The sequence below is a fragment of the Rhipicephalus sanguineus genome, chromosome 1 (genome assembly GCF_013339695.2).
Source record: "Rhipicephalus sanguineus isolate Rsan-2018 chromosome 1, BIME_Rsan_1.4, whole genome shotgun sequence".
Lineage (NCBI taxonomy): Eukaryota > Metazoa > Arthropoda > Arachnida > Ixodida > Ixodidae > Rhipicephalus > Rhipicephalus sanguineus.
The window spans coordinates 133,718,313-133,855,326 of NC_051176.1; the positions used below are offsets into that span (position 1 = coordinate 133,718,313).

General features: G+C 46.4%; 1 protein-coding gene and 1 non-coding gene across 2 annotated transcripts; one reads left to right on the plus strand and one right to left on the minus strand.

The window, feature by feature from the left end:
• Positions 1 to 28,844: 28,844 nt before the first annotated feature.
• Positions 28,845 to 90,475, plus strand: LOC119379295 (nose resistant to fluoxetine protein 6-like). Its single transcript, XM_037648566.2, has 13 exons — positions 28,845 to 29,247; positions 57,741 to 57,976; positions 67,703 to 67,817; positions 69,721 to 69,808; positions 69,944 to 70,047; positions 71,670 to 71,946; positions 77,147 to 77,245; positions 81,173 to 81,338; positions 84,135 to 84,214; positions 84,293 to 84,415; positions 85,067 to 85,374; positions 86,825 to 86,967; positions 88,929 to 90,475. Exons 1-13 carry the CDS (start codon positions 28,914 to 28,916, stop codon positions 89,178 to 89,180), a joined length of 2,325 nt encoding a protein of 774 aa, XP_037504494.1. The 5' UTR covers positions 28,845 to 28,913; the 3' UTR covers positions 89,181 to 90,475.
• Positions 64,119 to 64,190, minus strand: Trnaa-cgc (transfer RNA alanine (anticodon CGC)). Its single transcript has one exon. It is a non-coding gene; the product is annotated as a tRNA-Ala (tRNA).
• Positions 90,476 to 137,014: the final 46,539 nt, after the last annotated feature.

Below are 137,014 nucleotides of genomic sequence, written 5' to 3' on the forward strand. Positions count from 1 at the left end.
CGCTGCAACTTTGGTACACAACATCGTGGCATGGCTCCTGTTCTGCCGAAGTGGCAGGCACTCGGAGCGATTGGTGCCTATTCCGAGCAGAATGGGGGCCCGGATATCCCATGGACCAGCGTGGGGAGGCGTCTCCGTGACACCCTTGTGCGCATGGCCCGGTTAAAGAAAAGCCCGCGTGCCCGTGACCACTTGAGTGGCGCGCGCGGTCGTTGGCGGCGGACAACACGAACTCCGCGGCGTCGCTGACCAGGAAGGTCGCACGCAACACGTGCGATGCTTGCTCGCCTGCCCGCTCAAACGGCGGCCCTCCCCCGCCCGATTGCCGCGGTGAGGCAAGTGTCGATCTCTTTCTCGTACACTCTCGAAGGGCTTTCCGTCCCTTCGGGCTGGAGGAAAAAAAAAGAGATCAAATTTTGGACCGATTTAGAATCTGGGTCGGCTCCCGGTCGGGCAGACACGACACAACTCTCGACCGTGCTGCACAACGGTGCCGCCGTTAACTCCGCCCCTGCCACCTTCGCCTTCTTTCCCAGCCGCCAAATTGGGCGGCAATCCGTTACAGCACTGAAACGGTGCGATTGTTGCCGCCGGTTGCGTCATGAGCACTGCCAATTTCCGTTTCGCGAGGGCGTTGCCCCGAAACCGTAAAGGCATTCGGTTAATTTCAAGCACGTTGTTTTTATCTTGCGTATAGAGTACAGGTTGTTTAAAAAAAGTGGTTAGATGTCTGCGCCAATTTTAAATGCGAAGCATTTCTTAGCGAACCTCAGGCACTTTGGCCGTTTATATCTACGTATCTATCGATCTAGCCGCCTATGTCTGGGCGCTCTCCTGGTCGTCTCCATAACTTGTAATATACCAAAAATGGCATAGCACGGGACCAGTGTATGACGAACACGATTCACTGGTCAAGGCATAAATAACTCAAAACGCCTGTCGCGTACGTCACGAAATCCTTTCCCTCAGTCACGTGTGGCACATACCCGCATACCACAGTTGATTTTATGCGGGTATGCGCCCCATCTGATTCACAGTCTCAATCAACGCATTGACGGCGAACATACATATTGAAACACAAGGCAAGTGAGGGAGCTGAAGACAGAACACCCCTGGAAGACGCTCGACTGCCATACACTCGTCCACGTGGCCCGCCAGAATGACGCAGTGTTCTCTTCATTTCATATGAGGCTGGGCGATGGCCTCATGCTCACCGAGGATGACGTCCGACTGATTGACAGGCGCTTTGTGACACGCGAAGAAGCCGCCGCTAAGTGCCCTGACGGCGTACGGCTATACTACAGCAATGCGGACGTGGACCGCTATAACGCACGTTGCCTCGACGCTGCGGACAATGTGTTATATCATCCCGCATGCGATAACATAACTGGCTATAAGAACGAGCAGGTAGTACACAGGGATGCCCTGACTAAGGTGGCCAAGAAGAACGGAAGCGACATGGGTGGCCTGCCGGCCTCCATTTGCCTGAGCATCGGCAAGCCGTTCACGATCACGGCCAACATCGGCGTAAGCGACGGCCTCGTTAGTGGAAACATAGGCACCTCGTGGTACATCGAGCGTGACGAACACGGCAATTAACTTTGATATTTGCGCTCTCTTTTAAAATAATTTCTGTGGCTTTATCACGCTCCGTTTTACTCCATAATTGTGCTTAAACGAAAGTGATTTACCAAAAACGCCAAAGTTTGAAAATAGTTTTCTCAAAAAGGCCATTCTCGATTTTTCTTAAATTCGCTCTAATTGAAGTCAAGAACGTCCATCTACCACTCTGCGTAAAAAAACAAACAAAAAAACATTGCATTATTTTGCTTGCTAACAAGTTACAATGCTTCCCATGTGATCACGTCAGTCTAGCGGCCGCTCCGATCGTTATGTGCTGAGAATCGGATATAAGTTGTCCAAAATAATAATTTTATTTCACTTTTATTTCGCCATCAGAAGAGAGGAAGCAACACATGAGCGCACTACTGTAGGTGCTCACTGCAATATTGCCGGCACATTTTTCATTGTATAATATGGCTTTTGTTGGCACTGAGCAGCCTTTACCTTTCACAGTGATGTATTCCTTATTTCATTTGTCCTATGAGCGTAATTTGGTGCGCAAGCGGCGCTCCTCCGCCGTCGAAGCGGCACTGATGTAATGTGAGCACCCGCAGCATCGAGCGCCCGCTGCTGCAGGTTGTTAAGAACCTGATCGCAAGACAAAGCTTGAAGCACCATGACACCTGGTTGCGCAGTTGTAGTGGAGCTGCTGCTTTGTGATTATGTCACGTACAAGTATTTTGAACAATTTATATCCGAGTTTCAGCACATAACGAACGGCGCGGCAGCTAGGCTGACTTGGTCATATGTGAAGCATTAATTGTAACTCGTTAGCAACCAAAATAATGCAACGTTTTTTTTACGCAGAATGGTAGATGACGTCTATGAGTTCAACCAGTTGGGTTAAAAAAAATAAAAATGGCCTTTTTGAGAAGACTATTTTCAAACTTCGGCGTTTTTGGTAAACCACTTGCATTTCAGCACAATTATGCAGTGAAAATGAGCGCGATAAAACCACGAAAATTATTTTAAAAGAGAGCGCAAATATCAAAGTTAATATGTACCGATTTTTCCTATCCTCAGTTTAACTTGTCTGCAGCAATAAATTCCTGAAATACAGGTATTTTGTGCGATTTGCCTTGTTTGTGATTTTTTTTCTTCAAAAGTGCTTCGAGAGTTAAGGGAAATAATAGACTCATAAGGTTTTACTTCACTTGTTCTTTGAAGGGAATAAATATTGCGACCAAGAACTGCACTATTTTTCTCTACGTGCGCCCGAAATTTAATTAAACCTTTAATTAAAACACACAAATACCTTCTTTTCGTTTTATGCCATTTGTTCTCCGCATGAGCGTATGAGGCTTTTCGCAATGTTTTACATGCGTAAGCGTGTTATTCATCTGCTTGTTTAATCTTTCGGCAGAGCCCATTTAGGCGCCAGCACGAACGTCTAATTTTATGCCGAAATCATTGAGCTAGACCTCTAACTCTGCTAAGCAGCTTTATTTTAGAGTTGATCTTATAGATAAATTTATAGTTTGCTTGACGAAAGTGTATTGCATGTAGCCGCTATCACGAATGCTGGATCGCTTGCTGGCCCGTTCGGCGCCGCTTAGTGAACGCTTCTCAAACGGAAAGTGTCATTTTGGAGCGCGTATTTCCTTCACCTGGCGTTTTCGAGCGATCTTTATGCGATCTTGGCACGTCTACACTTTGGCGCATTGGCTTTGACCTTCACCGCTGCCGTTTGACACGTGCGCGCTCGTCGCAGTCGTGACGCATGCCGCGCGGGCTCCTCGTAAGCGCTGAAGCGATGCCATCATAAAGCGTTAATTGATTCGTGCCGCAGATGGATATGCCTTCCGTTAGCTGCTTTCAGTGATTCTGGTGCTGCGGCTGTAAAGATTTTTCTACACGGGATGACTCTGCATAAACTTCTGAAGGTTCAGTTCAGCGGACAGAAAAAGGAAAACAACATATTCAACAGAAAGCCTCTTTACGTCATGGTGCTGGTTAGGTAATCTCCTTCCAAACATTGTAGCGCCAACTGAAAAAAAAGGGGCTTATGTAGTCGTACTAAGAACGAACCCCAGTCAATCCTGATGCTAAATATACTGTTACCAGGGTGTCGGAACGAAATGTTTTTCGTTTCGGTTTTAGTTTCGTTCCACCGCAAAAAGTTGCGTTCCGTTTCTGTTCCGGATCGAAAAAAAATGTTCCGTAACGGTTCGTAACGGTTTTTTTATGCAAATATTTGAAGTAAAGGTAATCATAAAAAAAATTGCATTTGCGATGTAGTTACTTGCCCTCCCCTTAAGAAAGTGGGACAAGGCTAAGACACGTCCTTCAGAGGAGCGGAAGTAACTGTACCACGAATGCCTACCAACTAGGACAGACCAGTACTACTTTCAAAGTCATAGTATTTATTTTCTTAAAAGACAAATAGAAATTTTTTAGTGGACTTTTGTGTCAAGGGAGTGAGCACGATTTCAGAAGCAGCACGCCATTCAGTCTACTCTCTGATGTGCGATACCGTTGTTCTGATATAAAAATAGCCAGCCCTGCGCGAAACACGCAGCACAGTCACAGCGTAAGCTGGAAGAGCGGACTTTGTAAACCCCATTGTAGAGTCTCTTGGGGCAACTAATACAAGTACACATGCAAGCTACCCGCTACGCGATAAATCATCGTAATTTTTCTGAAGTATCGAAGTTCCCATTAGGCCATTTTTTGTCATTCTTCGGAGAATCTTGGTACCCGCTACACATCTGTAAGGAATTATGTGCATATTGTGCTGTGGGTGATGATGATGAAGTATTATGGCTGGGCATTTTGCAGTGGGTGGGAAGCAGTATTGCGGAATGGGCGCCTCCATTCTATTCCAATTCCATTCCGGGGAATTAGAACTTGCCGCAATTCCATTCCTTTCAATTCCTCATAAGGAAAAAAACTTAGCACATTCGGTCTCTGGGAATGGCCGGGCAGCTCATTCCCATTCCTGAAATTATTCAGCGTAGGAAAGGCATCTTGATAGTTTTATCGAGTTAAGAATAAACGCCCCATAAAGCTGATGTCATCAGATACACTAAGAACTGCAAAAGTACGCAAAACACGGTATAAAGGTCGAGGGATAGTAGCTTGGTGACATATGTCGTGCAGTACAACCACCCTACTAATTCAAATAGGAGCAGTTCTCCCGCTACCTATAGTATTTTCATGGTCAGCGTCTTTGAAGGAATGGTGGTGTTTTAATATTGTTTAAGCCTAAATGTGTTAATGCTAAAATGACGACATAGCGAATTTTTTGCTGACAAAAGTAGTATTCAAAAAGGCTAAGCAGTTTTGTCAAGCGTCTGGAGCGGTCGGGAATATGGAGAAAAATTAGACTTGGTTAATGGGGAAGAAAACCCTCTAGGATCTGCTGGTATTAGTTGGAACAGTGCACCGCTCGGGCACCTTGTGCCTTTGCATCGAATACGGAACGCTGGGAGGCACTGCTCGTCAGCACTCATGCTTGTCAAGCGCGCATCGCAAGCATGGATGGGGTGAGGAGAACTTTCTGTGTTCACCTGTGGGCAGGTATGCAATATCTTCCTTGTCGCGAAGGTTATTTACGTGTGTCAGGTAATAAACTGCTCGTGAGATAAAGGTCACGCTGTGCATAGAGTATTCGCCCCTTTCGTTTGGGGGTATTAATGAGAACCAACGCGCAGAAATAATTTGTTTTCTCCCTTCTGTATCTGCTGGGATAATGCATTTGTTTGTATACTAACTTATGCCTCGGTTTGTAGTAGGCGCGTTGCCTATAAATGTACCGTGCTTGTAATTAGCCAAGCCATTTTAAGCCAAGCCAATTCCGAGGCTCTGACTTACAAATGTTTGAAGTTTGAAAAACAGGACGTAGAAGAAAACGTGCTCTATTTTCGGAAAAAGACGAAATTCTATTCCCATTCCATTCCGTGCAAAAGGCGCTTAATTCCATTCTCATTCAATTCCTCCAAGCGTTGTCCCCATTCCATTCCGAGGTCGCGAAAATGTGGAATGATTCCGGAGTCATTCCAGTTCTGGTGGGGCAACTCTGCAACACTGGTGGGAAGCATTAAAGCACACACTTTTTGCGCTATTAGCATTGTCTGATGACTGGGTGTTATTTTCCTCTTCTATTACGCTATATTACATATCCTAACGCGATTCCTTGCTTGACATGACGCCTGTATAGAGTGTTTTTGTGAAGGAGTTGTGAAGGAGGTCTTCCACCAGCGTGGCACTCTGGTGGAAGACCCGACCGCCACGCAGAGGACGCAGGTTAAAATCCCATCCGATCCTAGAAATGTGTTTCTCATTGAACTTTTTCTTATATCACGCGATAGCGGCCACGGACAACGGCGGCGGAGGACAACTATGATGCCAAAGTCAGCTATTGTGATCTCATAACAGCTTTCGCTGTAACAAACTTCAGCGCCGGCAAAGCCCTCTGCACTTTGGCCTGTGTGACAGGCGCGCGAAAGTCAACTTGCATTAATATAAACATCTCTGGTTGCCACTGTTTTCGTTTTTTGCACAATTTCAACATATCTTTGCTTTAGAATTCTTGCCTGTGGTACGCGCTAATACTGTACCCTGAGATATGCATAACTGCTCACGTTGCATGAGCTCAGTTGTTACGCATTGCGAAGTTTTCTCGTGAACCGAAAAACGATTGAAAAAATTTCGGTTTCACTCCGGAACGAAATAATACATAAAGTTTCCGTTACGTTTTCGTTCCGGTCAAAAATATCGTTTTTTTTTTTCGTTTTTCGTTTTCGGTTTTCGTTCCGTTCCGACACCCTGACTGTTACCGAAGGTGACTAGCCAATGGGGAAAAAACATTTCTATATGAAAATCTTTGTGAATTTACCCCAGATTATCGCTAACATTTGTATTATATGGTAGACGTCATGACAGTAGTTACTCAAAGACGGCTGGAAACGTAAGACTAAGGTGGACTTAGTTGGACTTAGTTCTAAAAATGATCCCAGAGATTATTTCTGTGCGCCAACGTCTCCTTCTATTATATTCATAAACACATTCTAGTCGGTGACAAATGGTCAGTATTACCTTCGTTTTCTATGGCAATCGTAAATTGGCTTGTTGACCAGTGATTTGGACAACAACAAAAAAAGGGGGAGAGAGAGAGAAAGAGAATTCAGCAAGTTATGTTGTAACAGAACAAACAGCTCACACATTGTTCATCTGTATCTCATTTCATATTGATATCATCATGTAAACAAATCCAAAATGACTATGCGATAAAAGGACATATCTGATAATGGGCTGTTGGAAACAACCGGAAATCTAAATATTAAAGAGGATATTTAATTTAATCTGGTGTACGAGTACAAACTTTTATATATGGTATGTTATAGCGGCAGCACTTATTAAATCACTAGCTCACTCGTGGCAACAGATCGGTTATGAAGAACATTGTATAAAAGAGGGTTGGTAAAGACATAAACTGTAACCACCTGAGGTTCTCACTAGCACCCAAATATTACCCCAAGAAGGCCTTTGCATTCTACCACCTCCGCGTATGGCTCTGTCAGCACTGCCAAAAATTCTGGCCATGACGGGATGTCCCGCGACATAACAGCATTGTCGTCATGCTGGATATGCTGGTTGTATTCCATGTGGCGTCTGCGTCGTCATTATTTCTGAGCAATTTCTTCAAGAACGCGAGTACAACGCGACAGCTGCAGTCGACGATTTACGACTGCGTCGGTTAATAATATAGGATCTCGCGTACGTAATTTGTTCGACAGCGTTACAAAGCAGGGGCAGACTTCACAAAGCTCTTTGTTCGTAAATGATTATTGCTTTTGCCTGGCGGCGTTCCCAAACGATGTGTTCAGAGCCAAGATTGGCTGAAATATGCTTTTGAAAAATTAAGGCCATGCAGTTCCACGCTTGTGTAATCTGAGTAAATAGCGGAGCTGGCAAGCAAGCGCCAACACTTGGCGAACGCAGATGGAGTTCTTTCTTCAACTTTTTTCATCTTCTTCTTCATTCTTGTATATTTCATGTGTCTTTCTTTATCTTTTCTACATCTTTTTCTCTCTTCTTTATTTCATTTTTCTTTCTTTCCATATCTCTTTCTATTTGCCCTCTCTCCTCCTTTCCATCCTCCTCACCGTAACTTCCCTTTCCCAACCCCTTGCTGAACTATACTACACAAGGCTATGCCATGCTTTACCCTCTCCTCCTTTCCACCCACTTTCTATACTATACTATCCATGGCTATGCTGTAATGCTAGGGGCTGCTTGTCACATATCCGCTTTCTGTGACACGTATCCGCTTTCTGCTGGTCACGCGTAACGGCGGAACGAAAAGCTTAAACAGCTCCACTGTTAAAATGATCGTTGGTTGTCTTTCGTAACACGAAAGTGAAACGTGCCACCATAGAAGTAGTTTCGGCTGTGTTGGACGTTAAAAAAATACAATTCACGCACTGTGTATTGCGGTTGGGTCAGCATGACAGCCTTCAGGGGCGTAGCCAAGGGGGGGGGGGGGGGTTGGGGGGGGTTCAACCCCCCCCCCCCGAAAATTTTCAGTTTTGCTTGCGTAATAGTATACACGCACACATACAAACTCACGCACGAACATACATAAAGTATGGTTGAACCCCCCCCCCCCCCCCCCCGGAAAAAAAAATTTCTGGCTACGCCCCTGACAGCCTTCTAGACGGATGCATCTGTGTTGACCCCCACTGCCACATCTCCGCCTAGCATTTTGATTTCAACTCCATAGTGTCTTTGGAAACCCAGTAAGTCGCGTCGCGCTCAGATTCATGAGTGCGAGAGGCGCAGTACGTAGCGCGCGCCTCGAACGCGTGAGGGCGTTGTGCTTCCCGCTGGCGCGTGCTTCGCTGGCCAGACACAGTCATGAATGCGCCGTGCCGCGCCGAGACGCTCCCACAGTGCTTAGGCGCTGTACCTCGCATCACCGCTCCTAGTTGCCGACGCCACCACTGTCAAATTGGGAAGCGTGTATTACAAGGTATATTACACGTTCGAGCCTAACATTCTGTATGCGTTTGTAGCGTAATGGTCAGCGCATCTGGTTCCTCTGATCAAGCCTTGGAGTAGGATTTTCGATTGCCAGGACGGGCAACCCAATAAAACATTTTTCTGAATTTCTTTCCGTGCTATCCACGCATCCTTTTACTGACGTTACATCAGTGACGAGAATGACGTACTTCAAATCTTTGAGGACCCCAGCATAAAGCACTATCGTGAGAACTTTAAGGACGCTTCAGCTTCCTCTTTAGGAGTGGAACAGTGAGCGTTGTCGGGGCCCAGTTTGCATCGCTTTCTCATTCGCTTGTGATGCCCCGCTTTTCGATGTACACCTTAACCGTGCCGTGAAAAAAGGAATGTCTGTGCGCGTGATATTAGCCGTTGGAATATCTCCTAGGGCGCCTACTGCAAGTACAGTTGCGAACTACCCACTACGCCAAGATTGACCATTTTGCGAAGTAGCGAAGTACCCACTAAGCGTCTGTAAGGCGATACGCGCACGAATGTAGCTGCACACTTTGTTCATGTTGTGCCTGACGATGATTGCGAATTGTGCTTGAGCCATTCGTAATGGGTTGAAGGCTTTAGAGCACTTACTCATTGCGCGATTCACATGGCGTGACGCCTGGTGCGATTCTGCGCTTCTGCCACGCAATATTACAAATGTTAACGTGATTACTCGGGCGACATGACGCCTCTACAAAGTTTTTTTTTCCCTACGCAGTGACAAGCAGTGGCGTGGCTCTGTGGCAGAACACTTCACTGTCAAGCCCAGCGCCCGAGTTCGATTTCCAGGTTGGGTAAGTCAGTAATCTTTTATTTTTTTTTTAACTTCTTTCTGAGCTACCCCCGCGCCGTTTTGTTGACGTCACATCTGCGACGGAAGTGACGTGCTTCAATTCTTGGTGGACCCCGGCATAAGACGTTTCTGTGTCAAAACAATTATAGTGTAGGAGATCTTTGTGATTACGAGACCAGGGGTCGTATTCCCAAATCCTTTCGTTCGAAGCGATGGTTGCGCTAAAGCGTTCTAATTGCCTAGAGCTTACTTGTATGAACAATTCTGGGGTAAGAGTTTTCTGTAAATACGAGATACAGTACCGCTGTCGAAAACGCCGTGTAGTGGGCCGGGCACTGCGATCACATGTCCTCAAAGACTACGGGCACACAGTATTTTCGTTTTAGACACAACAGATTATTTATAAAAATTCTATTACAGTAAGGCACCTGTCGTCTTCACAGACGACACATGTTCTACGTCGAGGCGAAAGTGCTTTGCCGCTGTTAAAGGCACATTGAAATGACTAATCAAGAAAATCTTGTTAGTTAAGTTAATTGCCAACTAGAGAGCAGTTGTTTGTACGGAAAAGTGGTAGTAGGGGATCACCATACACGGCATGCTAATTTTTTTAGAAATCCAAAAAATCGCACGTAATTAGATATATTATTAATCCATTCAAAGCCCTGACATCGAACCAAGCCCGCCGGGCGTCTATGAACGAATGGCGGCCGCTGTGTTACCTCAGAGCGCCACTTCCTGGGACAAAGAAGTAAAGAACTTGAGTGAAGGCGCGTCGGCGCAGCATCCTTTCATGGAAATCGGCAAGATTTCTAACTTTCAGCAGCGGATCGCCTTACCTTTGCGCATAAGGTTCAGTGCTTATACTGTTTCTTTCACGCTGTGCGCAAGAAAAACCTCAACTTCCAGCTTTTCTTTCACAGTACAGCTTAAATTGCGGCCGTAGCCACCGCGGCAAGGTAAATATTGTTGGTAGCAAAGCTTCCATAGAAGCCCATACGTTCAGAAAATGGCGGCTCACCAGCTGCTCGTGGGGCTTAGCGCCATCTGTGTGAGAAGGGAACACATCCGGCGGAACAAAAACTAAAGCGGATGTGACGCGATATCCGGGAAACAAATGATGTCATTTTGTTGGCACTTGCGCGAAATTTGATCTAACAATAGTTTTCATAGGCCCCCGATCGCTAAGGCAAGCCGGCGAGTCCTTGACGAGTGTGCTTCAAGTCAACGCCAGCTAAACTAATATCGAAGCATGACTGCACAGTGTACTGCCGTTTAATTCGCCTTGGTTTCACTATGAAACTTATTCTTGGAACTTTTATTCGGCGTTCGTGGCTACTTCGCAGATGGATTAAAGCAAGCAGCAGCGTGCCTGTCATATATGCAGCGTTGCTTACTTGCTGCGTACATACGCACGTTCATTAAAGTGCACATTGCTTGTGTGCTTCAGTTCTAACAAGAAGAAATGACGCCTAGTCACGTCAAAATTAGGACATTTCAGTTTTATTCAATGGTCGCAATAACGCAGTATTATTACACTGCACACAATGAGCAACAAGTGTGGTAATAAGTACAAAATGTGCGTGGACACTACGTGCACTATTTTTTGCCTTATGCCCCGATAAATTACCGTTACGTGTAACGTATACAGGTATGGCAATTGTAGCGCGCTAACTTGGTAATCTGCTCACCGATAACAGGAATGACAGTAGGCACTGCGTGTTCACGAAGGAAACCAGGCCGCAGGGATACTGATTCATGGAAATCCAGCGAGCACAGTATTCCGAACCGTTGCCCCGATTTCTTATCTAGAAGACGTGGGTCGCCAGGCGTAGTACGTGTGTTGCTATTGCATCCTTGCACAGCGCATCGTTTTCGCGGATATCGAGGCAAGCGCTCGTAGTTAAATGTTATCCGTATCGACCTGTTGCCCGTTGTACACAGTACTCAACACGTTCACCCATAGGCGTGCGCACAGGGGGGGCAGGGGGGGGCGGCCGCCCCCCTTAATCACCTAAGAGGGGGGGGGGGGCGCAAAATCTGCCCCATACATTGACTTAGTAGGGTGGGGGGGGCGCTGCGATGAGCCTTCGCCCCCCCCCCCCTGATGGGGAACCCTGCGCACGCCTATGCGTTCACCAACGATGAAACACACCTCACAAGCCCGCGCACAGCAGAAAATAAATTCTCACCGCAAGAATTCAGAAAACGCACGCGAGTGCGGAACACCAGAACACATGAAGGGGCGTGTCGTCGCAGATTAACCATTGGATTAACTTTACGAGCGCGCATTTCCATGCACCGCAAGGGCTGCACTGAATAGTAATTGCTTGCGCTTTTCTTCAGAGGGCGCTAAGAAAATTTTTTTTGTAATAATTAAACACTATCATAAATTCTTTGCACATTGCACCTGTATATTATTGTTGGGGAAATATGTGATTTGTAAAACAGAAAGATTGCTTAGTCCTAGAATAAAACTTGCATTTTCGCTATTAGTGTTTGTTTCCTCCACACTTAGTCGCGCTTAAAAAGCCGCACCCGTAACTACCTTAGCTGATGTCGCTGGCAATAGGTTCTAAACCGCTTTTCACCCGAACCTTCGCGACCTATTTGGATCGACCTTGCGGCGGACCGGCGAAAGAGTGCTTTGCCCCTATTCGGAGTTTAGGAGAGAAAAAGAAAAGTACTGCACATAGCACGCAAACATTAAGCGGGCCACCTGTGTATTTGTGTATTTCAGATGACTTGCCGTATTTCCCGACCGGATTCTGCTGCGATGCGCCTTCATTCAAATTCAGTCAATTCTTCTTCACGGTTTGCATATAAACAGTTGCCTCCAAATCCGTAATTAAAAAGTTAATTAAGAAACTGGTTCATTATTTTCTCTTATAGTAACTTTAGTTAAACGACCGGGTTAATTGGCGGAACATGGGAGAGGCCTTTGCCCTGCAGTGGGCGTAGACAGGCTGATGATGATGATGATGATGAGTTAAAAGACTGTATTGTCTAAAAGAGCCCCCTGTATGTTTTTCTACCATTGCTTCCGATTCTACTCTTTAAAAGCCTAACGCGGCAGAGCCGCAATTGGATGTCATGTTTTTACTTGCGAGTAGTCATTAAGGTTACTTATAACTGTTATCGGAAACTTATATTTCAATTTATAAATAGGAGTGCAGGAATTGTGCTCCCTGAAAACTGACGTTCGGAAAGGTACGTTGTAGTAGCTTTCAGGTAAATGAAGAATTCAAAGCAAGCGAGGAACTTCCAGGGAACCTCTTTTTTTTTTTATTGAAATGGTGAAATAGGAGAGGTTGCTGCCATTATAGTGGCACCGGCTGAACCTCTTCTTATAGGTTTAGATCGAAAGCCACGACCGAGGTGATCAAATCTTCAAGTAAGAGCAACTTATACTAGTGACATCAATCGCTGATGTTATAATATAATATTACGCGGTAGGGGGAGCTATTACGGACGCAGGAAAAGGGACGTGAGCAGATCTGCGGAACCGACTGCGTACTTTCTTCTACCTTTTTGTCACCTTATGCTCACTCATTGCCTGTTTGCTGCGAACGCAACAAATATATGAAGTAGCCGCTCTAGATTACTTCCCCAAACAGGAAGGAAAGTCAGCGTTTCGCAACTATTTAGTGCCCTTTATTTCAAAGAGGGCAGGACAGGCCAGAGTAGGCCCAGCAGGCCAGCGGAATGTTAGTTACCGCGCAATCCCTCTCTGTCCCACACTGCACAAGCAGTTGTGAGATACTGACTGCGGACAAATACAAAAAGAGCGCAGCAAAAGGAATCGCAGAAAAGGCGCTAAACTCTCAAATGACTGCGGAAATGTCGCAGAAAGCGCGAAATTCGCGTCGCTCGTTCTTCACTTATCCCCCCGAGGCATGAGGAGGAATAAAGCGAACAAGGTTGACGGGGACGAGCAGCGGAGCGCGTCGAAACTTCGACGCCGCGCTTTATACTCGCCGGTAACAAAAGTTATGGTGAGGCTGTAAAAAAAGAACATAAAATAAAGTGCCCCCGCCCGTGCCACCGAGGTATAACAGGCTTACTCGCCGGTAACAGTGACTTTCTCGCCTTAGCTCCACGTGTATACACAGCTGGCAGCAAAGCATTGCCACGGGCATTTTTTTTTTTTTTTCGTACGTGCGCGCCGGAAATTGTCCGCCCCTGTGCCTTTACAAGCGAGCGCGTCGAACGGGGAAACCTGCGCGAGATACGCGCTCTCCCTGGCGAACCTTAGCGCGCGGAAACAACAAAATTTCATCGCTCCGGTCGAGCCGACGTCGTCATGACTTCGGGCAGCGTCCTATATTCGCGCGAAGCCCCTGAGCGCGCGCAGCGCGCGTGTGTAAATATAGAAAGCTCGCGAGAGAATAGCGATAGCTGCCACGTAATTCAACGGCCCTCGGAAACTCGGCGAGTCGGACTGCGAGTTAGCAAAGCGGCCGAGAGAGAGGCAAGCTAGCGCCTCGCGCGGGGTGGCGGTGTGCCTTCGCGTGCACGTAACAGGCGACGACGACGTCGACGCGTGCGGTGCCAGCACTTCGCGAAGCTACGCGTGCGCCTGCGTAACGACCGAGAGCGTCGGCGCAACGAAAACGGAGCGGAGGAAGCGCTCCAGGCGTCGGTTGTACGCCAGCGTAACCGCCTCGCGTTGTTTTCCGAGCGCGATAATTTCTTTCTCTCTGCATTATTTCTTGGTTTGTTCGTGCGTCCTACACCGACTCGCCATGATCTGCGTGGCGGGCGTCGCGAGACTCTTATCACTTTTTCTAGCTGCGCCCATGCACTCTGTAAATGCGTTGCTCTCTTTTCTTTTTTTTCTTCCTTAAGGAGAGCAACAGCTTACCATGGCAAAATGCGTTTTGTTTCGGAGTCTTCATTTCTATTCTTATTTTTTTTTATTTGGTCGATTACCTTGTACTGACGTAATCACGCTATTTTAGGCCTTCGAGAAGTCCACGAGGAATATCTTTCTCTCGGGGCACCTCAGGACCCGTTGTTTGCTCGTGCTGTGCGGACTTGTTCGCCATGCCTGACACGAGACACAAAACGCAGTGCTTGAAGCAGTATAAAAGATAGCGCTCTATGCTCGTATTTTTTTTTTTATCAAGAGTGACATTAAAATGTAAAAAAAAAAACAGAGAGGAATATAAGATCGTGAGGTGCTCGTCCCTTTACCAACTGCATTTTGTGACGGGGAAGTAGTTATCAGACACGTGCGGTGGCCGAGCCGTATGTAACGTGCATGGTAACGTGCACCGAAGTGACACGGACAGGCTAGCGACAACTAAAGAATGTGCCGGAGGCCGAACCGTAGGGTACGTGAACCTCAGTGACACTTAAGCCTAAACAATACTGTTTCGCCATACTGTTCAGCCGCCGCGCGTGTATGATAACTGTTGCCCCATCACTGAAGTACAGTTCTTAAAGTCACTGCTTAAACAAAAGGGCCAATCAGCCTAGCGTGCGGCTGACGTGTGCGGTATACAGCCAGATTGCAGCAAACGTCGCCAAAACTGTTTGGTCTTATGCGGTTCTGACAAGGCCAAATTATATCGGTCGCGAAACTTGGAACGAAAAGTGGTCGAAAACCTTAGACATCCAACGCATGCCGCATGATTGAAGCGCGACTAGGTGACGAGGAGACAAATAAAGAAAACCAAAAACTCAATGGAATTTTTTTCGAATACACTTAATTTTACACATTCCAAAGTAAAGAGATTTACTTTATGGTTTATCTGACACTCGTTTAAATAGTCGATTGCCTCATTTTTTTGGCCGAGCGCCATAAATGGGCGGCGTGTGCAGGCAGTCTGCTACCTGGGCTTATGTTCACAGTTCGGCGCATTGTCGGATCAACGAGGCATCACTTACATTTGCGCGGTTGTTTACTGCGCATCTTCCGTAGGTAATTTATTTGCTTATGTGTTTTTTACTGGCTTGACACTTAAGAGTAGCTGAACTAGCTCACAGAATGTGTAGATAACCGCTCCTGTGACTGCAGAGTACTTTCGCTGGCGCACGGCCGGCGTGCCCTCGCCTTTCGTGAAGGTGAATGCGGCAAGCTAAGCGAAGAAACGATGTACTGTGAGGTGGTAAGGTTGCCAAAGTGATATTTTCAGGGCTACTGTCTCGCTCCAGTGGGCAACGGGAGTTTTCGAATTATTGTGCCATTGCGCTCGTTAGTTGTTGTACCATAATTTTTTCATCTGCAAAGTGTTTTGGTGTATATTACAAGTACACTATTTGGCTACTAAAACAAGCTTGCTCCCACTATCTTTCTTGTTGATCTTCCTTTTCTCTCACACGCGCAATTGGCGAGCCATAAACACGTAATAAAATCGCACAGTTATCAAAAGCATGTAAAAGGTCAGCAAATTTAAAAAAAAATCAATTTCGCGTCATGTAGTGCAAATGCGCGACGTCGCTACCGCTTCCGATTGTGACGTGATATTTTATTTTTTTTATTTTTGCTTGCTGTCAGTTGTCCCCGCGATACGTAGATGGCGACAGTGGCAACGAGCCGCCAACTAGTTGACACATGGGCGCTATCGGAACCACCATTGTCGGCACGAAATTCATCCTCTGGGATTCGATGTCGGCCACTAAGGCATATGCTGCCGGCTACACAAACAGCACGGCTCTGCAAAAATTAGCATGACCTGAACAAGAAATCAGGCTCATTTGGATTCCGGGCCACTGCGGGAACACGGGAAATGAGGCCGCTCACCAAACAGCCCCAGGAAACATAAACCGGGCAGTGGTGCGGCCCCAGGAACCAAACCCGACTGACCTGGCGCTCAGCTACAGAGACCGGCTCAGCCGACATAGAGAACAAAGACGGCTTTATCTACTGCCAGATGAAGCATTAACCCGGGGCCAAGCAACGACACTAAGAACGGCTCAGACTCACTCTATACTTAGCCCGAGAAGGCTGGCCGCAATAATGAAAGATGAGAACCTGCATAACTGTGGCCTGGCACAGGCAGGACAAGACAACATATTATGGGGGGTGCCCCCCCCCCCCCCCCCCGAGGAGCTCCTGCAGCCATCTCCCTCACCAGAAGCCTGGGAGTGGTCCTTAAGGAGCGCAAACTGGCAAATAACGACCAGGCTGGCGGACTGGTCTGCTAGTGTTGCGGCCCCTGGGTCCCAATCTAGTCCTCCGTCCAGCGTGGATCCCCCATTCCCACTCCTATTTATTGTCAATAAAGTTTATTCCTCCTCCGCCAGTTGACACATGGGCTTTGGGCTTCTATGGACTTCTATACCTTGGATTCTATACCTTGGCTTCTATACATGGGACTCATGGGCTTCTATACCTTGGTTCTGATGCGAGATGCGCTAAGAGAACAAAAGGCGCACGCACGCACGCACGCACGCACGCACGCACGCACGCACACACACACACACACACACACACACACACACACACACACACACACACACACACACACACACACACACACACACACACACACACACACACACACACACACACACAAGACGCGCCACTTCCAACAATGCTCACTCTGGAAAGACACTATTCATACAGAGAGCACTGTCACAGTTCATCGGTGCGCAGTGGCATTCAAGTAAAGCACCTATTCATTTTAGTGATAATGATACCGACGCTCCGCTCACTCAACGATCCTCTGCTTAAATAGTTCGTTATGCCTCAAATACTAATTAATCCTTTTGTCATCACCTATGACGACCCCAGAGCAGGCACAAAAATCTGGCGTACACTTGCATTTCGACAGTGAATTGCCAAGTGACCGACCCTCTCTGCCATTTGTGGACCATTCCGTGAATTTGCCTTAGCGTAACTTTCAAGTACTGTTCAATTTGGGCCGTGTACATTTTACTACATGACAAAGGAATTTCGTAGCCACTCCCTCCGGACACTCGACATACTTGCTTTCGTAGTTTACGACGCAGGCCGGTGCTTTGCGGAGGCAAGGGCTTGTCATTCTGCAGAACCTAGAAATCTTGAACGAAATGGAGAAGACCACCTTTACATCAGCTCGTTTAGCCTTCTTTTGCAAGTTATGCGACACGCAATATACATATTATGTCACGGTTTCCTCTTCTTTTGGAGACGTAGCTCCTCTTAGTCTAACCTTGTCACGTCTCCGTTGTCCGGCGTAAACGGCAGTATCTCCCGTATGGCGTATAGATGGCGTATGGCGTATAAATGGCGCTGTCTCATAGAAGTACATACAAACTGCAGTTCAGGGACGATATTCTAGATGGCGCTGTACACAATCTGTCTCTAGAGTCACTTTTCCAGTGACTCATTTTTTCCAGTGACTCTATCTGCGTCGTCATCACCATTTCTCGTCTCATTTCGTAGATGGCGTTGGTCCAATAGAATTGTGTGCAATATGGCGCTTGTGTGAATCGAAACTAGATGGCGCTGGAAGTGCCGCTGCTCTCCGATTGGCTGCTGCGCGGGCTGTGCCTGGGTGCGCGGGGTGCGAGCGCCTCTCTCATTCTCCTGGATCGTCGCCGTACGTGTCGGATCGTTGGTGGAGCATGAACGATGCGCAGCGGCGGGCGCTCGCTTGGCGGCAGCCATGCGGATCCCGATACGGTGCGCGCCAAGGACGCCGCTGCGAAACGGGCTCAACGAGAGCGGATCCCGAGACCATGATTGCTTCAGGAGCTTCGCCCAAGCTCTTCATCATTCACCCGTGGATATGCTGTAACCATTTTTATCTTGAGGTGGCTCTTCGTCCAGTTGGCGGGCTCGCGTCTTCTTCAGGATTTTCTTCTGCTACAAAAGTAAAAATGTGGTGACGGTAGCCTGACTACATATACACGTTTCGATGTGAGAAGGACTTCTATAAAAAAAGTTCAGCAGGTACACATTGCCCGTGCTATGTGGGCGTCCATGGAATTCCTGTCTACGAGTACTAAAAAGTCGTCAATAAATGTAAAGACTTTAACAATACTTCTACCCATGCAGCATTGGTGACAGCTGACCTGCACATGGCAAAACTCTTAAACAAACAACTCTTTTCTGTGTCAAAGTTCTTGAAAATTCAATCATCAAAGGTTGGCTATACTCATCCCTGGGATATCTTCAGGCGTGCAATGTGTATGTGTGTGCGTGTGTATGTGGGTGCGTGCGTGGGTGCGTGCTTGTCTAGCCCATGTTCAACCGCAATCGGCGAAATCAGTCTCGCGTAAATTCGGCATTCGCCTTACCAGACAACTTCCTTCTGATATCTGATTGCATCACATCATAGCGACGGACCACCGGACGCATATCTTACAGGAAGATCGAGGCACCGCACACCCGCCCGTAGCCAGTTTTGCGCGTTCTGAAAAGAACACATGTGAGCTGTGACCTACATAATAACCTTGCCTTCCCGCGGCCACTTACATGGATTATTATTTCAGGCTAGATACGGTGTTATGCATGAGGCACATGCTCGCGCCTTGGTATATTCTAACGTGCAGGCGCTGGTTGTGGCGACATCATGGGAATGAAGCCCCGCATAGCGTTAAGAATTACACGGAGGGGTCATGCTGGAGTCAAGATGTCCGTGAACCTCTAAAAAGGAGGAGTTCTATGGATGAGTGAAAATCTAACATGACAGAGTTTGTCGCAAGCTGTAGATCACCCCATTATGGTGGCATTTCAGTCTGTTAAAGCGATAGCTTGAGGTTTATGCAATCGGTTGGGCCATTCCGTGATTACTTGAAGAAAAGCGTGTTTACGGAATAATGCAAGGACAGTGGATGGGTGGCCGTTCTATAAATTGTTGGCCTTTCTAAAGACAGTTTGCTCAAAACTACCGTTGCCTTCACGGTTATTACTTGTCACCGTTACGCTATGAGCGGTAATGCTCAGTCCGTGCTCCAAGTGTGCTAAGGTTCAAGAAAAAGTCTACAAAGGCAAGTAAGTTGCGCATCTCACGGAAGACCTATAGTATATGCAGCTTGTAAAAACAAATGTATCGCTACTAGCAAGGCGTCCACAAGTAGCGCTTTTTATAGCCGGCAATGGTATACATTTCCAATTGCAATCAAAGGTCAAATGGATGCATTTCGACGTCCTATACTTTTCTGCAGCGCATATGACGTTTGTACGGAGAAAGAGGGAGAGGGAGAGATACTGGCTTTAATGCAATGCTAGAACGGTTTTCTTGGCTAATGACCTGCTATGCTGCTTGGGTGAATAATGTGTTACACAGAATGACAGAAAACACAGATAGACGTAACATACTTTCAGCTATCCGAAAACAGAAACAAATTTTACAACAGAACAAGAAAAAATATGATCCTTATTTTTCTAAAGAACCCTTGACATATTAACATAGCTGCTCTGCAGTCAGGCCGCGGTACTCTGAGTTTTAATATAAATGATCTTCTTCTCCGTCTAATCAACATCATCTAATATTATTGTTTGTTATCACTTCAGCTCAAAGACCTCAGACGTAAGAATTCTCTGCGCGATGTGGATGCAGAACCCGCTCCTTCAAGTATGCTGCGTTTTTAGCAACTTTTCCGTTTGAGCGCCACATTTTTCGCTCGCAGGACTCGGCTATTCGTTCAAGCGAAGCAATGTAGCGCACTTAACTTGACGGGCAAATACATTAATGACGGTGCACAATTGGGAAGAAAGATAAATGATGACGTCCTCGTGTGGGAACAGCCGGCGACGTGCGGCAGCCGCTTTCCTTCCAGGATACATTTCTTTCCCGTGCAGGTCTTTTCGAAGGAGGAAAGCGCGCCCGCTGGTCCCAGTGCAGGAAAGAAGCGAAATATTCCAAGAACGTTCTAATTGCGTGAGCCGTCGTAAGCGTTACACAACACCACAATTTCCTCGATGACTCAGAGACACAGTGCCGTGGACGTTTCATTTGTCATTCCCGTTTCTTCGTTTTTTTTTATTACCGTGTTTCAACTCGGTATCCATATCCGTTTTCACAATATTTGAGGGATTTTTTTATGCGTTGAGCTTTTTATTGTAGTGTGTTCCGGGGCGATAATGCTGAAAAATCTAATGACTGTCGTAGTTGGTGCGAACGCTAGGTATAGAGTAAATTTCATATTTTGTGCGAATTTTATATTACTTGCGTTAAGAACATACGCCTTTTGCACGATATAGTTAGCGGGGAATTATCGCATAGTACCCTAAAAATAAAAATGACAAAGTTACATTTAACAAAATCCGTCACGCTGAAGATATTTTCTCGCATGATTCTCGATAACGTCAAGCGGTGAGAATGTTGCTCAATACATCTCTCTATTTTTAATAACTAGTAGTGACGTTAGGTCACTTTTATATGTGTTTCCCCATGAATGAATATTATAGCCAATATAAGAATGGACAAGAACGTAATAAAGTGACATGAGAGTCACTGAGAGCTTGCAAGAAAGCTTGCAAATACGTATTCCACGCTCCTTAATATTTCAGCCGAACTGACTTACCATGAACAGTGAAAACAGTGACGAAGAGGTTTGAAAGAAGCACGTATAATTTGCGATGGCGTCAGTCCGGCCGACCAGCGCGGTCACCGCGTTTCTTTTTCTTTTCTCGAGCTCTCCGCCTGATGCTTCCACTGCCGTATTACATAACGCGATCCACTGAACTCTTTTCCGTTGGTGGTATGGCTTTGTCGCGTCGGATTCGTGGCGTGTTGTAAAACATCACTTAAAGCAGGCAATTTCTGCACCTTTTAGGTTTGCGAAATCGCAACTGGAACTGTAAGGTTTCTGCGGCCCGTCGTGGTTGGGGGTCCATTGGTGGCGTTAGTAAGACTAACAATTGCGGTTGCCTTCATGCGCTCATAAATGCCTGTAGATGCGTAACGGTAGGCTAGCGCATTCGAAGACAGGCCCACAGAACAACGATTGGGTGTGCCTTGCATTTTCCCGGTGTTCGAAAGCGCTACTGTATACCAGTATGCAGTTCGAAATCATCCAAGAAGTAGCACTCTTAATATATAGAAGCATTGTGATCTGCTCGCGATTCGCTGAGCGTGACTGAGCGTTTCAGTCGTCTAGAGACGCGAGCTTCAGCGATCAAACAACTCCGAAAGGGTCGATATTGTTCATGTTCTCCCCGTCTGCATCTATATGCATTTTGCAATAGTGCTTGTGTTTCGACTTAAAGGGGTCATGAAGCACCCCTTGGGCTTGTTGAAAAAACACATCCTGCGGAAAGCTGACACGGCTATGAGCTGCCCTGCAAAATATTACAGTCGTGCGCGCCGCGTAAAGGCCACAAGCGGAGCGCGAAGTTGCCGTTTCCCCAGGCGCCCTCTTTTCAAACAGAGGCCGGTTCTCACTCTCGTCGGTGGGCGGGGCGTCTGTCCGTTTACGTCGCGGATCTGTCCGTTTACGTCGCAAGAGACATAGCACGCTTATTGGCCGATAGCCGACGTAAGTCGAGAGAGGCGTTCGGATCAGATGCGCTTCTTGCCACGGGGTGCCGCCACTTGCCGGCGCCGCACTCCTCAGTACACGGTAGCCGCACTCGCGCACGCGAATCACAGCGGGAGAGCGATCGCGTTTCATGACGCGCGCTGACGTAACTTCTTTCCCCCGTGCCATCCCTCCCCGTGTAGCTTCCTGTGCGCTCGTCGGCACGAGAAAAGAGAGAAAGCGCTGAGAGCGTGCGCCAAACCCCCGTAACTTCGCTCATTCTTGACGGATTCGAGAAATTTTAGCGGCAATCGATTCGGGAGGCAATAAACTCCGATACTTAGGTCATTAGATCATTACTTGGAAAAGTGGTTCATGACCCCTTTAATACTGTACATATCTACAGGGTGTGTGTTTTTTTTAGACACTACACATTTTTAATGAAAATCCTATGACAGTAATGCTTCTGTAGTTTTCTTACACGAACTCTACGTCGAGGCGGAAATACTTTGCCCTAGCTAAAATGACACTTCTGGGACTAATCAGTAAAAACTCGCTAATTAACTTTTTAATTATCGCCTTGAGGGCTGTCGTTTATATTAGAAAGTTGTAATGCATGACAATTTATGGCATACTCATTTTTTAGAAATCACAAAAGTTCCATGCAATTCGAGATATTCGTCATCGAATTTCAAGAGCGATACCGAAACTGATCGCGCCTGGCGCGCACGACACGCGACGAATCTGTTACAACAGACCGGAACTACTCGCTACAAGGCAGTGACGAAATTTGAATGAAGGCGAGTCGTAGCTGCATTTTTTCTTGAAACGCGGCAAGTCATCTCACTTTCGCCAGCGGATAGCCTTGTATACCTGTGCGTGTGGTATTTGGTCCTTATATCTGTTTCTTTCGAGCTGTGCGCAAGAAAAGCGCAATATCAAAGTTTTCTTCGTCTGTGAAACATTAAACTCAGGAGCAGACACTGCGGCGCGTCTTCCTGCATACATGCGAAATAGTTTTTCGCGACTGTTTGTAGTTTATGAAACAGATAAGCATCACAGATTGCACCCAAAGAACTGTCTACTTGTGTATTTCAGAATGACTGCAGATTTTCCGGACCTGGTTCTGCTTTGGCGCGCCTTGATTTAAATTTTGTCACTTCCTTGTCACGGACAGTTCCGGCCTTACGTAACCGAAAGGCCGCGTTTCCTGCGCGCCGGGCGCCGTTAGTTTCGGTATTGCCCTTAAAATTCGATTATGAATATCTCGAATCACGTGCAACTTTTTGATTTCTAAAAAACGGGTATTCCATAAATTGGCACGCACTACAACTTTCTAATATAAACGACTGCCCTCAAGTCAATAAATGAAAATTTAGTGAACGAGTTTTTGTTAATTGGTCGCAACAGTGTCATTGCAGCTGGGACAATGTATTTCCGCCACGACATAGAGTTCGTGTGCGAAAACGACAGGAGACGTACTATCGTAGAATTTTTATTTAATATCTGCATGGGGTAAAAAAACAACACTTTGTATAACGCCTAGAACGAAGCATGTGCGTTTTTGCGTCCCTGTTTATTTCGCATCACTGCGTCTACGAAACTGAAGCGTCCGCGTTCGTCATGGAGTGTTTCAATCGTATCAGGAAGCTATAGAAGCTAGCCACCTCAAATAAAGAGTTCCATTGATGGCGGCAAATTGGTAGACTTGGCGCAGCCATTTAGCCACCCTCCCTCCGACTAAAGACCACTCGCACATGCACACCCACGCACCTCGACGGTACACTACGTGCAGTGCTGGGCAGTATCGAAGATACATGTATCTTAGATACTATCTTAGATACTCTATGGGTATCTTGTATCTGTATCGCGATACGTCTCGAAAGACGAGTATCTGTATCTGTATTTCCGATACATTCGATAATGTATCGTGTATCTTAAGATACAAGATACTTCTATCGCAACACAACCACGCGAAACAATAATCGCTGGCCAAGCTCCGATTCTCACGCTGGTACTGGTGCCATTAAGCCATCTGAATAAGTCTAAGGGCAGTGACGGTGAGGGTAGAAGATCAGGAAGACAAGCACGCGGACGTCTACGCCCAGCCCACGTACCTTTTGTTCTCTCGATTTCTTTTCTTTTTAGTTGCGTCAATACCGCGACACTTGCTCTTAGCCACTGTCTTGCACCGCGTACTCCAGTGCGTGCGGCGTCTATCGCGCAAATTCTGATGTTGTTACAGTGTCGTTATTAGGGAGTTTTAGTGCCGCCGCCCCAAAGCGGCTTGGGTACGTAAGCCCTTGCGTTCCTTTGTATTCTCCGTGGATGCGGCTGGGAGTACAAAGGAACGCAAGAGCGTGCGTAGGCAGGCCGCTTGGGGGCCCCGGCACTAAAACTCTCTATTGAAGATTCTCTTGCGTCTTGCTCCGTAACGAAATGTGATGCGTGCAAGAATGGGGTTGCTTTGCGTCGCGTGGATTTTACATATCAGCGATTTGAAGGATCTCGTGGATGTAAGTTTGACCTGCATGCAATGAATTAACTTATATGCAAATAAGATTCTAACAACTTTAGCACCAGTGGTACTGATGCTACATCTAATAGAGCAAGCGTTTACCTAAGAGAAAATATCTTGGCGTACCGTATTTTTCACTTTCATCTACATTTATTCAAAGAATTTATGAAATCATAATTTGATTATTAGCACAAGTGGTTTCTTAGCTGTCATTTTGAATCACATACATTACCTAGGTCGCTGCACTGTTTTTCCGGTCTGGTCACTGCAGTATGTCTTTTGTAACGCGCTCCCAAAATAAGATTTCTGCTTTATTTTTCTGTCTGCTTTATTTATTCTACTCTTTAGACATTTACACGTTGCCAAGGTGATCTTGAAAGCAATTATATTATTATGTGGGCGTGCCTTGAATATACAGTACAAAACATTCTGCTTACCGCTCAAGAAAATAGCGAAATTGAGTTTTCGTTATAATAACGGAAATCATTAGGAGCCATCTTAAAGTTGTTAGGAAGGGGATTCGAGAAACGTTGTTTTACTGAATGCACCGTTTTACTAATGAGCGTCCCAACGAGTCGTTTCAGGCAATTTTCCGTAGGCACTGAATTTTCTATTGTCTCAACAGGTAAGTTGACGATACTTCATGCTGATAGCTAATAAGGGCGCCGTCTGTATTGTGTTTCTGTACTCATGTGAATGTTTGATACACAACCATTTCTCTCTTTTACTTATATTTGTTTTCTTGTCTTAGGCCTCCTTAAATATTTTTCGTATTACTAATCGCCATGTAATGGAAGCTATAAGCGGCAATAGCGCGAATAGCGGCGGTGTCCTGCGACGCTTTGTGCAACTATACAATACGTCTGAGACATTTCTGTGTTGCACATGTTCTCTCGTTGAAGAAAAATTGCTAAAATATTCTACGTTAGTGAGTATATCAACAAAGAATCCCTTACGCCAGCAGCTAAGTAGAACATGGAAACTCATTGCAGTTTTACGTCATCTACGTATACACTAGGGGTCTCAAACTCAGCTTATAGTCGGCGGGCCGCAGTCGCGAAATTTAGCTCCAAGGGCCGGGACAGTGATGATGGTGGGGTCGGAGAGAGTTTGAACAAAATGGCGTTGCCATTTGAAAGAAAACCTTTCCAATATCTCATATATAGGTCATTTCTGAAGGGGATTTGGAGTCAGAATTCGAGAAACATCGATACCGATGTACACAACGAGTGAAATCTGGACGCGGATTGAAATATAGTCTTTGTTCCACGATTATGTCTCAGCACATGGTGACCACGTGTTCCTCACGAAAGAAATGCTTGAGACCAGTCATATGTCTGTGTAGCTCACGAACGTACTTATTTAGAAAATAAAAACAAATGGGCCGCTAGCGAACGTTCTCAAACCCCGTATACACCATGCGTCCCTCCCCCCCCCCCTTCCCCCCCCCCCCCCCCCCCAAAAAAAAAAAGTCGCTACCAGCGTTGCTGCTGCTGTACATCTGTCCGGATATATGGTATTGTGCAAACTGCCTTTTACGGACAAGGTAAAAGTCCACACCGGCCGGTATTTGCGAAGGTTTCTTGTTGACGATATTGTGATTATATGGCAACCCGCTAGCTGGTCAGCAAGCTGAGCAGCGACTCCCATCAATTGCAAAAATGACAAGCAAGGACCGCTGTCAGCGAAGTGTATAAAGAGTTGTCCTGTGAAGAAGCTAAAACAAGCCCCAATAAGTTGTTTTGGAAGGAAACTAATGTACTTTGAGCAAGAAGGGCGAAACTTTTAAGATACTAACAGACATTTCATTCAAGTGAAACAAAATAGGTCAGCCCGGTTAGGAAATTTTCAAGCATACATTCTCGTGTATAGGCATTTGCTGCTACATTGTATGGATGTATATTAACAAATTTGAGAATGTATCGAAGTATCTTAAGATACAATTGCCAAGTATCATATCGGATACAATTATTGCGGCAGTATCTTGTATCTGTATCTAAAATACTTTTTTCCTCAGTATCTTGTATCGTATCGCGATACAATTTCAAAGTATCTTTGCCCAGCCCTGACTACGTGTATCTGCGTCTTGTTGATTTGCTCTAACTCAGTGACTTGCAGGTTGCTCGTCATTTCGTCCAGCACGTACGCTCGGTATTACGCAATGACAGCTTTACCACGTGAATCGTCCTCCTAACACTCAACTGAGCAATCACTGGCCATTACGTGCAACCGAATCAACACCATGCTGTTCGTTTTTTTTTTCTTCTTTTATTTTTTAGCTCCTCGAGTAGTCGCGAGGTGGCGGACGCGTCCACCTGGGTTCGCATGTAGCACTTTCGGCAAGACATTATGGGACCATTATTATGCTCCCTCACTTCCATTATGGCTTGGAAGCCGAATGCGCTGCACACTCTCTGCACAACAGAAAGCCAAAAGCAAGAGCGAGTTAGCAGTTAGCTACAAAAATAATTGCTTCGTTGAGTGAACGCATGCATAAAGTGTTGGGCATTAGTTAATAAAGGATCACACGTTTACACAACTGGAGAGCACAACGTCTACACGTAAATCACCGCGGTGGATGAAAGGTATGGGTACATGCTTGTTGACGTAGCACAATCTTCCGCTTCAATAAAGAAATATATCTGCCATTAAATCAAATTATCACGGCTAATTCACTCTTCCTTGTCACTTGGGCAGGTTGAAAGATCAGTATCTTTGTTCTATCTTGTGAAGAAAATACGCTTTCTACCATAATTATTTATTTTTCAATTGTTACTATCATTATTTTTTCAGCAGGGAAGGTTAGTTATAAGGCACCAGTTTCAGCCGGTTGAAACACTGAGGAAGAGCGAAGGAGGAAGAAGAACTTGACTAAAGCACTGATTGTAATGTGTCAGAGCCTCGTTGTTTTTTTATTGTTACTTTACGCCTCGTGTCAGGGCTGTTCGCCACGTTGAACGCGCAAGTTTTGGGCGCCTTCAATTACGTAACGGTGCGTTCGCGCACGATATAACTTGAGCACAGCTTTAAACCATTCTTGAAGCCTCGAAAACGGCATTCGAAAATTAATGGGTCCTTGGACTCTTCCTGCATATCCGCCGACTGTCCTATAATAGAAGAAACGTAGCGCGTTCTGGCATTTTGTGGAAACATATTGCATTTGAATTAAGATGTGCGTAGAACGATTCACAATTTCATTCACCATGTTAGTGACCTATTGTGCAGTGTGCTCGATGGCTCAAGCAACGTGATCGCTGCGGCTCACTCGGAGAGTTTACGCAGCACACTGTATTTGCGAGGTGAAGCAAATAAGAGAGAGAGAGAGAAAAGAATGAAAGAAAACAAATCAAAGGTTTTCACGCAGGTCCTTGAAACACAAATGCCTTTTCTTAGCTATAGGCCGCATTTATTGCTGGAAGTGTAATGGTGGTAGTCGAAAGAGGTTTTTCCATCGCACTGACGTCATGCCCTCGACATCATTGTTGCGCGCTGTAAGAAAAAACGAACACAGGATATTAAACGAAAATGAATCAAATAAAATCTGCCATATATTTTCCCAATTGTCGAACAATACCACAAAAATATGTAAGAGCATCGGTTTTCTAAATTTAAGCAGCGCATATAGGTGCACCAGCTTCGGTCTGTCTTTTTTTCTATTTTAGATAATATACTGGGTATGTTATGCACGTATTACTTTCGTTATATCCGCCTGCCGGGGTCGCTGACACTATGACGACTTCCCGAAAAAAGACATCGGAAAAACTGCGGAGACTGACGTAAATCGTTTCCGAAAATAGGCCAAGTCAAAGCGCATGATCCCTGTCTCGAGCGAGTCACCCGGTCGCTGGCCGATAATCGGGTTCTCACAAAGGCACGCGTCTGACGCAATAGTGAGACGAAGCGTTCAGGAAGCCATCGACTCGAGGACCACGTCGTGTTGCCAAACGGGGCTGCACACGATACTGTTCCGGCGGCTGTTACTTCTAATGGTACCAGTACGGCACACTGAAAGCCGTGCTGAAAACCCATAATCACAGTTACCTTTTCACTGAAAGCGGAACCGCGAGCCTCTCGAAGATGAAAGGCCAGCTCGTGGTCACGCAATGAGGACGGCCCCGGCCGCATGCTGTGCGCGTCATTCATTTTCGTCAACGGGGCCTATGTACACACGCACATACAAACACGCGAAATAAGACAGGGTGTATCGTCTTCTGACGCCGCCGCCCCCGTGCCCGTATGCTGGCAATCTTCCTGCTCCTGTAAAAATGGGCGAGCGAACGGCGGGCGGCTCGTTGTTCCGCCGGACTTCCTCGAGGAACTGGAAGAAGGAGAGGGCCCTCTAGGAGGAAGGAAGCTCAGACGGCCGGACTGGCGGAAGGTGGAAGACAGTGGGGGAGAAGAGAGGCACAACACAGCAAGGAGCGAAAGAAGGCGAAAGGAATGAAGGAAGGAACCTCTGCTCTCCATTCAGGCGAAAGGAGTTTCAGTTCTTACCGGAGGCCCCTTCAGAGAACAACAACTCGTGTCCCTCCACAGCATCGCGAACGTGCACAGCTGCTGCTACTATCCGAGGCGCCCGCAATGTGGACACGAACGACGCTCGCGGTCGCCGCAGTCTGCATCTATCTCGTCGCCGCGGCGGCGGCCACGACTCAGCCACAGGTGTCACGCGCCGTGGCAGAAGACGTCGGCGGTGACACGACGGCCGGCGGCGAAGCGTCCGCCGGCGCCACCACTGTGCCGGACAACCTGGACGTAGAGGGCCGGCTTCGGGCCCTCATGGACCGTCTCATCCACGAGTCACTGCCCCGCATGACGGCACTGGGCACCGGCTCCAACGTAACCGGTGACTGCTCGGCGGCCCTATTCCGGCTGCTTCTGGGAATGCGCAAGTTCGAGCCCTGGGCTCTCAGGTGTAAGTTGGCTTGTGCTGCATCCGTTTACATCTCGTTCTTGTTTCTTTTTATCTCTCGTTTCTCATCCTACCGTCGTGAACATTACCTGTCGTGGTTGTCCAGATTGCTCCTAATAGCAGCGATGTCAGAACAATCGCGCGAGACCACGCACACCGCGGCTGCCTTGAGACAGCAGCAGTGTACGTGGTTGCCTGCTGTTGACCAAGGCTTCCGCATTATCGCTATAATTTAGGTTGGATATGTTTCCTTTGCCTTCGAATACTGCTGCATATACTGTTTGGGTAAGCCTCGCAGAAGACTGTGCTGCAAACTTCTATTGGAGACACAAAGGTGAACCGTATGAATCATGCTTGATGTTGAGAGAGCAATTTTTCTTGCACTTCTCCAGAACTTCTCGGCCACGTGACCAAAGCATTTCGCTGCTAGTAAACAGCAAAGCAGGTTCAGCACATGTATGTGGTATGGTATGAAAAACTTTATTCGGGTCCTTCAGGTCGCGCTAATTTCCTAGCCCGAAGTGGGCCGCTCCCATGTCGGGACCGATAAGCCTATCTCCTCGCCTGCATCGCGGGCCCGATTGACTTCAGGCATTGTGTATTTAAACAGACCCATAATATTTTGAATGCAGCCTCTCTGTATTTGCGCGCACGATTTAGAGCACGGATCAGAGCTGATGAGTTTTAATGCGCGGAATAAAACGGAGGAATGAGGTTTTGTGAACATATGCGCATATTTTTTCCCGCAAACCAAGTGCAAGTATTGAAATAAAGAAAGTTGCCAATCCATTGCGCCTGTCGCACCCACCCCCTCCCTCTCCTGCTGATGACAACAACTTTTGACCGTAGTCGCACCTCTGCCAGGATATCGCAGCAGCAGGTGAGCTTAAAACTCTACATGCGCCCCCTCACCTCGCCTCTTCTCCCCGTAATTTTGTCAATGCACAGAACGCATTTCTGACTGCGCGAGTTTTCTTCTGTGGTCCTTTTGTTAACGTAACATTGAAAACAATCGTTTCAGCGGTTTTACAGCGATGCACAGAAGAGTTGGTATGACTCAATGTCTCCAACGCAGCCTGGGGATCATAATTATATGGTATAAGAAAGGCGGAACGTCTGCCTAGGGAAACGGCAAATGGAAGCGTGTTCACTGGTCGCCTCGTTGCGTTGGTCGTGCACGCTGGCACTCTTCCTTGTAGTATCGAGCTTTGCGTCTCTCTCCTGCGTCTTAAGGGATATGCGCCACCTGTTACACAACACAACGTCGACGGCACCAGCGCGTGGAATGCCGTAGCCGCTTCCCGTTCCGGGACCTGCAGTACGTGCTACCGCATCTACCAGCGGTCAATGCCGGTATGGAGCTGGCGCTTAAGAGCCATCTTTCCTCAACGGCCGTCTCCTCCAGAATGCCAGGATGAAGCGGCGAGACGAATACGACAGAAAGAAAGAAAGAAAGAAAGAAAGAAAGAAAGAAAGAAAGAAAGAAAGAAAGAAAGAAAGAAAGAAAGAAAGAAAGAAGGGGAAATAGACCGTGGCGCCAGCAATGGAGCGGCTAACAGGGCCGCCCGGAAAACAGTGCACACGCGATTCAAGGACCCATTATCCTATGATCTTGGGCGCGAGAAGGGGGTCAGTGTATCCAAATTGCCTCATCTGTTACGCATTATTCTTTCTGCGCTCGGTGCTCTCCAACTCGTGCGTGGTGCATCATTAGTTCCTTCGTTGAAATATACGTAGACAGGGCCCGTACTGCAGCTACAACGAACCGCATTTCATTCAGGTGCGCCATCCGGCGATGATTATATGATGACGTAATGCGCGATTATGTAACATGTATTTGCCTTCGTAGGACTGAATGCATTTATCGATTTTTATAAGGGTGCGCGCGCCTGCATTTGTTGTTTGTAGGTAATGCATATGTAGCTGTTAGCCAACATTAACTGCCAGTTTGGTAGGGCCACTCGCGGAAAATATAGGTGTTTTGTGCTTTTAATAAATTTTACCACTTCGCCATTTTATTGTATGAAGCAAAACAATTTTGAGATTAAAACCAAATTCTTGTAGTTTCTCGTCTTCCTCAGAGTTTAGGCGAAGGCAGGACGACATCTATAACCAGCGGATGATGTAATTAAAAAAATCATGAATCGCTCAGCTTGGCTGAGGTGGACAATTATCGTTACCACCATATCTGAGAAATTGTACAGAATTCGTAAGCATCCTACGTTGTCCGAAAAAAATGTTGTTTGAATAATAGATGCCGTTATCAAAAAGTTTCATGAGGCACTTGCGCGGGCAATTTGTGCGTAAATTTTGGGTACAGGATGAAGCGATTTCGTAGATGTTCTGGTGACACGGTAAATGTGTTATGTCTAAGAGAGTGTTCATGGAATTCAAATGTATTAAATAATAAATGTGTTTGCGGAAAGCTCTTAAATGTCTGCAGCTTCACGGCAAAGCTTCGATAACTACATTAATGAGTGCCGAAGTGCACGATTTTGTTTTTTGCTGATTTCTTTACTTTGAGATCTTGGCGACACCGGAATGCAAGAAAAAAATATTGTGCTCTGAAATAAATACGTCAGCAATCTGTGACTTCGGCGACACAAGAAAGATCTAATGGCTCCGACTGTGCACTTTGTGGATGTGCACTGAGCTTTCATGTGACACCGGGTGCGTCAGTGCCTCCAGGCTGTGAACTTCGAAGCGCGATGCGGAAACCGTAGTGGAGTCACTAGTAAAAGCTGCCAGACTTAACGAGACCACAAAGTGACGTAGGCTCAGGGAGTGTTACAACAGTGCTCGTGTGCCCGGAGTATAGCCGCCGATCAGTTCGGCACGCGTCTTAAGCGGCCCCGCAATCAACCACGCTTGGAACCTCGCTCTATCTCTGGCCCAAGGAGCACATGGCCGTGGAGGAAGTTCGGAAATAACCCGGGACGCACAGCTATATACTTTATCGACATCGCGATGGTGGATTGAGTCCTTCCGTTTCGCCGAGACGGAAAAACTGGCCGACAGGCTCCTCCGCGCTTACACTCTGACGGAACCGGCCAGTGGGCACACGTTGCTGTTCTGCGCGGTTGAACGCATTCGTTTGTTCAACATGATCGTTCTTTGAGGCTGCGAAGCTCGTGCTAAATAAAAAGAAGAAAAAAAAAGAACGTGAAAGTCTAATACCCATACCTTCAAAGAGACATAGAAGGTGTTCGCGCAAAGCATCGGCTTTGTGCAGCGACTGGCGCAAAGCAGGCAGCCGGCGATTGCAGCGGGCCTTTCCGCTACGTAGAGCTTCTCGCGCCGTTACGCATGAGGGCTCCGACGACCTTTGGGAGCCGTGACCCTCTTCGGCAACGGATTACCCAAGCGCGGCGTCTGAAGGACGGTGGGCGGTGTGCGGTTTCTGTGCGCCACTGGTCTCCCACGTCAACGAAACTCCCGGAAACGCCCGCTTATTCCTGTAACTTTCTACGTGCAACGGCTTCTTCTATGGGAGCCGCTTCTATGCTTCTATGGCTGCCGCATCTGTTCAGCAAAACTAGGTTGCTCGTTGCTTGGCTAGGCTTTGTACTTGACCGCGTGGGAGTAAGCATAAAGCTAACCATCTTAGTCAGTAGTAACGCTATTTTATGCCCGTAGCTGTCTCATAGACCAATCTTTCTTATACAAATCAGGATGAGCCTGAATACGACAAGCGTAGTTCTAGTCGTGGGTATAACGTTGCACATAAAGGACACGGACACAAGAAGAGACGACGTAACACACAGGGCGCCCTGTGCATTACGTGGTCTCTTCTTGTGTCCGTTTCCTTTATGCGCAATGTTATACCCACTAATAGCAAACAACGGGCCCAAATTGCAACCTTAGTTCCAGTAGTGTTCGTTGTTATTTACGCTTGCCGTCCTTACTGTTCAAGGTGGATCGCACTCGCTCACGTAACAGAAACTGGGAAATAACCCTTCGGGGCCAGGAGCGCGAGCTCCCGCCGCCCTTCGCACAAGCTCGACAGGGAAACACCATCTCTTTCACTCGGTATACGTTTTTCCTTCAGATCAGCGTTATATCCTCATACTCACCCCCAGCACGAGCCTGAGACCAAATCCTGTTCCCGGACACCGGGTGTTGCGTAAACGGGTTCCATCAGCTTGCAAGGTCCTCTTGACCGCCAAGCGGGGCAGTAAACACGCAAGCTTACGTAAGCAATGCCAGAACCGGAACAAACAGGCAAATATCGCTATCTCAGTTTAGTCGCCGTCTGTGCTAACTTCCTCACAACTTCCCAAACCTGTCGCCTTCTTGTCCCGTCAGTTTTTTTTTTTCTTCGCTTTTTTTTCTCTCTTTTTTCTGTGAGCCCGCCCAGACTTCCGCGCTTTACAGGAGTCCACATAACTTCCGTAATCTGCATCCGGTGCGAGCCGGCACCAAGAGGGTCTTCGAGCCACGGAACTTCCTCCCCGCTAAAATTAACTTGACAAACGCCAGAAAGCAAAGCCCGCGTGTGCTTTTGAGGAAACGCGGAGGAATGACGGCTGCTCGCCGCCGCCACCAGTGCACTGAGTGCATGCGGCGCCCTGTGCGCCTATATGTAAGAACAGCGGGCGGCCCCAGAGCATCATAGCACGTAAGAGGAAAAGGCGGAGATATTTGTGCTCGGCACAGACCTAATCAAATTGCACTTGGCTGCAGATTCTCTGAAATGAGTGCTTGATGACGTTGCGGACCACTCGAAGTGCGCCGGCACCAGCATGCATACATGCTCCAGGTATAATTCTGCGAGCAGGCCATCACCTCACTCTACATAATAAGTCCAAATAAAGTACAGGTGGAGACAGTATGAAATATTGGGAAAAATCTTGCTATACGTGCCTATGTAACGGTATTCATATTGGTAAAAAAAAAACAGAAGAAAGGACTTGCGAGTACTCCTGCGAACACGTCATCGCTTTATTTTGATTTTTGCATCCATTGCGGAGCTAGTTCTTTCGGCCTCGCCCCGGTGGCCTAGTGGTTATGGCGTTCGACTGCTGACCCGAAGGCCGCGGGATCGAATCCCGGCCACGGCGGCTGTATTTTCGATGGAAGCGAAAATGTTTGAGGCCCGTGGGCTTAGATTTAGGTGCACGTTAAAGAACCCCAGGTGGTCGAAATTTCCGGAGCCCTCCACTACGGCGTCTCTCATAATCATATCGTGGTTTTGGGACGGTAAACCCCAGATATTATTATAGTTTTCTTTCGGACTCGACCAACGGGGGTGGGGTGATTGGCCGCCCATAACGGATAACACTGAGCACGCCTATGGAAAACGGTGCGTGTTCATTATACGCTTCATCGCCGGACACCGTTCGGGCGATTCACTGTCTTCCACGTACTTGCAAAGTATGCTGGCATTCTAGCACAATAATTTGGCTGAACGATGGGGTTAGATCAGCAAGTCAAGCGCTACAGATATTGCCTTACGTGGGAAAATTTTTGAGGGTTCGATACTCTCTGCACAGCTTATATGTATGTTCCTGCTTTATGTATATTCACATATATGCGGCCCCCTTTTGACGCCGCATTAAAAATAGTTCTTGAGCCAAAATTGCTTGTTAGAGCAAATTTCAGGAATCCCGGTGCCGAGCATGTTAGCGCGGATGGCCGACCAATAGCAAATGACATTTACCAAGGAATTGTAGATTTTGCTACAGCGTGGCATCGAAGATAAGCTTTTAGCGACGACATGTACGCATCATTTTCCTGCAGAGCTAGAGTCAACAGAACTGAAGATCACCGTGGTTATCGCCTATGTACGAAGAAATTGCTGGTAGAGTGGGAACGTTTCGTTATCCGTTCTGAACAAACTGGGATCATTGTGCGTGGGATTAAAGCGAACGAAGTCCACACGTCATGCTTAGAGCGAGAAGCACATCCTAATTTATTGCGGCCGGGTATACTATACATATAGGTCAAACAAACCGTGATCTGATAGGCCGTGTCAGTAGATCCTGCTTAGATACTCGACTCAAAAATGGGGAGCAACCTTTCCACCCACGTAGTATCTTGTGGCTGCACTTGTCGTTGCTAAAAATGCAAAATCCTTACGATATAGAACGAGCAATGAGGAACAGCAATTGTCTGTAATTAGAGCGATTTACAATTGGGAGACTCTGCTGGCGTTTATATATAGTATCGTGCCGTTCTACGCGCATTTCCCAAGATGTCAAGGATTTAGTCAAGTGGCGACACTGCCTGTATCGACACTGCCTGCACGTTCGGGGGTCCACGTGTAAAAACGGTGAAGTTGCGTTTCGTTGGCCAAGGTGTTTGCTATACGGGCGGGATTTGTTTCTCAATCAAATTTGGGAATTGCTGAGGCAGCAGGCCACGTGGCAGCAACGGCACTCGTCAGTAATTTGGCACAGCTTACGAAAACGGCTTTATTAACACCTATGTAAAAACTTGGACGACGCTTAGAGGACAACACAGATACAAACATTTCTTGATTTTGACAACATACTTGCTCTACAGACAGCTTGTTCCATTCCGCTACACATTTTTAAAAAAAATAATTAGCGAACATGCACGTCCTGGGCCAGTATTCACGGATTTTGAGTTTATGGCCGTTACGCTTAGAAATGTAAAAAAGGTGACTTCAGGTAAATTTCCTTATTAATTCCAACTTTGAGATATGTCTCAATAAACAGTTTCAGTCTAAATTTTTATCGGCGTGAAGACAACAATTCCCAGTTCAATTTTTTCTTCATCATTGCAACACCTCTGTTCTCAGTACCTGCGCAGCACCTGCCCAGGACATACCCAACCGCTCTGTTGTGAATGCTTTCTATCTGAGAAATGAGAGTGGTTTCCGGTAGATCCCATAGTGCGCAGGCATACTCTAATATCGGTCTTACAAATGTAGTATAAACACATTCCAGTTTAATTCAAACTCGCGACATCTCAGGTTTCGTTTAACAAAGTTCTGCGCCCTTCCAGCTTTACCAACTATCTCTCTGATATACGCATTTCATGAACAATCAGCGGAAAACATGACACCTAGGTACTTGAAAACATCAACTGTGGTCGCCACCTCCTTACTAATACAGTAGTTATTTATCAGTGCTTTTTGTTTTTTAGTGAAGCTCATATGAATGCACTTTTTAACGTCCAAACACATGTCCCATTGTTTACACCAGTCATGTATTCTCCTCAAGTCTCTCTAAAGTGCTGTCACTTACTGATCACGAGATATTTTTAGATACACCATGCACTCATCTGCAAATGACGTAAGAAGGATGACGTAATACGTAAATTTATATCATTAATACAGATAAAAAATAACATGTGTCCCAATACAGAGCACTGTGGGACTTCGGAGGTGACATTTACATAACTCGACTTTTTACCAATAACTTCACACACTGGCTGCGCTCCGACAAGAAATTCTCAATCCACTTGATGACATCATTACGTATGCCTAGCTGCTTAAGTTTGTAAATAAGAAGTGAGCGTGTAACTGTGTCGAAGACATTCCGAAAATCTAAAAATAAGCAATCCATCTGGCCCTCAGCATCAATTTCCCATACTAAATCACGATATAATTCCACAAATTGTTTAGTGGAGGAAAAGCCCTTGTGAAAGCCATGCTTTTCTTTAATTCGGATATTGTTCTCTGTGAGGTGGCTCATGGTGACCACGTAGATGATGTGCTCCATTACCTTGCATATGATACATGCCAGTTAAACGGGCCTGTAATTTTGGACATCTTTTTTTGAACCGCCCTTATGAATTGGCACAACGTGTGCTATCTTCCCATAGTTCGGCAGTTCACTGGCGCAGAGTGAATGTGTAAAGACAACGAAAAGATTAAGTGAGAAAGATGCAGCACAGCGCTTTAGCACGCGAGGCAAGATGCCGTCAGGACCAACTGCTTTGGTTTTATCCAGTTGCTCCAACAACTTTTTGATACCGGGCACGCTGAGTTCCACCGGTGTCATAAGTGGCACATTGTTAAAAGGGGTCTTTAAACGGTCTGATTTTGCTGGGAGAAATACCGAACAGAAATCTCATTTTAAAACGTTGCCTTATTTTCGTCATCCGTGACGTCTTGGTTATTGCATGCGATTTCTGGAATGCCCATATCACTTGATCAACACCCCTTAAATACAACCAAAAAAGCTTAGGATTTGTTTTCAGGCTGTCATTTAGTCCTTTGACATAGTCTTCTTTTGTGATCTTGCTACTTCGTTTAAAATCACGCGTTAAACGTGCCAACCTCTCGTGATGAGCTTTACTCTTCGTTTTTTTTTTATACTGCGCAAAAATCCGTTTTTTTATATTATTCGTATAATGGCTGTTGTAACCGAAGGATTTTTACGCTTTTTAAGTTTGGAAGGGTGCACGTTCGCTATATATTCATTCGCAAGGTTGAGCGTATTTCACTGCTCGTGTAAATCACATTCGTCCACCACACACTCAAGAGCAGCAGGTATTGAAGAAGTTTTTCGTTTATATTTTCATAATATCCCTTATCATAGAAAAATACCTTGCTGTTCTCGCAAGTAGTAAATCGTTAAATTTTGGTTTTCACTGTCGCAGCAACTGCCGAATCATCGCTAATTCCAGGTACAGCTATATATACTATGTAAGGTGAGCTTGAAAACGACAAACCTAGGACATTGCTCCCGCGTGTTAGTTCCCTTACGTATTGTACTAGGCCGAATGTGTCTACGACCTTTTTCATTTTAGTATTCGCAGTGCAACTATTAATAATGTCGCAATGATCATCACGCACGCCCAGATCCGGCAGATTAAAATCACCACAGAACAAAATGACTTCTCCAGACACTTCAGAGACAACCTCATACAAAGCCCGGATTGTGCGCGAATCAGAGTTCGGCGCACGGTAAACCACGCCAAAAACAAAACTAGAATTGTTAGGCAGCTGAATTTTACAGCATATTGCTTCAATAGAATCGTGACAAATATTTAGAGCGCAAGACTGCAGTGTTAAATAAACAAGTAGAAAAGCGTCCGCTCCGAGGCGAGGCCAATTTTTACGGTAGACTGCGTAATCTTGTGGAAACACTTCACTATCACTAATAGTTAGATTGAGCCAAGATTCAGTGCCCATTACAATATCTTCTTCTATCGACTCTATCAAACCAACAAGCTGATTTAATTTATTTATTATGCTTCTGCAGTTAACTAATCAGACGAGAGCTTTGTATTCTTGGTCACTGCTTTTATTCGTTGGCCATGATTTCGAAAGTGGGACAACCTGCTCTCTGTCCTTATCCCAATGAAAAGCCCTACTATTTATGATAAGCTTATCAAAGCTCAGTATAACTTTTTTGTCTACCTTTCTAACTTCAGCACATTGCCATAGTTTCTTCTGATACCGCGCGTTTCACCTGAGTAATCTTAGTCAATAGGCTTCCAAAGCAACGTCGAGTGGCGCCACTGCTCTTTTCGTAACTGGGAATATCCACGGCGCGTCTTTCGCCACAACACTGCCGCCCCCGCTTCCGCGCACGCGCAGAGCTCTAGGATTGCATCTGTGGTGCCTCACAGTGTAACTATTTATTGCTGACTAGCAGCACTCCGGCCCGAATGAGGAGCGCATGCGCGCATGTCCTTGCCACCGATGCTGCCAAATCCGGCGACAAACCGCGTTCGCCGGCAGCGCCTATCCCCAGTAACGCGTAGCACGGCCCCGCGAGCGTCGTGCCCAAACTCGAGCTTGGGTTCCCTATACCGTACTCTGTCCCTTTAAGTTTCTTGGCGTTCGACAGAATCATTCGTTTTTCCTTGAAAAATGAAAGACTTACAATTATTGGTCGTTTTGCTTTACTGTCGCAACTAGAACACTGCACATGCTCAGGCCTACCCGAAAACCCGGGCCCGGCTGGGACCGGCCCGTAGTGTTCACGGCGGGCCCTGGCCGGGCTTGGGTCTGACGCTCAAGGCTTATGGCCAGGCCCGGGGTTGAGATAATGGGCTCGGGTCGGGCCGGGCTTGGTCCTTGCTCAAATCGTTCCACATACGTTGTGTATTCATATATATTCCACACATTTTATCTAAAAAACACTGTTTTTGTATGAGGTAAGCTATTTGGAGAAGTTTTATGAGGGCGAAATAATGAACTTCTTTTGCTTTTTGCATATTGGACGACTTGATTTATGTGAAACAGGCCAGCTAAAATTTGACCAGGTGCTTATATAGTTATCTCGGTATTCAATGCAGTGATTCCACTCCTGCGCCAACTGCGCCAAAGTGCGCCAAATTGTATTTACTGCGCCATCCTGATAATATCGACGAAAATTGCGCCAAACTGCGCCAAAGTCTCGGGTTTGGGGCCGTCTATCACCGGCAATCGCACGGCCGGCGCGTCAGAACATGTGCAGCTTGATCTTGGGGCTGCCAAAGACGCAACCATGGACCAAGAATTATTCCGCTGAATAAATAGCGCTCGCGCGTGCGTCCCGAATAAGCCGCGATGCCATGCACGGTGCCGACGCAGCTTCTGTTCTGCAAGTCGGCTCGACAGCCAAACGTGCTCTCCGCAGAGGCTCGTGACGTCTAGGCCTCTCGGTAGCGAGAAAGGGCGACGGCGATTCATCGGCGAACGTCGTCTGTTCTAGAAACGCTGCTGATAGCTCGTTTCAAGCGTCGCACGGCATGTAAGGAAAGCAATGTTCAGTATTATCTACATGTGTGCTGCTAAAATGTCTGTCACTTCTGTTTCCGGACATCGCGGAATGAAATCTGGGATCGCTAGAAGTATATATATGGAACAATATTGAATTTTCCTTGCTTCGCGTTTATGGAAGAGCACGCGAACGGTGGAAACGCGTTCACACTTTTCCTCGGATATACTTCATTCGGAAGAGCTTTTTCGTAATTGCTTATACCAGCACGTCCGAGTTTAATCACTCTGCGGTAAATACCCCCTAAAAGGCCCTGTTCTTTCGAGCTCACGTGCTAGGTTTCCAATTCGAATTTTTTGCTTGCTTTTTAAAAATGTCATCTCAATAATAAAAGCATATGTCCTGGTCGGAGCAGCCGCAAATGCGCAGCTGTCAGTAGCGGGCCCGTCGCTGACGGCCCACAATGAAGCGGTTACCCCATGTTACACGTCCGCCCCTCGCTTTCGGGGGTCAACAGCTGACGGGTAAAAAAACTCAGTTTCGCTTAAGGGCGAAGCAATGAATGCGATACAAACAAATTGTATTGTTAAACGATGTAAGGCTAGCAGCTGACTCTTTTGGATTCGATCTCGCGTAACTCAACAAAACACTGGTTTAAGGGAATATGGACGCTCCAGGAACCAATGCGTTTTCTTGCTCTGAGTTCTCTAAACACCAAGTAAGCAGCGTTGAGAGCACAGCAAGCTTACGAGCCGAGCCGTCTCCTGATGCCTCGAGTTGGCGCCCGTGCAAGCTACTGCGCCCTTCGAACGATGCGGTCCCCTTCCCCCCCCCCCGCTCCTCTGGCGTCCTTTCATGCTCCTTACGAAAGACGGGCGGGGCGTTTCCTCTCTGTTTGATGAGAAATCGACGGCAGGCCCACACGCGGGAAGATGTTATCTCATGCGCTGTCCGTGCGACGGAGACAGACAGCCGGCTAGCTTAATCTCCGCTTCAGCCGCGTTCGTCGCCAGCGGTCGCAAGCTTTTACCCGCGGCTAGAATGTGCGTGGTGATGTTATTAATTTGGTCTTTATACAGAAAATTACGGCAATGGCGACGGCAAAATCCGCGGAGAGCGTCCATATAATTGTTATCACAATAAACATTTAGAAAAAGTTGAGGAGCCATTTCACTCTGTGAAGTGGATGATAAGCGAAGCTGTTTCGCGCATGGCAAGGAGGTGACATGGTGGAGGACAGTTTTGTATGTAAGGCCAGGTTGTTAACGTTCAATACGCAATATTAATGCGAAAGCATCAGATGCTTCATCAAACACGAAAATTGACCGTTGGCGGTGTCAATCGATTAATGCAAAAAATAATCATGTGATGACGTCCTCATCACGTCATAGATCGTCAAAACTTGTGACGTCATCATGGCGTCATATATCGTGATGTCACGTGATGGCGCCATCACGACATCGTCGCTTTACACTGCTTCCGTAATCGGTGCGCCTATCATGGAGCTAGCGCAAAACCAGGTGAGGTGCAGATAGCTTGCAGAGAAGAGGGGGAGGATCAACCCGTCGATCGAGAAAAAGAACCTGGCTTTCGCCTTGGAGTTTTCTTAGGGGAATGCTTTAGGGACAGTGTGGCTCTTTGGCATTGAGGCACTGCTGTACGTCACGGCGTTTGTCTACAATGTCTGCTGATAACCACATAGATGTATTTAGAGTGTTATTTCATAAAGTGCAATTTTGTTGATCTGGCATTCTGTTTATTTGATAGTGTCGAAAATAACCGCCGAAGAGGTTAATTCAGAACACTCAACTGCATGAGCCCTTATTTTTACATTAGCGAGTGAAGTATGGAGTTCTCCTGAGATGATTTTTTCCATGAGATCTGCAATGAATCGAAATATTTCTAGCCTTCACAAGAGCCCCATAGTAATATTCCGGTGCTTGAATATTATTGGAATATGCTTCTGTAGTGCACTCCAGGATGTGAAATTCGCTGCTCCAGAGTGCTCCCAGATGCAACAATATCTGCTCCAAAGTGCTCCAAGATGAAAATTTTGCTGCTCCAAAGTGCTCCAAAACGGAAATTTTGCTGCTCCAAAAATTGCTCCAAATCGGAAGTCCTCGGTAGCATCACTGTCAATGCTCTATTTGCATTCGTTATTATTTGATATCCCAAATATTCTTTTGTAAACGCAGTAATAAATGTAATATAATAAATTTATACATATCACTCATCATCGCAAGAGCGATCACAGAACTCCAAAGCGGGGAAACGTTCTTGAAAGTTCCAGCCGTCCACTAAAACGAAAGCTCTGTGCGGCGTGTCGTTACGTAGAATCATTATAGAAAAACATTCTTTTTCCGTTCCTCCGTCACGCAGTAGTCATGCAACGCGAAATGGGCATGCGTCGCCTGCCTTGCGTACCCGCATTGTTAATGTGTGAGCTTTCGTCTTATTCCGCTATATGGTGCGATAGCTACATGATACTGCCGCAACAGCGGTGCAATGTGCAGGAGTAGTATAGGTCTATTAAACAAGATGGGTGGGGGGGGGGGGGGGGAGTATATTCGTTTGGCCAAATATCTGGCTCGAAGAAAGACAGTTATGAATGCCGTGCCAGCAGATGTCTCCTTACCTCGAATCATATGCACCTAATGAGAAAGCGTCGAGAAGCTTTTTCGCGCCTTGATGACCAAACTGGAACGATCCCCGAAAATATACTGAAATGTCTTCGTTCACCTGCTGCCAATCCTACTTACTAGATTACTGATTCGGGCCCCCTGTAGGGCCCGATCTGCGGTCGGGTCGGGTCGGGTCGGGTCGGGTCGGGCCGGGCCGGGCCGGGCCGGGTAGGTGTAATGTTTTCTCGGGTTCCGGCCAGGCCCGTGTCTCGTTTTCAGTAACCGGGCTGGGTTCGGGCGGGTAAAATTCAAGGAATGCCGGAGCCGGGCCGAGATTCACGGCCCGTGCAGTGCTCTACTCAGCATATTATCGTGTTAGCAATAGGATCGTCAACCTGAAAAATTTACACGGGATTATCCAAGACGTAGGTAGCGGTATTCGCTTGGCTTGCTTCTGCTGCTGTTGCGTGGTGTTTCCTTTTTCCCGCTTCTGTGTGTCTTGTACTTCTTCCTTGTATTTCGAGTTATACGGGTTTGGTATCAACATACTAAGTAGTGGTACGTGGGTGCTACGCTATACACGTAATCATGCGTCGCGATCGCGCCACACCTGCTAACCGTTGCAAAGCGCGCTCCCAGCGGGCTTAAACCGCAAATCGTGCCCCGGTATTGGAAAAGGGGTCATACCGACGGTCGGCTCGCTACAGCACTTTCTACATCTCGTTTTGTTAAATGCGCAGCATTTCTTAGCGAACCTCAGGCACTTTGACCGTTTCTATCTATCTATCTATCTATCTATCTATCTATCTATCTATCTATCTATCTATCTATCTATCTATCTATCTATCTATCTATCTATCTATCTATCTATCTATCTATCTATCTATCTATCTATCTATCTATCTATCTATCTATCTATCCGCCTACGTCTGGGCGCTCTCCTGGTCGTCTCCATAACTTGTAATATACCAAAATTGGCCTAGCAGGGGACCAGTGTATGACGAACACGATTCCCTGGTCACGACATGAATAACGCAAAATACCTGTCGCGTACGTCATGAAACCCTTTCTCTCAGTCACGTGTGGCACATACCCGTAAACCAGAGTTCATGTTATGCGGGTATGTGCCACAGGTGATACAGAGTCTCAACCAACACAGTATCTGCGAACACACACATTGACACGCAAGGAAAGTGATAATAATAATAATTGTTGGGGTTTTACGTCTGAAAACCACGATATGATATGAGAGACGCCGTAGCGAATGCTCCGGAAATTTTGGCCATTGGGTATTCTTTAACGTGTACCGAGATCGCACAGAACACGGGCATCCAGCATTTTGCCTCTATCGAAATGCGACCGCCGCGGCCGAGATCGAACCCGCGAACTTCGGGTCAGCAGCCGAGCACCTTAACCGCTACATCACCGCGGCGGACGCAAGGAAAGTGAGGAAACTGAAGACAGAACACCCCTGGAAGACGCTCAACTACCATCCACTCATCCACGTGGTCTGCAACGTGGACCATGTGGATTACGCAAAAACCGGCGTCAATGCTTCAAACAATAAACCTGCTGAGAGAACCAGGCCTCTCATCATTACCGGTGTCTTCAACATTGATTTATCAAGACCCAAAAATGATTGGTCCTTATACTGCGTGAAGGACGGATTGGATGTGGAGAGGGCATGAAAAGACCTCGCTGCGACGTCCACGACAGGAGGCATCATAGATCATTTCATCGTAAGAGGCATCCAGGATTTCCACTAGCTGTACTATACCTCGCACTTCACCACACTTAGACCCCTCGTAACCGCGATCACGAACAGATCTGATTAACAAGTCCGGTCCAGCTGCTAGTGCTCACTGATCACTGTGATGATGACCTTGTTCGAGAACTGTCAAGAAGCCCTTCTACACATACACAAGAGTTCGTGAAATGTGCGTGCGTTCTCCGTCACAACGGACACGTTTAAGCATTACAACTGTAACTGTGACCCTAACGTACGTGCAGTGCGCCTGCGCGTGCCATTCGGCTGTGTATAAATCTAGGGAAACTTTCCTGAATGAAGCTTAGTTGCGAGTTACGCCTGTCCTGTGCGTCTGTGTTCCTTCTTTGTCCTGTTCGGATTCGCGCTATCCAGTATTGATGAATATAAGCACTGCATATCAGCTCACCGCGTCTGGTGTTGGTAACACCCATGTTGCCGTTGCCATCGCTACGTAACTGTAAACAACTGGTCATATAATAGATATTCGACTCTTCAACATATGAGTGCGCGTATACCACTTCCATATTTCTCTAACGTCATTGCGTAACGTTCCGCTCAATGTGAAAAATTACGCCACAGTCACCATCCCGCGCATGCTTCGCATAACTGTGATGTTGTGTTTGGGTTCAGGATTCGCTCCAGAAAGAATGAGGCAGCACGCAGGTGGACAAGCACACGTAAGACATCTTTACACACACGAAATGACTCAACGAATATAGAAAACAGTTACATATGCGACGTGATGGCTGCTACGCGAAATAGTCAAGCAGTGGCGTACAGTTTGCCCGAGTTGAATACCTACAGCGGTAAGCTTCTCTAAGTCCATGTTCGAGTCCGAACGTGTGCTGGTACACGAGCGAAACTGCTTTCTTTCACTGTTACTGAGCGAATCCTGAACCCAAACACAACATCACAAACTGGCGAGCCTGCCAGGCCCACGAGCCGAGGGCGTTAACAGTGGAGCGGGTCCCTTGGGCGCAGAGTCCCGGCATCAGCGGCCGCGGAGTAGACCTCCGGGACTTCACGCGCGCAGACCAAGCACCGAGCTACGGCATCGACAGAGGTCTACGCACGATGCCTTCGACTCGGCCACGCCATCGGCTCCGACAACAAACTGTACGCCACTGCTTGACTATTTCGCGTAGCAGCCGTTAATGTCAATGTAACTTTCACTACTCGTTGAGTCCTTTCGTATGTGTAAAGATGTCTTACGTGTGCTTGTCCACCTGCGTGCTGCGTCATTCTTTCTGGAGCGAATCCTGAACCCAAACGCAACATCACAATAACATCGATTCCCACGGTATGTGGCAGTGCTGGGCAGTATCGAAGATACATGTATCTTAGATACTCTTTGGGTATCTTGTATCTGTATCGCGATACGTCCAGCGAAACAGGTATCTGTATCTGTATTTCCGATACATTCAATAATGTATCGAGTATCTTAAGCTACAAGATACATCTATAGAAACACCCCCGAGCAAAACAGTAAACGTCAGCTGAACTCCGCTTCTCAAGCTGATACTGCTACCACTAAGCCACCAGAATAAAACCAGGCGACATTGACATTCTATTATTTTTCCGCCAGAGTGCTTCAGCGAGCACATGCTATTAAGTCTACGCGTCCTCATTGGTGGGGCAGAGTCACGTGATGGCACTCGGGCCATCTCGACGAAAACTACCGAAAACGACCTTTTGTTTTCTCGATGTTTACTTTCTTTGTAGTTGTGTCAGTGTTATGACATTTGTTCGTAGCCACGGTACTGTGTTGCGTACTCCAATGCGTGCGGCGTCTTCCGCTCAATTTCTGATGCCGCTATAGTGTCGTTATGGAAGCTTGTATCGCGTGGTGCTTCGTTTGCAGTCTCAAGGATGCAAGAATGGGGTTCCTTTGCGTCTCGCTGCTTTCACACATCAGCGATTAGCGATATCTCGTGGATGTAAGCTTCACTTACGTACGACGAGATTCACTTATATGCAAATGAGATGATAAGAACCGTCGCACCCCCGTCACCCGTTGCCGATGCTAGATGCAGTAGAACGAGCATTTACGAAACAGAAGATATTTTGGCGTACTGTATCTTTGGGCTTCCTGCCGAATTATTCAAGAAGTTATTTTAATGAAAATTTGACCGGTAGCACAGTGCTCTCTTTGCTGTCTTCCGTTTGCATTACATGGGCTTCTGTATAGTTTTTGCCCACCAGTTTACTGTAATATGTCATTTGTACCCTGGTCCTAAATTCCTTCTCTGCTTTACTTTTATTTTTGAACTGCCTGCGTCGTTGCTACTATTCACATATATAAATTCCATGTGAGTTTACTATTATGTAAAGGTGATGATGAGGACAAAGGTAGAATAATCTGAGTCTGCCTAGAGTATACCGTAACAAAAATTCTGCTTACAATTTAGTAAAATAGCGAAATTGAGTTTGCAATATAATAAATGAAATTATAAAAAAAAATCAAAAATGTTAGGAAGGCGATTTAAGAAACGTAATACCAAGTACTCCGTTTTTCTCATGAGCGTCCCCACGAGCCGTTTCATGCTATTTTTCATAGGCACTGAGTTTTTTCTTGTCTCGTCTTAAAATCTAAGTTGACGATACATCATGCTCTATCGCCATACTTTTTAGGGGTGCCGCCTGTATCGTGTTTATACAGAGTTCTTCTCGTAATTGCCAACAAATATTTACAAAGAAGTGGTTAACCTCAACTGAATAAAACCAACGACATGGTTTATCGTGATGTGGTAAACCATGTCGTATTTTTATATATCGCTTAATTTGGTAATTCACTGAGATGAATTAAGCAAAATGTATAATATTCACTTTAGGGCCAAGTGCGTTTCGTTACTTTGTAGAGCACATTCCAAAACGACCGATCCAACTTTTTGTGGAAACGTACAGGGGGGGGGGGGGGGGGGAGAATCGCGGACAGTGCGGCGTCTACATTTTCCACTGTTTCGCATTTCTTTTCAAGCGATTGTAGCCTGGATGGTAATAAAAGCCAATAGAGTCTTCCTTTATGCAATCAAGAACCATTCTAGCATCTTTTTATTGTCACCAAGGTCGCAGCGTGAGGAAAACCGCGCGCAGCGCTCTTCAAATTTCTTTCCATTCCCACTGTACGTAGTGACCTCTTCCGGCGTTTAAAGAAAGCCGGAGAAATATTACCGCGTTACTGCCTTCGTGTGCTACTAAGTTTTATCTAGGGACCTTATGCGCTACCGTACTAGGGTGGCTAGAATCACCGTACTGCAGCGCTCTCAAACGTGCGTCGAGCGCAACGACCGGCGAGTGGACCGCGGCAAAATGAGCGGCCGCTGCTCTAAGCATCGGCTCCACAGTGCGTCCGCATTTCTGACTGCCGCATACATCAAGTAAACGTCATCATCCCTGAGAAGCGATAGGCTCACGGTTCGCGCGCCGGTTGTTTCGGTGGAAGCACGTTTGAGAGCGCTGGCGTACGGTAGCGCATGAGTGCAGTCACGTGGTTTGATTTCAATCACCACGCAGCATGTACGTCCCCCAAAAAGTTTTATCGGTCGTTTTTAAATGCGCTCTATTACGTGACGAAGCGCACTTGGCCCTAAAAGAGAATATTGAAAATGTTGCATAATTGCCGTTAGTTAATTAACCAATTCAGCGCAATATAAAAATACTACAACGAGCACCACATGGTGGTAGACCATATGCTGTCGGTTTCATTCAGTCGCTGTTAACCACTTATTTTTTTAAATATTTGGTCCTGCTCAAGTCAAGCGTGTATACTTATTCACTTTGATTGTTTAATACGGAACTGCTCTGCTATTTCACTTATATTCGTTTTCCTTGTTTAGGTCACCGTAACTTTTTTTGTTTTTTTACTTTTAGAAATCAGCAGGTAGCAGAGTTAGAAGTGGCAATAATGTGAATAGCAGTGATATCCTGCGACGCTTTGTGTCGGTATACTATACGTTTCTGGGTGGCCCAACTCCTCTCAGAGAAGAAATGGTACAAGATTGCACGTTAGTGAATATGTTGCTAACGGACGCTTTACGCCAGCTGATAAGTAGAATATGAAAACTCATTGCAGTTTTATGTCCTCAATGAATTTTGAGCGCTGACTCTGGTTATCGTATTCAAACGATGCATCACAATATCGCTACCAGCGTTGCTGCTCTACATCTGTCGGGTGATACGGTATTGCGAAAACGGTAATACGCTTAAGGACAAGGTAAGACTGCACAGCGGCAATCGCGACATCGCGCGGGGGCTTCTTAATGGTGTTCCTGCAAATATATGGCAACGCGCTAGCTGATCGTCAAGTAGAGCAGCGACACCCATCAATTACAAAAGTGTCAAGCAAGAACCACTGACAGCGCAGTTTATAAGGAGCTGTTATGTTAAGCAGCCAAACAAATCTGAATAAGTTGTTTCGGAATGAAACTAGTATACTTTCAGCAAGAAGGATAGAACTTTCGAGTTACAAACAGGCATTTCAATAAAATTATACAGAGTTGGTCGCATTAAGAAATTTTCCAGTAAACACTTTTGTAAGTAGGTCTTTTCTGCTTCATTATATCGATCTATAATAGCAAATTTGCAAATGTATCGGAAGTATCTTAAGATACAATTGGGAAGTATCGTATCGGATACAATTATTGCGCTAGTATCTTGTATCTGTATCTCCAATACTTCTTGCCCGAGTATCTTGTATCGTATCGCGATACAATTTCAAAGTATCTTTACCCAGCCCTGGTATGTGGGATCTGCCCAATTTCTTGATATTTTTTCAATGGTCACGGCCGTACAGACGCTAGACGAACTTTTCGAACCGACTCGCCAAATACTCCTGCGTATTAGAATGTTTTTCGATCTATGGACCTCCTTTAGAGAAAGCCCGATTCTCTAGCCACTGCCAAATGGGCATGCTTTTTTGACTTCACCCCAGTCACAACATCTTCTAGCATATATATATATATATATATATATATATATATATATATATATATATATATATATATATATATATATATATATATATATATATATATATATATTCGAACTGCCACCCCTCGCACGGCGTTAAGCCGCTCGGCCATAAACGCATACTTCCTCCAGCATACTCATGGAGAGTTATTTGTATACACCATTTACCGTTGGTGGTACGCATATCTCTGAGGTGCTTCAGCGTGGCAGCGGCTTGTTCACTACCACCCGCAAGATCGCGCAAAGGGCCAAAGTGCGCGCTTTAAACGGCGTCGCCCCGCCCGTCTTTCGCCGGAGTGGGGCTGCTGGCCTCCGGCCCTGGACTTTGACCTACAGGGCGCATTCACTTGTGCCCGCGCGCTTATCTCTTGAGGGAGTTCAACAGATGGCTCATAGCTTCGTACAGAAGGAATCACACTTGTCTAGAGTGGTGGAGCGCGTGGCTGTGGACGCTGTTGTGGTCCGCAGCTGCTACCTCACGTTAGCTACAAGCTTCCGTTCATGCTTGAATTATAGCACAAGGACCTAGCATGCAGTATAAGTATGTTAGGTATCATTACGGCGTCGGTCTTTGCGAATTTATGCAGAAAACGGCGGCTGAAGCGGCCGGCAGGGTGCTCTAGACAAGTGTGATTCCGTGTGTACAAGTTGTGCTTTCATCGAAAAGTTTGCGTTGAAGCCATAGACCGCCGAAGGTCACTTCGCTCGCTGCAGCGGCCGTATTTGCTAAAGGAGTGAGCTGCTATCTTTTCTTCTTAGCATTCCAGTTTGTTGCCATTGCATTCATTGCTTAGCCCTTGCGGTGAAAGTGTGACATTTTTCCACCTATGCTCAGGTAACTGGCCTGTTTAAATTTTTTTTCCAGCCAATCTTTAACGTACACCCCGCGACGGTGGCCTAGTGGTTATGGTGCTTCACTGTTGACCCGAAGGTCACGGGATCGAATCCCGGCCGCGGCGGCCGCATTTCGATGAAGGCTAAATGTTAGAGGCCCGTGTGCTTAGATTTAGGTGGAGGAGGAAAGAAACAGAAAGAGAGAGGGCAGGGAGGTTAACCAGGAAAACTTCCAGTTGGCTACCCTACACTACTACAAGTTAAAGAACCCCAGGTGGTAGAAATTGCAGGTCTTCACGACGGCGTCCCTCATAACCTATATCGTCGTTTTGGGACGTAAAACTCCGACAATTATACTATACTATTCTTTAAAGTGCGCGAAATTAAAAAAAAAACAACTCTGCAAATCCTACGCATTGGGTGAATCGATTTCATGAGAAGCAGTCAGCGGCAGTTGTCTACCAGTTTCGATACAAACGCACATTGCGTTAGAAGACTTGAGAGCTCACATCAGGCATTTTGCTCGAGCTCCTAACAACCACCTGGCAACACTGCCCTCAGAAAGACCGCTAGCATCATACTGCGCAACAACCTGGAGCTACTCCGCCAACCTACCGTAAGGCTTCAGCCCCGCATCCAAACCATCGATTCCACCTTGGTGTTTGGTTCGTCCTGCAGTGCACCTCAGTGTACCAGGAATCAAGAAAAAAACTGATTTGTCATCGCCTGTCCTGAAACAGCTGTCTCTGCTTCTACTGCATGAGAAATACACCGACCACATACATATTTACACCGACGGCTCAACGACCATCCGTGATTCGTCCGGTGCAGTAGTTGTCCCAGCGAAAGGTGTAACTGTTAGCTATAAGACCGACCACCCAACAACATCAACGGCTGCTGAACTGACAGCTCTTCGCGCTGCACTTTGTGGTATCAATTGCGAACAACCGCAGCGATGGTCAATCTTTAGTGACTCCAAAGCAGCCCTACAATCTCTCTTGTCAGCCCTGCGGCGTGGACCATACGAACAACTGGTATTCGAGATATGACACCTCATTCATACGTCATTCGAAAAGGGACACCAAGTGACATTTCAATGGTTGCCAAGTCACTGCGGCGTGCTTGGCAACGAACATGTCGATAATGCTGCTCGGTCAGCTTTGCAAGGTGACAAGGAAGAGGCTATACCCCTTTCAAGGTCTGATGCTGCTGCCATGCTTTAAAGGATCGCAAAGAATATTTTGCACTCAACACTGAATACCCCAAGAAGCCAAACCTATCGGCAACACCACCTAAACGAGTTGTGGCGACTTCAAATACCATCTGGACTCCGCCGAAGAGATGACATGCACTCTGCTATGCCGCTTATGGCTAAGAGTGGCTTTCACGAAGTCATATTCATTCCGAATAGGGATGGCTGACAACGCTCTTTGCGACGCCTGCGGCACCGAGGAGACCTTGCAGCATATCTTCTGTGACTGTCCTCGCTACGCTGCGCAGAGAGGATCCCTCATATTCGCTCTCGCTCGTCTTCACAACAGAACGATGACACTAGAAACAATTCTCCAATGTCATCCTGAAGAGTCATCGAGAATTCAAGCAACCAAGGCATTGCTCAAATTCCTAAGGACAACAGACTTACACGAGCGGCTGTAGACTTTTAATGATGCCGCATACCGCACAAGACTGCCGCTCTGCGCTGTGAAGTTATGTGTGTGCGTGTGTGTTCCCCTCTCTTTCTCTATTTCTTTACTCTTCTTTCAATCTCCCCCATCCCTTCCCCCTGTGCAGGGTAGCATACCGGTCATGCCAAACTGGTTAACATCCCTGTCTTTCTTCTCTCCCGTTTTCCTTCCTTCATTCCTTGTAGAAACAAAGTGGCCGCTTGCGATGATGTGCATGTCATCACCAGCGATCGTTGGCGTATTCCTCCGGGATGGAGCAACGCTTGACTATAGCTTGCCGAGTCATAGGAGAATTTGTGTAATGTTTATTATGTGCATTGTTTATTGAAATGTTATAAAATCCGATAACGAACACTGCGAGCAGAATTGACATTGCCGCCACATGAGGCAAGTATATTATCTTTTTCCTAAACAGTTTCAAACACTGACCTGGCTCTGTGGTAGAATGATTGACTGCCACGCTGAATGCCTGGGTTCGATTCCAACTCGAGTCATGATTTTTGTTCTTGGCGTAATCAGGATTTTTCGCTCACCGACAGCGCTGCCGACGCTGGCACCGTTTTTTCTTTGGCACGGGCTTCTTAACGCCATCGCATTAAGATTTACAATGTATATTTTCGCCGTTTCTGCGTCGATATAGACCAGGGGTATCAAACTCATCTTAGCTAGCAGGCCACATTTATGTATTTTAGTGACACGAGGGCCAGGAGTGCTATGCAGAATGGCCCGAGCATCTTGTGAACACGAGTTTGCTCCGAGCTCGCACGACGGCAGTCATGACAGGAAGACAGTGCGGAGCGCGCGAAAGCAGCGTTGAGAAAAACGGCTACAAGAGCGCGCGTGGCGTCACAAACGCATGTACGGCATTTGCGGCGGTTTTCAAAGGAACACAGCGTGCGAACGCGTCAGCGCCGCCACTCTGAACATTTCAACAGTGCAGCAACGTCAGCGTAACTGTCGCACTATGTCTTTGCCAACTAAACATCGCACCTCCCATAGTCGTGTTAAAGTAATCGTGTTCGTGGACGTATGTCCTCTTTCAGGCAAGTTCTTTCATTTCACCTGGAGCATGGAAATTTACGCTCTCGAAGGCGACAAGGGCGCACACGCAGCACTCTCGTGCAGCTCGTTTCGCTTGTATCGAATATTACAAATAAATAAATGGACAGGTTACTGTTAGTTACAATACACGTCTGAAGATTCTTCTGCGGTAACGAATCGGTAGAAACAATGTCTGCACAAACAAGCAAAATAGTAACATTTCATACCGCGAATGTCACCAGTGCGCTCGCTTCATGGCAGCAACGCGGCTGTGAGTGGTGTCATGAGCGCGGTGAAATTAAAATGCGAGGCATCGTAGCCGCGTGATGAAAAAACCGTTAGTTCGTGCGTGTGTGCATCGTCTGCAAGGAATACATGTAAACTGATAGCGAAACTTCCATACAAGACCATGTGTCATGCAGTAGGCGGCTCGTTGCCGCCGTCGCCATCTATACGTATCGTGGGGTCAACTAAAACCAAGCAAAAAATAACAATTAGATATGATGTCACAACCGGAAGCGCTAGCGACGTCGCGCACTTGCGTTCCATGGCGCGAAACTGTCTTTTTTTTAAATTGCTTCTCTTTTACATGCTTTTCATGACTACGCGCTTTTATTGCGTCTTTGTGGCTTACTAATTGCGTGTGCGAGAGAAAAGGAAAATCAACAAGAAAGATTTGGGAAGCAAGCTTCTTTTATTAGCCTAATAGTGTACTTGCAAAGAACACCAAAATACTTTGCAGATAAAAAAAATATGATACAAGGGCTCACAAGCACAACAACACAATAGTTTTAAAACTCACGTTGCCCAATCGAGGAAAACCACTGCAGCGAGACAGCAGCCGTGAAAGTATCACCTTGGCAGCCTTACACAGAGCAGTGTTTCTTTGTTTAGGGCGTGCCGCATTCACCGTCACGAAAGGCGAGGGTACAGTACGCTCTAACGAGGAAACGCTGGCCGTGCGCCAGTGAAAGCAGTCGGCAATCACAAGAATGGTTATCTACAGATTCTGTGAGGTAGTTCAGCTTCTCTGAAGGGTGACGCAGGTTAACAACACATAAGCAAAGAAATAACCTACGGAAGATACGCGCGAAACCACTGCACAGAAGTGAGCAATACGTCACTGACCCGAAAATGCGCCGAACTAAACACACGCCCACATTAGCAGACTGCCAGCACACGCCCCCCATTTCTGGCACTCGACCAAAAAATTAGGCAGTGAGCTATTTAGTCAAGTGCGAGATAATCCGTAAATTGCTAACTTACTTTGGCATGCCTAAAATAAAGAATATTCGAAAAAAAATTTCATTGAGCTTTTTGTTTTCGTTATTTTGTCCCCACCTCACATAGTCGCGCTTCATTCGTGCCGAGAGCGTTGATGTCTGTGACAACAGGTTTTCGACCACTTTTCGTTCCAAGTCTCGCGACCGATATGAATTGACCTTGTCGTCTTTGCGATTAATCGTGCCGATCGCTGGCATTGCGGCGTGAGCACTGCGCCTCGACGAGAGCAAACGCTGTCGGCGGGCCCGTTCCTAACCGTGGGCGTCTGTCAATCGAACTGATTAACACGCGAACTCAGCTTGAAACTAGTTGATTCTGGGAAGGCCCCAGTTCAACTCGTGATTGTCATAGTGCCGGTGTGCCTGTCAAGCGTTTAATGTGGTGGACGCTAAGTAGCAGCTTCTATGCATATAAAGAAATGTGGTCAGCTTGCACTAGTGGTGCAAGGCTGAAGACATCAGCGGAGCCTGTGATCGTCTAGCTTCTTCCAGCTTTTAAGTGCGAATGCACTTTATAAGCGACCCTGAATCCGCCGTCCCATAGCAACGGCGCGAAGAGCGGAGAGGAGCGTCTGTAGCAACGGCGCAGCGACGTCACGCCCCACGTGACTGCGCGCGCTCCGCCCTCCGCTCCGTGGCTGCGCGCGCCCCGCGCATTGCCTGTGGTGATGAAGGCCGGCGGCGAGACGCCGAACGAAAGCGTGCGAAGCGAGCCGAGCACCCCGAAGCCGATCTGGCGCGGGGACGCGCGATGCGTGAGCGAGCGCGGGCCCTCGAATTCGATCGGCCGGACGCGCGCTTCAAGCGAGACTTCCTGGACCGCAGCTTCGGATATAGCTGCGCGGTGTGCGATCGACTGTGGTTCGACAACAACCTGAGCCCCATCTCGGGCGTGCGCAACGCCGCCAACAAGTTGAACGCGTTGCGGGTTCTTTGGAACGAGTTCGGAAGACAGATCATCATCATCAGTAAAAGTGCTTTGCACTTAAAAACGGCCAGACCTCCGTGGGTCGGCTGGCGCGTGCTCTCTCGCTGCCGTCTCCTTCGCTCGGCTCTGCAGTTTAGTCGCGCGCGCCCCCTCATAACATCACCCCGTGCTTCGCACTTCCTCATACTCCCCTTCGGGGAAATGCGGGTTTTTTTACATGGCTCAACGTCAACTGAATCTGCTCGGTCTGCTTAGCTGCTTCGGAGTGAAGACCGTGTCAGCTAGGTTTCAATTATCTTTTTTTGTTGTTTTACGTCCCAAAACCACGACATGATAATGAGAGACGCCGTGGTGGAGGGCTCCGGAAATTTCGACCATCTGGTGTTCTTTAACGTGCACCTAAATCTAAGTACACGGGCCTCTACCATTTCGCCTCCATCGAAATGTGACCGCCGCGGCCGGGATCGAACCCGCGACCTTCGGGTCAGCAGCCGAGCACCGTAACCGCTATATCACCGCGGCGGACAGGTCTCAATTCTCATGAATGAAATAACTTGGTCCTAATTAGTAAGTTCACGATATTGAATAGCTTAGTTTTAATTACTATGGTTTTAATTCACATAACATTTATTAGCTCGTGCTTAACTAGCAAGGTCTTAATTAGCATAGAATTAATTAGCATAACCTTAATTAGCATGACGTTACTTGAGAAGATCTTAATTAGCATGGTCATAATTAGCCCGGCCTGAGTTAACATGAGAATGACACAGCTTCATTAGCGTAGTCCTAATTAGCCTGACCTTGATTAGCATGCTCTTAGCAAGGCGTGGCCTGATAAGCTCGGTCTTCGCATGATTTGGTTTAATTAGCTTGGTCATGGCTTATTTAACTAGTCAATTAGCATGTCTTGGCTTATTTATCTACCACCTAGCTAATCAGCCGGGCGCACGTATTCGGGGAGCGAGCTGAAGACGAAGAGAGCACGCATCGGCCGAGCAACGCGCTAGAAGGTAGAGGCCGATCATGATGATCATGGTGATGATAGACGCGGCCTCGGCGATTAGTTTCGGCCGCGTGCTGTTGAAAGGGGCTCAGCCGGAGCTAATCTTGGTGGCCACGGTACTAATTATTCTAAATAATATTGAGTACAGGCATTAAACGCTATAAAAATGAAATTAAACAGCCCAAGGCTCTAAAAAATATCATTAGTAAAAATTTCTGACACTTTTCTTGCACTTTTCCTGCTTTCGCACTCAGTGGAACGACAAACAAATGAAAAATGATGCCGCTGGTTTGAGACGCCACCCAACTTTGTCCACCACCCTTGACGTGACGCCATGTTAGATATGACACTCAGATGTGATATGGGAAGCCCCTTCTAATATCACATATATGGGTCATTTCTGTAGGGGATTTATATTAATACTTGTCGGGGTTTAACGTCCCAAAACCACGATATGGTTATGAGGGACGCTTTAACGTGCACATAAATCTAAGTACACGGGCCTTAAGCATTTTCGCCTCCATCGATAGGGGATTTGGCGTCAGGATTCGAGAAACATATCGTTACTGATCGCCGGTATGGCTAAAATCTGGATGCTGGTTCTGAAATATAGAGTTTTTGTTCTACAGTTATATTTCAATACATAGTGACCGCATGGATTGCGGTTGTTCTTTTGTGATAATAAGAAAAAAAAATATATGGGACGAAGACAATCATGTGCAGGACTGCCCTGGCCGCTAGCAATAGGTCTGCGGGCCGCATCCTGCCCGCGGGCCACGTTTTTTAGACCACTGAGCTAAATAGATAAATAGAAATGTTCAATGTGACTTTGGTTCGCTGAGAAATGCTTCGTATTTAAAAAAAATAGTTGGCGCAAGTTAGCTGAAACACCCTGTATGGAGGCGGCAGGTGAATGCATTGCGTTTTGTAACAATCTGAACCATACCCACCGCAGTTTACACGCACAACTTTTGCGACAGCAGCATATAACAGATCAATATGTCAAGCAAAGGGTAGCGATTGTCGGTAAATGCCGCCATATCTCTATTGACGCACGCGCAACTCACGCAAGATTTAAAGAAAACAAGCTTGCAGACGCTGTGCAGCGCGTCGATAGCACTGCCGGGATTCCTTACCATGACTAGTGAAGGCATACTGTTTGATGCAGAAAAGACTGTCCTAGAAAACATTCTTTGATTTGACTCTCTCATCATATTTCATATTGTGAGCTCTTACCGGAAGCAGTCACTGTGTAACAATATGACGACCAACGAGCGCACATGTAAACAATTTGCTCCGGTAAAAAAGACAGCGTTTAGGGTTAGACTTGGTCCTGTAACGATTTTATGTTGTTATGCGAACTTTAACAATCTCGCTAAAGTTTTGCAAATTCCGCATTGCCTTTGTGGAGAATGCGTAGATACCCATGGCTGCAGGCAGCGAAGTGTAAAAGATGGGTCGTTGCAGGCAGCTTGATATGTTCTGTAAAAGGTTAACTACTAGCAAAAAAATCGCTCGCCTTAGCATTTGAGTGACTGAAGGTTATGCAGAAGAGACCGCGCATTTCAAATCGCTCGAAATAATAAAAAAGAGACTATTTTCTCTTTTCTTTTTTCGAACAATTTGCCTACTCTCTGTCATGTGACAGGAACCGCTGAAACATAGGCTGTACGGGTGTCGCTCTGCAGCCCGAGGCTGGTCGTGCAGCTATACTGTGGCTGAGCCAAAGAGCATGCCGGTAACGTTCGCTGCCGTGTTTGCGCGCAGTGCTGGACGCCAACTCGCGTCCGCCAGGGGGCCTCATCTCGGGCACATTCAACGACCTGGGCACCTACGACCAGTGCCTGTCCACGGCGGCACGCGACGCCGACGGTGGCGTCCATTTCTCGGGCCAGTATTGCACGCTGTACCTCCAGCCGAGACGGCTCCCTTTTTTCGAAAAGATCGTGCGCCGCCTCCACGACGAGGTCAACGATGGCGTAAGTACTGTGCTTGAACGAATAGTCGTTTCACTGTATACATCGCCTGAAATTATAAAGCTTGAGGCCGTTGTGACAGATCTAGAAGAGAGAGATTTGCACTCATTTTACTCTCCATGGACGCTCTTCATTGTGGTGCAGTCCGATTCTCTCACTTTGTTCCCGCTCCCAGGGTATACTTTGTATTTCGCGGACTAAGCCGACGCTCATTACTTCAAGCTTCAACTCTTGTTCACAAGGAAGAGTGGCCTTTTGCTAAGGCTACTGTGGGTGCTTCAAATGTATTGAAAAGGGGAAACGGAATGTCTCGCCGCAGGTATTAAATAAAGGCCCATATTCCTCATTATATAGCGCTTCATTTCACTCATGCACCTCTTCGTCCTGTCTCTCTGATTTTATGATTAAATCAATAAACCGAGGCATTTTTGTAGTTATTATCTTGCCTTCCCTCTAGTATATCCTTCTTGGTCGGCTTCTTCACTGCACTCTTCTTCAAAACGAAGTATTCGGAAGATTCACGCGTCGCTTAGTTTTAATTGAAACATGGGACAGATTGCTAAACAGTTCCATGCTGCCCGTCATCTGACGAGAGAGGCATGTATGGAGAATAGCTTTTTATATTTATTAAAGGAGTACTGACACGAAATTTAAATATTTTCGGCTTGTTGCTCTAAATAAAAACACGGGTGTCGAGAACCCTAAAAATAGTGTCGTAGTGCCTGGGGATGCATTGAATATCTTTTTAATACCGCCGCCATAATAAAGCACTCTCGATTTCGCTTTCGAGGGAGCGGCTTCGCAGTGACGTGTCAACACAAGCATGATGTCACGGGAAGGCTGGAACTCGCGAAATACAAGCACTAGCTCTGCCATTTACTGTCAGTCGCACGTGGTTCACAAACAACGATGGGTGCGTTGTCGTCCAGTGACTCCGACAGCGATTTCTGTGATTTAGGCTGCATGCAGGACGCAGACTTCGCAAACCCGTGTTGACCTGTGTTGACTTGTCGTGATAATGTCCATTGCGGTGGGGCTGGCTTGCAGATGCTGGTTGACGAAAACTTTAAAATCAATGTAAAATATTCTATACGTGTTGTCCGGCTCCGGTGTGTGGAGGGCCTTCATAGTGCACGAAAAATGTCCCTTTTGGGGCGCCTCAAAATCGTGTCAATACTCTTTTATGTATTGGTACGACGACCCAAGGACGAAACCTGTACGTCTGTCACGTAAAACGTATTGCTATGAATAAATTAATGTAAAAAAATCAAATCCCTTTTCTTAAAGATGGTTGAATGCGAAGCTTTCTCCCATGCAAACTGAATCAAAGTCAAAGTTTAACCACGGAATGAACCAAATAAATGCTGAGCGACCTGATGGGATGCATATGCGATTTCATTGCTTGTTAAGGATTGTATTTTTTGAACGTTGAAGTTCAATTAAAGCACATTCGTTAAGTTGAATAGTTTTTATTTTAGATCATGTAGCCGTTGATTACACACACACACTCACACTTTCACGGACGACTCTACACTTGCACAGTGTTGCCTTGTAATAGTTGGGGTAGACGGTCAGAGGCTCTGCCATCGTAACGTGGCCAACTGCCAACGAGGTCAACTGCAAGCTGCCTACCTTCAGCACCGCGAAAGGCTGCGTGTACTCTCCTATGCCCGAAGCTGAAGCCAAGCTGAACGCCGTGGAGGAAGCGACTGGTCGCGCTTCAACTGCCGCTCATGTGCATCCGGTGCCTGACTCACAGGAGCTGTCAGTGCGGCATCAAGGGACAGATCGTACATCATTCACACACACACGAACACACACGAACGGCAGTCTAGGCGCAAGCAGTCGCTCCTCCACGGCGTTCAGCTTGATTAGACCTTCAGGAATCGGAGGGCACACGTAACCGTTCGCGGTGCTGAAGGTAGGTAGCTTGCCGCACACCAAGGTGTCCTTGCACGTGCCGCACAACTCCAGCTGGATCGCCGAGATCCGGATGGTACTCGTGAATCACGTCGAACGCCTTGCCGCGCTGATCGTCCGAGCGAATGCCCAACAGCGAGGACATCTGATCGAACCAGATTCGATCGCAAACGTCGCACGTAATGCAATACAGAAAGTACAGTTCGTCTGGTGAACGCGGCGTTGCAGTTCCCAGTGTCCTTATCGGTACAACTGCGAATATAAACTGTAGTGCACGGTGTTAGAAGTACAGGTGGGACGACGCAGCACCGGCGCCATGCGCTCGCTGCGTCGAACTTCGGTTCCTCCGCGACGTCACGCCGCGAGATGGCAGGAGCAGTCAAGAGGCTCACAGCGGCGCGCGCCGGCCTCTCTTCCGACAACACCACGGTGACGAAGCAGTTGTCGCCACATTGCTTCCTCGTTTAATTCTTTTTGTGCGATGGCAGGTCATGCTATTCGAGTGAGAAAGCCGTGAAATGGGCCGAAAGTGTTTTGTGCCGCGGTGCAGCTCTGTGTACAAGACCTGCACTGAAAAGTCGATTTTTCTGCACCCCGAGATGCGGAACGCCTGAATGTTTGGCGCCATGCGATTCCGCGCAAGGACCGCGTGCTGCAGTCGACTGATTACGTGTGCGAGAAGCACTTCGAGCCGAGGTACATAACGAAGACGTCGGAAGCAGTGTACAAAGGGCACGTTCTTGTGAGCACATCACGAAAGGCGGCTCTGGCTAATGACGCCGTGCCGACGAAGTATTGAGTTCGTTTGAGTTCATCGTCTTGAGTTCATCCACGCCGTGAGTTGGCCCGTTTTTTTTAACACCTACGTGCGTGTGCAGTATTTCTCTCTCCGTGCGAAAGCTACGCTTGTTAACAATGAGAATATCTGGGGTTTTACGTGCTGAAACCACGTTATGATTATGAGGCACGCTGTAGCAGAGCTCCACAAATTCGGCGATGTGGTGTTATTTAACATGCACTGACATCGTAGAGTACACGGGTCTCTAGCATGCCGCCTCCATCAAAATGCGACCGCCGTGGCTGGGATCGAACCAGGGAACTTCGGTCAGCAGCCGAGTACCGTAACCGGTGTACCATCGCCGTTGACTGGCTACGCTCGTAAAGACTCCGCACACCGCGATCGACGTGTTCCTTGAAAGACGAAGTAGTAACGCTGTCTTCGGGTGACTATGCGAGGCATAAACAGTGAAATATATTCCTCAGTTCGCAACAGAGAAGAATTGGAAACATATATCCACCATTCATAATGTCTCGCCCTTCTCGCAGTGCCAAACCAGGATGCCTTTTCATATCCTTCGTCGGTGCCTCAAACTTAGCTGCTGGCATTCGCTAAAATTCAGTATTTTATGCACGATCAGCTAAAAAGTCGTATTCGTGACACATTTTTTTATCCGCGATCAACGACCGCAAATTACTTCGAATGTTCGCGACAGCAAAGACAGTATTTTCTGTTGTAATACTACGGCTAATGCGGTACTATCTAAACTATACTTCTACAAATAGAACTAATTTTTGTCATATTTCAGCGTGACGTCACTGTCATATCTTTAATTGTCCGAATGAGGAAAGCATATGCTGAATTTGCCACCGCCAACCTTCGCGGTGGCAAATTCAATATATTCAACAGGTAGCGGCTGTATCGTCCAAATTTCGATTTATTCGAAGCTATTATTTATTTATTTATTTTTGCCCTCGTTATAGCGCGAACGCACAGTTTTTTAATCATTTCGAGGGGCGGTCGCGGCTCCGAAGCGACCACGCCTGATACCGCTCTTGAGCCACCTACAGTTACTGTATATGCTACCTTTAGGTAGCAGAGTTGCGCCACTGTTTTCCGGACGCCGCTCGCTCTGCCTTGGATGATTCCAGCAACGCTATTCGCCGAGCGCCGTCACGTGGTCATAGGTGGCTCCTTTGCGCTGCGGAGAAGCCAACACTGCCAACACTTCGCAGGCGACGCCGACACTCCGTTGATTCCAGCGGCTCAAGGGCGGTTGACATCGGCGCTGTTGTTATTACACAGTTATTAGTTTAGCGTTAGCGTGATAGCGGGGGTTAAGGGAATATCATTACCGTTGCAAACGTTCCTTGTGGACAGCGTGTTTTAGTTCAGCGGAATAGCGCTTACGTGCCCAAGCTGGGACGGTGGCGCCACCTAGAGGAGGGTGAATGCGTTAAAAAAAAAGTGAACAGAAAAGACTGAGAATTCTCGCCTGTATACCCGCACGACGCAATATTACTACTTTTTTGTATATTTGCTTGCGTTCACTGTTTTAGAATGTGACGAGCGCAGTAAAAGCCCTATGAAGGTCTGTTTAAATCAACACTGTTACTCTGTCGCGCGAGCGCGGCTCCTACGCGGGTGGTGAGTGGCTTTCCCGCAAGACTTCGGAGCCCAAGATGGCGTACCTTGGCGCAACTCTGCTACCTAAAGGTAGCATATACAGTAACTCTAGAGCCACCAGTAGTGTAGCGCCATCTAGGGCCCTGTGAACCAGACGCCACAAACCGCGGACAGAAGTTCGCCGCTTCCGGAGGCGCCGTCGGTCCACCTATAATACTTCTAACACCGTGCTGTAGTGTTCGTAGATACGTATGCCGTGCGCCACAGTTTTATTGGGTGCGCAGATGCGCAGATAGTTCCATTGTGCAAGTTGGCTGTCCTGCAGTGCGTCTGCGGCACTCATGGACGAATTAGTGAGACATAAAGCTTCGCCTTAAAGATATGACAACCCTCGCAAGGAAAGAGATGTTCCGGTGGGTAGTTTCGAACCTATGACCCCATGCTCAGAAGACCTGGGTTAAACAAGGCCTCTGGGTTAAACTCACTGGGTTAAACACCCACTCGTTTGTTCGTTTGTTTGTTCATGGTATTTATTCACAGAAGAAATCGCTTGCAGAAGGTGATTATATCTGAACCATATAAACGTGTTGTACCGTTAGCACAAACTGGAGAACACTTCCTATAAAGGCTTCGTAGAAAGACTTCGGGAAGGTGGAAAAAAAAATTCCTTTCTAGGACAACAAGCAAAGCTGAGTTGGAACATTGTGGACATCAGGAAAATTCCGACTTTGCAATAATTTAATGACAAACACACCGCATCCCCGATGCGTTTCGTTGGTCACGGGACGGGATGCGTCTTGCGTTAAGACGTTCCTTCACCGCCTGAAATGCCACACATCGATATAGGCTACGCCAGAAGCAAATCAAGGAGGCTGCGCAGAGTGCTGAATTACAGCAAAGCTCTGATGAAAGAATTAAGGCTAAAAGCGCCGTGTCGACAACAACGAGTTCCAGGGAAGGATTCAAGGCAGAACAGACGCGGGAAGTACATACAAGCGCGTGATACTGGACGTCATCGAAAACAGACACCGCACTGCTCGCCTCTTGGTCGTTTCATGCTGGTCTCTCTTAACATCTCGGTGTTGCAACCGCTCTTCTCGGTTTCGCGATTATTGTGCAGTGTTTCTCGCAACTATAGCAAGCACGGAGCTTGCGCATCGTTTAGATAACTACCAAAGAAGATTAGGCGTGGAATGTGTTTTGTTGTTATGAACTCCGCGAGGCTGCCACATACTTCAAGCGCCAATATGCCGCATGCAAAACATGACCAGTCCGTCTACCACTTAAAATGATGCTGCGAATTTTTCAAGAAAATATAAGCTACGGGTATAGTCGTGGTGATGTGTTGTCGATAGTTTAGATGCGGCGTTCACGTTGCATATATATGTCATCTTCTGGTGGTCGTTAGGGAGACCTCGGTTCTAAAGGCAATCGCCGTATTCGAGTAGCTCAAAAAGAGCACTCGGACTACATTGCATTGGCTCTTTCAGGTCGCTAAAATCCCAATTGGAGCGCCCGAAAATTAACCCAACGAAGACGTCAGCGCAATTGGGAAATTCGGCTGGTTTCCGGTCACGTGCGCGTTTGCGGGTGCCGTTAGCGCGCTTTCTTCCGGCGTTGGCTAGGTCTTTCAAGATGTTTTCTAACTGTGCTATCGAATTTTTGCATGAAGGAAAGAAGACGACTTTTTAGGGCTCGTTTTTCTTTGATGGGATATTAATCAGGACTAACGGACAATAATGCCAAGGAAAGTATAGGGCATGTTATTTGTAGTAATTAGGATATAAATGTGAAGAAAGTAAAGTGGACGAAAAGATAACTTGCCGCCGGCAGGGACCGAACCTGCGACCTTCGAATAGCGCGTCCAATGTTCTACCACTGAGCTACGGCGGCGGTCATCCTCACGTCCACCTTATGGGGTGTATATGTGCATTTAAACCTAGGAGTGTTAGTCAGCGCCAATCACAGCCATTGCGGCTAGTGTGGAACACTCTTTTTCTGCCTGTTGGCGTCACGTAGAACGTGATCTTTTTACGAGCTGGCAGCTGACCCTCGCATAGTACCTGAAGGCATCATGTCTACTAGGACGAGACCCTCGCTATGAATGAAGCATGTCTCACGTCGATGATGGTGAAGCGGCGACGTTTGCATTTATTAGCGACACATAAAGTTATTTTGAATCTAGAGGCAAGGAGTTAGTTAGAGTTTCTTTATCGTAGTCCTGAAAACGTATGCTGGAGTGCTGGAAAAAGACTGTCTTGCAAGCGATGACCACTGTAGTCATCGGTTTCACAGCCCACATTTTTTTCTCTGACTCGCGTTGTCGCTCATCGTGATCAGTGACACCGTGATGACTGCGTTTTGCAAGGGAGGTAGGGATACGAAGGGGTGCGAATAAATAGGGAGCAAAAAGGAGGTCAACGAGTACTTGGACAGGTCTGCTTCCCTGCATGGAAGGAAGGACAAAACGGCCTACATAGTGAAGGAAACGTTACAGAAAGGCAGAAGACAGGGATGGTAACCAGGAACACGCCTGGTTGGCTACCCTGCGCTGGAAAATGAGAAAGGAAAATAAAAATAAGAGTCAGTGAAGAAGGAATACGGGTAAATTCGCACACTCATGCGGACCGCACCACCTAGAGTGAAAAGAATTCATAAATGGAGTAGAGAAAAGAAAACAGGCGCATAGACATTTGAGACTGCCTACATTACTGTCGCAGCTTATTTCGCCAAGATTCGATTGAATTGGGTTAAGTACTATGCGGATTTGTGGTATGCTTTAATAGGTAATGAGGATGTAATAAATTAAGCTTGCTCTAACAAGATCTGTCGAACATGAGTAGCGCGTTGGCTTGGGCTGGTTGGCACACGAAACTGAACTTGAAGAACACGATGACGAGAGGAGACAAACACGGCACCATTTTTGTCTTCTCAGCATCATGTTCTCGTTTCTAGCTCCGTTTTGCTCGGTTTATGCCGGACATACTTTCACCTAAACATTGAATACTGTGAGGTCACTGCTTACCGTAAGCTAACAGTTATTCAAGCATTTCTTCAATCGACTGAAATTTCTTGCAGCCTAGTCGTAAGCGCGACCTCAACGGGATAACTATTCAAAGTTTCCTGTCGTTTTATATTTAGAAAAAAACACGACTGATCCCTCTGTCATAGGAATCGGTATAACACGAAAGTGAGACGTGTCTTCACAGGAGTAGTGCTTATGGTGTAGTGATATATGAGAGCTCGTATAATGTCTGTTGGTGTGTGGCTGCTATAACACCGTTTGACGCGGATGCACCCATCTTAACGCCTAGTGGCGCGTCTCCATCGCGACGACTAACGCCCATGATCATGATTTAACCATTGTGGTAGATGAAGTTGTTAACATATACCTGGACAGAACGTATCGTGAATCCCACGCAAAGATGACATCAACAAGCACATAATAAACGAGGCAAAAACAGCGCACACTTGACGAGGATGGACAGAGGGAACACAGGGCACAAGCGCCTGTACCCTGTGTTCCCTCCGTCCGTTCTCGTCAAGTGTGCGCTGTTTTCGCTTCGTTATGATCAACCAACTATCTCGAGATGTGTTATTCCAGTAAATAATAAACGCTTCTACTCGATATGCGCTTCTTCAAAGCGTCGTCACAAGGAGAGAAATGGCACGATGGGAGCTCCCGAGTAATAGGGTAACCTACGCCTGTGCTCATGCGTACACTACCGCGCTGCGCTTCAGCAACACGGGAGGCAGAGTTTCGCACCTTGAGCCGCGAACGCGTGCATCCACGTCCCGCTGGCCTCTGTCTCACTCCACCAAAGCACGGTTATCGCCCGCCGACATCGTTGCCTTTCTGCAACGTTTATTTCTGCAGTTTTATTCGTCGGTGCTATCACACTCGAAATAGTAGGTGGCGGAGAAACACCGTTGGTGCATATGGAAGTTACAATACTCCGACAACGAGCCGCCACCCGCTAACACGAAACGAAAGGCAAAGATCGTAACTACGTCTAGGGTGACTCCTCGATGCCAGCGCGGCCAGTGTTCTCACTGGCATCGAGACGCTTTAACCACGACCTCCGAACTTGCGTGGAATCTCGGAGGCCATGCTTTAACTGCTTCATCGCCGAATCGTTGCGTATCGGCGCTAGTGTCATGACGCATTACTTCGCGCCACCGCTCACAGATGACGGCACCGCCCGCCCCGCCCCGCCGAGACCCGACAACCGGAGGGCATCGTGCGGTAGAGAATATGTGAGACATATAAGGCGCGTTTGTGGCGTGTCGTGCACTGCCGCGGTGGCTTAGTCGGTAAAGCGCCGGGCACTTGTCGTGCACTGAGAAGTCGTCGGTTCGATTCCGGGTGGTGGAACTTTTTCTTATGGGATTTTCTTTCTAATATGTTAGCGTCCATTTTATCAACGTCATATCCGTGACGGAAATATGTCACTGAAGTCTTGGTGGACCCCGGCATAAAACACTTCCGTGTTAAAACGTTCTACTACTTACACGTGAGGAACATTTTCTAGCGATGCTACTACGGTGAGTTCTACAACGTGTCTCGTGCTATGACATGGTCGGTATTAAATGTCAATAAAAAAATTGCCTGCGACGCAGCCTTTGCCGTCAGCGCGCTTGGAAACCATATAACCAGGGCATAGCTCGGAATCCAGAACCGCGATCTCGAAGAACAATCAGCAACAGAGCCTTACAAGGCCCGCGGAACGCGCAGCCAGGTGCCGTCGGCGGTGGAGCCGGTGAGGTATGCGGCAACATGCTTCGGAATTATCGAAAAGCGCATATATGCAGAAAGATGGCTTGTAATGAAGCACATTCGTACTCCTAAAATTAGGAGTACTCACAAGAACGCACTTAATTAAACGCTTCAATGAAGTTCTCTGATAACCTTGCAACACGAGTGCAACACGACCTAACGCTAGCCATCCATCATCAGCCCCTAATTACGCACAATCCTGACGTATCTCGAGAATTTCTTATCTGATACATATATACCACCGTAGTGCCCTCTGTGCTTTTCTATACGAACTGGACTCTTTTATTTTCTTTTGATGCCGTGTTAACTTCTCTGATTCTTAAAATTATGAGCATTTTGGCCGTCCAGAGTGCCCGCGAACGGGCCGCCAAGCTCGGCTTGGCTGTCCTTACGTGGGACTAGCAGGGTGGCGCGGGGTCTCCCCTGCGTCTTCTCTGGACCCAATTAAAGTTTGCATCATCATCATCATCATCATTTTGGATTCCGATGGAACACACGTGGCTTCAATCAACGCTTTGTACCACTATTCACTATTTACTTAGAAAAAAAAATAATTCACGCTGTTCTACCGGTTGTTGCTTTTGATGTGATCAAGCAGATTTTGACTCCCTTTCAATTTTATTCACAGGCAAAGCTCGATTTCTTCAGGTTCATGTACAACGACATGGCGCACGGCCTTCGCCTGGGAGTCTGTTTCCCATCAGCCTGCTCTGCACGCGAGTTCCAGTTCTTGATCAGATCGCGTAAGCACATTCACAATTTGTCTTGCATTACTTCCACTAGCAACCAGCCAACGTGTAATGAAAATTCTGGCTGCAGGCTGTTTTTACTGGGAAATTAAATGAGGAGTCGCTAACTCTGTCGAGTAAGCATTGAAAGCAGAAAATTCTGAAAGAGTGCTGCATTGACCGTTTGGTTTGCAAGGCGGCAAGAAAGGCTGCCGTGAAAACCACGCCTGCTGTACTAGAAATGCTTACAACATAAATGATATCGAAGCGGAAAATGTTTTCCACGCGTCCTTTGTTACGTGACTAAATCTTGGCGTCAGTGTTTCACAATGAGCTTCCATTTGCGAAATAGTTCTCTTTTATTTTTATTTTTGCCAAAGTCTTTTGAAACGCCATCCACGTGAGTGCCTTTCGAAAGATTCGACTTCCATGTGGCGACTAGGCCAAATTACGCATTGCATATAGCATGCATAAGCGTCAGTGAAATTCATAAATAGCCAGGAAGGCCAGACTGCTAATACTGGCCCGCGGTGTGCTGCTCGATAAGCTGCACATGGTTTCATTTTTTAGCACTCATGTTAGGGAATGCAAAGTAAAAGAAACGACGGATACCCTAAACGTTATCCAGCACAGTATTTGATGCAAAATACACGTTTCGCGTTTTCGATAGCGTGATTAGTTGAGTCAAATTTAACTTCGATGACAGCGCTATCTTACGTAGTCACTGACGAGGCAATGATTCCTTTTGTCTATTTTCAATTAGGCTACAGCTGGTACACGAATAAAAACACGCTTATTGAAATAAAATATTTTAGATCTCTGACTACTGATTATCCAAAATGTTGTTCACCATGTTGTAAAAATGTAGGCGCGAACCTGCAACGGCAAGGAATTTCACGTTTTAAGCACAGTATTTGTAAAATGATTCGAAGCCTTCCCGGCTAGATATGCTCAACGGAATCGCAGAAAGATCGCCCAAAAGACATGAGCAATGAAAAAAAATGTAACTTACGTATTGGCTCAGAAACATGTCATAAACACACACAAGACGAAATCGTGTACACATTGGGGTGTCGTCAAAAGTGAAGCTATTGCGCTTCCCACCTCCCGCGTAACCTAGGTCTCTTTATGTTAAATTACTGTAAGAAAATAAAACGGCTGCTTCAGAAATACTATTACGCATTTGCTGTCATATTAGATAAAACTTACGCGTAAAACTAAATCATCCTGCTGAGTGCTTTCGTAAGTAGAATTCGTTGGTGATAACGCATTTTGCCGACATCCGTCCTCGAATAACAATCATAACCGAGCGTGCTCCAAACGATACGCCAAATTAATCAAACTGCATGCATTGTATAGTGCTCATAATCAACCGAAAAAAAACACAGGCGACTATTCTAACTGTTGTATAAACTTTTCAGGAGGTAAGAGCCATACATACTGAATAATTCACCGCATGCTCAGAACTTTATATTGAATAGGGCATCCGACAGTGGCATTAATGGTGCGCAGAGAGCGAGAAAAATATGAGCAATATTTTACAGCTCTGTGACATTGCGGAATCTCCTGTTCGCAGTCGCGATGGCACACAAGCAAAAATTACGCGATGACTGTTATATAAGACCCGGAACACACGGCTATATTACATTCCCCCCTTTCCCTCCTCGCAATCTCTTGAACAGGGTAGCAAAGAGTGTTTTTTTTTCTTGTTTATCGTGCATGACATCAATTTTCTTCACGTTTAACTGACGTGTGAAACTGCTTCAGGAAACCGCCTGTGCGCAGCATTTGTGCGAATCGTATTGTAGGTAACTGCGCTATGCTCCCAGACATGGCCTTTGCGTTTGCACACAACGAAGCACAGTTTCCTGTTCATGCACTAATAATGAATGCCACTCTTTTCCCGCCTACGCCGCAGTGGTTAGCCAGCACGGCTTTGACGCCACCGTCAAAGGATGCGTGATTAAGGAAAAGACGCCACTCAACACTACGGAGAAAGCGCTCATGTAAGTCTTGGAGCATTTCTCGTGCTTGTGCAGGGAGTGAAAAGAACGAAAACCTTCGCGCCACGGCGAAAAGTGCGATGCGAAGGGTAGCCATCCATCGTCTCGACTTTTCCCTTGCTTCGTGCGTGTGCGCAGGTACTTCATGGCCTCGTGTATATCTTTCGTAATCGTCGGTTCCCTCACGGATATCTACCTGCGCAAATACGGCAAAGAAGCCGGACATGACCTCAACAACATTGGTGAGTTCATCATACAGGCCTTTCCTGCGTCCTCGAGACGAAATAAAGCTGTAAAAGAAAGCTCCGTACTCAAGAGAAATAGCAAGACTCGTGGCCTGAGCAGGGGGAATCGTGAAAAGCAGTTCTTTGTCTTTTTGGCGAGAGCGGTAAAGCAAGAACATTTTCTTAAATTCTTATTCTCAGTGGACATTCAGTTATTCAGACAGAAGAGTTCTTCGGAGTTGCTCTTGAAGAACAGTTTTGAAGCAGGGTATGTCCCACCATTTGCACGCATCCCCCTAGGTATTTACGCGCTTTGCATGTGTCTTAACTGGTATTCCACTCTGCCATGCGTTGGCTTCGCAAAATTAAAGAAGGAGAAGTTAAAGAGCGCTAGGAAGTCAATATTTCACTTGGCTTCCGGATTACTAACGTCATCTTTCTTGCGGCTCATCACGGCCGGTATAATAAAACTACTGCATCCAAATTAGTTACTTTATTGGACTTCGCAGAGGCCTAGGCTACATATTTTACTGACATCTGCGTGTCTTGAGTGGTGGATGATAAGAAACGATCATAGCCAAAATGAAATTAATTTAAATTCAGCCGTTTCACGTACCAGAACAACGGTATAATCATGAGGCGCGCCGTAGTGTGGGGCTCCGGAGTACCGCTTTCCATGCATACGTGCACCTGCTTTTCTTTAACATGAAGATACATCTAAGTCCACGAGAGTTCTTGCATTTCACCCTCGTCGCGATGCGGCCACCGCGGCCAGGAATCGAACCTAGTCGAGCTTGTGATTAGCAGTGTAACGACTTTGCCGCTAAATCACAAGAGCGGGTAAAAAACAGAATCTAGCTAAACGGAAACGTAGAGACCAGACCACTGTGACAGGGAACAGCCAGCTATTACTACAATCAAGAAAACTAAACACTCCTATCAGTCAGGCGCGTAGCCAGGATTTTTTTTTTCGGGGAGGGGGGCAGGGCAAGGCCTAATTGTTCGAAAGAAAGTCTTTCCATGGCAAAAAGAAAAACAATGTTGCCGGGGAATATCGAAGGATGGAGGAATTTCGGGGGGGGGGGGGGGTTGCCCCCCCCCCCCGAAAGACTGATAGCAGGCACGTAGATAGCAGATTGATAGCAGGCACGGAGACTGATAGCAGGCACGTGCCTGCTATCAGTCTTAACCACTAGATATAATCAATCACACATGTCTTAACACATAGAAAAATAGTTTTGAACTTTTTAGCGGAGGATGATTGCAGAGACCAACTGGTGTTTCCCCTTTAACAGTGAACCGGACTGCTGTATGGGTTCGACATGGATAGGAATTATCTTTGTTTCTTAATGTTCGTTTTGCTACTTTCCTTTGTCTGCTGGTATGTACCATGCATGCTGGGTACTGCATCTTGTTCCATGAATCCATTTTAACTAAAGCTAGAAGTGAAGTACATGTTTGTTTTGTCTTGCTTTGTTTCCTTGAGAATGCGTAGCTACTTTTTATATAAAACAGGCTATTTAAGGGAATCCGAAGCGTACGGATTACAAGGGAATCGAAGCTGCCCCATTAGCCGGAGACAACCAACGTGCGTTTCTGATATTTAAAAGTTGCTTGTTTAACGTGCTGCACGCGTGCAGGTTCCTTCTTTAAGGTGGTGCTGTCGTTTAGCGCGGTGGCCAACACGGAGAAGCTTTTGAATGTACAAGCCGAACGCGGCACCGATGCCTGGCGTCTGCGGTTCCTGCACGGACTACGTTTCCTCAGTGCGAGCTGGGTCATCCTGGGCCACAGTTACCTGACCATCGAGCCGACGGCTGTGGGAGAGCTTCTTCGTATCGTCCGCTTTGGGAAGAACTTCATCTGGTGCCTCGTCGGCAACGCCTATCCATCAGTGCAGACCTTCCTCTTCATGAGGTAGTATGCTTGACAATCGGGGCAGCCTGCCAGGCTGCCTATGCCTACCGTACATGGACTGACAATCTGAAAACAAGAGAAGAAAAACCCGGCCGCTTTTAAGAGCTTCACTCCAATTCCCAAGGCACAAACAACGAAAATTTTGTGCTTAAGTAAACGAAATACACTGGGATGTAAAGTGCTCCGAGTACACGGCAATGACGACTTAATTAAACAATTGTGTGAGTGCGCATTCTTATCTTTCTCTATCTAGATTTTTTTCAAAATTTTTAATTGTAGCGTTATCTGCGTCGTTGGATTCATGAGTTTGAAGCAACCCTGTCTGTTCTGGAGGATGCATCGTAAGTAGTTGAAAGTTTGACCCCAACCACAAAAACTGAAAGTAGGAGACATTTCGGTGCCCGATGCGTTTCGTTTTCTTGATTATCAGAGATCCTCTGATCCCTGATACTGATACTGATTCACCCCCGATCGATCGTCCAGACAATGGAACCCACACTCAATCGCAATGCGGCAACTTTCCGTGCGTGCATACTATATGCACGTTGTTTACTCCACGTTTTGTAACATACACAGCCAAAAATTTTTCTTTCATTTAAGAGCGGAGCTCCTAAAGCGTTTCGTCGCGCCGGGATGAGCGAACAGAAACTATCATCATCATGAGTCGACACGCGCTCTCTTCGTCCTCTTTTTCCTCTCAGTACTCTTTTTCATCTTCTGCTTCGCTCCCAAAATACGCGCACCGATTTCTCCGGCGTGGCCTGTAATAACCCTGATGGGTGCGAGGAGGGAACGAGTACAGAGAGAGAAAAAGAAATAAAGCGAGAAACAAACATAGAGACAGAAAGAACGATATAAAGAAAGAGAGAAACTTGGCGAAAAAAAATTCTTCAATCAGGCCACGGGATTCTAACCCACGTACGCACGATCCGAAGTCGAGCGTCTTAACCACTCGGCTATCCAGGCACGCTGACAAAACATAGCATAGCCTTTGTATAGTATCGTGTAGCAAGGGGGTAGAAAAGGGAAGGGAGGGTGAGGAGGAGGGGAGAGAGTAAAGCATAGCATATAAAGAATGAGAGAGAAAGAAGTAGAGAGCAAGAAATGTAGAACGAGCAAGAAAGAGAGAGAATCAAAGAAAGAGAAAGAGAGAAATAGACAAAGAAAAACAAAGAGGAAGCAAGCGAGAAATATATATATATATATATATGGAGAGAGAGAAAGTGAGACAAATATAGGAAAGAAAGAGAAAGAAAAAGGGAGAGGGGGAAGAAAGAAATAAACAGAGACAAAAAAGACAGAGAAAACAGAGAGTTGAGAGCAAAAAACATGGCTGATCCCTCCGTCATAGGAACCGGTATAACAGGAAAGTGAAAAATGTATTCACAGAGGTAGTTAGCGTTTATTGTGCATTGTTTCGTCACAACGGCGAAGCAATGAATGCGATAGCAACAAATTGGAATGTCACGCGAAGAACGGCAAGCAGCTCGAAACTTCCAGCCTGCTGCTCAAGCACAAAGGACGTACGAAAAGAACACACGCAGGACGAGCACCAACTAACAACTGTCACAATTGTTACTTTTTGTGTTTGAGCAGCGTGCTCCTTTAGCAAGCATGTTAGGGTAAACGCGGCCGCTGCAGCGAGCGAAGTGACCTTGGTGCACTCTGTAACTTCAACGTAAACTTGCGATGAAAGCACAAGACGTGCAAACGGCCCCCATCCCGAGATAAGCGCGTGCACAGGGGCGACCACGCCCTGTAAGGCAAAGTACAGGTGGGGGCGCGCGCGCATAGCAACGAGCGGGGCGACAACCTTTAAAGCGCGGGAGCCACTGTAGCGCGGGCTTCTTTCGTGCCCTTAGCGCCATCTCGCTGGTGATAACGAAAACAAGTGCCTTCGAGCTCGGCGTACCGCCAGCGATAATTGGTGTGTATAAATAGCGTGCCGTTAGTATGCAGAAAGACGTAGACATTGTGGCCGAGTCGCTCCGCGCCGCGTGCTGCGGAGCGAGTGGTCGTCAGTGAAGGACGCCAGTGATGGATGTCAGTGAAGTCTTGGTGGACTCCGGCACAAAGCACTTTCATGTTAAAAACAGAGAAGCAGAGGAAGAAAGAAAGAAAGAAAGAAAGAAAGGAAAAAAGAAAGAGAAAAATAAAAAGAAACAAAGAAGGCCGCCGAGCTCTGCACTTCCTTCAGGCTTGGCACCCCTATAGTGCGATCCTGCCTTAACTTCATTCATCTTTATTTTGAACAATGCTCCCGGGCAATAACCAGAATGTCTCTCATTATTATTAATGTGGTCCGTGTCATGTTTCCAACTACTGTACTTAACCTATCTATCTCGTTAGATAAAAGAAGTAGCAGCCAACCGTGTATACTGATTTAAAAACCTACCTTCATTAATTTTTTTTTACTTAGCATTTACGACAGCTCGTGGAAATTTTTGGTGCACGCTTCATTACTACTATATTATTGTGTAGCGTGTAATATAAGTACATTGGCGAGTAATTGAAAAAAAAAAACTTCGATGACGCTTGAGCATCGCCTTCAAGAGTAGAACGCATTAGCGTAATCGGGCCCCGTGCGCATCGCCTTTAACCGTGCCGCAAGGAAAGGAACATTTGTGCACGTAACATTGGCCGTTTAAAACTATCCTAAAATGCCTCTTGCAAGTACAGTTGCGAAGTGCCCACTACGCCATATTATTCCTTTTGCAAATTGGCGAAGTACCCATTACGCGTCCATAAGATGACACGCGCACCTGCGCAGATGCACACTTTGTAACGGGTGGACAGCTTTAATCCACCCACTCTTTGCGCAATTCACATGTGTTGATACCTGGAGCGATTCTACGATTCTCCCACGCAATATTACATGCGTTATAGAGACTCCTCTTACTATATACATGCCATTCTTATAGCGTTCTTTAGGCGGGAGCGCTAAGCACTGGCGTGGCTCTTTAGAAAAACACCAGCTTGCCACGCTGAAGGCCTGCGTTCGAATCTCACCTGGGCGGAATATTTTTTGTTATTTCATTTATTTGCACCTATCTCGAATTTTCACCCACGGACAACGCCAATTTTTCGCTCACAACCAACGACGCCGCCGACGCCGACGCCGACACCAGAATTTCTGCGAAACGAGCTCTTTAACGCTATCGCGTTAAAATTCGAATGTGGTGTGCCGAGCTCGTAACAGGGACCGGCAGTCATCGACTACTAAGCAATCACGTCAACGTCACAGCTAAACATTAAGAGAGAGAGAGTGGCAGCTGAAATAATCATTTCTTCTTTTTTTCAACACCCGAGAACATAACTTCCTAATTTTTAAGCAATTTTCAATGTACAATTTTTTGTGTACATAACAGAAGGGAAGAACGAATGACGTGATACCACCAAAGATGAATGAAGTAAGACGAATGCATAAAAAAAAGCGGGGAAAATAACCAAAGGCACTTCAAGACGGCTGCCCTTTACGTAGGGAAGGAATAAAATGACAGCATAAAGCTCTTCAAACTAGCAACAGTAAACCACATGCGATTTATTTGTCATATATTCTATCCGTTCCAGCACCAACGCTAGCCTGGTATACATTAATGTAGCGCCGCTGATATCACGCTGGCAAGGCAAAGGTATACGTGTACATTTGGCTTTAGGTTTCGGCACTCATTCATAGCATACTTCACGAACAATGCTACACAAAATGTCAATGCATTTCACGTGCACAGATGCGGGATAGATATCTCGCAAGCCCACGCTTGTATCACGTTTGCTCGTGAATAGTCTTGCATTGAAGAAAGGCTTCCTTCAGCGTAAACCCAACTCGAGCCCATAAGCAGCTCTCTAAAATGCAATCCAATCAAATAATCCATTCAGATTAGCGAATTAATAAAGCTTGTTAGTTATGGGATTGAATTATTTCTGCACTTGCTGCAGTCGGTTACTGTGTGCTTCCTCCAATTTGTATGCTCGCTCACACCTCATAAAAAACACCTCCTACGGGGTTTTTTTTTTTTCAAAAAATCAATGAATTGGTTGTAATAGGATAATCAGTGTCCTAATAATAACTTGTTACCGTAGGTACCCCTTTAACCTGTCGACTGCGCTTATCCAAATTAAAATTGCTTTAGCTTCGTGCTGGAACTCCACGATGTTGTGAGGATAGTATATGATGTGCTGGAACGAATGTTTCATATAATTCTAGAGTGCCTTCGCTGAAGCGCTGGTGTGCGATAAACAAAAAAAAAAAGCCCTTCCGCTACACGACAGGAATAATAAGCTGTAACAGTAGACTAAAGCATAATAAAGTGCCTCGGTATTTTACGCTATTTGTTTCGAGGAACTATATAATCAATGCTATATTTCGTTATCTTAAAGGGGCCCTGCAACACTTCTTCAGCATGGTCAGAAAACACTGCCGATCGGTAGTGGAGCCTCCCGATAACACGCGAGCCAAACATTATAGCGCAGCACGCGGCCTGGGATTTACAATAAATTCTCAAAGTCAGCTAAAAATCGCTTCCTCTTCTCTCGATAAATGATGCTATTGACTCAAAATCGCTGCGTCATTGACACATCTTCCACGCCATTGGCTGATTTGAACATCGCGCTCGGTAGTTACTGCGGCCGCCGCGGGAGGCCGTCACTTGCCCGCGCGCGCGCGCGATCGCACTGAAAGTACGCCGCGCGTTCGAAGAAAAAAGAAAAGAAAAAGTGCTCAAGATCACGAGGCGCGCGTGACGTACATTCTTCCCCCGTGCCACCCCTCCCTGCTTAGCTTCCAGAGCTTTCGTCAAAACAAAAGAGAAAGAGAGAAAGCAGTTACAGTATGTGACAAATCTTTTTTAACTGCGCTCGTACTGGACGGATTCTAAAAATTTTTGCGGTGGTCGATTCGTGAGGAAATAAGCTCCTTTAGTGAAGCCATTCCATGGCTACTTGGAAAAGTCTTGCAGGGCCTCTTCACGCCTTGCTGTCTTCCGAAGAGCTTGCGTTCAAAAACGCGCAACTGGCGGCCACACCGCCCGCTGATCCCATTATGGTTAAACTCGAGAACTGCGAGGCCATGTGAACAACTGGATCGCGTTTCCTAGATTGCACGAGTTAATGAGGCCATTAATCGCTTATTAATGATGTCCGAAGTTGAGAGAACCTCTACGCTGATTGATACCGCTTTCGTCTTTCCTTGCAATACTTCCAGCGGATTCCTACTGAGCTTTAACATCGCTACGCACTTGAGGAAAAGGAGGGGAAGCCTATGGCTACCAGTCACCCTACTTCTCATAAGAAGATACATAAGGTAAGAATATCTTCGTACATACCTTAATGCTGCTTTAAAATGTTATAAAAAGAGAAAAGGAAATGACGGTCTTCTATTTATAGTCATGTTCTTTTTCTTGGTAAACTGCCACGATTGTACAAGTGCTATACTACCAGGGTCATGACAAACAGATTGATGTCATAAGGCAGGTCACAGTCAAGGAAATAGGCTTCCCCGTTGCGGTTTCTGCGGTATTCAGCACTGATGGGGCTTTCATTTCTGGCAGCATCGGCGCTTTGTTAAATTTATTAATATAAACGCCGAGATAAAGAGGTCGAAGCGCATAGTGAAGATCCCAAGTTTGTGAAAACTATTTTGGAACGCTTTCCACTGTTGTGTTTATTATTATTATTATTATTATTATTATTATTATTATTATTATTATTATTATTATTATTATTATTATTATTATTATTATTATTATTATTACTATTGTTGTTGTTGTTGTTGTTGTTGTTGTTGTTTTTGCTTCTGCTCTTGTTAAACTTCCTACGAAATGAACTTGAGTGCCGAGCGCTCATTGCGAAGTATTTGGTACCGACGTCTGTGTTATTTACTACTTGTTCGTTCGCAACAATTGCAGATTTCTTGCGTTCTGAAAAATACGCCCCGGTATAGTCCACCGACATTTCCCTGTTTCACTTCTGAAGCAGCTTACTTATCTCTTTAGGTGCGGATTTTTGCAAGATTTTTTGGAAACCACGGCGGTAGTGACGCGAATCAGCGCCGGTCACTGCAGAAGAGTAAAGCACAGTGGAGGGTAGGGCGGTGTAGGAGGCAGACAAGAAAGAAAGATGGAGTCCCAGTAAACGGCATGACAACAGCAACACTGACGCGCGCAACGGTTTTATTCCCTTTCTGTCCGGAATGTATACGCGTCTAAATTTGAATTACTGTGAACCAGAATAATTTTGTAGTGGCAAAAACGAGGCGCTTTCTGTGGGGCTATAGAAGCTGCCGCCGCGGGTGGCACTGGCGCAGCTAGCCCGAGGTGCCGCGGCTGGGAAATGGGTACAGCTCGGTGCAGCTTCGCAAGCTTTTTCCTTTTTTCCGGTGTTTCATCGTGCGTTAAAACCACGCAACTACGTAGCGGTCGTTTCAGTGCTACGGAAGGTTATTTTATTATTTTTGGCAGAGTGAGACACATAATTAATTTACTGTACAGTTCTGCGTCGCTTTTTTTTTTTTTTTTTTTGAAAATTCTGTTTGTGACTGGTTTTGTGTACCGAGAGCACGTACCTGACGCTTGGCAAAAGCTGCGCTGTAAACAACGGCTGTGTCACTGGCAGCCCCGTCGTCCTGGCAGCACAGCTTCTCGAAGGAGAATGGGGAAACGAAATTCTTCCGTCGTATGCCCCCTGGTTTTTTAGAGCAGCCGAGCTTCTAAGCATGAATTTATGACACGATTTGGTTGACATTACTGCGTTCAGACTCTCTCTCGACCAGAGCCGAAATCCGTGCCTCGTTTATCAGTCTTCTGCAGTTTAAGAAGATTTGTATGACATGCGTGAGGGCTATTCGTTTTGCCTACATTTTCTACAGTGACGTAGTAGTGCATAAATTCTTCTCGATGGTTTACATGTGGACAATTTCCGCACATCTACACTAATGCAGAGAAATGAATGGTCCAGCTATGTATATTCTATTTCAGCACTTGGAGTGCCACTTCATTTCAACGAAGAGACTTCAGAAAAACTTCGTTTGTTAAACATTTTCTTTCGATTCACAACATCCTGTCGTAGGACAGGTTGTAGGGAAATTTCTTAAAATGTTCGATGCTATGACAAATGAAATATTGAAACAACAAATGTTAAAATTTATTTAGTGTGCCAGACTAATTACCGAATATTTTTTCTTTCTCTGAAACCTGAAATGATGTGGTCACGGACGGATTGAGAGAAAGGGTCCGGATGTCCTGACCCCACCCCCTAATTTTCACCCCCCTGGAAACGCCCTGTATCCGCCCCTAGATGTGGCTATGAGCAAATGAAAGAAAATATCCAACAGAGATAACTTTCTAGGTATCGCAAATAATTATCACAAGGATAATACATCAAGTAGGGAGTCTGCTTCTCACGTACTGATTTAAATATGCCACAACGTTTTAAAAATACACACACTTATACGGAGAACAAATTTTGCACAAGTATTGAATCCTCAGACATAAAGTAATGACAACAGCAGGAATGAAGTCGAAAAAAGAGCGGAATTGGCATAAAAACTAGACTCCTCACGACAACCTCACGTACTTCTCTCTCCTGTTTAAATAACAGCTTGTCACAGAGTTATTGTACGTGATTATATGAGGTAAAGCCCACCACTTCTCATGAAAGATGCTGAAAGGCTTCTTTCTTCTGCGTGTAGTGTCAAACACCAGAGAATCGAGGTCAGGATATAGTATTCAGTTTCGTCCACAGCCTTGGAGGTCGTCTGATATCAGAGAATTCGCTTGGTGATTGCCGACAGGGCTCGAGTTCGGGTCAGAATAATGGTCTTCGAGCAAGCTCGCTTCCCGCTCATTGTGACGAGACGGCCCAGCTTTCTTCGTCGATCCATACGAAGGAACACCGCGATGATTTCTCTCTATACGGTCTTGGTTCCATCTCAACCTTGGAAAGGTATGCAGAGAGGTCCGCTGAAAGCGCAGCTTGAGCAGGCCTTCTCCGAGAATTTTCACTTCCTTACCGCCGATTTCATGCATGTAATCGCGAACAACAAAATTTTCTGCGAAGTGCTTCTTGAAAACCGCGGATGTGTCGGCAAGAGGCTTGTCCTCACACTTCAGGTTTCGCTTCCAAACCTCCAAATGGTCTTCATTCTTTGGCGCTGTAATATTTCGTCCGAAATTATGGCAATGGCCGAGGCAGCCTGTTTGGCTACCCGGTGCGAAACAGTGCGTGCTCGCCTTCCTTGCCTGCTTGCTCCCTATAGTAGTGGCTCCCACCCACTATAAGCAATTGGACAATTCTTCTTGTCCATTACAATATCGAGAGTTTCATTTTCTTCTACCACAAAAAAAAGTATGATAGAAGAATCGAAAGTCACAGCGAAAAAGTACGCTCACAGCGGCTGCTCTAGGATTCCCGCCATTCCCGCTTTCTCCTCGGTTAAGCGACAACAGCGCCACACGCGGCGGACAGCTTTTTTTGGTCTCACTTCCTCCCACGGGCACCCGCTTCGCCCTTGCCACTACAAAAACCTTCTAGAACACTGTACTAAAATAGCATTTCCTTGGCTAGCACGACGGATTCCGGATTCGTGAAGAATCCAGCTTCCGGTGTAACGTCACTCACGCATACAAACGCGAGTGACGTCCCACAGACGCCCGTGGCTAACATCAGCGCGCACATATGTATACACCTGATAAAGACGAATAGAAACGCTTTCCCGTTCATTCAAATTTTAACGCTGGTATGACGTCATACGTGTGGTTTCTTCTCAGGCCACGTGACTCTCCCGCATGTGACAGTGACCGGAAGTTACGCTGCTTCGCTCTTTGGGGTATGGAAACACGCAGTACCGAGGCCCGATGCATTAACCACGAGGCCACAGGCGCATGAGCCAATAAGTGTAATACAACGCCTTTAAGAATGTCCAACGTGCAAGAAAGCGCGTTTGAAGGCTTGGCGCGTTTTCGCAGCGCTGATGGGATGTCGCCGAGTCGCCGTCATGCCACTCGCATGGACAATTATAATCGGCACCATTCCACCGCTGCAATTTTTTCTCTTCGCCAGGTTCACCATGTTTTGGTTGAACGCGACAGCGACAAACAGTGTTTTATTTCTTCTTAACTGCAACGTGTTAGCACTATTACAAATATCGTAATTACCCTGTGAGCGGACACCACAACGTGAGCATCTGAGTGGGCACTGAACGTGTCGAGGCTGGCGTGTTCCTCTCTCGCAGGTTGACGGCGCCGCTCATGTTCGTGATCGGGGTATGGCTGCTTGTGCCGCTGGTGGTTGACGGGCCGCTGGCCAAAGAACACCACCCGTCCATATTCGCCACTTGTACCCGCAACTGGTGGCGGGCGCTCATACACATCAACAACTGGAGCGACCTGCTCGACATGGCAAGGGTGCCTTCGTGCTCTCTGGGCCACTGTTCACGTGGTTCTTGCTTCCGCGTGTCGCATTCGCGGTGTGTCGTTTGCATGTGCAACGCCGATTTTTGCCGAGTGTCGCCTTACTAACTATCTATTGCTTCGCATTTTTTCGGGCTTTCAATAACTCCCTCAAGTTAGTGATATCCCGGGCCGAATTTCCTCTAGATTTACTAAGTCATGTCCACGCTAGGATAGTGCGCAAACGTGGGCGTCTGCAATCTGCGATGATGGAAGTTAAGCAGAAGATTAAAAGACGATCTTGGAATGGTGCAGTTCCATGAAAGTCAGCGTATGAAAATACCCAGGTGGAAGAAATGTCAGCCAAACCCGCCAGCCCACTCTAGCATGTTGAAACGTTACCAACGCAGCCATAACTATTGTCAATTGCCACGTCTCTTGCCCTGCCCCGTATCTTTGTGTAATATCTACTAGCCCTTAGCTCAACGTCAATCTTCGTCAACTTCAACGAAGTCAACGTTGAAGTTGTCTAAAAGTGATGTTCAGACGAAGTTCACTAAGATTCATACTTAAGTGAAGTTCGTCACAAACAGCCTCGCGCCTTAAAAACATCTAACATCACAATTTGCCGATCTGAAGCAACCATTTCACCTCCCTAGCTATGTTTTCGGGCATTATTTAGTCACTTATTTACGTGATGCACGTTAATACCTTGCTGCTTCCAAATATTGTACAGGTGGTCTTTATTGACGCTATTGTCGCCCTCATCTTGGGGTATTGGCGCATCGAGGGGTATTGGCGCATCAAGCAAGAAACGGGACAAAGCCGCAAAGTCGTCCTGCGCCGAGAAACAAGTCAGTAACAGTTATATAAAGGTAAAAAAACGGCCACGGTCAGAAAGCAAAACCATGTACGCGCTATAATACGGTGCACTGGCGTCACCATGTCATTTTCGAGTACTAGAGTGGTAAGAAGCTACGTCCGTGACCTCACGTAAATATAATCTCATGATAGCTGGCGAAGCCGCCCGAGCTCTTGAGTAATTCAAGCCGGACGTGCTATATGGTTATTCCATGCAGACTTCGTCTATCTTGTACCACAGCATTGATGTGGTTGCTTCAGTGAAGTATAGCGCTCTTTTTTGTTATTACTGAATGAGTGTTAAGGAGATTGCTCCTACCTGCAATATAAAGAGGACAACGAACTCTGGCAACAACAGGGCATTAAAGTGCTCAAGAGTTGCTACGAGTAATTCATGGGTGGTGACACCAACTACAAGTGTACAACCAGAGTTGTACGTAATGCATTACAAGTAACCGATTACTTGTCATCAATTACGTTTTCCTGTAATTTTGTAATATAATCGATTACCTTTTCGAAACTGTAACGTACTGGGTAAGTTAATTACGTTTTCTTGTAATTGATTACCGGTAATCAATTACATGTTTTTTTAAATATGCGACCGCTCTCTAGGGACCCCCCCCCCCCGTCCCGTCAGACTGGGGGTCCCTACAGAGCCTGTTTTTTCGCCTCTTCCTTGGCCTTACCTGCAACGCCTTACCCGAGCGCCAGCAGCAGTGAAGCGCGACGCTTCATAGAGGACATGGCCACTAGCATCGAAGCACTGCGCAACTACGAGCTGGTGCGCAAGGTGTTCCTACGTTGTAATACCGCCCTTCCCTCCAGCGCAGGCATTGAGAGTGTTCAGTGTAGCAGCTGACCTCTTATCGAGGAAACGTAGAAGAAACTGCGACGACAACTTTGAAAAACAACATCTGTTGGAAGTTAACAACGTGTAACACTATGTCACAGAAGCCACAGTAAGCCTGCCGGCCTTTACGCAAGCCTCCAGCCTTCTCTCTGCCATGCAAGCCACAGTAGTTCGCTGTAGTTTGGGTAAACTTGTGTTATTGTGTTACGGCAATAAAATTTTGCAGGAAAGTAAGCAAAAGTAATCGATTACACTTCTGTAATTGCTCAGTTACTTCTCTGGGGATGTAATTGACCACTGTAATCAATTACATTTAAAGGAAGTATTTGTTATTGTAATCGGTTACTTATTTTCTGTAACGTGTACAAGTCTGTGTACAACCCTAATTCACCGGTCAGCACATCCAAGTACAAAAAAAGCCAGTGACAAAAAATAACAATTTTTCTCGCTGCACTTCCATCGATGTAGCCATTTAACTGTTTTATAGGTGCTTGAGCATGGCTATGAAGGGTAGGAAAAGTAATAATCATATGACTTGCATAGCATTATGCTTCGAGCTCAAATGAGTTACAGTAACGTCTTCGTATCGTAAGTTTCACTGTTTTCTGATATGCCTAACTTAGTAGTGTGTTCTTCTGGGCCTCTTGGTAAGGCATGCTATGCAATATGCGAAACCAGCGCGCCGTCCATTGTGTCTTCTTTATGCTCACTAATCAAAAATGCAAATGTACTCGTAAAACGAAAGTCCCGTACACTGATATGCTTGCAGTTGTCCAGCTTATTCGTAAAATGTTAGAATTACAGTTTTCTGTGAATCTACTGACAGTTATTAGTCGGTCGTTTTTACTGTCGTCATCTTCACATCTGTACTCATGCAGTTTTCTCGTTTTTTTTTTTAACGTTGGTCTTGTATAACTTTCAGTTTCAACTACGTATCTTGATTTGTTTTATGTCACTTTACTAACGAGAGGACATAAGGAATAAATAATAGTGCTTTAATCTGCGCACTGTCTAAATACCTAAGGATGATTTTTTTCTTCTTTATCAAAGTACGCTCCAACTTCATGTCTTAAGTCTCCAATTCCGCTGTGCAGTGCCTCCAGCACAGCTGGTACGTAAGCGTCGACTGGCAAATCTACATGTTCATCTGGATCATTCCTGTCGTCATGTTGAGGTAAACGCAACCTACCATCTCATCTCTGCTCACGGACCCCTGTCGAGCAGAGACACACAGCGTATGCTTTCCTTACAGCCACCCGAGGATAGGCTTGCTCTGCGCGGGGGGCCTGGCGATTGGCTCGTCAGCGGCCGTCACTGTCAACGCTTACTTGTACTCCTACCAACCGCTCCCTTTGTACGGCCAGCCTCAGCTCGAGTAAGCACCCATCATTTTTATGGTTTTCGAGAGAAAGTCCTCGACTGTGCGATCGTTGCTGGGAACAAAAGACGGCGGCCGCTGCATGGGAAAGTGAGCAGGCGACGCAGTGTTCGTTTGCTCATGTCGTGTATAACATAGCAAGCGCAGGACAGGAAGAAGGCTACTATGAGCTCTACCTGAAGTATGTCGCAGTGAGCAACTATACCACTTATCGTACTGTGTCTCCCCACGTTGTTCAGTTGCGTGGAGTCATCGCAGTATATCTCGCTAAGGGCCATTTTAAGGACACGCCATGCAGACGTTTTTTCGGCTCTTATGTCTCCTTTTTCCAATTCTATTTTACAATTTTCATATTATACATTTTTTACCCTTTTTGAACATGCAACATACACTCTATCTTCCACTTCTATAACGCGGAGAGATTGTGCAACGTAATGACTTGAGTAGATTTTGATTCCTTCTTGCACGGCCGGAAGACCGCGCTTGGTGCATGCGAGCTCTAATTCTTATTCGTTCGTGCAGCGCACCGAGAAGTAGTCCTTAAGGAAGTGTTTAAGCGCTGGCGTGTCGAGTGCGTCCGACTTGTGTGTGGCGCTGTTTTTTGTCGTTATTACATGGGGGTTCTCCTTTCAATCACCGCGCTTACAGCAAAACGCTGGACATGATGAAATTCATCTACTACCGGCCGTACGTGCACGTCACCTCGTACGCTGTGGGCATCATGCTGGGCTACGCAGTGAGCGCGCACGTCGGGCTCAAGCTTCCCCGCTGGGCGCGTGCCGCTCTCTGGACGATGTCCACTATGCTGGCGCTGCTAGTCGTCTTCGGTCCCTTCAAGTGGCTGCGCGGTGACTCGTGGCTGGGCGCCGACGCCGTGGTTTACGCCGGCTTTAGCAAGCTGGCTTGGGCGCTGTCCCTCTCCTGGGTCGTCTTCGCCTGCGCATCGGGCCGTGGAGGTAGGCAAGTCCGTGCGCCACGGTACATTCTTTTTGTAGTGTTTTTTTTTTTTTCTCATGCTGATACTATTTGGCTTGAGCTGCAAAACGCCATGCATTATGGAGAAGAGAAGATGGAGAGAAAGAAACGCACAAAGTAAGAAGGGACACACGCACATTCTCACACCTGCTGAAGAAAAGCTGCTTAGAATTTAGAATTTCCCCCCTTTTCTTTTCTGTCTATCTCTCTCTCTAGATATGCAGCAACTGTGTAGTGTGTGCTCGCAGCGCTTACAGCGCTTGGCGAATTTTGCGCAGTTGTGGCGTGCTGGTATTAGGCTGCAGAGCTTGAACTCCATTCAGGCACGGAACTCGAACGGAGCTCGAACTCCAGACAGACACTGAGCTCGAAACCGTCGCCTGCGTCGAACTCCATCATGAAGTTCGCGGCAGGCACATGACACACATTGCAAAGCCAGCACGTTGCCTTTACGGCTAACAGCCCTATGCACATATTTAGCGAGCCGAATGCGATTGCGTCGTCTCAGTGAACTGTGGGCCGTGGTGGTGTGCTCGCAGCCGTGCTGCGAGCACACTACATTGCGGAAATGTGCACCTTACAGTCCGTGTAGCTCTTTCATGCGGCCTATTCTGTGTGGCATAAATGTAATGAAAGCGCTTACAGAGTAACACATAAGAACTGCGCTAATTAGACTGCCGCGCTTGTGAAAAAAAAGGTGAATGAAACACCTTTCTCCACAAATTGAATAAGTGGCGCTCTCCTTGCTATCATTTGGCACACTACCAAGAAATGGCATCGACTTTCCAGATATAGTGAATTTCATTTTCTTGAGTACCAGGGCACATACAGGCTGTTTCAGCCAACTCACCGAGTAGGAAAAAAAATATAGGCGCTACGCGTCTCGAATTGACGCAGTATTGTTCTGAGCTATATAGAGCACGTCAGGATGTTTTTGTCAATCCGCCAAGCGCGGTAATTTACAAAGACTGCTTAGTGAACTTTTTAAATAGTAAATCTAGCGAAAAATGTTCAACAAAAAATTGTAGCGCTTCTTCAGAAACATGGAATTTTTTAATCTATTATGAGATAACACCCCTGCTTAATTTTTTCCAGTCTTTCTTTAAAGTGCGCGAATTAAAAAAAAAAATACCAGGTGAGTGCGGCCTAACGCGCGACGCTTTTCGTGCCCTCAAATGTAAGTTGAACGAATTATGAAAGTCTGCTCTGTGCACCTCCGTGCTTGTAAAATGCTTCGCACAACGTCGATTCCTGCAGTACGTGGGTTCTTCGTTTTTTTTTTTTTTGTTTTTTTTTTTGCCTCTGTATAATAAACAGCAAGGCACAGAAGTTGCAGAATGTTGACAATTGCAAACCCGTCTCGTGTTTATGTCGAACACTGCGCACGACCACCGGATCGACTCAGTCAGCTCTTGCTCTGTTGTCCCGCAGGTTTCGCCAACAGATTGCTCTCCTGGAAGCCTCTGATTCCGCTGAGTCGGCTTTCGTACGGCGCCTACCTCATCCACTCACCGCTCTACCTCATACGGGCTGGCATCATGAGAGAACGATTGTCCCTGCAGCACTTTAATCTGGTACATTTTTTTTTAAATAGTGTTTTGGTCCAAGCTGCCCGTGTTAGATGCAAAACATCCAGCGTTATCAGAGGTTTACACTCAACATAAATATTGCATTCAGATATGCACGGACAGCTCACCCTGTGTTCAAAGTAGAGCTGTGCACGGGCCGTATTTCCGAGCCCGAGCCCGGCCCGGGCCCGCTGACTTTGTCGAAGGCCCGCCCGAGCCCGACGGCGAAGGGCTGCGAGCCCGCCCGGCCCGGCCCGACGTGCGAAAACACAATCCCGGGCCCGGCCCGGCCCGGCCCGGCTTTTTGAAAGTTCGCTGCGAAAAGAGAACATCGTTTTCCGGTAATTTGGCATTTTATTGAGCATATGAAATATGATCAAACGACACACGACGAACAGTCTCTATGACACTGATTACAAATTGTCGTGCAAAAACAGCAAGCAGTCCAACGATTGCGGCTTCAACGAAGTGCGGCGCTTTTGCATTATGTAGCCCGCCGAACTGAAGTTACGTTCGCTGCTTGCACTCGTCGCCGGAATTGCTAATATCTTTTTTGCCGGCCTGGCAAGCTTGTGATATCTCTGCTGCTTGTTTTTCCAGAAGACTAAAACTTCAGATGGACAGGAGAGCGATTCCATAGAGAGATAATCAGAGAGCTCATCTTTTGTAACTGCTACATTCTCACCACTGTCGCTCCACTCGCTGAACAACTGCGATGGAAAGGAAAAGCGGTAAAGGGCGATCGCGGAAAAGGCGCTGTATGCGTGCTGGAAAACTTCTCCCGCTCATTCTCTATATTTCGGGCTTGAGTCGGGCTTTGCGCCGGGCCCGAGCCCGGCCCGATAAAACTCCAAGTAGCCCGAGCCCGGCCCGGGCCCGAGGTGAAAATACGTCGGCCCGCCCGAGCCCGGCCCGCGGGCCGGGTCGGGCTTTCGGCCTACCCGGAGCCCGTGCACACCTGTAGTTCAAAGGTCTACCAGAGCGATGTTGAATTCAGCGTATGGGGACTAGGTGATACCACAATAGCAGCTATCTCACCGTAGCAGAACTTCGCGTAATTCTCTGCGCAATTAAATGTATATTAGCACAAGGACAATCACGTCAACGGGTAGTTTTCAGTGAATCTTAAGCATCACTGCTCTCGCTAAGAAACATAAGATTTTGCACAACGAGTGACGCTTTATTATTTGAAGAACAAAATACCTATGGCATTTCATAGACTTCAGAGTAATACACTACGCATAAAGATATATTATATAATGTGTGTAGTGAAGTGTCCAATTCTTACATGTTAAAGTACCTAATGTAACTCCTAATGTAACAACCCTCATCAATGACATTTAAGAAAATAAGTTGACATGACCTGGTCAATACTCCAGTGGGCACCAATTTAATGTGGAATTACTGGGAATTAAGCGGCAGATGCTTCAGCACACGAAGTGTATGAAAGATATCAGGCTCTGCTCTTTTCTTTGTACGAAAATGGTGCGCGTGAATAATTCGCCATGGCGTTGTTGTTCCCAGAGTGTCTCTGTATTTACAGCATGGACGTCGAAGCGAAGTACCCAGCGCCTCTACGAGGCGCCAAGATGTCGCCAGATATATTTATTTTGAAAATGTTCCCTTGTGAGACTCAGTCCTTACCTTTTCAAAGGTTTCTCCAAAACGAAACATCGTACTTCTTATCTGTACCAGCGAAATGGCGGAATTGAATTCTAACGCCTGTAGGAATCAAAGATTTCGTGCCTGAAATTTTGAAGCTCATAAATCCGTAACTCTGCACCATAAACAGATGTCGCCGTTATGTAATCTGCATGCGTTGCAGCATGTTAAGAGGACAAATTGTGCATATGATCTAATCTAGTGCCCAGAAGGGTATTTATATCGACGAGGATGTCACGAAGGTCAGTCGCCAGTCGAAGTATAGGCGACTCAATGCGCGCTTCACCTTGCTGGCCTAAACGCAGGTGAAAGACTTCTTCGGATGCCTGACAATGTCATTCCTGATGGCATACCTGCTGTACCTGGTGTGCGAAGCACCTGTCGCGTCACTGGAAAAACTGCTGCTGGCGCCCGTGACTCGCAGAATCCAGGCAGCGAACTCGCAGAAGGACGCCACGAGCGACGCTCTGCATGGCGAAAGTGGCCGGGAAGAGGTCTGCGTAACCGTCGCCTCTGCACAGCATTACATAATCACCGAGTCCAAGTGCCGCCTCTAGAACTTGTGTTTTTTTTTCTTTTTTTGAGCGCGTAGGAAAAAGCCACACTTTAAAAGCAAGCACTTTGAAATGTTCCAGCTGCATCGTCACGCGGGCACCTGCGTCGTCCCACCATGCTCATGTGAACGACGCGACCTTTCCGAGCGAGACTGATTGCGCCCGCCTTCATGACGAATAGCCCTTGTACAGATTCGCGTTTGGGCACTTTTCTTGGATCACTGGCTGTGTGCAACTGTGTGACGACAGTGCTTAGTCGTATTTCTCGTCTCTGTTCAGTTCGGTGCAAGTGACCGAATGCGCGTATCCTCATTGTCATACATAGTTAAAAAGTAGTGCGTTGGCAGCCACATTTTAATTTTTGCCGTATGTGACGCTTAAGGCATTGCCTTTTCTGTATAGATTTTCTTTTCTTTTTTTTTACCCTTTAGGAGGCAATACTCGGCAGCCTTTGCTTTTCTTAATCTTAAATTAACGCTAAAAGTTCAGAACAATTTTGCGGTAGAAAAGCCGTTGTGCGACTGTCGCGGAAAAACATGGTCTACTTGCGGATACTTTGGGGAAATCGCGTGTTTTCGGAGCGCCAGCTTATACCACTTTCAAAAGCGATATATAGTCCTTGCACGCCATGCTTAAGTACAAACGCTCCTGCGAATGAACTGAAAAGAAAAAAAAAGAGTAATTTTGTCTCTGTTTGCTAGCGACACCGCTTAGTTGCAGTACAGAAAGCCTTTGTTGTAATTCGTTGCTCGGCAAGCAGGACACGCTGACATTCGAGAAACGAGAACCTTAACAGAGCCCGACAGACGTAAACGAGAATGTTCGAGTGGTCGACCACTTTGTTGCCCTCAGCTGGTGAGTCAGGGATAAGAGTCGTGCTTTGATTTTAAGATATGATATTGCTGTAAATTTAATGCGCTTGATATCATCAAAAGATGGAACTAATTGTTCATTTGTACATATGAAAAAAACATCACTACCTCTTAGACTCGGTTATATATATCATAGCTCATATATGGCGCATCCGTTTTTATTTTCCGCCATTCATCAGTACAGTCTTAACAGACCAATCATGCTCATCTCCCCTCACAACCTTCTTTACCACCGGCTACAGCACTCAGAAGCTGCTGGCATTCGCGAAGCTGAACGTCGATGTACCGTTTTATCACAACTGCGTACGGCTCAATAAGCACCAAATACCGGAGCTCGGTCGTGCCAACTTTCTGGTCAATTTCACGTGACTTCTGGTCATATCTCATCTACCGCAACTATTAAGGGGGGTGTAGTCGCAAGTACGCTGCCATATATATATATATATATATATATATATATATATATATATATATATATATATATATATATATATATATATATATATATTTATATATATAAAATAAAAGTTAAACGCTATAGTACTGCGCATTTTTAATAATATACAGACAGTGTGAAAGGGGGCGTGATGCAATAAGTCATTCCGCCATACACTTATGTACATATGTGCCGAGGAGAGAGCTCACACATAACGGGTTTTTCGTCAGCTGTGCGGTTAAGCTTAGGCGAACGAATAAGAGAGCAGACAAGTAGTGACGTCGAGATAGACGGGAAGTCCCTCTGTGATTTGCCAGCATCCGATAATGCCATGCGATTAGCTTCACGCGCCAAACTAGTAGACATTTTTGTCGTTTGCTTCACATTAGTGTCCGTTTTTTTTTTTTTTCGACATGTTACTAGATCTCAACTCGCCGCGCTAATAGTGCGGAAAGATTCGATCTGTAACCTAGGAAGCTCAGTCGATGCCGAATCGCATGTGGAGCCATGCTTACACTCGTTAATTATTGCACTAGTAAATTGTCAGCTTCATCAGAAATGTTCACATATTATAGTCGTTGCCCTAGGTATCAGATAATTAGAACCCTGTTCGTGTCATTTAAGGTGAAATGTACTCTTGTAGTTGAAGTACCTTGTTTTTCTTTATTACGTTTATTTACTCACAAAGGTAGGATCTATTCTACCGTCCATCTCTTACTTCATAATGTTCTTGAACAGTTCTTGGGCTCTGACAGTGCTGCTTGTCGGATTTCCTTTTTTTTTTTGTAAATGTAATCTTAAGTTGTAAACGGAGGCATGCTATCTTGGAGCGAAATACTCGAATACCCGTTCATAACACGTAGTTACCTGAGTGCTACGTGTTAATGGCAAGCCTTTTGATGCAACCTATAAGCTACCTAAAGAAAAGTTCCATGAGTTCACTATTGATGAACACTACTTCTATGAAGAATTCTTTCTACAAGAAGTCGGCCGTTGCGCGGCGTTCGTCCAGCTTTAGCGCCGTGAGAACAAAAAGAAATAAAGAAAAGAGGCATTTCGCAGCGCACTACTTTCTTTACTTGCAAGCATATGTGTTGCAAGTATTCCGCATTCGCTCAGTTGAGTTTCAGACTGTTCTCCCGAAATTTTTTATCCAAAACCTTCTTTCCTGTACTGTCCATCGTCACTTCGGCTTATGTACATAACTTGTAAATATTTGGCTGCATACCGTAATACACGCTTTTTATTCAAGACTGTCATGTCATTAAAGATTTTTTCTGTCATTGTGAGTCCTTTGTGTGACTTTTTCAATTTTCCCCTGGTACGTCTTTCACGCATATCAAACGGTAAGCTCTTACGTGTGAGTGTGAAACAGGTAAGGACGAGTGAGATCACTTGAGTGCTTAGAACGACAGAAAGTTGGAACTAGTTGATAGGAGATCCCCCTCAGCTATTTTTCTCGGGGACGTCAAATTGACGGCCCAGCCAGAGCGAACCGGTTCCAAAATGAGTTTTTGCAGAATACGGTTCTCGTTTTCATGACACGGTCGCACTAAGCAGCGTTACAAAGATATAAACCTGGCCGTATCCGCAGCCGCTCATCAAAGCGATAGCTAAGTGTTCTGAACGACAAGAGATCGAAGTTGCTGATATATTACGAGCACTGCTTGACTGGTTCCAATATGTCTGTGACTTCCTATCAATCAATTTGTCACTGATGATTCGACAAATTGCGCCAGGTTAAATGGCACAATTAAATTTTGTCATCAGAAATGAAATCAGAAGGAAATTATATATGATAGCACAAAGGGCAGCGCTTTATTTTAAGCCCGAGCTGGCCGCCTGAAGGTAACAATATATTTACAAAAAGCTCCTTAAAAGCGGCAAATGAAAGCCAAATTTTAGATGCGAAGCAGCTCTTTGACTAGCCTGTGTAACGCTGTCCCTCCGTCCGCACATACGCGAGGCAACGCGCTTCCCTCGGCGCAGGTGTTGGAGGGGTGCCAAGTAGGTCACGCAGCAGCTGGGCGTTGACGTCACGCTCCCCTCGCACGCTTCCCTCGCAGGTGCGCGCGTACTTCCCTCTTTCCCTCACCCGCCGGAGGGCCCGCAGCTGCCGGCTCCAACGCCCGCTCGTCTCCCGTGTCTGCGTTTCAAACAAACGTTTACACCAGTAAACGCTACACCGAGGTTCGCTTCAAACGAATCTTCCAGCGCTCACCGCAGCACCCGCGTTAGCGCCGTTCAACCCGTGACGGCACCCGTGCGCAACGCTGCTGCTTCGCATCACATCAGGGTTCCCTTCGGGGAGATGGTCCAATTTCTTGCTTTGTGAATTTTATGCCTTAATAAAGCTGTCGGTGTGTTTTAATCATAGAATTGCGTCGTAACTGCCCTATAGGATAACGTATAATTAAAACAGGTGTCGTTAATTATGATCAATCTTGTCGCCTCTTCAAACTGCCTGGTTCCAATTCTAAGGAACTAGCGCCCCACCACGGTGAAGTGCCAAAACATTCATCATGATCAGCCTGTCTACGCCCACTGCAGGGCAAAGGCCTCTCCCATGTTCCGCCAATCAACCCGGTCCTGTGCTTTCCGTGACGTTCAGATCGGAACGCGTTTTTTAACGCGACAACGTTGAAGAGCTCGTTTCGCAGAAATTCCGGTGCCGGCGTCGGTGTCGGCGTCGTTGGCTGTGAGCGAAAAATCATCTTGTCCGTGACCGAAATATCGAGAAAGACGGAAATAAAATAAATAATAATGGGTTCGTTGGAGAACTGAACCCAGGCCGACAGCGTGGCAAGCAGGTGTTCTACCACAGAGCCACCCTATTGCTTGAAACTGCTTCGGAAAAAAGAAATACTATATGAATGTCCTGTACTGGAAGCAATCTCCTTAACGCATGTAATATTGTGTGGAAGAAGCGTAGAATCGCGCCAGGCGTCAAAACATGTAAATCGCACAACGAGTGGGTGTTTTAAAGGCCCACCCATTACAAAGCGCTCAAGCATGTTTAATCATCATCAGCTGCAAAAGCATCAACAAAGTGAGCAGCTGCGTAGGTTCGCGTGTTGCCTTACGGACGCGTAGTGGGATCTTCGCTGATTCGCAAAAGGAAGTATGACGTAGTGGGCACTTAACAACTGTACTTGCAGTAGGTATTCGCAGACGCAAGCATACTTTACGAGGTCGCTGTCACTGAAGGAAGCACGCTACTTTCGATTGATGATTATCAACTTTGAAAAGGCCTTTTCAACGTTTGCGCTAGAAACAGGGAAAAGCCAGAGGACTGAACGCACAGTGGGAAAGCATTGGCCACTGGACAGTGTGAAGTCTCCAAAACGACAGGGGTTCAGCAATGTTACTGATTTCATAGCTCTAATAGTCCGCAAAAACAGACATGAGCTGGCTCATGTCGTCAGTTTCAAGAAACACTAAATAAAAATCGGCTTAAATTATTTCAGATTGTTCTGTTAAGCTTACGCGATCACCAGCGATAACGCTGGAAGCTTCCATCGCTGATGTATAAAAGACGACGCGTTCCGCCGACGATCAGACTATTGACGGCCGACGACTGTAATCGCCTCTATCAGTCTACAGCGTGCTTTGCTTGTACTTTGAGTTAGTTCTCTGGGCACAAGTTAGCCCAATAAAGTGTTTCGTCTCTACCATCTGACTGCCGTCTTCTTCATCATCGTGACAATATCAGCACATGACAATATCAAGATGTCTCGCGCTCCCGGGGGCGTGACACGTTGACGTCTCTCGCTCCGCGCCAGACAAGACCTTTGTTAAATGTGTGATGGGTGCGGTGCACGAGATACTATTAACCTGAGGTAAAGTATGTATCGTCCAAACCGGTCGATGTATCACTGACCGCTTAGAGCATGCCATTTCAATGAAGGAACAGGGTCATGTTTGCTGTTAAAATAGGAGTTTATCGGATAAATCCGAATTGTCAAAATTTTTACCGGCGAGTGTTTATCGGATTTTTTCGGATTTATCTGAAAAAACCGAGCCCTAACTATAGACAGTCTTGCGCGCGCCCCGCACTCTTGTCGGTCTGTGACGCCGACAGTGCTTGCGGAACGGGAGAAACATCCCAAGGAGTCCGAGCAAGCAGTAAACGCCTCAACGAAACACTGCCAACTCAGATGACCTTCGGACTTACTACAAAGTTCCAAAATATGTTCAAGGCTACGTTCGCCGCTATACTCGGTCAGAGGCACGTATGCGCGTGCACGAGAATGGCAACTAAAGCATCTCGAGTTTGAAATTCTGGTGTCAGTGGTCCTTCAAGCAAGTCATGTTCAAAATTGTTCAGAATTGTTTTCTTACGTTATTTTGTTTAAAAAAGAAAGAGGGGGGGGGGCGGGGGTGCAGGTGAGTTCTTTCGCGTTTCAACAATATATGGCAATATAGGAAATGAAGAAGCGTTAAGAGTTAGGAAAATTAAGCGCTAAGAAGGGGTAAATGAAATACAGATCCAGTTTACATAGTCAAAAAGGTGGAAATAGATGCTGCACTCTGCATACTGTTTTATCTTTCATTTAAGGCTGCAACAAGGAAAAATAAAAGAAATGGAAAGAAAAAAAGTAATTAACGCAGCTTGCAATAAGTCGCTCAAGGCTGGGTCACAGCAGAGCTGGTGGGCACCTAGCTGGTCCTGGCTTGGCTAGGCTTTTGTATACGCTCTCGCCTCTCTCTCTTTACCACCCCTTGCTATACTATAACTAAACATAGCTATATACTTGCTCTCATTTCTCTATCTATATTTTTGTCTATGTTTTTCCTATCTCTTTCTCTCTCTGTCTATTTCTTTCCCCGTCTTTCTACTTTTTCTCTTTTCTTCCCTCTCTCTCTTTCTCTATCTTTATTTATATCTCTTTCTTCCTCCACCCTCTCTCTCTGTACTCATTCTACCCTCCTTTCTGTCCTCCTGGCCCTCACTTCCCTTTCCCTACACCCTGCTTTACTATACTATACAAGGCTACGCTATGCTCTGCTAGCATGCCTGGATAGCCAAGTTGTTACGACGCTCGCCTTCGGTTCGTGGGTACGCGGGTTCGAACTAGCCTCGCAAACAAATTTTTTTCGCCAAGAGTTTCTCTCTTTTTCTTTCTTTCTTTCTATGTCTTTTTTTATCTGTCTCTTTCTTTCTCTCTCTCTGCACTCGTTCTCTCGCCCATCAGAGTTATTGCATCCCACGTCGGAAGAAGATAGCGCGTGCATCTTCATGATGATGATGATAATAATAATCTATCTACGACACACGGCAAAACCTCGAACATAACACCTCTGCTGTAAAAAACAAAACAATAACTTGATATCTTAGCCCGGCTTATCAGTGGCACTCAAGGATACGCTATCCACCAAAAACTTTATACGCTTACCGACAGAAATCTTCCGAATTAAATGCTACCTATGCCAGCAGTCTCCTTCGTCAGATCTTGCTGAGCATGAAAACCGCAGTCACACTGGTGCAATATCAATTACTGAGACTGCGGTGACCCACTGCTGCTTCCGAGAAAAAAAATAAATAACGCTCGATGGAAGCGCAGTCACGTCCTACGGAAGCCATACCGTGGGAAAGAAGAAATAGGGAGCAAAATTTCCGCGTTGTATGGCCTATCTGCTTCAGCTTGGAAATCCCAGTAGCGACGTGCTCCTCTTAATGAGCGTATGAGCAGCCCCCGATTCCCACTGTTTCCACATGCTATGGCGATCGGCGTATTAAGCAGCGCCTGAATGCGCAGCAAATAGCTAGAGTTTTTTAAGCAGGTATACAGCCAATAGCGAAAGACGTTGCCGCAATGCATGCGACGAACACAGGGCTAAATGAGATCGCTAAAATGGCGAAATCGTCGAGGAATCATGCGGGCGCAATAGGCTGTGGAGTGCGCATTGACCTTTGGTGTTACGTACGTTATGTCATCCTGCATATGAGCCTAACTATAGATCAGAGAGCCTGCGTGAAGACACGTGGACTTAATCAATGGTCTCCCGCAACACCTACGTTGCGGTTAGCTGGAAACCTGCTCAAGTTTCCTCCTTATAGCACGCACGTAACCGGGGCCAGTTACGAACGATTTCCTAGCATGTACTGTTCTCCACTCGCAGATGGTCAACAAGAGAGCTTATATATTTCAGATACGTGCGTTGCGGAGCATGCAGCTGGACTTGCTCACCCTGCTATAAAAGCTCATATCGTTAGCAGACGCTGAACGTTTCGTGGTATTTTCGCAGGCAATGCAATCAGCACAAATTAAAGCGCGAGCTGCAAATAACTAATGAAAACGCCTGTTCCGTGCAATGATATGACAGGCTGACTCGCGCAGTTCTTCTGTAGCCAGTTTCAAAGCATGAAAAGAAAGGGAGAGAAACCATTTACGAATGACTCTCATTTCCAGTCGTCACTGCCCGAAAAGAGTTTAGATCCGCTCTTGGCATTTAGTGTATTGGTCTCCCCCTGTTGCCAAAGCATATAGTAGTTCTAAGTGCTTGTTTTGGGTCCGGAATAAACCACTTCGAAAAATGTAGGTAGAACTAGTAACGCGAACACGTACCTCAGTCGTTTGAGATTTGTTTACATTCAGTTGTATACTTATGGTGCCTGTCAGAAAGCCCCTACTTTTGCATATCTTCAGCACATCACAACCTCCCGCCCTTTTTAACACGAGTGTTTTATGCCGGGGTCCACCAAGACTTCACTGACGTATTTCCGTCACGGGTATGACGTTGGTAAAAGGCACACTAACGGATGGGAAAGGGAAAAAACTAGAAAAAAAGCGTTACAGCTGGGAATCGAGACCCATGACCTCTTGGTCCACGACGATAGGCGCACGGCGCTCTACCGATCACGCGACGGAGGCATATGCACGAGTAACTAGAAACGCGCCTTATATCTCTCACATATTCTCTCGCACGGTGTTCTCTGTTAGCAGGGCTAGGCGGCGCGGGGCGGTGCCACCGCCTGTGAGCGATAAAATGAAGTACTGTGTCATGATACTAACGAGCGCCGATAGAGAGCGATTTGGCGACGACGCAGTTAGAGCGTCTCGATTCCAGCGAGGCGCGCTGGCCGTGTTAACATCGAATAGTCGCCCTATACGCCTCCCAGCCGTGCCGATTGCGGTCCTTTGCGACAGCAAGGCGGCACTGCAGACGTTGACCAACCATCGCCGCGCTGGGCTCACTGGAAAACTCCTGGCAACCAAGTTTCGGGCCCTCGCGGCATCCGGGGCATCCGTCTCCTTCCACTGGCTGGCCTCTCACGTCGGCATAGCTGGTAACGAGGAGGACGACAGACTGGCCAAGGCAGCACACCAGCCAGGCATCCCCATCACCCAGGCCGTGGCGGCCAGGGACTACTCGCAGACCCGCCTCAAGAAGCTCCTCGTCACAGTCCACCCGGACCGGAGGGTGGCCAACGGGCGGGGACCAAAGCTTCTCCCAGAGACGGGCCTCACCAGGAGGGAACGACCCTCCCTGCTGCGACTGCGGACCGGCTGTGTGTGGACCGCGGCCCGCTGTTACCTGAAGGGTCGCTGCGCCTCCCCAGCCTGCAGCCGCTGCGGCGACCCCGAGACCCTCGAGCACCTCCTTTGTACCTGCTCCGGAATGGCAAAGGAACGCTCGACAGTCACCACAGCCTACCGGAGGCAGGGCCTTCCTGCCGCTACCCTGGAGCACCTCCTCTTCCCATCCCGTCCCCATCTACCAGCGCTCCGGAGCCTGGCGGATTTCCTCGAGGAGACGGGAATCGCGGCCTACCACTGAGACCAGGGCCCTTGCCACCCCTATTCTTGCTGCCGGCCTGCTGCTGTTCGTACTGATGACCTCTGTGCCACCACACCTCTAACCTTCTCTCTCCTATCCACTGTCATCCCATCTCCCTATCCCGCAGGCGCTGCGCCGTGCTCCCGACCGGGCTGCAGAAATTAGGTGCCTTTTCCTCTTCAAACCACTACCACCACCACCTATACGCCATTACGCTGTTTGCCTTTTGCTTCGTGATAGCGTGTAATGGCTCGTCGTCGAAGTAGTGCAGCCTCCACATGTACCAAGGATATTTCTCCGCCATCTACTGCTTCGAGTGTGATAGTACGGACTAATAAAACTGCGGCAATAAACGCCGCAGAAAGGCAACGACGTCGACGAGTGAATATTGTGCCTTGAGGGAGCGAGACAGAGGCAGCGGGACGTGGGACGCCTTCGCGTGTTTGCGGCTCAAGCTACGAATATCTGCCTCCAGGGTTGCTGAAGCGCAGTATGGCAGTGTATGCATAAGCACTGGTGCAGGTTACTCTATTACTCGGGGGCGCATATCGGGCCGTACCTCTCCTCAATCACCGACGCTATGAAGAACTGTATATCGAGTACCAGTGTTTATTTTGTGCTTGCTGATGCCATCTTTGCGCAGGATTCACAATATGATGTTTCCAGGTATATGTTAACAACTTCAGCTACCACAACGGTTACATCATAATCACGGACTTTAGTCGTCGCGATGGAGGTGTGCGACTAGGCGTCAGCGTGGGTGCAGCCACCTCCAACGGTAGCTACCAAACACCAATAGACATTCTACAAGCTCTCATAGATCAATGCACAATAAACAGTCAACTACTTCTGCGAAAACACGTTTCAACTTAGTGTTAGAGCGACTTCTATGACGGAGAGATCATCCATGTCTTTTTTTTTTTCATGCTCAGAAGTTCGCGCTGGTGTTCTCTTGTTAGTCCCGACAGTCAGCCCTACCCCTATAGCCCCTCTCTCACATTCCTATATTAAGCTAACTGAAATACCAACGAATATCACGAAGCATTTTTAGCTCCCCTTTTACAAGGCCAGCTTTACCAGAAAAATGAGCGCTTACTCGAGGTTCCTTGGAAATAATAACCACTCAACGTGATTTGCGGCATGTTATTATATAGTGAAGGCGGCCGGTCAGTCGCAAACCGCACTTACGGACTAATATGCTTAAGGATCCAAGCCCAACTTACTTGGTCCAGTCAATGCATAGGATTCACACATACTTCAGCATAAAGGAGGACGTCCCTGTTGTAAAAGCGTCATGATGACCCGTCAGTGATTAAGCAAAATAATCAGGCAATAACTGAAGCATCAGCCGACGAATTAAAAAAAAAAGTGGCACGAAGACATACTCCATACGGTAGCACACTGCATCCTGCCCATGCATGAACTACGTCACAATCAGTTAAAAATTAATTAAACAGGCGACAACCTTCCTATACAAGCACAGCGTTCCTATGCATGCGCCTAGCATTCCAGACAATATAAACGCCTTTGTCTATTGTATAGTGTCAGCGCTACATACGCGTCAGGGCATTTACTGATCGTTTCCATCTTTCCTTTCCTCTCTCTCTCATCTTTCCACTCCCCTCTCCCACTCCCCCATCGTAGGGTAGCCAACCGGGCATGTGCCTGGTAAACCTCCCTGCCTTCTCTCTTCCTTCCTTCCTAATATTGACTGAATGGCTTTTTAAAACTTGTAGGTCTCCGAAGCATTTCAGGTGAACAGTTTGCGTAACAGGTCCATAAGGCAGCCTGCAGGAAATTGTTACGAGTGGTGTATCTTGTTTGAGTTGCGTAAACAAGAACAGCAATGGAAAACGCGTCAGGAGATGCAAGGTTGGTTATTCACCCTGGAGCTTCCAGCATTCTGGCGCAGTAAAAAAAAAAACCTGGCATATTTCGAATACTTGATACTTCTGATCTGTACTGAACACCTGAACCCGACAAACCCCAAGTTCAATATTGGCACTTGATTGCAGCTGCTGCAGTCTCATAAACGCATGAAGGCTACTCGTACGCCTCCCTGACCCTAGCGCTTCATGCACACCATCTCTTACGGTGAATATTTATTGCCGTATCTCCATCTCTTAGCAATAAACATGCTAAGAGACCATCTCTTAGCATGTTTATTGCCGTATAGATGTTTCCTTAAGAATAGTACAAACAGTGCCTGTTATATTTCCATTACTCCACGCCTCCTTATTAATGACTGTGGCTCTCAACTTCCCTGCACGATATTCTTGTTACGTTATCAATACAGGTTGCAGCGGATGTCTGCGTCGCATATTGCAGTTGCACGCACTGGAAGGTATACAGATGACTTACGCTATTAACCCTTTCAGACGCCACCTATTGAGAACTGTCTGTAAATGCGTCACATCGCTACTAGGTTATTTCAAGGCAATCGATAATCTATTGCAACAAAAATAATGTCATAATGCGTAAATTTATGTGTGTCACCGTAAATAATTCTAATCAATTCTAATTGACTATCTATTTATTGTGACGTCAGTCATGCTCCGTTTTTGCATTAATAGAATGAAATTTTACGCCAGAAATATAGAGGGAATTCGTTTTCGCGTATGTCCACTTGGAGCAAAGAAAAATTATACTTTCGACGTGGCTCGCGGGAAGGGGCACGTCAAACGACTCGTCGAACCGTGCAGAGCCTTCAGCAAACAGATCATATATAACAGTACACCGCAAAACGAAGTTAAATGAAGACAAATTTATTATGCAGGAGGTTCATTTCATCTAAAGCTCAAAGTATATTGCTCTCTCTTGGCCCCTAGTAGTTAGAAATGGCAAAAACAAGTGGTATACACAATTGTGTACATAGCGTCTCAAAGGGTTAAAGGGGCCCTGCAACACTTTTTCAGCATGGTCAGAAAACGCTGCCGATCGGTAGTCGAGGCTCCCGAGAAAACGCGAGCTAAAAATATAGCGCAGCACGCGGCCTGGGATTTACAATAAATTCTCAAAGTCACCTAAAAAGCGCTTACTCTTCTCTCGACGAAAAATAATGCTTACGACGTCACAGGCAGTTGCCACGCCATTGGCTGATTTGAACATGGCGCGCTCTGTAGTTACAGTGGGAGGCCGTCACTTGCCTGCTCACGCGCGTGATCGCACTGAAAGTACGCCGCGCGTTCGAAGAAGAAAGAAAGAGCTCAAGGGCACGAGGCGCGCGTGACGTATCTTCCTCCTCCGTGCCACCCCTCCATGCTTTTCCTCCAACCCCTCCAGCGCTTTCGTCAGGACGAGAGAAGAGAGAAAGCAATTACAGCGTGCGACAAATCTTTGTAACTCCGTCTGTACTGGACTGATTCTGAACATTTTTGCGGTTATCGATTCGGAAGCAAATAAGCTCCTTCAATGAAGCCCTTCCATGGCTACTTGGAAAAGTGTTGCAGGGCCCCTTTAAAAGAATGTGCCGCCATACATACTGGAGTTTAAGACGTACGAAAGAAATCTAACTGGTCAGACTGCGAATCCTGCTGCTTACTGGCTCCGCAAACGGATCCTTGTCATTCTTGGTGTACACCTAAAAATTTTACGGCACGTACTGCTGTTCTCAACGTCAATAATTACTTGGACTCCAGCCGCGAAGACGTTCTAAATTTTACACAGTGCCAACTTTGTCTGAGAAAGAGAACTACTCACGTCGCCAACAAAATGAATGCGCCGCACGACGTGTCTCAGTGTTTCATGTTTAAACCACGATGATGATGATAATAATAATAATAATAATAATAATAATAATAATAATAATAATAATGGTAATGATGATGATAATAATAATAATAATAATAATAATAATAATAATAATAATAATAATAATAATAATAATAATAATCAATCAAACGTTTATTTAATGTGCCCAGGAACAACCGTAAGGTCTTTGTAATGGCGCACGAAAAAAAACAAAAAAACAAAGGAAACATTCATAATAAAATATCAAGGATAAAAAACGTTATAAAATTGCACATATACAACTATGCGCCGGCAGAAACAAAAATATCAACAGTGTACGAGGCTATGTAAGTACAGTGCAAAGCTCGGAGCAGAACAACGACTGGGAGCTGTGAAAAACATCGAGCTCCAAAAAGTAAGCATTGTAAAGACGTTGTATCCTGCCAATGGTCGAATGTTCACAGAGGCAGGCGGTTACATGAAAAGGTCTATTCTCTCTGGTCAGCTTACGTGGAATTCGGAAATTAAGACAGTTGAGCAGTACAGGGCAGGATATGATACCATGCACAAGCTTGTAAAGAAATAACTGATCAGCGCGATTTCATCGGCAGCAAAGTGATGGCAATGATAATAATCCAGCAGCGTTAGAACGAGATCCAGAGTCATTTCTAGCGAAACGATGGTTGTAAATGCTTAGGAATTTTTTCTGGACTCGCTCAATGGCGTTGCTGATGGAATTAGGAATGCCATTCCAGATCACAGATGCATACTCTAGTTGAGGAATGCATAGCGCGGTGTACAATTTTCGGAAGGGCACAGGAGAACGGAATTCTCTAGACATTCTGCAAACACATCCTAGGGTGCGAAGACCCCGCAAAGCAACACGCTTAGCGTGAGCAGAAAAGTGTAAGGTGCTATCAAAAAGAACACCTAGATCATTGATCTCACATACCTTACACAACGACACAGAATTGACAGAATATAAAAATGGCACACTAGATGTTTTTCGAGTGAAATTCATTACCTTGGTTTTTGAAATATTTAGGGAGAGGTTATTGCTCCTGCACCATTCAGAAAAAGAACACAAATCAGATTGCAGCAAGCGACAATCGATAACTGAATGAATTTCCTTAAATATCTTTATGTCATCGGCATACAAAAGGAAAGAAGAATTCCGAATGACAGAAGAAACATCATTAACATAAATTAAAAAGAGGAGTGGGCCCAGTACCGACCCTTGAGGAACCCCACTAGTAGTTTTATACAAAGAGGACGTTTGGCCATTAACGGCAACGTAACATAATCTATCAAGAAGATAGCTATGGAGGAGATTCACAATTGAAGAATCAACATCAAAGTGTGCAAGTTTATCCACAAGCAGCGAATGGCTGACAACATCAAAAGCTTTGCTAAGGTCACAGTAAATAGCGTCAACCTGTCCTCTCTGCGAAATAGGCGTGGAGACTTGCATCATGAAACTGGCAAGATTAGTGACAGCTGAGCGGCCAGCGAGAAACCCATGCTGATTCACAATCAATGAATTTTTTACATCAAAAGACAATATTTTGTGAAGAGCAAGCTCAAAGATTTTGGATGCGGCACAAAGAAGGGAAATAGGGCGGTAGTTCGAGACGTCACTTTTACAGCCAGACTTAAACACTGGGAAAACACGAGCAGTTTTCCACATGCTAGGAAACGTTGAAGCATGCAGACACTTATTAAATATGGTAGTCAATACTGGTACAAGTATACTGCCATAGGCTTTCACTCTAAGACAAAATCGAGTATTTGGGGAGTATTTCTGCCACACAACAATAATCGTCATCTGGCTTGCTCGTGTTTCCTTTCTTGAAAACCCAGCTCTCGTCACTTTCCTGTCAAGAATGCTATGTCACGCTGATAACGCGCGCGCCGTTCGTGACCGGGAAGTGCCGCGACTGCGGTGATAACGCGAGGAAAGCACGCGAGGTGGATGACGATTGTTGTTGTGTGGCAGAAACACTCCCAAAATACTCGATTTTGGCTTAGAGTGTTTAGTATGGCAGAGGGGATGCCATCTGGGCCAGCTGAAAAGGATGGTTTCAAGCGCCTAATGCATTCTGAAATGGAATCTTCATCTAGCGACACAGCATCAGCTGTGCCAACTGCCTTAACCTGTCGACCGTTACTAGCTACAGAGGCTGGAGATTTATAGACAGATGAAAAATGCATGGCAAAACAGTCAGCGACGGCTTGAACTTCTACTCCATTTGGGTCCAGTATCCTGAAGGACTCGCCATTTTTGCTCGACCGTTTGCGCACATACTTCCAAAACTCAGCCGGCCTGTCAGACGCGCTTTTTTCTAAAAATGAAATATATAGACTGTGATCCCGTTTATAAAGGCGTTTACAAAGAGTACGAAAACGACAGAATTCTTCCTTCAAATGAGTTGATGCAGAACGTTTATACTTCCTGTGTGCACGATCTTTATGTTTCAGTGCACTTGTAAGTTCTGGTGAGAACCAGGAGGGATATTTACAATGATGAGGTGTATACTGGGGAATGAACTTGCGCATGCTGATCAAGATAAGCTCCGTAAACTGATCGACTTGATCATCAACATTGGGTTTGTCAGTTACCAGTGACCAATCTGTGGTGGACAAGTCATGGTACAAGCCAACGTAGTCACCTCGCTTGAAGGCAAATCTGGGCGTTTTGTCGATTTTAATAATAATAATAATGTCGTATTACTTAGTATAAAGATAAGTCCAAGGTGTCAATATAGAAGCGGATAACTTGAGAAAAACATCCATCGCTGCGGACAGCTGCGATCTTGTTCGGTTGTTTGCGCTGTTTCCTTCGTTGACATGCACACCTGTTACATGCCTTCCTCTTATTGAAGCCAAGCCTTCCCGTCCTATTTTAGCACGTGTGCGTTGACTGTAGTGGTTGTGTTGACATGTCCCGCACTAGACATGCATTCGAGCTTATATGCCGTATTGGAGAATAGAATACTAGAGCGTAAAGCATGACATCAGTCAGTTCCTCTATTTCAGGGCGTAAACAGGGACAGACCGCCGTCCACGCGATTGCGGTCGGCCTGGCAACAAAATTTCGGTTGTCCCAACAATCTTGCCCTCAGTTCACCCGAACGACACGCTTTCCATCGCCATCAGCCGAATGCCGCCGACGGAAAGCCCCGTCTTAACTGTTTCGGACATTCATTAGCTGACGAATATCACAATAGAGACCGCCTCTTTCCGCATCGATTGATTTCTCAGAGCTTTGTCATTTCTGTTTCGCACAATGGGTTTGCTCTGGGTCTTTTTCTTCGGGTACGCGGAAAAAGACAGCTCATCGTGTCCTTGGTGCGCATTTATTTGGTGGCGACCCCTATAGAGAGCTCTGCTAGGCACTAAGCGTCTCCGGACGGTTGCACGCCGACGTCGGAGCGAAACGCAACGCTGTCTATATTTAGACACGAGGCAACGCTCGGGCTGTCTCTGGGTGTGTAGATGAAAGCAGACCAGTGAAACTCGCGGAATGGCCGACCGTCCACGACATTGCCACGAGCTACGCGCATAGATGCGGAAAATTTCCAGCGAACGGGCGCTGGCAGCGGGCGCTGGCAATTTTCAAAAAAAAAAAAATTGTTGCCAGATGCATGCGTGCGGTTCATTAATTTGTTAACGCGAGAGTCAGTCAGTGGTAATCGCCAACGCGCACGCGGTAGCGATCATGGGCGGAAAATTAGCGTGTCTTTATTCGGCGCGTATTGCTTGCACCTGAGGCACAATAATACATTTATTTAAGCGAGAGTTGCTCACAGCCCTGAAGAACGCTTGCCGGTTGACGGAACGCGACTTGCGAGCCCGTGTAACGGATGAAAAACAAAGCATGAATAGAGTTGCGACAGGTTAAGCACTCAGCAACTCAGCTATGTAAAATTAATCGAACTAGGCAGTTAAGAGGTTTAGTCATTTGTTCGTTTATTTTTTACGGATCAGCTGGTGTTTCAAAATAGCACAGCGACACGCAATAGTTTAACAAAGAAATACGTTCAAACAATGCGTCAATTACACGATGTTAGCAACTGTGACATGCACCATTGCAGTGAGGTCTAAAAGCTAAAAACGCCAAACGCCTAAGTCACCTTAAACACAGTGTAAGACATCTTGTATCTCAAGATGATGCATTACATAACGTCTGCTCGATTCACGTTGAACGTAAAAATTGCTAATGACTGCCATGAACTAATGATGAATGAATGAATAAAGAATGAACAAAAAAAGGAGAAAAACCGCAGTCACCAGGTGATTAGTTTCATCACTCTCTGCCGGCTGATGTTATGTGAAAAGTGAGGGTTAGTGATCCGAACGTCCTATGCACAAGTTTACGCTGCTGGGGCAGTTTATATCTATATTTATGGGCACCATACCAACAGCGCAGATTAAAATACTAGGCCAGATATCATCAACCGATGCTTATGATTCTGTCGTGTTTTTTTTTTTTTTTCTTTCTACGATCTTAAACCCGAACACGTTAGTCATACTTGCAACACTCCCATTCACCTCGATTTCTCGAGCCCCCAGGCCTTCTCACACCCTTCCACCTTTTAGCCGTCCTTACCACAGGTAATGATGCCCCTACGGCACTTACTGTAGACCTGCTGACACCTGTTGCCTTAATCGAGCGTCTCCGTTGCGGCCTGCGGCGCGCCTTATATGCTGGGACACCTAGTTTAATGAGCACGTGAATTCGTCCCTGTCGCATAACTGCAGGAATCTGCTCTCGGCTTCGTTTTTCTGCAAACCCTAAGATCGATCTTCCGTCTTGGCCCCCTAAGATCTGCCGCACTCTAGGCACGCCCCTTTTACTACTAAGCTCGAATGGGATCTACACGCATCAGGTACCCGCAGAAGCTTACATGGAGCGCTTTCGTTAAGTGCCCGCAATATGGTCAGCCGGGAGAAATAATTCGTAGCCGCCTCAAGGAATTGGATAAACGACTCATCTTCGTGCAGTAAACGCTTGGACTCTAGTCGGGTCCCGGCAAGCAGTTTTCTCGTTTACAGTTTCCTAGTGAGCCCTTCGTGAACGGCAATTCATCGGTTTTCTTTTATTTCCTCTTTGTTTCTTGGACTTGTTCGAACATGCGTTGTAGTTGTACTCTTATAGTTTTTTTTGTTCTCTTCGATTTTTTTTTTGTAGTCCGTGAACTTACTTTGGCGGCGTTTTGTTATTCCTTCAGCTGCATCATCTCGATTTTGTTACGTATCTTCTCAGTGCGAAAACAGAGGGCAAAACAAGAGGGAACGGACAGAGACAAGAGTTCGGCTTTATCATCTCGAGTTTTTGAGCTAAAATACATCACGAAATACCAAATAGCACGCTCTTAACTTTGTTAGGCTATATCTCTTTTCTTTTGTTTGCTTTTTACTTCTCTTGGCTTACATATTGAAATAACCGGCTCATTCAGCAACCAAGCGTCCCGTCTATCACGGCTAATAAAATAGTAGAAGGAGCAACGATTTTTGTTTTCCGTGTTAAACTTTGTGCTGAGTGCCCATCCACTTCGTACCAGACTTATTTAAAAGCTTTCGATAGCCGAAGCGCCTCCCTCATTTTTAGTAAAGGACTTTCCATCCATCCATAGCCGAAGGCATTTTTGTGCGGGAGTTAGAGGGTGTATACCGGTAGCGATACAAACACAAGCGCACTTTTTTACATCTTCGCGCAAAAGACGCTAAAATAGCCTCTTTAGAAGTACTAGTTCAACAATTCATTTGGTTTCATATCGATACAGTGCCGGCGTCGTCCATATCAGCGCGTCCTCTTGACAGAGCCATTTGCCTAATACCAGATGTGTCACATGGAAAGCCATACAAGGAAATTTATTTCGGCCGAAAATATGGTGCTTCAATTTGCAGGCTGTGTTCACGGGCTCATCTGACTGGGATTGCGTCTTAGGCGCCACAGACACCCCGGGAGCAAGCACCGCAGTATATCACCCGCACCGTATACCAGAAGATAAAGCTGCGTTCAGGAACAGGAGTCTCCGTCAGTTGCATTGAAGACACTTTTCATCTAATGTCAGAGACGGTTACCATTCGAAAATTAATTTTATTCCTGTAGTACGTGCTGGTTAGCCCCTCTTCTCCGAGTTACAGTCACCGTTACTTTATTTTTTTAGGTGTGTGGGGGGGGGGGGGGGGGTCTGCAAGTTTTTTTGCCAAAAAGCTCGATAGAGGGCAAATTATCTGACGTGAAGCGAGCGTTTTCTGTTTGACATCATATATACGTCACTATATGTAGTCACTCTGCTGCGAATTCTCGCACGACCTAGATACCAGCAACGGTAGGGTAGGCCCCCGACTCCCATCACTAGCCTATGAATCAATCACGTCAATTTCTCGAGAGCGTGTGGGTTAGCGACGCATGCTGCTAGGTTTATATTGCGTCTCACGTATTGCACCGCGTCCACAAAGCATCGTGGCCTCTGGCGATACCCGCGTGCTTAACGCGCCCGGAATTTACCGCTATTCAAGGCGACGCAGTAGGTCAGAGACGAATTCTCTTACGGGAAATTTTTTTTTCTTTGGGTTGATGACTAGAATTCAAGCCGTCACTTTTACTCTTGAAAGAAAAAAAAGGGGGGGGGGAGAAGGGTGCGGTAGGGGGGTCTGGAGGGAGTTAATTGCCTGCAGTGGGAATACGCATAGGTGATGAAAGGGGAAGGTGCGTCGGCCGCTCTCCAAGGCCAACGCACACAGCCTCCACCGACGTGCCCCATCGGCCTACAGCCAAAGGTGGAAACGAGAACTCTCACACGGTCCTGTGAACGTGTAACGCGGCGCGTACGCGCGAACGGTGAGAATCACGTAGCGCCCTTACTGCCCCGGGAGCTTCATTTCTCGGGGCCCCCGAGGTAGATATATGGAAAGAGTATCACCTGGGGACGCTTTAAACCCGCCCGGAGGCGAGCACGGCTGAAAAGAGTGGGCGCGCCTTATGAGAAACGCGAATGCCGGAGCTGTGAGCTTTTTAGCGCCAGGAACAAAGAAACACGAAATGTACAAGCGCTATACAATGCAGAGGTTTGCACCGTTATTGCCGCTTGCCTTCCTCGCTAGCACATTTGGGACCTCCTGTGTGACGCTAGTCATTTCATAGTTTCAGCTATGAAACTATGAACGTTAACTGAAGGGACGCTAAAGAGAAAGCTAACATCAGCTGTTAGTATATAAAAGTGAACACCTATGCTCCCATCGAGAGAAGGGGCTTTATAGTATGGAAAAGCCGAAAAAGAAGAAAATGGCGGATGGCAATACACCGCCTCATGTATTGTATGCGCGCCTGTCTAATCTCACTCTGTGAAAGATTGACTGATCAGTTACATTATAACAGTGCCCATAGGTTGTACCAAGCAAAGTTCCAAAACATTCATTGAGCAACTATGCGAAGCACTATTGAAATTCGTAAAGCCCCACCGACCTACTAACGATGGGGTTATGTATCGAATATCTTATTCTTGTTCACTCAAACACCGTGGCTCACACCTCCTCTTGGGAAATGGCCAAGAATGGGGTGCTTTTACAGCTTTATGTAAACCTTAAGAATAGGCAGGGTAACTTGGAGAATAGAATAATAACGAATTACACAAGAAGTTTAAGTGCGCAATAATGACGCTTTTTCAGTTTTGCTTCCCTTTCTTTCTGATATGTAAAACGAAGCCATAGAAATGGACCAAAATATAATGCTGAAGAATATTTTTTGTATAGTCTTATGCTTGCGCTTGCTTGTCTTTAGTGTCACTTTAAATATCCAGAGCTAACGCGCCTACATGCCTATGGTAATACACGTTTTATTTTTATTTTTCGCGCTACACGCATTACAGGTTCTTTCTTTTTTTTCTTAAAGTACAAAAATATTCAAGCATATGATGTCTAATTTATGGGGTGCGGTTAATTCTCTTTATAAGGCCGAAAAAATTAACTCATAAAATTGGGTTGGACGTTCGCACAGATATTACCTGCCGGTAAGAAGTCCGGATGAGATCCACTTAATTCTGCCCCCCCCCCCTTTTTTTTTTCTTTCATCGCGCTTTCATCAGAATGCAGCCACCAATTTCCGGAAGCGAACGCGGAACCTGTTACTCCTCATGCGAACTCCACGGCCAGGGAGCCACCCTGACAGGTTAACTATAGTTTTGAGGGACTTCTGGGACATGTGAAATGACATCCTTGCTGTGGACTTGTAGAGGCCTACATCTAAGACATCTTCGCCACCTCCGTGCAACAGGAACTCAGGCCGGGCCGCCCATACGGCCTCGAACGTTGGATTCATGGACCATTTCACTGCTCACTCTTAGACTTTCTGCATGAAGCAAATTTGTTTGTGTATCTTTGACACCCTGTTCTACTATGCATATGGGCAAACTTACGAAATTAAAAATAAAGGTTCTCGTTATTCTTTTTGTCTCTTTCATCACATTTCGAAAAGTGGCCGATTTCCAGGAAACGAGACATTCCAAAGCTGGTAAAAAGTGAATCCAAATACACTTGGTTACTTTCACTGCACTGCGTTTATCTGGATTCTGTCCTACTAATATAGCAACGCATGACTTGTCTGTCTCTTTATTTATAATATGCGAGGAAAGCGCTGACCGTTCAGACCTTAATTAGTTGCCAGCTATTCTAGGGTGATGAGTGTACGCACGACTTGACCAAGCGGTCTTTTGCTTTCCTCGTGCGACGCCCCAGCTGTTTTCGCCTGTACGCCCTTGAGATTTTTCCCCTCTTCTTCGAACAAGGCACTTCACGTGCAGATTCTGCGATCTCCAACACGATGCCCCATTGAAAATACGGAAAAACATAAGTACCGTGAATATATTTATATGCGTGTTTGTCGAGCCGTACCGGTGGTGCTTTTCCGTTTACCTGTCATATAGTTCGCAGGTATAGGTATCAAGGAGCGCTCAGGAGGAACAGATCTAACAATATGATGTACTCTATATTACTACGTAATGTGGGTAGCCATCTTGTATTTCATTTTAATTTACCGCGCTCTGGAGATGATAGAAGATAGAAAATTGGTGTCACATCGGCGCGAAAAAAAAAAAAAAAGGCGCCTAATTCTCAAAGCGTTGCCTTCGGCAGTGATATGTATGGCATCAGCATTAACTAGCATTTTCTGTTACGCACAATTAGAGCGCAAGACACTTTTTTTTGTTTCTTTGAATGCGGGCCCCGGGCCCTTTTTCAAATAAAAATCATCTCCACGCAACCGTTTTAGGTTCGTGCAGGAAACAAGAGTTCAGCGCAAAAAAAAAAAAACGTACTTATGTATGTTGGAAGGAAAAACAAACCAACTTGGAGGACGCTTGAGGTTCGCCTTCAAGAGTACAACGCGATAGCCGAGTTCGCATCACAGTGCATGTTTTAGCGTGTGAGAAAACGGCGATGTCTGTGAGAAAACGGCGACGTCTAGGAAAAGAATGTCTGTACGCGTAACATTGGCCGTTTTAAACTATCGTGGAATGCCTATCCCAAGGGAAGTTGCAAAGACCTCACTACGCCATAATTCATCATCCTGCAAATTAGCGAAGTACCCACTACGTGTCCGTAAGGCAACACGCGCACGTACGCAGCTGCACGCTTTGTTGATGCTGTTGCTGATGACAATGATGCCTGATCGCTTTGTAATGGATGGCCTTTAAACCCCCCACTCGTTGCTCAGTTCCCGTGGTGTGACGCCTGGTGCGATTCTACGCTTCTGCCACACAATACCGCATGTGTTAACACGACTCCTCGCACTGTGTAACACCCGTGTAGGTTTTTTTTTTCTTTTTCCACGCAGTTTCAAGCACTGACGTAGCTCTGTGGTAGAACACCTGCTTGCACCGCAGGATGCCTGGGTTCGATTCCGGTTTTTGCTGTTTGCGTCTATCGCGATTTTTCGATCACAACCAACGACGTCGATACCGGAATTGCTGCGACACGAGTTATTTAACGTATTAGGTTAGAGTGTGAAGAAAGTAAAGTGGACGAAAAGATAACTTGCCGCCGGCAGTCCCGCCGGCGGTCCCTGTCGGCGGCAAGTTCTTCACACTTTAACCTAATTACAACGGATAACATCCCCTGTACTTTCTTTGGCATTATTGCCTGTTTTTTGTGATTAATATTGTGTCTAACTAAGAAACGAGCCCTTAAACGTCATTGTCTTTCCTTCATTCATAGCGAGGGTCTCGTTCTGGCAGACTTGATGCCTTCAGGTAGTATGCGAGGGATTATTCGTCAGCTGCCAGCTCGTAAAAAGATCACGTGCTACGTGACGCCAACAGGCAGAAGAAGAGTGTTCCACGCTCGCCGCCATGGCTGCGACTGGCGCTGACTAACACTCCTAGGTTTAAATGCACATATATACCCCATAAAGTGGACGGGAGAATGACCGCCGCCGTAGCTCAGAGGCAGAGCATCGGACGCGTTATTCGAAGATCGCAGGTTCAGTCCCTGCCGGCGGCAAGTCATCTTTTCATCCACTTTACTTTCTTCACACTTTAACCGAATTACAACGAATAACATCCCCTATACTTTCTTTGGCATTATTGTCTGTTTTTTCCCGTTTACACGGAGTAACATCGAGAACGAGAAACTAATTTATACGTGCAATAACGTACCGCATATTCATCGCCGAAGGAGAAAGCAGAGTAAAATTAAGAAAGGCGTTCATTTACGTCGGAAATGGAGCACGATTATGAGCGTACACCAACGCATTGTAGAATGGAGGGCAAATAAAAGCACAGCACGTGAAAAATCATGCACGGCGTCAATAAAAAAAAAACGTTTGATGGCAAGCAATAAAGTACACGGTGTAACCGGCGAATTTCGAGGTGTCAAGTTCAATTACAGCGTGGTTTTAAAGCCAGAGGGAGGAGGGAGAGCCTGCGCCGAGTTTTTTGTAAGTGTTTGATGGGGCTCCCCCGCTCTCTACCATGGAAAAATCAGTGGCAAGCAACTACGTGGTGAGGCAGCTTCCGCGTAAGGCGCACTATTGCATAAGCAAACAGCGCTTGCCTCATCTCAATCTCCATCCTCCCCCCCCTTCATTCTTTGCGCTAATACGTCCCCTTCCTTCAGCTGTTGAGCTTGGTTTTTCACGTAGTAGAGTCGGTCCGTAGGCACATGTCATGCATGAGGGTCTTATAAGTTTTGCCGCATAACCAAAGTGCGCGCTGCAGTCGTTAATTGTGTGGCGCCCTTCATCTCTCTGAGGCCTGTATAGTTTTTTTAACAAAGTCATACAGCCCCGCAAATTGGGACACGCGGAGCATCCATGACGGCCAGGCTGCGGCTACGCCCGTCGCACGCTTCCTCGACAATGTTATGGCGCTGCCACTCACGAAGCGTTTGTCCCGGAAGCATATCGCGCTGTAGCCATCATATTCTGCCCCACCCGCCTCTCATCTGGATCACAGACAGCTGCGCGCCCCCGCCGACAGCCGCCGCCACGGCGTGTGCTTCGTTGCTTCCTCCGAGCATATCTCCCGTTCCTGTCCACCCACCACACGCACGCGCTTACAGAATCTATTTCGCGCAAACACACTGGCACACCCCCTCCCATTTTGTCCCACACATGCAAACTGTCATAAACGCGCGGCTACTCCTACGAGGATCGTAGTCATCCTCAAATACCTCCTAATAAGCTGTGCAAGGATAGACGAAGCAATTCCGCAGGAATACATCCCTGTATACGTGGCGGCTGCGCAGTGGGCGTGAGTGTATACCGAGAAGTCCCTCAAGACTCCAACAGCAGCGGCAGTGGCGGTGGCTGCGTGCGGTGTGGCCTCGGATGAATGCGAACTCGTTAACCCTGGCGTCCACAAACAGGGGATCCCCACCAGGTGACGCAGAATCATCCTCTGTATCGGACACGATAAGTGAGCAATTAACAGACCCACTACGTTTCGTTTTGTTTTCCTTCGATGTCCGATTCAGGGAAGTGTTGTGGAAAACCTCAGATTCGATTTATGGCGCAATCGAGAATTTCCATTCTGGCGGGTGACTAACCACTGGTTAAAAACAAGAGGCAAGCCTAGGCGATTTCTCAGGAACTGAAATCATTCATTGCCACAGTAAAGGCTCTCACAACTTGAACCCAGAATATTCTGAAGAACAACGTCATTTATTTGCGATGCACACCATTTTGTACTCATACACTACGCTTTTAGTTGACGCTGCATTAGAAATACGTGCGCAGACGCCACCGTGGACACCACCATGTCCTCTTAGTCTGCCAAGATGCCAAGCACGAATGATACGTGAAAGCGTACTCGATGGCGCGATCCGATATGCAGTGCACATTGCACAGCAACACGAGTTTGAGCCTTAGTGACAAGCACGCGTAAAAGTGCTCCGGTTCCTAATAAAACGCTTGCTGTTCAGACCACATTTCATCAGCTGGCAAATGAAGAACATAAATTATCTGTGAATAGGAGTAGCCGGCGATATAGAAAAGCGCTAACATCTCCTAAACATCATGTAATAAAAATATTTTGCCAGTTTGATTCTTAATAAAAATATTTTGCAAGTTTGATTTTTAAAGCTTGTATTTCTGTTGCGGTTATATATAATATGACTCGTCAGCGTTTTGACCTATACAGCATTGAAACATTGTTAGCACTTACGTGTTAATGATCGTCTTGGAGTTGAACCCGCTAAATATAATGACCACTCATACAGGTACTCAAAAAGAGACGCTGATCAACTGGCCCTACATATAGTATTCTTAGCGACATGTGTAAATTGGGCTAACGTCACAAAGCTTTTCGCCAGCACCATTGCCAAAACATACAGTACGAAAGAATACGCTGTGCTGCGATAATGGTGTGCCGAAAAGCCTCGAAGCGATATTTTGCTTTGGAGCAAATCGGTGCTACAATTTGAAGTGATAGGAATTAGTGTGCGGGCAGTAGACGCGTGACAGGTGATCTGAAAGTGGCGTCCTTCGCACAAACGCTCTGACAGCCCTAACTCTCTTGTCTATTTGTTTCGAACCTGTAATGCCAAATGCCCGTCTCCTGCTTATTTCCTTCATCACAAGGAGCGTTTCTGCAAATAAGGTGGCGCGCCCTGTCATCATCTGCGCAGCATTATTGGCAAGGAATTAATGCTGCCTAATTCGCCTCGCACAACCATTCGAGCCACATTCACCGGTTTAATGGTTTCTTAAGATGTTATCCTTGCTACCTCATGTGCCTTCTACTTGATACAGCAAAGATTGACATAGCGCAGTGACGCTTCCCTGCCCCCCCCCCCCCCCCTCCCCGTAACCCCACCCGTTTTCCCACACATAGGAGTGAGACACGAGAAAAACAAGGATAACGTGTCTGGCTGGTTGCACTTTTCTGCGCCAATTTCCAAGAACAAGAGTGCTTTCCAGCCGATGACCATATTGTTTTCAAACACGCTTCATAAAAACGCTGCTGCGTACCTTGTGTTGTGCCGAGTGCACTGCAGCCTCAATGTGTTCTATACTGTGCAGGCCGTCTGCCTTGAATGAGTGCTGCGAACAAGCCGAAATCAGTTGGGCACGAAACACGTTACTTTCATAAAAGAAGCGACAAGATCCTCCAGTTTCGCCTCCCTCTCACAAACAGTGCAGTGTACACTGGTCACCTTCAGCTCCACATGAAAAGAAAAATGATAAAACGCAGATTCCTATATCTCTAAGTGTTTTCGTTCTCGAAAACGCGAAAAATTCAATAAAAGGCACTGTCTGCATAGCAAGGTGCCCCGAGACTACCGCTACGTTTTTCGGGGAAAACACACACTGTATGTGGCACAAGAGTTTCCGTTAGTTGTGCGAACCTCAATATTTAGGTTTACTAGCTCTATAGTTAAGAGACCGCTACATCACGTTATGACAAGCAAGTAGGGTATAAAACGATGAACCTTAAAGAAAGAGAAATGGCACTGCACGTATGCAGCCAGTCACGAGTGAAAAGCCGATCATTTCAAGGCGCGGCTTTGTTGCCACTGTACCAGTCTAGGAAATACGGAACAGCTTTCTATTCAGAGATGTTTAAGGCAGAATATTGCGACACTTTGTGGGGTTCTCACACCTTTCGACCATTTTTCTATGCATGCACATTTTTCAGAATTTAATGGAGGTCAAACAATTATCGGGTTTCATCTTTGACTGCATGACGTTTTTAATGACGTATATTTTCGGGGGGCTGCACCGAAAATTTGTTTGTTTGCGACGCATGAGGTTACCACATTAAAGGTGAAATACGCAGTTCTCCATTGAGATCATGCGTGCGAATTCGCTCATGTACGAAACGTGTTTTTAATGCATATTTATTTGACCACATTTACTACGATAAGCGCCTCGGAATTATACATATACGTGAAGAATTCTTCAAACTAGAATTTACCAGGGAAATGTCCGTATGAACTATGCCTTGGTGGAAACACTTGTTGGAATTATTATTGCGGGGTCACAAACAATAACTAAAAAATGCTTTAGAAAAGCTTATCTTTACTTCTGACGTCCTATACGCCTGTGACTTTAAATAACTAATCATACCATGTCGTTCTTGTTTGCTACGGTAAAGCCAAAGCCATCAATATGATATGGTCACACCTTACAAACAACTTTTCCTCTTGTTCTAGCACCTGCTTTTTTTTATCGCGCTCTCTAGAAATTACTTGTCAAGAAGTTAGGAAATAAGCATCGGAAGGCGGCTGATACGTCGTTACGTTCGTGTTCCACTACTAGATGCAAAGTGTTTAGACGTTTGCTCGCACGTCAGCGGAAAACAACATAAGAATTCTTACTCACCTTTTCGTGCAGAGATGCGGAAAGCCTCCGCTTCAAGATTTTGGCACATAGCCCTCGCTGGGGAACGGCCGCGGGCAAGCCGCACGTATTGTGGGCCAAGAAGTGACGTCATCGCGGCCTGGCTCCTTCGCAGCACTCAACGCAGGTTATGCGGCCGAAGGGTAGAACGTTTCTCTAACCGATGACCTCACAAGGACCACGTTTTGAGTCAACTACTGCCAAAAAATCATATAGGGAACCAACGCTAATTCCTAGAGCTCTGATTTCGTTTGTGGCTGATGACACGTCATATCTCTGCCCGGAAGAAAGCCGTGGGGCAGGTCTGCGTGCTGGAGATGGGAATGATAGGGTGGAACTCATGTATCGGCAAGCATGTACGGCATATGCCTTTTATTTTTTAAATTGCTTTTTTTAAATCAAGAATTCTTAGCCTTTCCAGCTTTTGTAGATTCACTATTGATTTTAGAAAGGTTACAGCGTACACAGGCGGGGTCAAAGTGAAGAAGAAACAAACATGACACTCGGCGCGGTGTCTTGCTTCAGCTTCACTTTGTACCCGTCTGTGTGCGCTGTAACCTTTATAAGATGCAATACCAACTAGCCCGCCAAGACATCCTCACTATAGATTATTTAGTGTACACTGAAATCTAATCGCGCGGATCTCTTCTTGCCTTCCGCTGCCATTCGCCCAATAAAACATTTATGTTCGATAAATAACGATCCTTCAGCGTGCAGCACAACACCAGAGTTGCTGAGGCAGTGTTTTTTTCGTGGAAGTATTTCACAGTAAATTCCCCTGCAATATGTGCGTAATGGTGCTCTCACTGAAAGGCATTATTGCCGACGAACGACACAGGGACACGAAACTTAACAGTTACGGTATTCGTCGCAAAATACTTCTTCCTAGCCTATTTATCGTCTCTTGTATTTAAAAGGTCTCTTGTATTTAAAAGGCGTGGGACGACTTTTACAGTGCATATTTCCTCCTCTGTGTAATATACAAATTTTTATATGCCGGATACATAGAATCATTTTTTCCCTGTATAGTGCACATACCTCGGCCTACACTAGGCCCGCGTATTGCCCTTACGTCGTTCCTTCCTGTGACTCTGTCTGTATATCTGTAACTTTTTATGTGTTCAATTGGTTTCGTTTAAAACAGCGCACCATTTCACCCGCTTCGCAGCATTGGAATTAAAGTTCTTTTGAATGCTGACTCGAACTGTCGTCTCAGCGGAAGTCTATCGAGGCTTTGTTGAATTTTTTACGCTGTAGTGGCCTATTAAACAGAGTACAATGCTCCCGTTTCTCACCCCCCCCCCCTTGTTTTTATTATTACGTGTGTGTGTGTGTTATCTTTCTTTCCTCTTCCACCTAGCGTAGGGTAGCAAACCCGATGTAATTCCGGTTAATCTCTTTACCTTTCCCTCTTGCAAGCTTCTCTCTACATAGAAATAAATTATCTTGCTTTTGAAAAATATGCCGTATCGCCAACTTCACTGGGTCGAAAATATTCCGGGTCCCTTCTTTACCCGTTACCTTGTGCCATTTCTGTGTCCTTATTCGCTGCCGACAAAGGCCTCACGGACAAATTCCACAAAGCGATGTTCTGCTCTCACTCATGTATAAAAGTCCAACAATCTGGACCCACATTAAAAAAAAAACCTTACGCTAGAATTTTTTCGTAAAACAAGTTTCTGCCAATCCTGGTGCTGTACATATCATTAGAAAAATTGCCTTACCTATGGCAAAGCGCATTTACGAACGAAAAGCTTTCCGAATTCGACCCTGTAAAGCTTTTAGTTCGTAAGTGTTATTTGGCATCGACCAGTCGGCTTTGCTAATGATATTTCCAGCACCAGAATTGAGCGTAACTTTTTGCATAAATAGTGATTCTAGCGTAAGATGTCTTTCTGAATACGGGCCCAGGTCACGCTGTTCGTCGACATTGGTTCGTGACATGTTATGGTGCGATATAGTTTCGTGAGCTGTGTTCCCAATATGTCGCGTGCAAACTTCGTCTTTTTTTTTTTCAGAAATTCTCAATATTGCCTGCCACTTGACATACATCTGGAGTTAAGCGTGCCGTAACGTGCTGGTGTGCCATGTAACGTGTCCCTTCAAACAATGCGCTCGCTCCACACGACAAACGCAACCGGGTACGTGATATCTGGACACACGACCGAAATATGTTAGCTGTTGTTGTCTCTTAAAGGTTCTCGACATGTTCGCGCAATTAGAGGCACGCCGACCATCTCGCACGCAACTATTGCTTCCTTGCAAGTCGATCTGAATCAACAACACGTGTCAACCCTAGCGACTCCTTCAAGGCTTCGTGAGGCGGGCGCGCACGTTTCCTGCTGTAGGGTTGGCTGCCACTTGAAGAACATAGTCGTCGTCTCTGCTATTAAAGCGATCGTATTTAGGGTGGTCAATAGTGCGCTGTACTTTTGGTCATTCTGTAATAAGGAAGTAAAATCGGAGGCACGCGCCGAATCCCCCGATAACTGGCGGATACCGCCGGCAGGCAACCTATCGATTCTTACGCTTAGCGAGCGCAGTCCGCTGTGCGTCACACGGCTTCTAAGCCGCGCGTGCACGCAGACGTCACCGAAGCGCAGCCTTCGCAAGCGGTCAGAGCGCGTGCCGCAAGATAAACAAAGCGCCGCCGCAAGAGATCGTAAGGTTCGCTCTGTGGCGACGGAGCACTAATGGATCACGCCAGTAGGGAGGTCACGACACTGGCTGTGCTGTGCGGTACTGCGATGTGTTCTCTCGCATTAGCTGCAGCATCGGCTTTGGCATCCCCTCCTAATGCCATGAATATCCACGCGCCACATTACAGCACGCAGTTTCGACGCGTTATTTACAAACGCTCTATTGTGACAAATGGCGTGGACGTGGAGAACCGGATGACTTAGGCATAATTTTCGATGGCGGTCTGCCTGAATCGATGCGCATTCTTTAAGTATGGTTGCTTGTCTGGAGCCAAGTGCATATAAGGTAATGAGTAATGAGGCCATGGAACTACTAGAGAGCAGAGCACCCTTAAGCCCGCATGTCGAATGCCATGGTAGTCGCGATGTGGCTGCGCTGGTCATCGACAGCTTGTGCTAAACTTCTTTCCGTTGCAGCTCTAGGGGGGGGGGGGCTTAAAATAGGTAAATAACTTATCACCTTTGGTTGTCGTCATAGGGTAATACCGCATTTTTCCGGCAATGATGAAATCACGAAGCGTGATCGATAGCACGTTCTTTTTAATAAAGAAGGAAACAGGAGAGAGGGGAAAGCCAGGGTTTGAGGTTAACCATGTCAGAATAATCGGTGTGCTACCCTACAATGCGGAAAAGAATGTGGGAGTTTGAAACCTAGATCTGTAAGGAGAGAGATAGAGAGAGAGGAGCACACACACACAACATTACAGTCAGACTTGTGAGGTGTACGATATCACTATTATAGTCTGCAGCCGCTTGTTAAATGAAAATGCACCATAGTCTGCTGAAAACCTTTACAAACTCAACTCCAGGACCAGCTGAAAATGTATCCCTTCTCAGAGACTAAAGCAGTAAAGTTGCCCAGCACCATGTGCAAAAACGTTTAAAGAGCATTAAAACTGCTCCCGTAGAGCCCGTAGTTCCCAGTGACAGCTCGAACGGCAGATCGGATGTTCGTAACCATCTTCTAGCATAGAAATTGTGTGATAGCTGCGGAGGCTGATGAGCTTTTGCGAATCGGCTGATGCCCTGTCTCTAGGCGCAAGTGCAGAGCTTCGAACCTGTGACGATATTGCCTTATAGACGCTTTTTGTCGACTACAACGCTTGTCTTTGCAGCGGCGGGCATTGTAAGCTTGTTGATCTTACCAAAATTTCTAGCTTTGTAAATAATTTCTTTTTTGTAAAATCTTTCTTACGCAAACGTTTTTCGTAAATTGGATTTGTGAGTTCCACCCCAGATCACCAGGCCTCATAACCCATTCTCCATAAGTCAACAGCAAGTTCCATTACCGACATAAGAAAGGCTGTCTTAAAAAAAAAAAAAAACTTAATTCAATGTAAACATGTCATTCTAAATACACAAAGAAAAGGACCGCTGCGCAAGAATGTGTCGGCTCTCGAAGTTAGGAGGGGAACGAAAACCAATCATTGCTAAATATTTGTCGACATGATTTGAAGCGCATTATATATTAAAAAAAAAGTAAATTTGCCTAAAAGCTACACAAACGGGCCATCGGTACTTTTTGCAAGAGGAAAACGGCGTTTTCAACGTCCTCGTGTCCCACGCAGTGGCACCTCCAAAATATTATGCACCGCGAGGTCAACGTGTATCCAGGCTTCATCCCTAGGTTGATTGGATATTCTGTTTGAGGAAATATTTGCACACTACGTTTTGCCCACAGACCCAATCAGATGAGCGACTGCCAGCTGCTATGTTTGTGAGACGTCCTATCCTTGCTTACATACATTTCATACTCAGATAGCGGTGTTTACAAGACAACAAAATGGGCGTGTTCATACGATATTCATTAAAGATTTCCATGAACTTTTTATCATTTATGGCAAGCGCAGACATCTCAACAATTTTATAAAGATTGAAACAGTATTACGAGTGAACTAAAGTTGTACTTCAAAAGCAAATTTCTCTTATATAGAAGCAAAATGGAGTGGCCGTAGGCATGCGGCTTCCAACCGGTCCAGTCACACTTCAATTAAAACAAGTACTATGGTCGGGTTTCAATGAACTCCTCTATATCGTGTAACTAATTCCACTAGCAAAATCCTAAGTTCATAATTTTAATTGAAGCTCCTTTGTTTTTATTAGTGGTATATAGACAAACTAGAGTAAAATATTAGCATAACGGTTCAGGTAGGCTTAACACAGGCATCCGTGATTTGCTGACAATGAACTCTTCACATTACAGAAGCCTTTATATGCGTTTAAATTCACTCGAAATCTTGTGATAACCGAGGCCCGCGGGTGCATTTCGCTTTCACGCCTCGCGGAGTGTGCCACGAGCAGCGTGGGTCGCCGTTAAGGGCCTATTTATGCAGAAGCCGCATACGGGCGCTCCGCACAGGGCGGATGGCCTCCCACCCTGTGTTACGATCAGTCATGGAATGCGACGTGGCCGGCGCCATTGCGCGTGCTGCTGTCAGTCACGCTTGGCACTCATAAGGTTTTCCCTTTGGCCGGCGCTTGGAGGAAGGCAAGGAGTGTGGCATTTTTCGGGAGCCTATGCCCACGTGGTCAGGCAAGCATAAAAGGCAGCCGTAGACGGGTTCTGACTGGAACAACGGGGAAGCCTCGGACAGCTCTTTCTAGCGCAGTGCAGTCGGCATGGGACAGTGCCTCTGTCGAGTTTCCCACCAAAACACTGCATCCCTTATACCGAACGCAGACCTGAAAGTTTGTGCGAGTTCAAGGGAGCCATCCGTCTTCTCCTTGGAGTCAGCGACGCTCCCCCCCATTCCACCCTTTCGGACTCTCATCCTCGCCCTCGGGTCGTCGGGGCGTGGCACTTGGATTGTGTGGTTCATGGCCTTCTTGCTGGAGGCAAAACGCCGAATCGTCGAGCCATCCGATTGGTGGGAGCTGCGGACACCGGTTGTCTCAGTGCCTCAGTGTTGCCTGACTTGTGGCTATATAAGCTGAAGACTGATGTACATTTCTCTCTTCTATTCTCTATCCTATTGATCTGATGTAAATAAACCTCCGTCTTTCCACACGAGCGCCTCTCCTCTTTGCAAGGGATGGATCCGGTGACGAGGGCCAGCTACCAAACGTGACCGGCCGGACCCTAGCCACAACACCTGTGCGGGGCGGCCGTGCGGCTTGAGCGTAAATAGTCCCTGAGTGCGTCGACGCGGCCTACGTGGCCCTGACAGTGCAAAAGTGTCGGTTTAGGCTGGGCTACGCAAAATCACTTTTGAACTTGATTGGCACTGTGATCACATAAAAGCTTGCGAAAATTACCCGGCCCACAGATCTGCCCGTGAAGCTCAGTGAACACTTCTATAAAATTTTCGCCATTCTTATGAGAGAAGCTGTAGGCTTTGCACGAGTAACCACAGTATCATTGAACGCGCACATTACATGCTCCGATACAAAGTAAAGAAGGAGGCCAGCAAATAGAAACACTGCGCGAAAAATAAATTCTACGGGTTAAGGTGCATCAGATATGATGGCCTTCATAAATACTTCATAAACGCTCTATAGATTGTTCATAAAGTAGATTTAAACTTCTTAAAGGGTTACTACAGCAACCCACCAAAACTAACACAAAGATACGTGCACCTATCGTAAATATCGGCATGCTTATCTCAAGCCACCTCATCTCTGTTTATACAAGTGTTATTCCGCGCGTCAGTATAGCTTAATGTAAATAAAACAAAATGCGTATTTTGTTTGGTGCTCACGACATTTTATGACACACTTCGTAATCAAATACAGCTAATAATAATAATATCTGGGGTTTAACGTCCCAAAACCAAGATATGATTATGAGAGACGCCGTAGTGGAGGGCTCCGGAAATTTCGACCACCTGGGGTTCTTTAACGGGCACCTAAATCTAAGTACACGGGCCTCAAACATTTTCGCCTCCATCGAAAATGCAGCCGCCGCGGCCGGGATTCGATCCCGCAACCCTCGGGTCAATCAAATACAGCTAAAGGCACTACTATAGCTTAGTTGGAGATGAGCGCGGTATCGCAATATTGTAATTGATGTTGCCGTACCGGTCCTGTGGGATATTCAGACGATAATACTGAGACGAACAGACTCAGTGTTCAATACAAACAGACTCACTGTTGGTAAAGTTTAAGAAAGCTTTATCAAACACGTTCACATCTAGGCTTAGCGTTCTCGAACCGCATATTACCTCACTTTTTGGTAATTTCACCCATTTGTACGCTTTATCAAATCAGTTTGATTTTTAGTTGCAGTAAAGCTGTTCTATCACGTGTTTTCTTCTTTTTTTTAGGGGGTGGGGGGTCTTCTGAGGTCAACATCCTCAACAAAATACCTACTGCAAACGAGCACTTCCTCAGCTCAAACAAGGCAGAACATCTGCTGGAACCGCTGCCGAAAACTTTCAGAGCAGATAGCGCAGTTTACCCAGGTGTAGTCCCATTTCTTGAAGTTACACTGTCTTCTGCATCCTTCATCTCTTCATACGGTCTTACCAGTGCAAACAGTAAGACGACGTGATACCACGAGATATATTCGTAAACAGGAAGACTGAGGGACATCATTATCCCGGACGACACGGAAATTTTTCTCGGTAGTTGCACAGTAGCGCGTTACTCTTGTACTGCGCTAACTAGCGTTTCTTTTTATGCGATGCTCTGCTATACTTGTGCGTCGCGACGCGATATTATTAGTGACTGACTACTATTCCTCAAGTCGTGCATGTTTCTGCACCCAATCTCACAATTTCGCTAACAATTGTAAAAAGCACAGTAGACTGTCTATCTAAAGTCCCTTAAAAAGGTGGCCTATAGTGCTTCAAAAAGCTTCACGCTTTTACATGCGAAGCATTTCTTGGCAAACCAAAGGCACTTTGACCGTATCTATCTATCTATCTATCTATCTATCTATCTATCTATCTATCTATCTATCTATCTATCTATCTATCTATCTATCTATCTATCTATCTATCTATCTATCTATCTATCTATCTATCTATCTATCTATCTATCTATCTATCTATCTATCTATCTATCTATCTATCTATCTATCTATCTATCTACGTCTTGGTGGTGTCGTGGTCGTCTCGTTAACTTGGTATATACCATACTTTGCGTAGGAGTACATGAGCGTGTGACGAACACGATGACATCAATAACGTGTCATGCCTGTTGCGTACGCCATGAAATCCTTTCCCCCCGCTACGTTGTGTCGAATACCCGCATACCACGGCCGGTGCTATGTGGGTTTGTTGAGTGGGCTGTCTTAACAATGAATTTCAAAAAACTTTTAATCGAAACGTAGAAGGATATTTACTTGACTTCAGGGTGCAGGGTACCAAGTCCCGCAGTAAACTCAAGTGGACCATCCCACCTTTTCTATTCTTGCTTTCTCTCTCATACCTGAGCCTTTCTTTATCCACCTAGAAAACGAGTTAGCCCTAAAGCAAGATTAAGAACGTACAGTTTGCCGCGTACGCCGCCGAAGCACAGCGCAAGGCTTTTGTCTTTCATGGGCGCTGTAGTGCTGCCTGAAAGCTGCACTCTATATGAAGTCTGGAAGCGTTATATTTGAGCTATACCACAGGGTAAGGTGTTTTTATTTTCCACTCAACGAAGAAAGTTATTTTATATCGCAATAAAAATATAAATTAGGCCACGGGCGTTTAGTTTTGCTATTCGACTTCTATTTCCACTTCCGTTTATGCGTGCTGTCCTTGGTTCGCAAAACGTAGTTGGTGCACAAGGAAAAATGCGAAACGTCTAGAAAAACACAGGAAAAGCCAACGAGATGAGGAACTGACTGTGCATAAGCGTACGAAACCGGGTGGTGCAGGTTTTCTTCAACCCTGGCAGAACGCGCGAGCGATATGTTCACCTTGGATGATCAAAATGACTTCATTTTATCCTCATGGAGCCAGCGAGCCAAATGCTACTCTTTCTACCATGTTTTTCCACCGCTTGTACGCGTGTTTCCTGATCTGCCCAAAATAACTAGTTGAGCACAATCCCGCACGTGCTTTCCGCGTGCATTTTGTGGACTGCTAGACTGCTTAAAAATACCGTCTTGAGACGGTTTTTTGTCTTGAGAGGAGGCTTGAGAGGAGGCCCATGGGAGAGTTTTTTTAACATTTATTTCTCTACACGATCAAAGAATGAAATAGGGCTGGGACGAGTTTATGCCATAGCGAATGCGGGAGTTCAGAGCAATAGAGAACTAAGCAGATGGAACGGTGCAATTACAGCGGTTTCAGTTGCCTCACAACGCCGGCGTTATACTAAGAGTGCCGCCGATGGTGTTGCAAGCGCCGCACCTCGGAGGGACGAGAAACCGTCCCGCAACGGGGCTGTCTGTCGTCGCCTGTGAAAACGTGGATATTTGTGATCATGACCTGGGGTTACTGTAGCACATCTGTCGCGTCATCTGTCGTTGCCGCTTGGGGTCACTGACGGCAAGCAAATTCATATTGATTCAACGCAGGGCATAAGCGGATGCAGCTGGCGCGAATGTCACGCTTATTTATACGCTCGAGCGGAGGTGGTCGGTGACTTGCTGCCGGTGTGACTGACGCGATCACATCATAGCAGGCACACTATTCGCGAAAGTTGCTTACTTTTTAAAAGTTATTTATCGTGCTTTCCCCTGAACGACTGATATAGCAGCGTGACATTCTTCAAACAGCAGGCACTTCATAAACTCTGTTTCTGCCCTACTATGGCCCTTCACGAAGCTAAGTGTCGGCGCAATGGTGGCACTATTCACGATCGCTGTATGTATTCGCTGTATTTAATCGCTGTATTAACGCGACAGCGTTAATGAGTCTGCATCGCAGAAAGTGCGGTGTCGGCGTCAGCGGCCGCGTCCGTGAGCGAAAAATCCCGATGGATGCAAAGAATAAATATTAGAGTTTGAGATAGCGAAAAGAAAGGGTTCGAGCCTCTTTGTTGATGCAGCCAAATACTGGTAGAAGGACGCGTATGTCGTCACAGTCATCAATGCCAAGGGATCACTAGTTGACGCGGCGACGGTGGTCACCGGCTTCACTCACGAAGCCGAGGAACTGGCTATCGCGGTAGCTCTGCAAGAACGAAGAAGGGACGTCACCATCTTTTCAGACTCGCGAACTGCCATCAGGTCATTTTCATCCGGCTTCGTCTCTGCCGCAGCCGCAAGCATTGTGAATAAGACGACTACTGAGGCTAACGAAGGGGAAGATCCCCTAAAGGGGTATTCACACGAGGGAGAAATCGGCGGGGGACACGGGGGGATTGCGGATCACGTGACCAAGACGTCTCGGATGAGTGAGTGGGCGCGACCCCCCCGCGACTCCTCGGAGGAGACGGGGACCTTTTCCCCGACAAGACAAACGATCCCCCGGCGGTTGGGGATACAGCGGAATTTCGGGCTCTTGTTTGGCCACATTGTTGCACTTGCTCCTGCAGAGAGCGGCAGTGGGTGTCCAGTCTGCAGCTGGGGTCATCTGCAGCTCGTCGTCGTGAAACTGGCGGTACAAGCCACAAGAGTAGTCTGGTAACACTGGTCTCTCCCTCCGTTCGCCCCGTCCGTGTGAGTGGGGGACATTTGTGAGGAATTCTCCTCGCGAGCGGACGTCACTAGGCTCCGCCTTTATCCCCCGAGCATTTCTCCCCCGTCTGAATGCCCCTTTACACACATCATATGGTTCCCGGCCCACATGGGTAACGTCTCATCCTCCCCAACCGGCAACCGTAACGAGAGGGCTCACCAGCTAACGCGCGAACTAGTGACCCGCGGCGGTGACCGGCCATATCAGACGGGACGGGAACGGGGATGCATGGACTTCAAGGATCCATCAATATCATTCCACGAGATCACCTCAGCTCACATACTAGGGCGCAGGCTCTTGCCCCCTCCACACCCTAAAGTGAATAAAGCGCAAGCGGTCACATTACGACAACTACAGACAAAAACGTACATCACTCCAGCCATGCTAAACAAAATCGATCCAGACTTTTCACCTCACTGTCAGCACTGTAATCACGTGCATTGCAATTTCGAACATATGCTCTGGCTGCGCCCCTTAAATTCGGCGTCAGGATTATCAGACAAACCCTCCTAGGAGGCTGCCGTGCGCAGCATCTAACTCAACAACCAACTCCTGGCAGTCCAGGGGGCTCGGGACATCGCCGAGAGGCTCCAGCTTCCGGCACCTTCCTGGGTAGAGCCACCTGGTTGAGCTAGCGGGACCTCCAGTCGCGTTCAGCTTCTGCCACTTTTGAACCACAGTAAAGTTCTCACTCACTCACTCAGTGGAGCCGGAATCAAACCCCCGGCATTCCACGTTGCAGTCCAGTATTATACCGCAGGGCCACCACAGAATCAGTGCTTGAAACTGATTCGGAAAAAGGCCCTATACAGTCGTCATGGCGGTCGAGGAGTAGTGTTAACAAATGTAATATTGCGTGGCAGAAGCGTAGAATCGCACCAGACGCCACACCATGCGAATTGCGTAACGAGTTAGTGGTTGAAATCTGCCAACCCATTACAAAGGGTTCAGCTACAATTCATCACCATCATCAGCCACAGCATCAACAAAGTGGGCAGCTACGTAGGTACGCGTATAGCCTAACAGACGCGTAGGGGTATACATCGCAACTGTCATTGCAGTAGACGTCCTAGGAGAGTTTACATCGGTCACAGAGAAACTACCCCTTCAAGTACCCCATAGACGGCATTAGTCAGCGTCCAATAAAATATCAGATAGCGTTCTCATCCCCACAATGCGCGCGGCAGCGGCAGAACGATGCCCTGGCTACTACACTGAAATGATTTAGCAAAGCGTTCATAGAGCGCAGGCGCTTTCGCTTCATTGTTTTTTGCAACCATTTTCCCTCCAGCGTACCGGAAAAATTATATAAACCTCCGCGCGCGTACGCCGTGGATAGCGCCGTATCACGACAGTGGTGGTGTCAATGCGCAACAAAAGTATTTTCGCTTGGAAAACGAAATACGTCGACTTCATCGAAACGTTGATCCTGCATTCGATGTGTCAGTAATTGTCGCGTTACTGAAAGACACGAGTGAATGGTATTTTTAGTCCCATAATGTTAGGTAGGGTGTTTGATTTGACTTTTCCACTGCTCAAGATGGAAGTGGTTGGGGGAAGGGGGGTAATCCAGTAAATGAAGTACCGTTTTCTTTTAATGGCCCGTTAAGTTCTTCGGACACATTCACCTCCTTCACATATCTCGGGCGTGTAAAGGATACAAAAATGTGTCGTAGTCGTTACACTACAAACCGATGCCACCGAGAGCGGCATCGGCCGAAGCAGGCCGCCAGCGCAGGCCACGCGAGAAGGAAAAATGCACGAAGCGCGCGCTTGTCCGATAATGCCGCGTTCGCGGGCACGAACACTTGCAAACAAACCGCGAACGTCAGATACCGGTTTCCTTTTCGTTACTGAGGAAAATAGCGCTGGCATTGACGCGTGGAACTATATTAAACGTCAGCCGCCCTCCCACATTTAGGCCACGAGGGCATTGTTAAGGAGCGTCATCGTCGACCACGCATGCATGCGTGCTCTATTGAGTGTGGTGAAAATAAATTAGCCAAAACAAGCTCACTCGCTACTCGCCTCGATATGAGGAAGCCGCCAAACTGTTTGGAGCAGGCTACAGTGGTGTACTATGTATCCATGGCCATCCGACGCAAATAAGCACAGATTTCGCTCTCTTCAGCAGGAGTAATTCAATTAAGTGCGCGTGTTTCGCTTCGCATGCCTACATTGTGTTCCACAAGCCGCCATATCGCAACACACACACACACACACACACACACACACAGAGGAAAAAAATTTATGCAGTGATAACGTCATAAACAGACGATCGTTTCGTTATAAAATATGAAGACAGAATGCACGCCAAAAAACGCCAAAATTTTGCCTCTTGGAGCATTGCGTTTAAGTGCGCACCGTTCTTTGGTGAAAAGAAGCAAAATTAATTGTGCTATTACTTGCGTTCCCTCCCCATAACTGAAAACCAAACCTATCCCCGCTTCACAGCGACATGCGTGGAGTGCGTACTAGCCGCATTCCGTGCGAGGCCAGGCGAATACACGGAATATATTGAGATAATCTATGAGTCAACTAACATAGTGCAAACTACCCAAAACCGTGATAGGATTATATAGCACGTCGTTGTGGCAGACTACGGACTAAGTCTGACCACATGGCGTTACTGAATGTGCTCCTAAATCTCAGTACGCGGACGTTGATTTTTCCTTTTTATTTTGCAATCGTTCTCATATAAATGAAGCAGCCGTGGTCGGGAATCGAACCCGCGCCCTCGTGCTTAGCAGCACACCACCATAGCTGCTAAGCTATCACAGCGGGTTAGAGTACACCAGCTAGGTGCATACATAGAATGTGAAAATATCGAGGCAATATATATGCATTAGAATGTCGAGCATGGCCAGCAAACAGCCGCCACAGTTGAAGGTGTCAGCATCCAAGGAGGGCAACTAATAAAAAATTTAAAACATAACTGCACCGGCCGAGGCTGTAGGTACACCATTTAAGCCGAAACTTCTTCACGGGATAAACACGTGCCTCTTGTCCGCAGTGATCGGGTTGCCACCAGGACGAAGATCTGCACCATCTCCTCCTCGAGAGCTCAAGATGCCAATGTGCGTGGAGCATATTGAGAGCAGGTCTGTTGTATTTATATAGACGAGCATTTATTCTTGTTGCTGTAAAAGCTTTTTTCGTAGATACATGTATCTTCGGTAAATATTTAAGAAATTCAGTGCCTCATTAAAGCTGTTGATTGATGTAAATAAACGCAATATATGTTTTTCATGAGTTATGTCTTATGATCGTGAACTACATCCTGCATGTTTACCTGCGAGACCGCGTTTTCTTTTTTTGTCATGCATCACAAGACATCGAAAATTTCAGTTTCTGTGTATATGGAGCTGTGCAGTTCTTTATCTTTCCTAGACTCATGTACAAGACTGTGTTCATGGGCCGACTGTTTGTACTGTGTTTACATCCGCGCTTATGTACACAGAACTCGCCGTTCCTAAATGCTCTTCGCCATTGATCGATATCCTTCCCCAATGCTATGTCCAGCATCACGATTCGGTAACATGTTCTCTTACGAAACACTAGTGGGTGAAAGAGAGACAGAATGAATATAGGAAATGCAGGGAGGTTACCTAGACTACGCCCAGTTTGCTACCCTACAGATGGGGAGGGGAATAAGGGAGTAAAACAGAGAGAGAGAGAGAGCAAGAGAGACACATTTCATAACGCACACACAGTGCAGGTTTTCACAGGTGGTCGCTCAATTTCGTTGCCTTCATGTGCTGAAGGAGGTCTCGTGTGGCTTTGTGGGCTGATTTGGTGTGAGGCCAGCTTCCCAAGATCATTTCCTTCAGTGAAAGGCAGAGCATCGAGTCTCCTTCCTCAAGGCACACTGGAGAGTCCAGCGATGTTGTTGCAATCAGGAACTGCGGCACAAGAGATGGCCAATAGTCACAAGATATGGCCACAGTTGCAGTTATCGCACATGGATGAATCTGCCAGGCCATTTCGGTATCTGAATAAGTTGCTAACCGCTACACCGACCCACAGCCGACACAGCATTGTAGCGTCACGGGTTCTGGTGTCACACTGTGTGCCATATTTTGTGACAGCGTTTTTGTATGCAGTACACACACACAAACACACACACACACACACACCCGCACGCACGCACACACACACGCACGCACACACAAACACACACACACAAACACGCACGCACGCACGCACAGACACACACGCACGCACGCACACACACACACACACAAACACAAACGCACGCACGCACACACACGCACGCACGCACACACAAACACACACACACACAAACACACACACACGCAGGCAGGCAGGCACGTACACAGAGAAAGACAGAATTTATTAGAAGAACGCGAAGAGGTCTGCTTGTTGTACAGTGCGCTTTAGCGTAGTACACTGCAGAGGGGAAAAGAGAAATGGGGAAAAATAATGATGAAAAGTACAAGTAGGCCTGTACGCCTACAGCACTGCAAAAGAATGCCGCCAAAAAGCAATAAAGAACGAAACAAAATTTCTCCTTTTACTATAAAAATATTATTCGAACGGGAACTTTAGAGAGAGCTCTCCTTGTAAGTATTTTGTTCTGCTGAAACACAGTTTTTCTTCGTTTTAAAGAAACTGGTCATTAGTTTTGTCGTATATAAATATAGTGCGCGAAATTATTTTGGATTTTTTTTTCTATTACGTTATCTGTATTTTTATAGTAAGAAGTGCGCAGCTTCACCAACTGACTAATATAGGCAGACATTTAATGTAATGTAATTGAAATGATTTTACGTGACAGAACCCCGAATTCATTATCAACGCCGTATAGGGGATTCTGGATTAGTTCTGGCCATCTGGCGCTAAAGAACCACAGGTGGTCAGAATTAATTTCCTCTTACAAAAGTATAGCACACTTGTGCACATGTTCGTCTTCGGGTTTGTATCTGCCACAGAAAGCAAGCTTGCTAACACACGCATACTCATTAACGGTATACCTTATTGCAGCCTTGGAAGTGTATCAGATAAATCATCATCATCATCATCATCATCAGCCTGTCTACGCCCACTGCAGGGCAAAGGCCTCTCCCATGTTCCGCCAATCAACCCGGTCCTGTGCTTTCTGTTGCCACGTTATACCTGCAAACTTCTTAATCTCATCTACCCACCTAATTTTCTGTCTTCCCCTCACGCGTTTGCCCTCTCTTGGAATCCAGTCAGTTACCCTTAATGACCACCGGTTATCCTGCCGACGTGCTACGTGGCCGGCCCATATCCATTTCTTCTTCTTAATTTCAACTATGATATCCTTAACCCCCGTTTGTTCCCTGACCCACTCTGCTCTCTTCCTGTCTCTTAAGGTTACACCTATCATTTTCCTTTCCATCGCTCGCTGCGTCGTCCTCAATTTAAGTTGAACCCTCTTTGTAAGTCTCCAGGTTTCTGCTCCGTAGGTAAGTACCGGTAAGATGCAGCTGTTATATACCTTCCTCTTGAGAGATAGTGGTAGACTACCATTCATGATTTGATAATGCTTGCCGAATGAGCCCCATCCCATCCTTATTCTTCTAGTTATTTCACTCTCATGGTTCGGCTCCGCGGTTACTACCTGTCCTAAGTAGACGTACTCCTTTACAACTTCCAGCGTCTCGCCACCTATCGCGAAGCGCTGTTCTCTGCCAAGATTGTTCCACATTACTTTAGTTTTATGCATATTAATTTTCAGACCTACTCTTCTACTTTCCGTATCCAGTTCAGTAATCATGAGCTGTAATTCGTCTCCCGCGTTACTCATCAATGCAATGTCATCAGCGAAGCGCAGGTTACTGAGATACTCTCCATTAACTCTTATCCCTAATTCTTCCCAATCTAGGGCCCTGAAAACCTCCTGTAAACACGCGGTGAATAGCATTGGAGAGATCGTGTCTCCCTGTCGTACGCCCTTCTTTATTGGGATTCTGTCGCTTTCTTTATGAAGGACTATAGTGGCTGTGGATGCGCTGTAGATTTCTTCCATTATGTTTATATAGGCTTCGTCGATGCCCTGATTCCGCAGTGCTTGCATGACTGCTGATGTCTCCACCGAATCAAATGCCTTCTCGTAATCTATGAAGGCTATGTATAGGGGTTGGTTGTATTCCGCGCATTTCTCTATCACCTGATTGATAGTATGAATATGGTCTATTGTTGAGAAGCCTGTACGAAATCCTGCCTGGTCCCTTGGTTGATTAAACTCTAATGTCGCATTAATTCTGTTAGCAATTACTTTTGTGAATAGCTTGTAGACAACGGACAGTAAGCTGATGGGCCTGTAATTTTTCAGGTCCTTGACGTCCCCTTTCTTATGGATCAAGATGATGTTGGCATTCTTCCAAGATTCTGGTATCCTCCCTGTCGAGAGACACTTCGTATACAGGGTGGCCAGTTTCTCTAACATAATCTCTCCACCGTCTTTCAACAGGTCTGATGTTACCTGATCCTCACCAGCGGCTTTGCCTCTTTGCATTCCCTTTAGGGCTTTCTTTACTTCTCCTGTTAATACTGGTGGGATGTCAGATTCCTCTGGGATATTACTGCTTCTTACGTTATCATCCTGACTGTCTCGGCTGCTGTACAGATCTCTGTAGAACTCTTCCGCTATCTCAACTATTCTATCCATATTGGTTGTGACCTTGCCATCCTTGTCCCTTAACGCATACATCTGATTTTTGCCTATCCACAGTTTTGTCTTCGTAGCTTTGAGGCTTCTTCCGTTCTTTAGAGCATGCTCAATTCTCTCCATATTATACTTTCTTATGTCGGCTACTTTACGCCTATTGATCAACTTCGATAAATAAATAAGCTTTAATAAAATGCATATATACGTGTTCCGCATACAAGGACACACAGACGGGTACTGAAATCAAATCATTTAACGTAAAATAACATTAAGCGCTACGTAATGTAATTGGTGTATCGAATCATGGCACGAGTTCACAGACTGTGTCAGTTGTGAGCTCTAGCATCAGTTTTCCTCCGCGAGGAGAAAAATTCACCGACGATTACCATACTGCCTAATGCAAATTCTGAGCGCAGCTTCGTGTTGGGGCAACGCCAACTGTGTTTGAAGTTTTGGCTATCCGCAGTTGTAGCAAAGTAACATTTGTTACATATTGCCACAGACACTGCCACCGCTCGAGTACTACACGCACCACTCTGTCCATTGCAGGCGTCGCAAACCAAGCGAAACGTCGACAGTCCCGTTACTCTTCTTGTTCACTGTAGCCCCGTTACGACAAGCGAAGCCAGCCGCAGTTCACCTGCCGGCCCTGCCTGCGCGCGAGCTTCGACCGAGGGGCCAGCACGCGTGACGAAGGAAGAAAGCGAGGTTAGAGGCCCGTGGATAGTAATATCGACAGACCCAGCGTTCGCTCTCTTTCGTCGTCGTTCGCTCTATCGTTTATGCCGCCGACGACAACGGCGACGCTGCTCAACGCAGGAACGGGCGCCTAAGAGCTGCGCTCTAAAAGAGAAGTCTGATGAGTAGTCCGAAATGTGCAATCTGGCTAACTTCTCACACTTCCACTTTACAAGAAGCTTTTCCTTGAAATTTCTATAGGGCAACCGCCTCATGTGATATTAAAAAACTCTCATGCCTTTCCCACGAACGGAAAGTTTCGTAGGAGGTTTGCCAAACGCCGTAAGCGCAACGATGATTGCGACAGGCGCAATGTGAAAGACCTTTCTGGCTAGCAGGGATGTATATGTTGGATTGAACTAAGATTAAGCAGGTATGCTGCGCTCACGCTAGAATGTGTGCGCCCGCAGCATGCTGCGAAACAAAGAAAAAAAAAAGGAAACTCGTAAGTGGGACGTCTCCGCAACCCCTTCGGCCCAAATTTTTGTCCCGATGCCTGAACAGTATATTTTCCCTTTGCTGCCATCGCTATGCATGTAACATGTTCGCAGCATCCTTGTCGTGATAGACCATTTGTTTGAAAAATAGTTTATGAAGATTCAAATTTCGTGTTTCACCGGATAACGTTAACAGCAGCACAGCTTGCTACACCCCGCTATGCTTTTCGTTTGGTTCGGGAACTACCTGCAAAATGGCACGCTTTTGCTGCTACTAAGGCGGCTCTGTAATGTCTGATATCTGCTCTATATGGCGTAGACGGCAAGGCAAGATGGTGGCTGCAGTTCTAGAGCTACATCATGAACATTCTTACAGAGAAGGCGACGTAACTCCGCAGGTGCCATCTATGTTACTATATATATATATATATATATATATATATATATAATATATATATATATATGTCATCAAGGACAACGAACATGGTGCTGAAGCCGCAGAGAGTGCTCACGAGGACATCGTGCAGGAACTCATCCCGCTACTGAGAACAGTTGCAGCAACAAAGCTTCGCATTCGCGCGCCATACTACACGATCCACTTGGAGCACCATGTAAGGCAGGTTTCCGGTATATCTGTCCGCATCACCTGTGCCGGCCGCCAGTCTCTCCTACTCCGCATTTTATCTAGACTGGCTTGAAAAGAAAGAAGTGGTCTCGGCCTACCAGTGGTTTGGTGTATTGACTGTTCATTCACACACACACACACACACACACACACACACATATATATATATATATATATATATATATATATATATATATATATATATATATATATATATATATATATATGTATATATATATATATATATATATATATATATATATATATATATATAAAGTTTCATGACAGACGTTTTCGTAGTGAGGTCACGCATTCGTTGTCACCCCGCAACATTTCTGCTGCCCCGATAATCTCGGGCGTGCAGCCAACACCACTGTTAAACTGTGGAAACACCTGCAAGTGCCGGCAGGGTTGCCACTGACTTTCAAGCCAAAGTCGCCAAACGACGAGAAAAAAGTCACCAAAAGTCGCCTTTTTTTTTTTCCAAATCTCGCCAAAAATGTCGCCACTCTAGATATGGGCGGCGTACCTAGCAATAAGAATTTCCTATTACTTATAGCCCCGTAGAATACAGTACCATCCAAAACCCTTCCATTATACTTACGTTTTTGCCACTCGCATCGCCCGCTTCACCATCGGAGTGCTTGGTGCGCCTGGTGCCGCAAGGTTTACCACCCATTAGGAATGGAACGCTTATGATATTCATATCCGTTCCTTTCAAAGGTAAAGGTGTGGTAAACCTTGTGTGAAAACCATGAAAGCGTTGTTTGTAGACAGCTTCCCGTATATGAATTAAAAGGTTTATTCAAGGTGACAGGAAAGAAGTCTTACAGGAACTGATCATTAGTGAGGTATATACCCTTTCAGTCTGAACTGATATGATACCGGTCGCCACACTTCAAGCGGAAGCTTAAGTGTGGCGCCAATACATTCTTGATGAAACTTGCGCACTTGGTACGGTGCATTCAAAATTTTTCGACGAATTCTTCTTGCACAATTTCTCCAAGCTGTCAACCGCACTTATAGATGCGTGTGTAGCTGTGTACAATGCAATTTGAACTTCGCGCCTTGCTTGGTCAAAATTTCGCTTGCTAACCTGAGCAAGCACTGGTTGAGCTGCTGTGCGGCAGACCCAACGTAATCATTATGTTTCTTAGAGTCAGCGTGCTTCAGGAGATCCGCGTAATGAGGCCGCAATATACAGCTGCAGTATTTGCACTTTGCCGCTTGTCCTTGTTCTGTCGACGATATCCTATCTGGAAAACATTTCGAAAGCGAACAAATAAAAACGTATTGCCTTAAATGCACAGACTCTGCTTAGAAAAGATAATGCCGCTGCGACTGGTGCCGTACAACTTGGCCAAATAATAAATTTCCTCACTCGCTTTACAACATCGCAAGTCTATGTCATGTATGGCTTGTGTTAATACAGAAACCACGAAATGCTGCCTGTGGCAACTGAGTTAGCC

What these genes read in the sequence shown, in the direction of transcription:
- LOC119379295 (XM_037648566.2), top strand. Translation starts at nt 28,914, where the DNA reads ATGTGGACACGAACGACGCTCGCGGTCGCCGCAGTCTGCATCTATCTC. An exon ending in CGAGCCCTGGGCTCTCAGGT is followed by an intron (nt 29,248 to 57,740) that starts GTAAGTTGGCTT and finishes CATGCCGGTAAC; the next exon opens with GTTCGCTGCCGTGTTTGCGC. An exon ending in ACATGACCTCAACAACATTG is followed by an intron (nt 70,048 to 71,669) that starts GTGAGTTCATCA and finishes GCACGCGTGCAG; the next exon opens with GTTCCTTCTTTAAGGTGGTG.